Source organism: Amphibalanus amphitrite, unplaced genomic scaffold, assembly GCF_019059575.1.
Source record: "Amphibalanus amphitrite isolate SeventyFive unplaced genomic scaffold, NRLGWU_Aamphi_draft 000195F_arrow, whole genome shotgun sequence".
In the NCBI taxonomy this organism is placed as follows: Eukaryota; Metazoa; Arthropoda; class Thecostraca; order Balanomorpha; family Balanidae; genus Amphibalanus; species Amphibalanus amphitrite.
In genome coordinates, this window is record NW_024881690.1 from 208994 (window position 1) to 315453 (window position 106460).

The 106460-nt window shown below is 49.0% G+C and overlaps 3 protein-coding genes across 3 annotated transcripts; 1 reads left to right on the forward strand and 2 right to left on the reverse strand.

Annotated features, from left to right (window-relative positions):
* The first annotated feature begins 18085 nt into the window (after positions 1–18085).
* On the forward strand, positions 18086–66686 carry LOC122384653 (connectin-like). The gene is made up of 4 exons (XM_043372255.1): positions 18086–18197; positions 46366–47410; positions 64264–64493; positions 64787–66686. Exons 2-4 carry the CDS (start codon positions 46372–46374, stop codon positions 65084–65086), a joined length of 1569 nt encoding a protein of 522 aa, XP_043228190.1. The 5' UTR covers positions 18086–18197; positions 46366–46371; the 3' UTR covers positions 65087–66686.
* A 14126-nt stretch (positions 66687–80812) lies between these two features.
* LOC122384654 (chitotriosidase-1-like) lies at positions 80813–82839 on the reverse strand. The gene has a single exon (XM_043372256.1). It carries the CDS (start codon positions 82431–82433, stop codon positions 80928–80930), a length of 1506 nt encoding a protein of 501 aa, XP_043228191.1. The 5' UTR covers positions 82434–82839; the 3' UTR covers positions 80813–80927.
* Positions 82840–84791: 1952 nt separating this feature from the next.
* On the reverse strand, positions 84792–95280 carry LOC122384643. The gene is made up of 2 exons (XM_043372240.1): positions 95229–95280; positions 84792–85102 (listed from the first exon to the last, which is right to left on the reverse strand). Exons 1-2 carry the CDS (start codon positions 95278–95280, stop codon positions 84792–84794), a joined length of 363 nt encoding a protein of 120 aa, XP_043228175.1.
* Between the last annotated feature and the right edge of the window lie 11180 nt (positions 95281–106460).

Consider the following 106460-nt stretch of genomic DNA (forward strand, 5'->3'; position numbering starts at 1 on the left):
GCTGTCGGCTGGAGTGGAGAAACAGCACGTTGCGACACACCGCGCCGGCGACAGAGCTCAGCAGGGCTGGTTTGAGGCTAAAGCCGGAGGTAAGGGCGGACACAGGCACATACATTGCAGGACAAATAACAGGATGTCAGTTAGGGATATGATTCAAGACGGGCTGAAATAATGCACATTCTGCTCACTTAGATTAACCAACTTCAAACTTGACATTTATAGCACCACGGAAACAATTGGCACACAGGAAAGAAACAAAAGATGAGTTGTTTTTAACTCAAGGAGGTAAAAAGAGGTTGCATATGATGGAACAGCCCGAAGTGCAGACAAGCACATATTTTTGGTAATAGCTATCAGCTGTCCTACTTCTCTTCTCCCTTCACCAACTACTGGACACATTTGAAGCATCATATTAGCACCAATGTCCATAACAAAAGCTTGCAAGTAGTTTTATGAAGCCAAGGGAAATATGCCTACATCATGCATGTAAGCTCAAAATGCATTACAAAGGAATGTTATCTAAAGAGAATAGTGGGCAAAAGCATTTCATAGTTAAATTATTCAAAACTGCACACAAGGCAAACATAAAAAGCAGCAAGTGTAGTGTTCTGTTATGCTTAAAAATAGCCCAAAACAAAATACAATCTTTTCTTGTTTGAATTGGTTGTTCTTCTATGCCATTTCATCCATATCTTGATTACAGATGGGCTGTTACTGTAGGCTGATGAAGTGACACTTGATTGCCTTTGTGCGAGTTTCAGTTGCAGCCTCCTAGGTACTGCACTGGAAAGCAGATTGAATTGAATGCCTCTGAAAGATAGGAATATAGGCAAAGTTAGCTGTAGTAGTGTCAATGATAATAGACGACATTTTTGTCTTTTGACATACATTTGTTGAAGTACAAAAAGGTACAAAATAAATTGGTTTGTTTCAAGACACGCACACTGCACAAAGCCGCACAGACATTACACAAGCACATGAAATTGGTACACATAAAACTTGATGATTAAAAAGGTCAAAACTAGCAACAATAATTAATTGAAGTAAAAGCTACAATCACAATCATTTGATTTAAAATGACTTGACAAAGTCACAAGACGCAACGCTCCTATTCACTTAAGAAAAGTTTTTATGCTTTCATTATCCTCCACATATCAACCAGCTTGATACCAGGCTGTGCAATAGTGGGTACATATAACCCCATGTTTCCATTTTATTAGAGCAAGTGGGGTTACAACAACAATGCTAATGTCAAACCCACATCTGCAACCCGTACTGAAGTTTCAATCACCTTACAAGAACACCTTCTGGCAGTTTGATGGGCAGAATGGTCATAACTACTTTCTCCTCATATTCAACACAAATTATCTCTTATACAGATACAGTTTAGACTTTGTTATGGCAAGCATTTTCGAGAAAAGATATGATAAAAGTCCAAGACAAAGGTAGAGAGAAACAACACCAACATAAAACACCGACTATGTTGCACTAATACTATCAAATTCATAAAAATATATACATGAGTCGATCAGAAATTCACTGTAGATTTCGAAAATGGTGTCAAATGCCACTCAAATACCCCCATTCGCATGTACGAAGCAATATAACACTGACCTTCAGTTCCGCGTGCCATTCTCCATAGGCCACTGTGTATTAAATAACGCGTTCACTGATCGCAAAAAAATGAGACCCACATATGACGCGTTTGCTACCAGCCAATCAGCGCTCGAGATGCCGAGCGCTGATTGGTGGAGAGGGCCGTCATCAGCAGTCCATTACATGTTGTTTTCCTTGAACATATACGTGAGCAGCTGATGCTGCTCACGGGTTGTTTCCATTTTTCGTAATGCTGAAGGCACGGGAGCGAACCCCCCTGGTTGGGGGGGCTGAACCCCGGACGCCGGTGGGGCGGCGACGAAAGGTGCTGAGCGGGGGGGGGGGGGGGGAAACAGCAGTGGAAAAGGTGTTGACCGGGGGGGGGGGGGGAGGGAGCGTGGACCATGGTGGTGAAAAGCGGGTCTATGACTTGAGTGATATGACTTTTTCTCCCCTGGATCCAAGTTCAGGCTTATAAAATAAGGCGTAGGTATTTATATTCCGGCTCAACGTTTTGCAACCACATTTATGCAGTGTATGTTCCCGCTCTTTTCAAATGCAAAGTGATGCCACTAAAACGGTATATGTATGCTCTTCTTATACTTAAGACTGATGAGAGATTCAATTTCTTGATTGATTCAGTATTTAGATTCCTATCCCCTAGTTTGGCAAACTGTTTCAGGGGTTCCTTGGAGGTACCCCTGCACTTTCCTAAAATCTAGGTACCTACCTACTCATTTTTCACCAATCACCCACTTCATTTCGGAAGGGTCAAGTTTTTGTGTAAAGATTGTAGACTGTTTAATGGCTCCCTTTTGGCTGTTTCAGGGACCTCCTCGACTACTTCTAGGGCCACGATAGCGGTATCGACAAATTAGGCGGATTGTGATCGGTAAAACAGGACAGTGACAGAACAATTTATGTTGTAGTATTTCGCAAAACCCCCACATTCTGCATAGCATTGGAAGCATAATTTTGTTTTTAAAGTTGTAGGTCGTGTAGCCACACGAATACTCTCAAAATGCACGAAACAATTGCAGGCACGTACCTAGGATTTGGCCAAGGGGGGGGGGGGGCGGAGGATCCCGGGGGCCTCCTCTCTACAGAGGGCAAGGGAGGATCTAGGCGAACGTTTTTGTGGGGGGGGGGGGGGGTTACAGGTCGGCCGACATGCCGGGTCTGATGGATGAATTCTGACGACCGGGGGAGGGGGAGCGAGTATGTCGAGATCAAAAGGCATTTCGTCTTCGCCGCTTCTAAGATGAAGCTTTATCGTTATAAGTCACTCGGCTCAGTAGTTTAAGTTAAATCCACCTATACAAGTGCGTCGCCACGGAGTTCTTACTGGGGGGGGGGGGGGCGTATCAACCGACTTAAAAACCCAGAAGTTGATGTAACCGCACTTTTAGCCTAATGCATTAGTAGCATACAGTAGCGATCTCTCTTATTGACCTGTTAACGAACCGGCGGCGCGAAGCGCTGCGCAAATTTGCACAAAAAAAAAAACGTTTGTCAAAACACAGCTCCAAAACACAAATTTTACGACCCTTTTAGTATGCTAGTACAAGCCGGAGTTCCTTAACAGTATAGGTAGTCGACTACCAGAGCCTATTTTAAGGGAATTTGACTGGGGGGGCAACCTGGAAAATTGTCTTTAATAATCCATTAACCCTCGCCCGTATTGGTGTTTCCAGTAGCGAGCGTATAGGGGGGGGGGGGGTCCGTTGGACCCTCCCCCTTGCCGTTTCGCCCCTGATCGAGCTAGAGCTTCGCGGAAAAAACGACCGTGTTGCCCGTGATAAAAGGAAGCCGATTATACCCAATTTTAAGGTCCTAGGTCATCGGTTGACCTTCCAGGTCAGGTCATTGACCCAAAAGTCGGGAAAATCGGGACCTGTTAGAGCGTCGTAAAGAGTGGCTGCTATGGTTTTTCGGGGTGCTGATCACGAATATCATGTTAGTTATGATCATAGATGATGTCTTCATGCATTTAGGCCAGGTCAGGTCAGGTCAGGTCAACCAGTAAGGGTTTTGCCGGGTATTCGTAGTAGGTGGCAACCGCCTCTGACAGCTTCGTAACATGTTACGAAGGCACCAAAACTACTTCGTAAATGGTCAAATGGTTGCTTAATTCGAATTCAGCTCCAAAAACTAGCCTAGAAAGTAGAAACATATAAAACTCGAAAATGTGAACCGAGGTCATCAAAGGTAAATGATCTGACCTGACCTTCCGGTGATCTTGACACCCACCCTAATGCATGGGAGCTACATCATATCCCATGTTTAAACGTTTGAAACCACGAAAAGACTGCAAACGCGCGGCTAATGCGAGGCGACATACGCCGAATCGCGACCTCGGCCAAACATGGTGCCATGGTGCTAGGCCGCCGGTGCATCTGAAAGAACTGTGGTGCCCCTGACAAGCCTGAAGTTCCAACGACAGGCCCGTGGTGCCCCTGACAGGCCCATGATGCCTTTGCGAGGCCGGTGGTGTCCACGTGAGGCCGGTGGTGCCCCTGGGCCCTGACAGGACTGTGGTGCTCCTGACAAGCCTGGAGTGTCCCCGACAGGCACGTGGTGCCACTAACAGGCCCAAGGTGTCCCAGTCCCTGCGAGGCCGGTGGTGTCCCTGCCAGGCATGTGGTGTCCATACTAGGCCTCTGGTGCCCCTGACAGGTCCGTGGCGCCCTTGCTAGGCCTATGGTGCCTCTGGCAGGCCTATGGTGCCCCTGGCGGGCCTGTGGTGGTACCCCTGACAGGCCCAAGGTGGTGCCCCTGCGAGGCCGGTGGGGCCCCTGGCAGGTCTGTGGTGCCCCTGGCAGACCTATGGTGCTCTTGCTAGGTTGATGGTGCTCCCAACAGGCCTGTGGTGCCCCTGACAGGCCGGCGGTGCCCCTGGCAGACCTGTGGTGTCCCCGGGCCCCAAGAGGGTGGGGGGTCATGACCCATATGACCCACCCTTAGATACACCACTGGTCATTACTTACAGACTGACTCATTTGACATCCATTGCAAAACAAGTCACAGTAGTTACGTAGTATGTTTGTCACCCTGTTCCTTTATGCCCATTTTTATAGTGGGCAAATCTCGACGACTAGGGGGGCAATTCTGTTGAGTGCGGGGGCATTTGCCCCCCAGTTAACATGTTAAAATAGGCCCTGTCGACTACAGAATGATGTTCCACTTTTCACAGGCAAATATTTGCCTGGAGTGGTAGGCTGTGCCGCATCACACGGGCTGAGTTCACAAATTATTACTTTGTCCTAATGCTCACAATCGACAGGCGTTTAATTGCGTGATAAACGGCACAACTAGCGCTCCAGTCAACTGATAGCTTCTGAGGAGTGGAACATCGGCTGTAGTCGACTATACACTTAAGGGAATTTTGATTCAATTTGACACGGTTGGTGTTATTACAGTTACCTTTCTTATTGATTGGTGTATGAATCGGAGGCGCGGAGCGCCGAGAAAATTTGCAAAAGCATTTGTCAAAACACTGCTCCAAATCACAAATTTTACAACTCTCTTAGTATGGTAGTACAAGCCGGAGTTCCTTCACACTCCACAGTACACATATGAATTCCGATTCAATTTGACACGGTTGGTTGGTGTAATTACAGTCACGGTCTAGTATTGACTTGACCTACCTGTACGTACACAGATTTGCAAAAAAAATCAAAACACAGATGGACCTCCTCTCTAGAAGTAGAGAGGACCACCTCTCTACTGTGGGCCTCCTCTTTTCACAGGGCCTATCAACTACAGAAGGCCTCCTCTCTACAGAGGACTTCCTTTCTACTGAGGGTTTATCTCTTTCAGAGGGCACCCTTTCTTCAGAGGACCTCCTCTCTAGTCTCTACAGGGGACCTCCTCTCTACAGAGGACCTCATCTCTGCAAAGGGCCTCCGGCCTCCTCTCTACTGAGGGAGTCCTCTCTACAGACGGCATCCTCTCTTCAGAGGGCCTCCTCTCTACAGCGGGCCTCCTCTCTTCAGAGGGCCTTCTGCTTTCAGGTGGTCTCCTTTCTACAGAGGGCCTCCTCTCTACACAGGGCCTTCTTTCTACAGATGGTCTCTTCTCTACAGAGGGCCTCCTTTCTACAGAGGGCCTCCTCTCTAAAGGGGCCTCCTCTCTACAGAGGGGCCTCCTCTTACAGAGGGCCTCCTCTCTACTGAGGAGTCAGAGGGGCCCTGGCGGTCAGACACAGACACTAGCAGTTATTCACAGGAGGCCCCAGGAAGTAAGAAGGACCCTAGCTGTCAGGCTGGTCAGAGGCCCTGAATATCCTGACGTGATTTTTGGGATTCCCTTGAATTTCTTTCGCCTCCGACGTGATTTTGGTCCCCGTGGCCTTCGGCCCACGGGGCCTCCTGAAAACCCCGAGGGGGGTGGGGCACCCCGTCCATCTTGGGTACGTCCCTGAACAATTGTCCTCATCGTTCGTCCTACCGTCCGAGTTCCACCCACATGGCCGGCTTGCACCCACCCCTAAACAAACGAAACGAAGCCGTCAAGTGTCGTGCCTTTGTTTTGTTGTGTTTTTCTGCTTTCTGCGCCGCTTTAGCGTGCGTTCGGCATCCGGAAAATATCGTTTGGATATTCTCGGCCGGAAAATTATTGGTGAGTGCCTATCTTCAACATGTCTCGTTATCGCGATACCGAACGTAATCCGCGATAATTATCGCTGATCCCGGATAATTTTCCCTGATTATCCGGATGCCGAACGCACGCATAGTAACATGGCAAAGTTTTGTGCTGTATCGTCAGCTGATAATGTCTGCGATGGCGTCAAATTCCGTAAAAAGGATTTGGCTTTCTTCTGAAGGCGAGACATAAGAGATATCTTGGAAAAAAGATGAAAAAAAACAGTTAAAAGTTAGTGAATGTGCAAATTTCTTTCACCAAAACCTTTTAAGATAATGCCAATTTATTTTTATTCATTATGACGTTATCATTTTAAAAATTTGACATAATCATAAACATAATCAGCTGACGATATTTCACCGGCCTTGATTTCACCTCTATTTTACTAGTCTTGTTACAAAAACGGTGTGACACAACGTTCGGGAGGTGAGATCTATAGATGACCTTGGGTGAGATAACCCACATACATATATAAAGATAACCGTTCTTGTAAAATACCGCAACCGAAGTTGCTTGGTGACGGCCCCCACCAAACACGATTTGGCTGTTGGCAGCACTGTAATGACGCCTGCTGGGCGTGAAGTTTTCCCTTCACCATAGGGTTTACACACAAACTGGTCAAAGTTTGAGCCAGGATATACTAGTCTAAAAATGCAAAAAAACGAACAAATTTTGGCATCAATAGATTCAGCATTTCATCGTGTGCCTCAAACCGTCCATCATTTGGCCTCAAAGGAGGTAAAAATTGTTCAAAATCGAAGTTGAAAAGATGCTTTCTGAGCACATAATCTGGTAGCAATCACGTGACCTGCTATAAGCAGCTTATCGATAATTTACAAACATAATTATTGATATGCTGCTTTAAACAACATTAATCATACATTTTGAGCTTTCAGTACTTTAAATAAGGTCAAAACGTCGCAAAACACAAAAGTTAATACAATAGTCACGTGGGTGTCAGGAAATGTCACAGGTGCGTCAAATTTGTGACTGGGGCTTTACTTTCAAACATCGGATCTACCTGTTTCTTATAGGTATCTTGCTTGGTGACGCATGCTGTACCTACTGGTGTCCTAACATGCTGACCAATTGATTATTTCAGGCTTGCTAAAACCACAGTTGATTTTTATGTGTACCTTCCTGGTTTTGTTTTGCTAGTATGTTCTTTCAAATGTCTCGAAAGTCATTTTATAAATTTGATTTACTCCCTCCATTGCAATGCACATTTTCAAAGCCCTCAGTTAGTTTTAAGGCCAAAATTGGGTAGTTAGTCGTAAAGCAGAGAGGCGCTTTACCCATACTCCAGAGATGCTTTCTAATCGGACCAAACCTTACCAAACCTGACCTAAACTCACCTACAACCTACAACCAAAAACCTGCAACCTACAACCTAAAATCTAGCACCTAAAATCTAAAACCTACAGGGTGTCTCAAAAGTTCGCTTACAGGTACCAGCCATGCTTTTTTGTCAATAATTCTGAATCAACATGAAATTAACAGTCGAAATTTTGCATGGGCATTGGTAACAACCTTCCTCAAGCAGCTTCATTGTTTTCAAGCGCATTCGACCCTTCATGAGGTCACAAAAAGGGTTCACCTCTGACCATGGATCAGGCATGAAAATGGAGGTCGCATACTCGGGTCGGCTGAGAAACTCTCTGCTTCACGAGTAATGGGAATGGTTAGGTCGGAAATGACACATGGCAAAGTGTCGGCGAGGATGAGTACAACATGATGGTCATCTAATAAAAACGGTGGCTAAAATTTTTGAAGGACAAAACCATGCGAGACTAACAGCGCTTTGAACGACCCTTGTACCGCAGCAGACTCGTGCTCGGGAAAGCAGCTGAAAATGCAGTCCTAACTATTGAAAACTGACTAGAAGCTCACAGACAGAGGTTACCCAGTTTCAAAAATTGCAGGTCATCATAAAATAAAGACAAAATATCATTAAAAATTGTTTATGATATCTATAACGCTAAATTTTGAGGGAAAATAATGCGAAAATCGTCAATGCCGAGGACAAGTGACCCTCCAAAAGTGTCAATTAATGTAAAGTTTTATCTAATGAAGTTTCAAGAGGCAGCTCTGGAGCAAATAGCTTTCTTTTACACACAAAATCTGGACAAAACCGTACAATGGACAGGTTTTGGCCGTTTACAAAGCAGAACCTCTCCTGAGGAAAACACTCCGGAACCCAGCGAAGGTCTTGGCATTGGGAATGACGAGCGTTCGGGATTCGCAAATTTTGCAAAATGTGTCTAAGAAACAGATGGCCGACACATTCTGCTACGATATGCTGCGAAAAATTTGCCCCTGGCACTTCCCATTTGTTCAGGAATGGGGTTGTTTTGAAAAGGAAAATGGTGCTTGGGAGGTCGGCGCCAGTCATTCATGAAGGAGTTAGCGCCAGAGAAGACCTACAAATTACTCACGGATGGTGTTGATGCAAGCTATCGGCTTTCAGGGAGAAGCGGATGTTGCCGGGGAGCTCGTCAAACCTAAATCCGACGCAGAAACTACGGGGGATTCCCCTACAAGAGCTTGAAAGCTGGTAACCTTTTATCAGCCTCCGGCAGCTGACGGAGTGACGAAAATCGGTATGGGCAAATATTTTTGGAGATACAGCAAAGGGTTTGGTTTCCAACCTTCCGAATCAGTTGTCAAAGCATGCATATTTGTCTAGTGTACACACGAACACCAAAACCTAAGATTTTTGGCCGGTTCTTATATGCTTTATTGACATGGGAAATGTGTAAACGAACTTTTGAGACACCCTGTACACCCTACAGTCTAACCTATAGCGCATCTTGATCTCCTTGGTTGCAAAAAGAAGTGTGACGCCTGCTTTACTACTACCCAAAATTGTAACTTTGCCAAGTTGAGCTTTCTTTAATTTGTCCATATTTTATAATGTTGGGGGGGCTGCCTGGCAAGTTGGGGGGGGCTGACCAGCAGGTTGGGGGGGCTGAAGCCCCCCCAACTGTATAGGATCCTACGCCCCTGCTTGCTGGCTCTTGTATTTGGTGCGTTGTGTATGTCAATAACTTACCAGACACCATATTATGAAAAACTTCACCAAGGCTACCACATATAAAGTTTTCCTCGCACTAAAATTGCTTTACCAATAGTTCTCATTTCTCAAACCCGAGAGACCAGATTACCACTAATAATACCTACCCGCGCCCCATTGAACTTTTCCGGACCCTGCCACCCATGGGGGGGGAGGAGATTTCGGGAAGACCGAGGGGGAGGGTACGACCCCGCCCCTGGCGCCGTTTCGCCCCTGATGGAGCTAGAGCGTCGCGGAAAAAAAAAACAAACGTGTGCACCGTTACGAGAGCGAGACGCAGCGACTGGTACCCGATTTTAACCCTCGCCGGGCTAGGGGGGTTGATCCTAAGGTTTTTCGCGAATAACGTAAAAACGACGGCGCATAGCGGCGCCAAATTTGGCATACCATATGGGGCAACCTTTTGCCTCTTGGCACAAGTTCCCTGAAAATTTCAGGTCTCTGCCATTTCACTCAGGTCAGGTCACCAGGTCACCAAAACGGTACAATGTCAGGGTAAAATTGGATGTCCATCTAGACAGCCCATTCAGCCCAGATTCAGCCCGGATTCAGCCCAGTTCGGGACACCTCTGATCAAGCTGAAACTCGCACACAATGTAGGTCCTGACATGCCCAATCCACAGTCCGAGTCATTCGGTGGCGCTGCCACTCCCAACCCTTTGACCTACAGAGGTCAGCAAAGGTCACGTGACCCAAATTTGCACAGCAGATTGTGGCTCACCCAGTAGAGCTTAAGCGCTAAAAATGGCACCAATCGACTCGCCAGCATCTAATCTTACTTTCTCAACACCCATTTGACCTCTCAAGGTCATACGATGACCTAAGGTCATTTGTGGGCTATGTCGAAAATACACTTGCACAGCAGTTTTCGAGTTGAGGGATTGACCGTCACCGAATTCCAAATCAAAGCACATCATTACGGAGCGAGCGAAGCGAGCGGAGTCTTTCCTTATTTAAATTTCTGAGGTGATTTCTGAGTAACTATGAGCGGCCGGCCGGCCGTGCGGACGCTTTTGCGAGGCTTATATCTCAGCAACCACTTGACCGATTTACATGCGGTAATTTTTATAGGGTAGCTTCTTTCCTTCTACCAAGTATTGGACTATTCCTGATGCGTGTGGGTGGGTGACCCCTTATGCACGTGCCACGTGCAAAACAAAGAGGTCTGTATATGGATCATGTACTGAGACCCAACTCCACCGTGTGCAGAAAATCATCAACTTCTGTGCACGTGTTGTGACAGGAAAGCGGTGATGTGACCACATTTCTGACGCAATATCGCAGCTTCGCTGGCTCACGGCTAAGCAGCTTGTGGCCTACCATACAATGTGCGCTGTCGATCGGACAATAAGGTCAGGCCAGCCGGACGCCATACTCCAGACTTTTGGACCGCGAGCGCGTCAGCGGCACAATCATGACACCAGACGGGCTGATCTTTATACCCAATCCGAGTTGAGGCAGGCAGGCGGCGACTCTGTTATCGCGGAATGTCACTCATTAATAACTCGCGCATTGAGCCCGGCATTCCATCTTTTCGGGCTGAAGCGAAGCGATTTGCTATGTCGTTGTGAGCTTCAGTGTTTTGGTGTCGCGCTCGCGCGCGCCCGCGTGCATGCGTATGTGTAAGAATGAGAGTGGCCGTAGTGTCTTGTGTTCCAGCTTCCCTTTCTGCTCTACATAAGACGTGAATGAGTGAAAAGTCACGTTTATTGTGGACCTTATTCGAATACATCTGAATCTGAATCTGAATCTGAGGTGTCAGTTTTGTAATTGTTGCAATATCTCGGTAACTACTTGGCCGATTGCGCTCAAAGTTGGCATGTAGGTACTAGGTAGGCACCCACTAGGCACTGCATATCCATGTGCCAGAGTTGGGGTGCCGCTGCACGTGCGCACGTGCAGGGGTCGTTTCCAGATCTCGAGAACGGCTGGACCGATGGCGCTCAAATTTGGTACACGGTGAGGGACCAGTTAGTAGGGTGCCGTGCACAAGTCAGTTGGGATCCATTTTGCACGTGCGCACGTGCAGGGTGCCGCTTCCAGATCTCGAGAACGGCTGGGCCGATTTCGCTCAAATTTGGTACATCGCTAGAGATCGGTTAGTAGGGTGCCGTGCACAAGTTAGTTGGAGGTACCCCCTCGAAATTTCGCACGTGCAAGGCTCACCCTCTCGCTCGCTCCGTTAGTCGCCCCAAAAGGCGTTATACTGGTTGGGTAGCCATGATAGGCCGTAGTAACTTTTCTTTAAAACCGCTTCTCGATATGTGACCCCGTTTGACCTCGGAAGGGCAAAATGTACAAATGAAATAAACGACACCCCATACGTCGCAGCCCGGATTCAGCCCAGATTCGGGACACCTCCGATCAAGCTGAAACTCGCACACAATGTAGGTAGGCCATGAAATGCCCAATTCACAGGCCGAGTCATTCGGCGGCACTCTCAGCCGTTTTACCTACAGAGGTCAGCAAAAGTCACGTGACCCAAATTTGCACAGCAGATTGTGGCCCACCCAGTAGAGCTAGAGCGCTAAAAATGGCACCAATCCACTCGCCAGCATATAATCTTACTTTCCCATTACCCATTTGACCTCTCAAGGTTATGCGATGACCTAAGGTCATTTGTGGGCTATGTCGAAAATACATTTGCACAGCAGTTTTCGAGTAGAGGGATTGACCGAATTCCAAATCAAAGCACATCATCTTTGTTGATGTGCTTTGATGGGTATTGGGAAAGTAAGATTAGATGCTGGCGAGTCGATTGGTGTCATTTTTAGCGCTCTAGCTCTACTGGGTGGGCCACAATCTGCTGTGCGAATTTGGGCCACGTGACCTTTGCTGACCTCTGTAGGTCAAACGGCTGGGAGTGCCGCCGAATGACTCGGACTTTGGATTGGGCAGGTCATGTCCTACATTGTGTGCGAGTTACAGGCTTGATCGGAGGTGTCCCGAATCTGGGCTGAGTCCGGGCTGAATCTGGGATGAATATGGGCTGTCTTGACGGACATTAAAATTGGACTACATTGGCGGCAACGGAACCGCTGAGTTTATCGTTTATACCGTAAGAACCGTTAGACTTAACCCTCGCCCGCACATGGGGGGGGTGGTTGCCACCCCCCCCCCCAGGTAGTCTTTCTGCTCTGCACTCAACATTTTTAGAGCTAGAATGCTGATTTTTCGTATAGCTGCTCCTCTATCCTTTCTTGATGTCCACTGAAAATTTCAAGTGTCTGTGATTTTTGGTTTCGGAGATATGACCTTGTTTTTCAGGTCATGTCATCACCCAAATGGCCAATTCTCAACATCTTGCGTTTGCCATGGGCCTTATAAGCTTTTGACACCCTGATTTCGGCCTTTTTTGCCAGTCTTACCTCCCACCTATCAGGGAACATGTTGTTCGACGATGTACAGGGGTCAAGGTCAGGGTCAAGGTCAACCTAGGTCATCTAAGATAATTGCGTTTTAGGCAAGCTGAATTTACTTTTTTTGAAGTTTTTTGACTGCATTTTTGGTAAAAGCTTCTCAGATCATGATTTCATGTAATATGGACCCAAAAACAATCGGTGCACACATCAGTATACACACAGACACACAGACATACAAACACATATAATTGACCTTGACCTAACTTGACCTGAAATGACCTCAGCAGCAAAATTCTAGTCGGGTAGTGTGACAAAGAGGTTCTAGCTGGCTTGGCACCAGAAAACAGCATCGTCATCGGTATTTGATAAGCAGCACACTTGATATCCAACGGTGACCCAAAACAGCAACATTTTTTAGTTTGACCTGACCTGGAAAGTCAATGACTGACCTGAGAAGGTAAAACTGGGTATCATTGGATTCGTCTCTTCCCAAAGAATCTTTTTGGTCTTTACTGCTAAGCTCTATCTCCAACAGGAACGAAATGGCGCGGGGGGGTGGCAACCCCCCCCCCATGTGCGTTCTAGGATGGGAAAATGGCATGTGCGGGCGAGGGTTAAAGGGACCCTCCCGGCTCCCACCTTCAAAAAAGTTTATGAATTGGCATGAAAGTGATGTCGCTCGGTTCAGAAAGAGCGATAACGAATATCTACCAAATTTCATCGAAAAATATTCACCGGTTTTCAAGATATTAGACTTATACTTTTGTTTACTTTTTGGGATCTCCGCTGTTCCTAGCGACTTTATTTAAAAGTGCGGCATTTGTTGCGCGCAACGCAGCATATACCACCGCGTGCTACAAAACGTTTTAGTCAAACATTTAAAAATCGTTAGATATCTGCGCTGACGTCACACATTCAGAGGGGTATTCCTATCCATTAGCCCCTCTGAATCAAAATGCTGCAATTTTGAAATTCAATATTTCCGATTTAACCCGCGACCGCCGGGGGGGGGGGTCGGATCCGACCCCCCCTCCGTTTTTCTTGAATAACTCATGAACCGCTTGAGCTATCAACTTGAAACTTTGCGTACCTTCTCCTCCATCAATTTGACGTCTCCTGTGCAATTTTTAAGAAAAATTTTTCAAAAATTTCTTAGATATATCGATTTTAGTGATGTACCTACATGGCGTTTTCAGTCAAAAAATGGTAAATGTTTAAAAAATCGCCAAAAATCGAGGTTTCAAGCAAATTGCAAATTAAGGAAATGAAAAGACGCAGCTCAACGAGTTCTTTAAAATGGCTATCTCGGATTTTCCATAAAATGCGTTTTTCACCCCTAAAAATTCCAAAAACTAAATGTTTTGGAAAACAGCTAATAAAATCCAAAATTTTAAGAATTTACAAAAAACCGGAATATATGTTATAGAGCTCTATTAGAACATTAGATGTCCCAAATTTCAACTTTCTATCTTGATTTTTGACCCCCAAATTGTAAAAAATAGCTCCAACATGCATAGGGCATGGTGACGTCATAAGCATTTTCGCGAATTAGAGGCACTTCTGAACATCGCATGTGAAAACAAATGGCACCACTAGATTCCTGGGACAAAGCTCGTCTAGAAAAGTGCATTTTTATGTCAAAAATAAAAGTTGAAAAATTGACTTTTTTTCTTAGCCCTCGTTTAGTTATGTATGGTATAAACGATTTTTTATGCTTTCAATGCACACTTATCACCAGCACAGTGACTTGGGGTCACATATAACCATTACCATCGGATTTGGCGTGAAAAATAAGCCATAAAACATGTGTCGCACGCCCATGTAGCAGAAAGTGAAAACCGTGACCTTTCGTGACCTGACCTGACCTTGACCCGTACTTAGTATGACCCCTATACGCACATGGTACCTTCACTAGGTCTTTGAGGTCATTTGTGGTGAGTTTCGAGCAGCAGCTATCGATTCCGCTGTCCGTAAGCCTAATCATGCAAAACCCCTGAATTTGACCTTTGACCTGACCTTGACCCGAAAGTTGACCTCAATCTTAAAATCTTAAGAGTGCTTTGGGAAGGTCTCGTAGAGACCTTTCGAACGCCGCCTCGCGGGGCTCGATACGACCATTGGTTCTCGAGATAACAGGGGGGGGGGGTCGGATCCGACCCCCCAGGCTGATGTGGGTACGGAAATAGCCCAGGCGGTGCCGGGTTAAGGCACTTCTCGATGTTGTGAGTGCCGAAACCGGTAATTGTGAGCCAGGGACCCTATTTTGGCTATCTCAACTCAAATCTAATGTTAAGGTGGGAGGGTCCCTTTAACGCCACCAAATTTCAGGCACAAATTGGGGCAGCCCTTTGACATGTGACCTCGGAGTTTTGTGTTTCAGTGCCCTCAGGTCAGGTCACAAGGTCACAAAAACCGGTACATGGTCAAAATGTCGGGACAAGGTCAGGTCAGCACCATCCAGGTCACCAAGCTAGTTAACTCTCGCATGTGTAGGGGGGGGTCGGATGGATCCCCCCATGGTTTTTCGCGAATAACACGCGTAAAACGCGGCCGATCGCGACGAAACTTCCAGTACCCTCGCATTGATCAATTTTACACCTACCCTGAAAATTTCATGACCCTGACCCGAATGACCTTTGACCTGTGACCTCTTTTCCGAGACCATGTTTGGCCGGAATCGCGATTTCGCGTATGTCGGCTCGCATTAGCCGCGCGTTTGCAAGCTTTTCGTGGTTTCAAACGTTCAAACATGTGATTTGATGTTGCTCCCATACATTAGAGTAGGTGTCAAGGTCACCTGAAGGTCAGGTCAGGTCATTGACCTTTGGTGACCTCGGGTGACCTCGGTTCACTTTTTCAAGTTCTACATGTTTCTAGGCTAGTGTTTTGGAGCTGAATTCAAATTTAGCAACCATTTGAACATTTTCGAAGTAGTTTTGGTTACTTCGTAACATGTTACGAAGCTGTCAGAGGCGGTTGACACGTACTACGAATACCCGTCACGACGCCTACTGGTTGACCTGACCTGACCTCACCCGACCTGGTCTAAATGCTTAAAGACATCATCTGTGATCAACACTAACACGATATTCGTGATCAGCACCCCGAAAAACCCCTTAACAGCCACACTTTACGACTTTCTAACAGGTCCCGATTTTCCCGACTTTGGGTCATTGACCTGACCTGGAAGGTCAACCAATGACCTAGGACCTTAAAACTGGGTATCATCGGCTTCCTCTCGTCACGGGCAACACGCTCGTTTTTTCCGCGAAGCTCTAGCTCGATCAGGGGCCAAACGGCAAGGAGGGGGTCCAACCGACCCCCCCCCCCCTAAACATTAGAAGCTGGCAAACGCCGCACACATGCGAGGGTTAAATGAGGTCATGTCGCATATCATTCGATTCGGCAGGTTTTCTTGAGCCCATTGGTGGCTTTCCCGACTCGCTAGCTCAATTGGATCGGGAGTTATTGACGAAAAACTCTTATGACCCAAGTGGCGTCATAGATTATACGTCACGCAAGGTCAACAATGCAAAAGTGAAGCATCGGCCATAGGTGACATAGCAAATATTGCTCAGGCCTCAGCAGCAGGTTGCTCAGCAGCAGCTAAGATCAGCACTGCTGTGTAGCTCAAAACAAGATTTTCTGGTCTTTCTTTCTTAAAAAACGGCAAATTTTCATCGATTTCGGGCGCTGAGGTGAGGAGCATTCTCCTCAAATGTCTCGTGGATCCGTCAATGCGATAAGTGCAAAATTAAAAAGAAAAAAAGAAAACGAAATGTGACAGAACGCTAAAGCTTAATCGGTTTCACTTCAGTGCCAAGGTGGGCTATATTTAGAATGTGCTTCGAGAATCTCCCAGTCCCTTTTCAATCCCCGCGCTGACGCTCCTAACATGGGTGGTCACTGGTCACGGTGCAGTGGTCAGCCTGCAGCGTGTATAAACACCGCCAACACCACTGACTAACGCAGCCCCGCGCCAGACGGTCCTCTGACGCTGAGGGTGTTCCGGAAAAGAGGACGTCGGTGCTGGAAACTGGGGGTAGGGGCGGGGCAGCCGGAGGTGGAGGTGGAGTTCCGATCATCGGGGGCGGCAGCGGCGCCTAGTGGTGACGTAAGCCATTCCGTGAGAGAGCTCAGGGAGGGGCGGGGAGAGGGAAGCGCGTCTGCTGAGGAGAGGGACGACTTGCTGACAACTGGTGAGGTCCGGACAGGTCGAAACGGGTCAGGTTTCGACACGGCAGAGCAGAACAGCGCAGGTCGAGCACGCTGAACGTTGTACCCGGTGACGTTGTGTCAGGAGCTCTGTAAAATCCCTTCAGTGCGTGCTGACTAGAGCTGAACGAGTCATCGGTGCTGACACTGTGCCACTGTATCGCCAACAGTCACAGGGGATTTCGCTTTGGTATGAGACGATGACATCCACCAACATCTTCGTCACCTTGCGTCCCGCGGTATATAGGGACTCGCAGGATGACCTCAGAGGTCACAGGTCACTCACATACCGAGCTGAGTGCTTCGCCAAGGCAACTTTGCTACCGTCATATACATGTAGTGACTGTTGGCTTATGAATTCTAGTGTAGTGGATAAGTACATACTTTATTATAATCGTTTTCAGCGAAACCCATATACGTAAGTACACAGATAACGATCTCTTCGACACAAAACAAGAATATCGAGTTTTATTTAAATAATTGACTCATATGAAAAGGTCAATTACATTTTTTAACCCGCGCACCGACGGGGGTCTGCGCCAACATAGAACCGACGGGGGGGGGGGGGGCGGATAACCCCCCCCCCCCCCGAGATCTCGAGAACGAAGCAAGATATATGTGGCTAATAAAATAAAATATATTTATATTACATTAGCCGAACTGTACCAAAGATCCATGCTTTAAAAAATATGTAAATATGAGTATCAGCCTAAGCATGGTGGTATTTATAGCTCCTCAACTACCTATGCACTTGTATACTGTGCATGCTGTTTTGATAGACAACAATGCTTAAAGCTATTTTGGGATGCAATGCAATTGCATTCTTGCCGGCAGCGTCCGAATCCCCCTGGGAACATTAACCACCAGCATTCTATGGCGATGGCAGGCTGACCAAAAACCATGGTATTGAGCGGTAGCATAGGTATACACTGCACAATGCACGTTGCAAATGCACAATGCACAATGCAGGTGCATAGTTCAGGCTGCCGTCCAGTCTGCCTGTCCAGGCTGACGTCACCCTGGAAGAACAGTAGCGGGGGCGGGGGCGGGGGTGGTGGGGGGGGGGGGCGGCTGCCGTCCGGCCTGCGGGCCAGGTGAGGTCTCTGACATCACCGGTCCATGTATGACGTCACTCCGGGCGGCGGGGCGGTGGCGGCGAGGCGGTGGCGGCGGGCGGCGGCAGGCGGAGGGCGAGTCGGTGGCGGCAGTGGGCCAGTGCTCAGTGCCGCGGGAGGTGGTATTGGCGTCCCGCTCCGACCAGAGACCGGCACACGAGGGACTCGGCTCATCGTCAGACTCCAGCTCAGGTCAGTGACTCCGGTCTTCACCAGACCATTCCGGGGGGGGGGGGGCAAGGTCATGTTAGTGGTGTCCATGCGTTATATGAATGTCATGCATTACGGACATCAAGACAACACTAATTTAATTAGGTGTGTATCTCAGCTGAATTTGGTTGTTGGTCGTCGATGACCGCGACCTAACTAGAGGTCATTATCATTTTTGTACTACACTGTCCCGTGAGGCTGTGTTCCAAGGTAATGCCGATCACTTTCCCAACGTTGGCCCACGACTACTCGTACGAAATGGAAAGGAAACATTATTGATGGTTCTTGTTCGCAGCTCTCGTTCGCTAATTTGTGCTGACTGCAGTTCTGGTCGGTGGTGGGGGCCATTACCCAGTGACTGAACCGATTAGTAGACCTTTGATTACCAATTCTGTAAAGGAGCAATGCTACTGGAAACATCTTTTGGGTCCTTGACTCCTTGGCGCTCCATAATGTCGACGTTACTTTATAAAACTAGCGTAAAACAACCTGTAACGACCAACTAGAAACTTGATTTAATAAGAAGGCTTTCCATTTTTTATGTTTTTTTTTACATGATATACGAAAATATGCGCTCTCATTTCGAGCAACTTTTTAAATTCCCCAGGTCAAACACTATGAGAGGGGCACGCCCATCCCTTTCCATCCTTTGGATATAACATTTAGCTGCATGGAACGCGATGCCGTCTGCGGCATAAAAAAGCCGCATTAGCCGGGACCTGTCACGGCCAGGAAGAGCCACTGTCTGCTAGCACGCAGCCGGGACCATTTCCGCAGCCTCAGGGAAATGAGGACTCAGCTATCCCTCACCAATAACGGCAGGGCGCACCCAGTCGTATGACACCATCGATAGAGGGAATCTGCTCCGCATTTGGCTCTGATTATAATAGTCTCATTTTTACCTCCACAGTTACTCAAACGGATCAGATAGGTACTGAGCGAATTCTGTTACTGATAGAGACGAAATTCTCAGCAGGTGATAATGCTCATAGTTGACCTATTTTATTGCTGTTGTGCTTGTGCTATTTTTCCAATTTTTGTCCGCTTTCGTCAATCAAAACTCGATCATCCGCACGGCTACACGCCCGTTTCCCAGTTGTGGTCAGTGATTCGCTTTCCATTCGCCTCTGTGTCTCCAATCAACCGTAAACAATATAGGCACCGCTCGGGTCGGGTCTCACATCCAGCGCAGACCGCAGCGGTCGGTATTGGTGGCCACATGGTCACGGAAGGTGAATTCATACACCGCGCCGGCTGTCCGGTGCATGGTGTGTTCCGCCCCCTCTCCCCACCCAGGCACCTCCTGTGGCTACCGGGCACGTTGTGCACGCACGGGAGGGAGGGACAGGGGAGAGAGAGAGAGAGGGGAGGGAAAGAGGGAAAGAGGAGGAAGAGAAATAGAGGAAGAGAGAGTGAGAGAGAGAGAGAGAGAGAGAGAGAGAGAGAGAGAGAGAGAGAGAGAGAGAGAGAGAGAGAGAGAGAGAGGAAGAAAGAGAGGGAGAGGGAGGGAGAGAAGAAACGAGCGGGAGAGAGAGAGAGAGAGAGAGAGAGAGAGAGAGAGAGAGAGAGAGAGAGAGAGAGAGAGAGAGAGAGAGAGAGGCGATGCCACGCGTGTGACTGTGTGCGTGTGCGATAGGCGCCCGATAACAGGGTGCCGCGTGCTGCGCCATACCCACTATCTGGCGCCAGTCGTATCCGTAGGTGCCTCGCTCCCGGTAATATTGCCGGCACTGCTGACCGCACGCGCATACACACCTGCCGGTCAGTGACGTCATAGGCCAGGAGCGAGAGGGACCGATACAGCTGCGCGGTCCGGCGAGTGACTACGCTGTCGTCTATGTATATGATCATTGATCCTGTTACTGCGTGATTTTTGGCTGCAGCATGGTTCATTGCTGCACACTGTTCTTATAAGCCTAGGTACATCAGTAACTTCATAAACCTCAAAAATAAAATAAAAGTTTTCTGGAAAGGAATTTTTAATACCTACTTACCTGCCGCCTTTCGATGTCACATAACTCACGAAACATCACGGGAACAAATGATTTTTACTTACTTGTTCCCCTCTGTCGCGTGTTCGTCTCTCATGCATGTGAGAATGTGGCAGGGACTTTTGCGGAGCAGAACAATCACTTTCGCCCGAATTCACTGCACATTGCGGTAGGTTAAAGGGACCCTCCCACCTTCAAAAAAGTTAATGAATTGGCATGAAAGTGATGTCACTCGGTTCAGAAAGAGCAAAAACGAATATCTACCAAATTTCATCGAAAAATATTCACCGGTTTTCAAGATATTAGACTTTTACTTTTGTTTACTTTTTGGGATCTCCGCTGTTCCTAGCGACTTTATTTGAAAGTGCGGCATTTGTTGCGCGCAAAGCAGCATATACCACCGCGTGCTACAAAACGTTTTAGTCAAACATTTAACGGACGTTCGAAAGCCTGATGACGTCATCAGATTCCCGTAATGGTTAAGAGATAGGGACCACGCTGGTCCCACCCTGCAAGTAAAGGGAAGAAATTTCTTGAACACCATAAAGCTGCGGGGGTTGCGACCAGGATAAATGGTGGTTTCTGAGCCTGGTCGCAAACTTGGCTATCTCAACTCAAAACTAATGTTAAGGTGGGAGGGTCCCTTTAAGTGGTGCATTGCCTTTTGTCGGTTATGTTTAGCTGAACAACAGCAGCGATATGTTATAACTCCTGACAGCTTTCTAATTTTGGCATCTCCTCATTACTGACGACTTGACATGAGGCTCTGCGGAGGCGAAGCTCGTCTGACGATCCTACTCAGTTGTGCTTATTTGACTGCTCCGAAGTTCAGCGTTCGACAAACCATTGGCACGTCACTCAGTACTCAGCTTCCTGTGAGCTGCGTCCAGCATATAACACTCTGGTCGATCGTTTGATCGGATGGCGCGCGAGGTGCCCCATACGCGGTGATACGCTGCCCACCCTGAGCCCATTCAGCTGCGTGACCCGGAGCATTGCGGCGCTACTGCAGGGAAAGCGGCGCGCCCTCCGTCAGTCCTGGCCGGTATAGGACTGGCGTGCAGGCTGATCGGCGAACCGTCGCGCCCTGATCGTATCGCCTCTTTCCGTGGCAACCAGCGGTGACCAACCCTTGAGCTGTCAGTCGGGAACAGAAGCGAGCTAGGGTCAGTCCAGGACAGGGCATTGCGGGAGGGAGCTCGAGCCGGCAAATATATGGCGTTACCCTCATCCAAAGAGTATGACTTGGGGTAAAGGTCAGGAATACATAGACCCGTATCCACCAGTCATGTCTTTGCAAGCACAGCGGGATGGAGAAATATGTGTAGGCAGATCCGCGTGTGAGCCAACAGTCACTCTGGTACAATCTGGGCGGGCGGGCGAGCCCCGCCAGAGTGGCATGCTAAGGAGGCAATTAGCCATTAGGGCAATTAATATTCCCGACCGCCGCCCACGGGCCTGACAAATTCCAGTCTGACCGCAGCCCGGAGCCGATTCCGCGCTCAATTTAACATGGCCCGACCGGCTGAACCGCCGGTAATGTTGTAATGAGGCCCCACAGTGGTATCAACGGCACTGATGGATACACCGCACCAGATGGCACGGCTTCTGGAGCTGCTTGAAAATGATCATGATGCGTGACAGGCTGACAGCTAGCTAATTAAATAGTACGAAGGCAGCGGCGTATTTAGAAAATCGCGAAGGGGGGGGCCAAGGGTTTGGAGGGCGCCACCTCACCCAAGGAGGGCGCCATACGGTCGCGAGATAAAAAATCGCTCAGTGGGGGTTGGGGGGTTGGGAGGCGTTTTTTACCATGCCACCAGTTTTTTTTTTTTTGCGTAACCTCGTATAGGTCGTGCTGCATTGATTTTGCATCGTGTGTATTCTTTATACTCCAGGTCACAAAAGGTCAAGTGTTCTTGAAATGCTGCGCCGAAGGCGCGCGAAATTTTTGAAAACAACCTTTTCCTCCGCTTTTTAGGCACGCCTTTTATACGATCACTGTTCAAAGCTCCTCTCGCTCTTTTACCAAATTTGAAGGTGTAAAAAATACCTAAGGTTTGGTCGGGCCGCTGCCACACAAACTGTACAGAAAGCTTGGCTCATGGGTGTCGATGTATAAAAGTTTATTGGCGGTGGCATATCTACGCACCAGATCACCGTATCGGATTGATACCGGAGCGCGAGATGCGTAAACATCATCCAAATTACCTCAGACCAGCCTTCATAGCCTTCTCACAGATGCATACAGTGTACCCACATAACCAGTTTCAATCACCGAAACTTCAGATGCCTGCTGTTGCGCCCGAACCTGTTGACAATACTTAATCGTAATCCATATAGATGCCATGATGCACGTAAAGTAGGATCAATCCGTTAAGACCAAAGACGTGTTTTATGCATCGTAGAGCGTAGATAGTTTTGGTAGGTATAGATACTTCATTCATTGTGCTGAATGCACGTTCATTTGTGGCAGTTTTCACAGGCAAGACATCAACTATGTGCAATAGAACGACTAAGTTGAAAAACATGCCAAAGGAGTAAATAAATGATAGGAGGGCAGCGATCAACGGATGTTGCCAATAGGTAGAAGGGCTGCGATCCACAGGAGGGCACTAATAGGTAGAAGAGCCCCGATCAACATCCCGAGTTTCGACAGTAGGGCACCGATAGGTAGGAAGTTGGCGAGCAGCAGGAGGGCGCCAATGGATAGAAGGGCAGCGATCAACAGGAGGGCACCAATAGGTAGGAGGGCGCCGATCAACAATCAACAGGAGGGCGCCACCAGGTAAGAGGGTGGCGAGGAACAGGAGAGCACCAATAGGAGGGTGGCGATCAACAAGAGGTCGCCAATAGGTGGGAGGGCGGTCATCAACTGGAAGTCGCCAATGAGCGGAAGGGTGACGATTAAAATGGGGGTGGCAATGGTGAGGAGGGCGCCTTTGCTCAAGAGGATGACACGAACAGGAGGGCGTCTGTGCGGAGGGCGCTGGTCAACAGGAAGGTGCCAGTGGATAGGAGGGCGGTGATCAACAGGAGGGTGCCAGTGGTTAGGAGGGCGGCGATCTACACGAGGGCGCCAATAGGAGAAGGGCCCCGATTAACATTCAACAGGAAGGACTAGGGAACCAATAGGTAGGAGGGCGGCACTGAACAAGAGGGTGCCAAAAGGGAGAAAAGCGGCCTTCAAAATTTCACATGAGGGCTCAATAGGTAGGAGAGCGCCAATAATTATGAGGACGCCGATCAGCAGAAGGGCGGCAATGTGTAGCAGGGTGGCGACCTACAGGAGGGTGCCTTCGGGTGAGAGGGCGCTTATTTACAGGACAGCGGCTTACATAGGCGACCACCGTTACGCTTAGAGAGCTACAGCCTACAAATGTGGTTGGAGGGCGCCCGAGGGAGCCCTCCAACCGTATTTGGAGGGCGTATTTGGAATGGGCGTCTTCCGAGGGCGCCCTCCATCCGTATTTTCCCTGTAAACACATTCGCGATTGGAGGGCGCCCTCCAGTCGCGATTGTTTTTCGATTCGATTATATCACAATTGCATTTGCGATTGGAGGGCGCCTTCGGCGCCCTCCAATCGCAAAGGGCGCCTTCGGCGCCCAAGGGGGGGGGGCCATGGCCCAGTGGCCCCCCCCCTGCCTACGCCCCTGTACGAAGGCCTCCTTTGCAACGAGAAGACAAATTCGTGAGCTAGTGAGTTAGTGCAAGAACCGGCTAGAGGCTAGAGAGATCTCTCATATAATATGAGCAACGCTGCCGATTCTGCCGCCCTGATGATATCGATCACTGATCCTGATGAAAATGATGACGGTGATGACTTGTTCCCGCTGGGTCTACAAACGCTGAGGAAGTGTGCTGTAATCGCTCAACAAGCCGGCGCCTCAGCTCCCGCTGAATCATCGTTTGATCAGCATTGCCAGCTCGGTATTTCGGCAATTATAGATCGGTACCGGTGATAGGAGGTGATCGGCGCGTCGGAAGGCCGCATTTCGACTGTATCTTAGACAACCAGCCTTGCGTAATGAAGCCAAACGGTGTGGTCAGATTGAACAAAAGCCATTATTACGCAGAGTGACATGACATTCGTTTCAGATTGGTTTCAGATAAGGAAGCTGAAATATTTAGTCAGTTTGATTTCAGTCTAATGCTTGTCAAATTCGACTAGCATCAGCATTCATATTTTCGTTCGAACTCAGAATAGGGTTTCTGATTACCGATTAGTGACGCTCCCATTCATTGGACGAATGAATGAATGAATGAATGAATGAATGAATGACATGGTCCCAGGTGGAGTCGAGTCGATCTGCTCGTACGTCTTAATCAACCGGTCAACTACACTATAATCTACTGGCTATAGATTGCCTCACCGGTTGCAATAAGGCCTTGTTCAGAAACCGGTACGTAATGGCCCTATAATACAGGGTGGCCCATTAGTTCTGGGGCCACGCTGAGCCCATCAGCAGGATATCCTTTGCTGATTCACCGCGCACCTTTGAGATTGCATCTGCTCCAGTTTTCCAGACGCTGGTTTAAATACATTCTCTTATGTGGCTAAACTCAGAACTTGATAGGGAGAAGAGAGAGAGAGAGAGAGAGAGAGAGAGAGAGAGAGAGAGAGAGAGAGAGAGAGAGAGAGAGAGAGAGAGAGAGAGAGAGAGAGAGAGAGAGAGAGAGAGAGAGAGAGAGAGGGAGAGAAAGGGATGATAGACCTGTCTCTCAATCCCAGGTCACCCACCAAACCGCTCTAATCCCAATTTACCATCCTGCTACCCCAGCTTTGTGACAGCTCCAGCTTTGCGACAACTTTAGCCCTCCCGACCTAACAACACAGCTCAACCCTCGCGACTCTCCAAAGCCCATGAGCCGACTGGCCGGGCCGCTTAGTGCAACGGTTGCACCGTGGCTGGCACGCTGGGGTTATGGAGAGGACTCGAACTCTCTGAGTCAGAACAATCGCTTCCGGCGGCGAGCCGTCCAAATATAGCGGTGACCACGCCGGCTCTGTGGACCGGCCTGAGACCTCTCGGTGGGGGGCGTGTAACCAGCTGTGGCGGTAGGCCTCTCAAAGAGTGTAGTGCGGCGGGAGCAGACTGGCTGGACCGATCTGCAGCTCGGCAGAGTGGAATGCCCTCCCCACTGCCGGTATCAAATTTCTGCGGCGATCAGCGGTCGGCCCGGCGTGCAGCGGAGGAATTTCTTAGGGCTTTGAGGTTATCATTTCAATTTACATCACTGTCAATTTATTTAGAAATATCTTACCTACATTCCATCATTATGACCAGCTGTTATTCATGCGCTATGGCGAACGGAGGGAGATCATAGGGATCCTTTATGTCGCAAATTACGAACTGTTGAACATGGCAGAGATCAGATCAGCTTCTGAAAACTCGTCCGGCATTCACAACAGCGCCGACATTTTCCCGATCGATCATTGTCTGCCATTTTCTCAGAATGCGGGACACTATCGTCCGATCTCGGCCCTGGTTGTGAACAGGCAGCCGTGTCGTGCCGTCACGTGACCGGCCTGCAGCTCTGGTAAATGAGTCACGTGACCAGGCAGGGTGGGCGGCCGCGGCCAAATATATATGACGTCACTGGCCGCTGGTCCTTGGCAGTGTGTGGGCAGCGAAGGCCAGGATCCCGGCGCCTTATCGTGGTGATTGGAAGTCCTAAACCGGTCCTCACATTTGGAGATCTTCGACCAAATCGGACCTGAAAATGCCAGGAAAGTGACAGCAGGAAGTCAATTAACTATGTCTGTGGTAAATGCTACTGTAACGAGATAATGTATTGTTATTGAGGGAAGTCATAGAAAATCTAAATGTTTGCGGAGGATGTTTTACCTTTTTTAAAAGAGATATGATATAAAATCTAAATATTTGCGGAGGATGTTTTACCTTTTTTAATAAAGATAGAGAGCCGGTTTCAACTTTCAAGTATGACAAATAGGTACTTCCGGCATAATTATGGATGGTATTTGTGTTTGTATCAATAGTCCGTATAGTTTGAGACGCTTTGAATTCGAAGAATCCCGTCTAATCTATTCTTAGCATCTATCAGCTCCGTTTCAAAATAAAGAAGGATTTCTGACCTGAATCATCCCGTCTATGAAATGATTGCGAACTGATGGTCATTTCATACCTAAGTAGTACCTACCGGCTAAAACAACATATGTAGTTATGTACTGGGTATGTACATTATACACAATTTATTTTATTTCTTAACCATTTTCACGCGAGCGAATGTAATCAATGGTGAAATAAATCTATCTTTATCAAGCCAACGACCTTTCAGAGCACTCGTCCACAAAATAGAAGGCGCACAGTAACGCCTTGTTTTCACCCTTGCTTCTAATCCGTGAGAACATCACATTTCACACCCATTGGCGTTATTTATTTGACCACGGCGGGCACGGCCTCTCGTAACCCACTGTTCAACGCTTCAGGCACACGCCAGCTGCTTGCCAATGTCCTGGCCGCTTTGGGGAGTGCTTGTTGAGCCCAGCTCAACGGCGAACACCAGCGCAATTATCTTCAATAACGCGCGATTTCTCTCTGCAAACCTCAACCAGAGAATGCGTCTGATTTACCATCAAGGTCAGGGCAGAGCGCGACACGCTAGGATGCTTCGTCAGAGATCTTGGTTGAGGCTGTCGCATAGTTTTTATCTGACAGTAGCTAACTATCATGACCTTTAGGCACATATGTAACGCATACGTTATGTCTTCCGAGACATAACATGCAATGAGCGTCGCTGCTGTTCTTCCTGCGTCACCAGCTATTAAGCTGATTAGTGGCCTCACTGCGCGGCCGAGCGGTGCCTTCTGTGTCATACATCTCGCCTGCAACAGGTGCCGCCCCATTCCATTCCAAAGTTAGTGCCGCCCCATTCCATTCCAGTGTTATTACAGACCCCCTCATTCATCCTTTCATTGGCGACCTCCGCGTCCACGAACGCATGCATGACCCCGCAGTCCGCACCGCCCACCACTACAGTCTGGGGATGGGAGGGGTGCGTGCCGCGTGGGATGACATGAGACCGGCACCGCCGCCGCCCCCACCCAAAGATCTTAAACAATCCGGATCGTGCGTGAAATAAGGCTGGAAATTGCACAGTGGGCTGTGCACTGTGCAGCCTTGAGCAGGGGCGAGCGAGGGTGTGAAATGAAGACCGAGCCTGCCGCCGTGGGTAGGGAGGGCAGGGGCGTAGGCAGGGGGGGGGCCACTGGGCCATGGCCCCCCCCCCCCCCTTGGGCGCCGAAGGCGCCCTTTGCGATTGGAGGGCGCCGAAGGCGCCCTCCAATCGCAAATGCAATTGTGATATAATCGAATCGAAAAACAATCGCGACTGGAGGGCGCCCTCCAATCGCGAATGTGTTTACAGGGAAAATACGGATGGAGGGCGCCCTCGGAGGACGCCCATTCCAAATACGCCCTCCAAATACGGTTGGAGGGCTCCCTCGGGCGCCCTCCAACCACATTTGTAGGCTGTAGCTCTCTAAGCGTAACGGTGGTCGCCTATGTAAGCCGCTGTCCTGTAAATAAGCGCCCTCTCACCCGAAAGCGCCCTCCTGTAGGTCGCCACCCTGCTACACATTGCCGCCCTTCTGCTGATCGGCGTCCTCATAATTATTGGCGCTCTTCTACCTATTGCGCCCTCATGTGAAATTTTGAAGGCCGCCTTTCTTCCTTTTGGCACCCTCTTGTTCAGTGCCGCCCTCCTACCTATTGGTTCCCTAGTCCTTCCTGTTGAATGCTAATCGGGGCCCTTCTCCTATTGGCGCCCTCGTGTTGATCGCCGCCCTCCTAACCACTGGCACCCTCCTGTTGATCACCGCCCTCCTATCTACTGGCACCTTCCTGTTGACCAGCGCCCTCCGCACAGACGCCCTCCTGTTCGTGTCATCCTCTTGAGCAAAGGCGCCCTCCTGACCATTGCCACCCCCATTTTAATCGTCACCCTTCCGCTCATTGGCGACTTGCAGTTGATGACCGCCCTCCCACCTATTGGCGACCTCTTGTTGATCGCCACCCTCCTATTGGTGCTCTCCTGTTCCTCGCCACCCTCTTACCTGGTGGCGCCCTCCTGTTGATTGTTGATCGGGGCCCTCCTACCTATTGGTGCCCTCCTGTTGATCGCTGCCCTTCTATCCATTGGCGCCCTCCTGCTGCTCGCCAACTTCCTACCTATCGGTGCCCTACTGTCGAAACTCGGGATGTTGATCGGGGCTCTTCTACCTATTAGCGCCCTCCTGTGGATCGCAGCCCTTCTACCTATTGGCAACATCCGTTGATCGCTGCCCTCCTATCATTTATTTACTCCTTTGGCATGTTCTTCAACTTAGTCGTTCTATTGCACATAGTTGATGTCTTGCCTGTGAAAACTGCCACAAATGAACGTGCATTCAGCACAATGAATGAAGTACCTATACCTACCAAAACTATCTACGCTCTACGATGCATAAAACACGTCTTTGGTCTTAACGGATTGATCCTACTTTACGTGCATCATGGCATCTACCGGGTGTCCCAAAAGTAAGGTCATGATTTAAAACTTAAATATCTCGTGAAGTAAGAGTCCGAATCACTTCCAATTTTAACACGTGCAAGGTACATCCATAAAATTATTTTCTTGCATGCTTAAACCATTTTTGATCATAACTACACCGAGCAGTAGGCATAAAACTGAGAAGGTCGAAATTCAACTCTTAGAGAGGGTCCGTCATTAAAACAAAGGGTAAATACCGCCCAGTTTTCGGCCCTAAGCAGACCCTATCAGCTCGCCCTATCTCTGAACTCATGCATAGTTTCGCCTCAACCGGTAAAACGTCAGAAAAAAAGGTATAATGTACGCACAGGGCATGTATACTTAGCCACCTGTGCTTCGAGGTCCTGAGGACGACAGCGGGAATCGGGTGACAAGAGAGGTGGCCGAGAGTCCTCCCAGTGGTTCTTCCGCTCGTCGCAACGCAGCTGTGCCGACACCATCAGCCAGCAGTGGTTTCAGCAGGATGGAGACTATGCTTGCACCGTCCTGAAGATCATGCATTGTCTCCGAGAGTGGATGTGAGATCCCGTAACTTTCAGTCAGGGCAACGCCATTGAATGGCCTCCGCGGTCACCTGACGTTACACCTTCATATTTTTATTCTCTGGATACACAACAGAAAGATTGTCTTTTAGGACAACCCAACGAGCCGGGAAGAACTAAAGGATGATCTCTTCGAGCAAACATAGGCGGCATCTCACCAGAGAATCGCTCCAGAATAGTGGAGGAAGTCAAACGTAGTCAATTCATGCACGCGGCCCGAAATGGTAGCCATGTAGAAAAGCAGCAAATGTGGGGCTACGAGCCAATGTATTGACTCATATGTACGTCAGAATAAAATTTTATAAAATGCTCTCTCATATGATGTCCTATTTACATCTATCCATCGCGTATTTTTGGCAGTGTGGCCAAAACAAATGATGACCTTACTTTTGGGACACCCGGTATATGTATTACGATTAAGTATTGTCAACAGGTTCGGCCGCAACAGCAGGCATCTGAAGTTTCGGTGATTGAAACTGGTTGTGTGGGTACACTGTATGCACCTGTGAGAAGGCTATGAAGGCTGGTCTGAGGTAATTTGGATGATGTTTACGCATCTCGCGCTCCGGTATCAATCCGATACGGTGATCTGGTGCGTAGATATGCCACCGCCAATAAACTTTTATACATCGACACCCATGAGCCAAGCTTTCTATACAGTTTGTGTGGCAGCGGCCCGACCAAACCTTAGGTATTTTTATACCTTCAAATTTGGTAAAAGAGCGAGAGGAGCTTTGAACAGTGATCGTATAAAAGGCGTGCCTAAAAAGCGGAGGAAAAGGTTGTTTTCAAAAATTTCGCGCGCCTTCGGCGCAGCATTTCAAGACCACTTGACCTTTTGTGACCTGGAGTATAAAGAATACACACGATGCAAAATCAATGCAGCACGACCTATACGAGGTTACGCAAAAAAAAAACTGGTGGCATGGTAAAAAACGCCTCCCAACCCCCCCCCCCGTTGAGTGATTTTTTATCTCGCGACCGTATGGCGCCCTCCTTGGGTGAGGTGGCGCCCTCCAAACCCTTGGCCCCCCCCTTCGCGATTTTCTAAATACGCCGCTGAGGGAGGGGACGGGAGTAGCGCAGTCTGGAGGTTAATGGCGGCCACCGGAACCGCCCGAGGTACCCGTCTGACCAGTAGACACACCGGGGGTGGCGGAGGGGAGAAGGAGCCAGACGCGACACACATCACCGAAACTGGCCGGTATGCAATATAACCGTCTAGGGACGGTGCAGCCGGCAGGGGAGTTGGGGACGGCTGATGACTACTGCCGGCTGTAAGTACAGCGCCGCGCCGCCTCATCTGACATCAGATCCCGGCGTCCCATTGTCGAGCTGGCGGTCTCAGCGGCCGGCATAAGTGACATTCACTGTTCATGGCGTGGTCATGCGACTCGAGGCCACGCGACTGGACGGGACTGCGGCGACGGCTCAACGAGCAATAGGCGCTGCTGCAGGCGGCGGTGTCACCGCTCTGAGATCATGGCTGCAGACGCCCCCGCCCCCGCCCCCGCCCCGCCCACGCGTCCCGCCGCCCCGTCAGACAGCCACCGCTCTGTGGTGGGACGGTTCCACCGTGTGGTCCGACTCTGGTCCCACCAACCGCGACCGCTTGTGGCGACGGAGCGGCGCGGGCACGGCGAGTTGGCACTGCACAAACACAACACCAAACCCGTGTTTGCAGCCACGTCAGCGGAGTCGTGCCGCTCCCGGCTATCCAGCTGTCTGGCGGGACCCGCCCCTGTCCGTGCACTCCCAATAAGGCACCGCTGCGGCGGCGGCTGCCGATCCCTCCCACGTGCACCGCTGTGCATACCGACCGGAGCGCGGTGTCTGGCGCTCGACCTTGCCCGGCGCGGCTGCATGTGATCAGCTGGCAGGGAGGAGACGGCCCGGCCGCGGCGGCCCGGTCCCGGCGACCCGACCCGGTCCGGCCCCGGCCCCGGCGTCCAGGTCAGCCGCTTGGAACTGAGACGGCCCGGCGTACCGGCCCCAGCGAACCGGCCCCGCCGTACGTGTACCGGCCTGGCGTACCGGCCCCGGCGCCTCAGCCGGCGAGAGAGGGGTTTCCTGGAGCCGACAGCTCCTCAGACCGAGCAGACAACAACTTGTTCCCGAGACGGCCTGTCAGCGAAGAGAAATGACGAGCTCGACGTGCGACATGGGTGTAAACATGTCGCTGCCATAGTTCCACGGTGGCGCTGCCAGGGAGTAAACAGGGCTGGCCCGGGGCGTCAGACACTGAACTCCCGATACTGAGCTCCTGACAGGCTTTTGATGGCATATATGAACCCTGAGCCCATACATAATCCGGGGCTGGAGTGGGAGACTGATCTGTTGGCACTGGGCCTGGTCTTGTGGCTGATCTGTCTGGGTTCTTTATATGCTGGGGGATGTCAATGTCCCATGTCTGACGAGAGAGGGGATCGATTCCTGCTGGAAGGTCACCCCCGCTGCATCTAGTCGCCGTCTGTTCATGAACCGGGCTCGAATAATGGAGTCACCTGACGGCTTGACGACGGACATCAGCATGCTGGCCAGAGCTGCTAGGCGTGGAGGTGCAACCACAACGGGAGAGGCTTCATAAGCGGGACAGCAGGACAGCGGGACAGTGGGACAGCCGGACATGCCAATCGGAAACGGGAGAGCGGGACAGGCTGCTCGGCGCTGCCCATGCGTTTTCTTAGCTGCGACAGTTCATGGTGAGTGGCTCTCATATGTGATTTTTTATTGCTATAACGATATTACACCCTGGTCTTGTCTGATTTAGAGTGTGAGTTATCTGGTGCTATCTGGTCACACGCCCTTGTCAGACGCGGCACCAAGCGTGGTCCAGGCCTCAGAGCCAGGCTCCATGCCAGTTGCCAGCCCCAGTCTGAGACACGGATGCGTTTGCACGAGTCAGTGACCGCCCTGTTATCGGCTGGACCGATCCGCTCGAGAGGGGGCTGTCTTCGGACACGCCCAACAGCCACGCAACGCTGAACGGAGTGCGGGGCTGATACAGGATCTCCTGTATGCATAATTCCGTATTTGGTGACAGCGCACTAGTGCTACCAAATATGTCCACGTGTCTTGAGCTATAGTGATCACAGATATGTCATCGCTGCGTTCGGGGGAGATGAGATGAACCGCTCTCGACAATAGCGGAGTGTTCGATCGCCCCGTCCCGTCGCGATGTGTCAACGGTAGCGTTGTTTGTTACGGCGTACTTCATTGGGTCGTGACCTCATGACACTGTCTGGCAATGTTTGTGTCATGACACTTTGACACAGTCCGGCTCTGTGTGCGCCATGATATCTTGCTATCTTTCGACCAGCGCATGTGTTATATGACACGGCGAGCCAACCCGTTGTTTCGTGTGTCGCCTGTGTCGGCCCCAACGCGATCGCTTGAGCACGGTGACAACTAACATCTGTGCAAGAGACACAACAACAACAACGACACTCACAAAAACGAGCATCTGTAAGCTGCATCTGCCCGTCTGCCCAGACGACCGCTTAGCTTCACCGGCTCTCTCCCTGCCTCCTCTCTCCTCTCCCCTCCCTCTCCATTGGGGTGAACGCTCTCCCAAACCAGAGTCGACCAGCGTCGTTTTTACGCCTCGGCCTTTGACCGGGAATGACCGGCGCTTTTTGCCACCCCGAACCATTACCGATTGTTAGCGCTCTGCTGGATACAGCGGCGGTTTACAAAGAAATCTGACCCTGCGGACAGGCGCTGGGACCGAGAAAGTGGGATCGAGTTTTATTCATTCTCTGTGTGTCTGTGGTTTGGTATGCCAGTCCTGCCGCGCTCCGGCGCCCTTCCGGCTTCTCTCAGCTCAGAGTTGGAATTTAGCGCGAGACCACCGAGCCCCGCACGCTCTACTGTTACACGAATAGCTCCCCGGTGGATTGAGTCCATTCATCCATTCTCAACGTTTCCCGAACCGTGCCAATACCAGCAGTCGACCGGTTTTTACCCATTCACCGAGTCTGGCGCAAGCTGTTCGTGGGTTTACTTCCTCTCTGTCCCGCCTTCCATTCATTCAACTGTCTAGTGTCTGCCTCCCTTCATCTCTGCTTTACCATCCATCCTCCCTGCTCTACCTTTCTTTCCTCCCTGTCCCGTTTCCCTTCCTTTCCATCCCGCATCTCCTTCTCCCTCTTCTCCACTCCCTCTCGACCCGCTTCTCCCCTTCCCCCTCTCCGCGTCTGCATCGCCGAGTCTGACTGATGAGGGCGTGCCGTGACGGTCGATCTGTGAGCTAACGTGCCGGCGCACGTGACCACACGTGGTGCTGACCCAGCGACCACCCATACCCGTGCGGTGACCCCGATCTCGCCAGGGTACGGCAGCACCGGCCATAATTACCTCCCCCCGGTTCTGCGCGGCCAAATGGGAGCAGTGCCGGCCGCTTAACGCCTTATGGGGCGACTCTCACCTGGGTTGCATAAGGGCTCGTTGGTTCACCGCCCTGCGTGATGGCAATCTAGACAGGCGTCTTGAAATCTTACATCTCCAGTCTAGATTGAGAGACAGACGTCTTGAAATCTTACTTCATCTCCAGTCTAGATTGAGACGTAGGCTCAACTGGCGAGGCAGTTATTGGTTCGAGAGAAGTGTTTGTGTTCACGCTTACTCAGCAGTTGTGTCTGAGGCGTCCTGGGAGGTCTCTGACGATCGGCGCTTCTCCTTCGCCTGTTGGTGGCCAGAGGCCATGGTGGCACCTCCCAGAAGTCCAGATGGTATGGTTACCTGCGGCTCTCAACTGCCGTTAGAGTCTGACATGATATCTGGTGTCGACGCTGCAGTGTCTGATCTAGGGGTCCCTGCAGGTGCCTCAGAATATCTTCTGATGAAGATCCTCCACTATGGCGGAGTCGTGTGTCCAGAGGAGCCATCCGTTCCGCCTCAGGGTCCACCCGGGACACTCGCGGGCAGCTGTCGGGTCCGTCCGTCCTCAGATTACATCTCCCACCTCGCCAGCGCACGGTCCGGCCCTCTGCACATGCACAATGCACAGTTCACGTGCACAGTTCGCAGTTCACAGTGACCGGCGCCCGCTCGGCGGCCTACTGCCGTCCGGATATCGGGTGGAGGCACACGGCTGCTGGTTCGTGCCCTGCGCTTGCCACGGTCTGAACCGTCAGGCTGAGGGCACTTTAAACGTGGCAGAGGGAACGGTCGGGTTCGCGGCCAGCCCCCTTCCCTCCGTGAGTTTGTACTTATGGCTGCAAGACGCAACTATTATTTTTACTCTTATTTTACGAATGTTATGAGGGTTGCACTTGGAGCTAGTGACATGCGCACGCTTAGAGCGTCACCCGAGGTATGGCTGGAGCTCTGTTTTTCGTTGCATTGCGTTCTGGCACCGAGATCCGACCTCAGCTGTGTTCACGGAGCTGAGTGTCGTTTCTTTTGTCCTAGCCACATCTCCTGTGGCCATTTGATCTGAACCAGTCAGCGTTGGTCCAGCTATTGTTATCTGTGCTTCTGTCCCGAAGAACGTTGTGACCCGTCTTGTGACCCGTGCTATGCTCAGTTTCCTATGGTCGAGTGTTAAATCCAAACATATCAGAGACCCAGATCCTTCCGTCTGCACTGGTGACCAGCCCAGCCCGGGTCGCTGTCGTAACCCGTTCACTGCCGCCGGTCCCGACTGTTTTCCGATACATGCTGGATCAGGTGGCCGCCCCCCCCCCCGCCTCAGTGGGGCTGATTCAGCCACCGTGTATGCGACCGCACGCCCCCAGCCACCCACTGACTGACCCGGTTCGGACGCGAGATCCGACAGTGAGGTCACTTGTCGCCAGTGACGTCATCTGTGGTCAGTGGGGAGTGACGTCATTGAGTTAGTGAGGTCACTACGCACAAGGCATTCGCTCCTTATAGGGATCTTCGAGGACAAGAGGTATGAAGCATAACACAAATTTTCACCCTTTTAACCATTTTTTCCTAATCAAACAAACTCTGGCCTGGCTATTGGGATTTAATTTCTCAGAACAGTTTCAGAATCAAAATATTCCAGAAGTAGGCAGGGTAGGTGCAGTTAATTTAATGTGACAACCGCACGTCCGCTTCCGGAATATATTCGATCACTGCCTGGTGCCGAATGGCGTCACGTAAACAATGGCGTTCACGTCTGCTCAGGCCGGCAGACCACAGGTCTGAGGCTGCATTGGTGACTCATCTGATTTGTGCTCTGACGCTGCCTTCCGATCCTGAGTGACGTCTCACAACACTGCACTAGCCGGCGCAGTGACGCTGTCTGCTTCCTTTAGGGGTCACAGCACCGCGCAGCTATTGTCATCTGCAGTCTCCCCGTCCTCCCAGTTCGTGACTCAGCCTTTCAGGAGCGGCACCCGTCTTACAGAGGTCACCCGGAGCGGCGGAGCACCTGTCCCAGGGTGATATCAGCTGTGTTCGCGGCCGCGCCCACCCATCCGTCACCCCCGACGTATGTACTTACATGCGTACTTAAAATGCATACCGGACCATCCCGCTGATGCGTACTGGAGCCTAGAGGCATGCTGCCCGGATCAATAGCGGCGGAACACCTTCAATTAAAGGAGGCACTGCCGACTTTTGGTCCCATTCTTTCCATGTAACGCCCATAGGGCTGATGTTAAAATGCCAAAAGCGGGGCACGGTTTCCCGGTGCCCTCCCCGTCCCGCCGCCTATGGCCCGGATGAGAGCGCCACACTCTTGTAGGCATGACAATAAAGTGATACAATCCGACGCGATGCACTCGGCTGGATATTTATTCTCCGAGGAAAGCACTAAGTGTAGGTAGTGCCGTTTTTCATGGCTTGGCTGGACAACGTTCGCTCGCTGAAGCTGTTATGTCGACACCACCTGCCTGTATTTAGTATTGCATGGTCCACTCCCTGCAGACATGTCTGGGCTAGACGCTGCCTTTAGCTATGCCACCGCACTACGTGAGCACATACGAGTATAATGTAGGTATTTATCAATTAGTTACATAAGCATCTTGATCTGGTGTCGTGGAATAGAGCGCTGGGAATAAACCTATACCGTTGGGTAATGGTTCATAGGAAGCTATATTTATACCGATTGTTTTTGATACTATGTGTTTTTAATTTAATCACTAGTGTCCACTGACGAAGGCACCCTGTGGCCGAAACGTCTGGTTTTAGGAATTTGACCGTGTTGCCATCGATCGTGAATAAAACTCAATCATGTCTGATTATTTACATAGTAGTAGCTGCAGGAAACTGTAGCTGTTGCCGAATTTAGAGCAATCCGAGCGCTACCACTGGCTCGCGTTCACTTACGTGTGCTCACGCTACGGTCAGTTTTGTGTGCTCTGAACAAACGACGCTCACCAAGTCGTTAGTGGATCCTCCGAATCGCACATGCCGGATGATCGAGAGCAGCCTCGTCACCACCCACGACCTCATCAGCACATACGAATCATGCCGCCACTGCAGCGAAGGCTCGGAACTTCGGCTCGCGACCGGGTCAATTGCCGCCACGTCACCGGCTCATTGCAATGATCGACGGCCGCAGCACAAATAAACAGGCGATATTATAGTGAGAATGCTCCCATGTCTGGCGCTCTTTAGCGGTAGCCGTGCAGACAGACAGACAGGTCGGGTGTATGTTTGTTTTTGCCTCCGTATGTCATCCCACGCGTGCTCTGCAGACAGACTTCCAGTAAGGCATGACCACTACCGCCGTCATTGGCGCCTGTTGCAGTGTTCCACGTCTGCCTGTCTAGACTGTCATGCAGCCCATGCACGCTACTCGATCTACCATATTGAATAGTGTTTGGGCATTAGTGATGTCAATCGGAACTTGAATCTTCGGAATTCCGATTTTGTCCAATGTCCAATTCGGAATTCGGTTGGACAATGGCAGCAGGCTTTGGACAACTTTGGACAATCGCTTACCACACCTCAACATTTAAAAAAAGTAATCGTGTTTAACATTGATTGGCTGTTAGAAAGCTCAGCTTTCAATATGATTAACACGTTTGAGCTGGTAACGGTACATGAAAAGCAAATTAAATAACAGTGTTGAGTGTAAACTATTGCGTAGGTGTCGGACATCTTTGGACAAATGGCTGGCTTGGACATTTTTGGACGGAGAGTCGACGTAAGCATTGGACATTGGACGTACTTCGGAAATACGTTTTCTGAAATTGACACCACTATTGGGCATGCATAGACCTCGGTACACAGAGGTCTTCGGTCCAGGATTTCTTTTATGTACAGGGTGTTGCAGGTAAATTGGGACTAAGTTCATGACCTTACAAAAAATTTGCTATGCGGAGGAACATCATGGAAATTTAACACAATATAATTTCAACAATTGTTTTTCATTTGATATTGAAATTTTAATCCTAACATATCGCGCAGTCATGGAGCAGCGTCGGAGGGAAACGATTGGTGAGTTAGTTCGCGCCGGACAGAGCGCGAAGGACATAATAAGTTTAACTGGGTACCCAAAGTCTACCGTGTACCGAACTATCGCGACTGTAGGAGCTGGAGGGGATGTCGCTCGACGTTCTCACACACCTCGCAGTGACCGAAAACGGACACCAAGATTCCTGAGCGGCTTGAAACGCTCGATACAGGCCAAACCGAGGACCTCGATGAACAAGCTTGCGCGTGCCCGTCACGTGAGCAAGAGCACCATCAGCAGAGCCGTGAGAGAGGACCTCGGGATGAAGTCGTTTACCAGAAAACGACGAAGCCTCCTGACCGAACCAGCAAGGGCGATACGAAGGGAGAGGGCACCGAAGGTCCTCAATCTCCTCAAGCACCTCGGGAGTGACGTCAGGGTATTTGTCGATGAGAAAAAGTTCATCGTAGAAGAGGTCGCCAACCGCCGGAACTCGCGGGCTATCGCCTACAGCCCTGATGAAGTGGCTCCCGTGATGAAAGGCAAAAATCCGGCATCAGTGATGGTATTCGGGGCCGTCGCAAGTGATGGCCGCATAATGCCGCCCCATTTCATACCTGCTGGTGTGATGATCGACACTGACGCGTATTTGACCATCCTGAAGGAGTCTCTCATCCCCTGGATGATGAAATACTATGACCTGAGCAAAGTCATGCTGGTGCAAGACTCCGCCCCAGCACATGCTTCCCAGAGGGTGCAAGATTTCCTGAGCCAGAGGATCCCCCTCTATGTACCCAAGGACATATGGCCCTCCAACTCGCCTGACTTGAAATGAATCCATGCGACTTCTGGATGTGGGGCGTGGTAGAACAGAAGTCCAACTCGACCACTCATGCCAACGTTTCTGACCTGAAGAAGGCCATCAGGAAGGCAGTCAGCACCATTGACCAGGACGAGGCCCGGCGCGCGTGCTCCGCTTTCCGGCGCCGTCTCGAGAGGGTGCGGGACGCCGACGGCGGTCACATCGAGTGACAAGGCTGTGCGTACATGACACAATACACGTGCGAAGTTTCAACTTTCTATGTTTTCATTCACCGTATTAATAGCATGTTGAAATTAGGTCTGAAAATTCCCAATTTACCTGCAACACCCTGTACATACGAGATGTCTCGATCCAGCCTCCTTCGTCTGCTAGAGAACTCGTCCCATTGGCGATTGCTGCACGTGTGAACTGGCCTGCTATCGGGAGCACTCACTCCGCACTCAGTTTGTGAGTCGTCACCGTCAGTAAGGTGTGTGTGAGAGGCCGTCGTGCCCCCCCCCCCCCCCAATGCAGGGTCGCTGCCGACGGAGACGATCGATATCTGTCGGTAAATCGACCAGTGGGAGAGAGAGAGAGAGAGAGAGAGAGAGAGAGAGAGAGAGAGAGAGAGAGAGAGAGAGAGAGAGAGAGAGAGAGAGAGAGAGAGAGAGAGCAGGAGAGAGAGAGGGAGGGAGGGAGGGAGGGAGAGAGAGCAGGAGAGAGAGAGGGAGGGAGGGAGAGAGAGGTGGGAAAAACAGAGAGAGTGAGAGAGAGCGAGAGAAAGGGGAGAGGGAGAGGGGAGGGAGAGAGAGGGGGAGAAAAGAGTGAGTGAGTGAGAGAGAGAGAGAGAGAGAGAGAGAGAGAGAGAGAGAGAGAGAGAGAGAGAGAGAGAGAGAGAGAGAGAGAGAGAGAGAGAGAGAGAGAGAGAGAGAGAGAGAGAGAGAGAGAGAGAGGGAGACTGGGGAGAGGGGGGAATTACTCATACCCACAGCTGAAGGGATCAGTCAACGTGTAACTATGTGCAAGACTTGCTAATGAGCCCTCGTCGCGAACTCCTGTGTCGGCCATATTTCTCCGTAAACGGTACTGATTTCTGACTTATCAGACTCGAGGCAGCTGCCGGACGGTCGTGCAGTCACAGGGTGACGCCATCGCGCGCCCCAGACGGACTGGCAGATAGCATCCGCTTCTTGATGAGGGACAACAGCCAAGCTTCGCGTCGCCTACTACGACTGCTGACCTGCTACGTCCCACCGGGGGCCGGGACCCCTATGACCTAAGCTCCGTGCTGACACATGACGGTTTTGTCATTTCTGATGATTGTTTGTTATCAGCTGTTGGGAATTTGCCAATGTTTGGTGCAAAATAAATATGAATGAATGAATGAATATATTTTTATTTTATTTAGAATCGGCACGCTTTATTTTAGCAAAGCAATGCTGTCCTAAGAAGCTTTTGGTTATAGCACAGTCCAGGTATAGCCTACATAACTGGTGACGCGGACGCCTTGCACTAGCTTCCTGAAGGAATTCTGGTGACGATCCTTCCTCATGACACCCTCTTTCCTATCTGCACTGGTGACCCACTGTGCACTTGTAACACACCCACCTACTGTTACCGCACACCTGATGGAGGCAGACAACAGGCGGCCCCCTTCATCATCCTGTCGGGGCACAATTGTGCTGTTCGTCACTCAGGCGCCAACTGACGGCCGCCGCTCACCCATTCATCTGGACTGTGCCGTGACTGTGGTGTGTGTGTGTGTGGGGGGGGGAGAAGATAACGGGACAAGACGTCATTGGTCTGTGCCATGGTCTGTGCCATCGTTTATGCATTGTGTGAAACACGTGTAAGTTTAAGCCTTTAGGTTACATTGTTTCTAGAACAAAGTTTTCTTTTCCGTGCACTTCATTACTTTATATGTTGCACTTTATATGTGCCTAAATCAGCAATAAATAATTCTGTTGTGTATGGCGAACACTCAACAATGCACTTTGCGGTTACCATTCAATTGCTGCAATTCAAGGGCAGCCGCATCCAATTGGTACGATGTTCCTTTGATCAGCTGGACGCCAGTCATTCAACTCGTTCGCCCGGTGACTGGCACTTCTGGCCGTGATGGGGCGCACGAGATTTGAGCACACTCGGGCCTCCCATTGTACCGGTGTGCTGAGTCACTGGTCAGGAAACATCTTGTTCGCTGGGTTAGCGCCGTACGAACGTACCGTACCTACTCAGACGGCACCAGTTCAAGTTACAGCCCTCAGACTACTTCAACAGCGGATTTGAAAAAAAATATCACTGACAGTGAATTCGTGCTATCATTTGCATGCTGATAAAGTATCGATGCAGCGGTTTTAACTGTTCCGATCCAACAACTGCAATCGGACGTTAAAGGGACCCTCCCACCTTAACATTAGATTTGAGTTGAGATAGCCAAAATGGGGTCCCTGGCTCACAATTACAGGTTTCGGCACTCACAACATCGAGAAATGCCTTAAATCGGAAATATTGAATTTCAAAATTGCAGAATTTTGATTCAGAGGGGCTAATGCTTAGGGAATACCCCTCTGAATGTGTGACGTCAGCGCAGATATCTAACGATTTTTAAATGTTTGACTAAAACGTTTTGTAGCACGCGGTGGTATATGCTATTTGCGCGCAACATCTGCCGCAAACGCCACACTTCTAAAATAAAGTCGCTAGAAACAGCGGAGATCTCAAAAAAGTAAACAAAAGTAAAAGTCTAATATCTTGAAAACCGGTGAATATTTTTCGGTGAAATTTGGTAGATATTCGTTTTCGCTCTTTCTGAACCGAGCGACATCACTTTCATGCCAATTCATAAACTTTTTTGAAGGTGGGAGGGTCCCTTTAAACAATCCTTAATTGTTTCATGCAAGCAACTAACTATTCAGCCGGGTATTGTTCTGGCCTGCGCGAAGGTGGAATGGAATAGATTAAAAGGTGATCTATCTTTAGCACAAAAACCTACATGAGCCGTCGACGGAGAGGAGAGCTATCGCACGGGACGACTATAGCTGGTGGCTAAGGTGCCGACTGTGGGACCAGTAAAGGGAAAAGGTGCGGAACCAGCTCTGAGAGGGGCTTGTCTAAGATGCAGGTGAATCCTTGTGAGCCTTTGCAGGTCGCAAGAGACAAATGGAAATTGGTTGCCTTCTACATAAATAGCGCCACTGTTTATTGAATAATGGATCAAATCCATAAGCCGAGAGCCGTCGATGATTTATGTCATGTGGGAGGTATCTCGAAGTGCCAGTACATCATCTGTGGGATGATGGCTGACAGTGGCCGGTGGGGAGAGGGGGCTGACGCTATCTGTCTCTGTGCTGACCGGGCTGCTGGCGCGCGCTGTGGCTTCGGCTCCCATCCGTCACCTACTCCTTCTGTCGTGAGATGCGACCCGACAGGGTCGCTGCCGCTGCCGCTGGGCTGCCGATGTTGGGCCGGCAACACTGGGTGACAATTGACACACAACACAGATTCGACAACGTAATATTTGACAACGGATATTTGACATACACACTTAGCACAGACCTGACGCCAACTGACACCTTCCTGACACCTTCCTGACATCGGTTGTCTCCTGGCACAAACCCGACACTGGACACAGGGTGCACTCTGGCTCCAACCTGACAGATATATCTCCTCGCCCTCTGTTTCATACTTGTCACCTCCGGTGCTCACAACTCATCACCTGGGTGCCTGTTACACTCAGTACCCTGCCCCCCCCCCCCCACCCCAGCGCGTCTAACGGTGCTGCCACGGATGTAGAGGGGAGGGGACAAGACCACCTGGCCTGGGAGATCGACCCGTGGCCCGTCGATTCAGAGTGGGTTAATCATGACGAACATATAAACAGGGGCACGATTGGACCGTAATTCAGTCGTAGCACTAACCCACCATGTTGAAAATAGCCTCGAGAATCAATTCATTTGATAACAGGAGCCATTAGTTCGCCCTTGCAGAAAATGTTAGCGGCCGTCTTATGCTAACACCAATTAGCTTCATAAGGCAAGACCGGTCTAATCATCTATAGCGCCAACATATTCAGATATACATATGCGGCCTGGGGCAAGGCCGCACAGGCACTCTGGGGCTGACGATGCATACTAATCAGTCCAAATAAGCAATCGATGGGTTGCACATCCAGCGGCGCCTACTGCAGATCATGCAACGCTGCATCACAGGGGTGGGTGCCGCCGTCATTGAGAGTTTCAGCAGCGGCCGTCTCGCCTGGGCCCGCGGGTGACCGGTCACGTGACCAGAACGCCGGTCACGTGACTAGGGCACCGGTCACGCGCGCCCCTGACCTAACTGACACGGACGGTAGCTGCGGTAAGCGGTAAATGAGATCACTCCGGTCGGAGGGGCGAGGCCCGTCAGTGATTTATCTGCGTTCAGCACACAGATCACCGGCCGAGTCAACAGGAACCGGTGGGGGAGACGCGGCCACCGAGGGTGGCATGGTGAATGGAAATGACGGGACAAACCAAATAGGGATGGTGGGGACAATGTGATAGAAGCCAGAACTTATAGGGAGATTTTACAGATTGAAGACGGCCCGGGGCGGATTTCTTTGAATCAATCAGCATTTCCTTTCATGATTAATTTTTTTTTAATATTTACGCTGCCTGCAATGATATTCAGCAAGGCTGTAAAGATTAGTTTCCGAATGAGCTTTTAATTTCTGCATGGAATTATTTTTTTTTACATAAAATATTAAAGATTTTGACACATTCTCATGGAACATTTTTTGCTCGTCGGAATTAAACTTGAAACGCTCATCACCCGACAGAAAGGCAGCGATCTGTGTTTGTTTGACTGCGACGACAGTTCTCATATCGATGTCACTGCATCCGACAGCGAGCGGTGACGAATTTAGCAGCGGTGGGAGGTGGCGACGGTACGGGGCCGACGGACGCTCAAAGCCCGGGGGCCGCCGCCCCTAGTCATTAATTATGGCCCCACCAGAGGCGGCTTTTGTATTGGGGATCCTGCCGGTTGTGTGGGCGCACCGGTCCGTGGTATTGGGAGGTGTTAATTTCACATAGCAACGGTTCGGCAGGCTGATATTGGCACGGAATGGGCCCACGAGGGCCAAACAAGCACATTGGGATGGGATTTAGAAGGACTTCTTTTTGAGCTTAGCATTGCCATGATTCAATATAACAATGAACTAGCTTGATAGATCCGCTTAATTGCACACATTCTTGGGATGGTATGGATCTGACTCCATGGCCCATCGTTCAAACGTTTTTAAGAATTTCAATTACGGATTTAGTGTAAGATGGGACAACGCTGAGGCCATAGGCACGGTGTTAAGCATATATCTTCTCTCAGAAGGCCACCACCAACTTGTCTCTACCCTTCTTGGAGAGCCGGCGGACCAGCAGCGCTCTCTGTTTGAGCTGCTTAGGCTGTCTGGCTGAGCCGCCAAGAGCTGTCTGGTCAGGCGGACCGATCGAGTTGAGCCCAGACTGCAGCTGATCAGCCGCAACACAGCACAATTTGTCCGTCACGTCCGAGTGCTCTGCACCGTGCAGCGACGGCCGCGCGTAACGTGACGACCTCTAAACAAGGCGACACGTCGACCGTGACGCCGGAACGTGACGCTACGGACGTGACGTTACGGACGTGACGCTACGGTACCACACTGACCTGCTATCAGCGGATCAGAACTAAGGTGGGGCGAATTGAATCATTTTTTGCCATGGTAAAAAAGAACTTTGTGAATTAAAAACTACCTATCATGGTGATTTTACTCGTCTCTTATAATTCTGTTTATGCGACCCACAAAGGAACTTATTGTGTTAAATTTATGATAAGTTGCCACGTCTTGTTTTAAATATTCACATATAACAGCGTGCAGATTAAAGAGGCGTTGATATCACGCTGCCAACCCTAATGCGCTCAGTGTCAGAGTGTCCGTCAGGAAGTTTTTTTTTGGCACTGATCTCCGCCCACCACCTCCTGAGGATAGTATGTACCGACTACCGGTCTAGCCTTTCTGTTTGTGTAATAGAAGCGCGGAAGAAAACAATCTGAGCGTGTCTGTTTTTGTATTTGGAAAACAAACTGCATCCCCAGACACCCGCACTCTCGGCCTTGCTCTCGGCACCTCTTGTCTGCGGGTGTAAATATGATAAGCACCTGTCCAGAAGTAACAAACAGCTCCTGTCAGGAAATAATCGGGTCAAAGCTTCCAGTAGCGTAAAACATATGCATCGTTTCCTACAGCCAATTCCTATTGAACAACTTCAACAGATACTCTGTTCAGGACAATGTTGCTCGTAGATATGAACTCGAACCGTGGATCCTAACTGATGATGTCTACTTGGAAGGCATATCAATACTTGTGTCACCTTGCTCCTCCGCCAAGTTATTTCTTCGGTTTTGTCTCAGCCGGTAAGTGGTACCGGGTGTAACTTGTTCTTAGAGTTCGACCAATCTCCACGAGGTCAGAGCGGCGCCCTCAGACAGGTCAACGGCCGGTGCCCCCGACAACAATGCCGCTAAGTGCCTCGCTTGTTCACCCCTTCAGTGCTCATTGTACCTGAAGATCTGTGTCTCTGATTCGGGTCAGTCTCTTGAGTCATATGCCGACGCCGACGCAGAGCTCATCTGAACGAGATGCAGCGCTGCAGGTATGCCTGTTAGTGAGCTCTCTGAGAAAGACTGAGCCATGCTTCCCGCGACCTGACCGGCGCGATGGTGTGTACTGTCTAGGTATGTGAGGTTTTCTTGTACTGAGAGACTACAGTCTTAGCACAGCCTCTGAAGTCCTGGACGGGCTATACCGAGACGGGCTGGGCGTGAGGCGCTGCGGATAGTCTGGGTTAATCCTGTGGGTTTTGGCGCCTGTGACACGGCAAGTGTGTTTGTCTCGAGAATAGCAAGACAAGTGAGCGGATGACGGTTCGCACATCACCGAATGTTATGCCTCCGGATTTTCAGGAGCAAGCAAACCATTCTTACTTCGCCACTTATATAAGGGTCACATACAAAGCACGCAACGCAATGGTATTTGAGTGGTTTCGATAGCATTATTTTTATTCCCGTTTTAAGCTTCGGAACATAAAGCTGAAAGCTTTAAAAACATGAAAAGTGCAGCGCTTGCAGGCCCTATAATAAACCATGGTAGCAATTACAAGGGGTCGCGTAAGGTGAATTTTTGACGCATTGTATCGTCAGTCAGCAAGGTATGAAAAATGCAACGATATGCGCATAGCCCACTGCACTTGTACACTGTAGAGTGTAGACTGTAGAGTTGCGGCGATTCACCAATATTTATCATAAACGTATGAGCAAGCAACGCAGCGTCGCAGCTTCAAAGTATTCCCGGCGAATCACCCAAACTGTATGTTCATCTCTAAGTCACGGGCGCGGCCTTCATAAGTGCTTTACCATGTCTGGGCGTTGCCCGGTACTGTCCCACAAATGGCATCATTTAAGGCGCTGATTTATTTCATACGGGCTTATTCAGCACCTTTGTCCAGCGGGGCGCCGTTCATCTTATCGCGGTCATTTAGCGAGCGGTCTCGGTCCACCCGGACAACACGGGTCGAGGTCAGACGGGAGATTACGTCGGCCATAGGTCATGAAAACGACAGAGATCTGTCTCCAGAAACACGTGCAGTCAAATGAGTTCAGCAAAAGATGCCATTTTTGGTCCCGGTGTCTATGTTGCGCTGCTTTAACCACTGATTGTATCGAGAGCATGTGAGTGAAGCTGCAAGTAGGGTGTTGATATCAATGACCAGTAGTCTGAGGTCAAGATTACTGTCTGAGGTGGTTCCGGGGCTGGAGCAGTCATTCCCTTTACCATCGCTGCTCGTATCGTATCGTATGACGATCGTATATTTGACGCGTCCGTGTCCTCCGCAGAGCACCATGTCCCAGCTCGGCGCGCTGCCTCTGGCGCTCCTGGCGCTGTTGCTAGCCCACTCAACTCTCGCCAAGAAGACGCCCGTCTCACCCCCGGCAGAGCCGCCGATCGACTACGAGTCCTTGGAGAACGTCTGCGACCTGGTCGACATGGTGGAGACCGTGTTCTGTTACTGCGACTTCCTGGAGCGCGGCGAGGGCGAGACGGCCAACTGCTTGGTGTACAACAGCCCGCGCGCCTCAGACCGCGTCTGGGACGCGTTCTACCACCAGCCTAACCTGCACCGGCTGACAATCAGCGGCCGAGGACAGGGCGGCCTGGACGCTGTGCCCACGCGCGCGCTCCGCTACCTCCGACAACTGTGGGCGCTCGAGATGAAGAACACCGGCATCACCAACGTCACCGAGGACGCGTTCGGCCGCTCCGAGAGCATCTCCGACCTGGTGCTGTCCGGCAACGGCATCACGGAGCTGGCGCGACGCTCCTTCAGGCACCTGACCAACGTTACCCGGCTGAACCTGGGAGAGAACCAGCTGCGGGTCATCAACCGGCATGTGTTTGTGGACATGCCACGGCTGAGGCATCTCTACCTGGACCGCAACAGCATCACGCGGGTGCGCAGCGGCGCGTTCGTGCAGCTGTCCGAGCTGCGCGACCTCGATCTCTTCGGCAACGAGCTGCGCGCCGTGTCGCGCGGCACGTTCAAGGGCCTGTCGCAGCTACGGAGGCTGTTTCTGCACCGCAACCAGCTGGAGGTGATCGGAGACCGGACGTTCGCCGAGCTGCCGCGGCTCACCGAGCTCGATCTCTCCGAGAACCGGATCCAGTTTCTGGGCGGCCACGGCCTGGAGGGGCTGGGCAACCTGGTGAAGCTGGTGCTGCGGGATAACCGTCTGACGCAGCTGCAGCCGGCCACCTTCAGCCACACGCCCGGCGTGTTCTACCTGAGCCTGCAGCAGAACCGCCTGCAGACCCTGGAGCAGGCCACCTTCCGGCCCATCATGGACAACATGAACAACATCACCATGTACTTCTACAGCGCAGGTCAGTGCCGCGGCAACTCGTGCATGCCAACATGTAAAGACTTTCTTCATAGCGGAACCTGCTGCCTGTTAAAAACATGACAGTTATGCCCGTGGTTATTCCATGTATGTAAAGCAATTAAAAAAATGAGTACATCAGTTTAGTTGAACTCAATAACAACTACGTAAGCATTTTGTTTTCGAAAGCCCCTTGACAACTTTTTCCTGCTAAATGCAGGGTATATTGCAATCGTTCATGTCTTCTTCGCTTAATCAGTCTTAGCAGGACATTTCCAAACGAACACAACCCAGGCACGGCATAGAGCCATTTAGGAGTGCATGCGATCGGGCCCGTGGCGATCTCAGGCGTTTCTTTTTAGCATGTTGATGACATGTTACTTCAATTTGTCGGTAACTCAAAGGTTAGCGCCGGTTTCCTACGATTTCATGCCACTGCAGTGTGCCATGAAGACATTCGGCTTTCTTCCAGGCCATGCCACGCGTTTCAGACAGGAATAGACGGTATTCGCTACGAGTACCTAAACATTTTTGAACATTTTTTTTAAAGGTAGTGTGCCAGCTTTCTTGGACCGTATGGAGTTAATGGCCCAGATAAGGAGAACCGGATTTTTAGAACTTATCCATACCTTCAAAACTCATGGAAACGTCTTAAATTCTTCAAATTTTGAGTACCCCAGTGCGAAATTCGCCCCGACGGGTTGTCGGTCGTACCCCAACCACATTTCACACCACTATGAACAATAAATGCACACACTGAAATCGCTATTACCGATATGCTCATCCAATCAAGTTTCGATAAACCCGTTCATCATCATCTCCTGCGGTTTCGAACACGCCTGTTAGGTGGCTTCTGATGCTCGTCGAGGTCGGAATTTCCAAATACGCGTGGTGCGTCGGGCCGCGCGCTCTGACTTCGGCCAAGAAAAATGCGTCAGCTGATCATTGTCATTTCTGCCACTTGCGTGTGGTGAAATGGGGTCATAACTTATAAGACGGCTTTTTCATATCAATTATTTTACATAAAGTCATATTTCAAACCATAAATAATGTTCGACAGCCAAATAAAAGAAACAATACCAATACGGGCTTACAGTTTAAGGCTCGACATTGTGTTGTCTACGATTAGACAGCTGATAACTCATTCCCGTACGTCGTATGGTCGTAACACTATAATGACCTTTGCTTATTGTCACAAGTGCGCCGCATTCGCGATTGTTGCCCGACGCCTGTTTGCAGGTGAGCCCACTACAGTTGTTATACATATCTAAAAACCGAAAAACTTTTAGGCGAAAAAGGCACTATTCCAGGCCCATTTTTGATTTTTTTTTGCGATATTATGTAAAAACAGAAGCTTCTTATCCTAGGAAAAATAAAATGGGAAATCTTTCAAAGGTGGCACACTACCTTTAAAAGCAAAATTTAATTGCCTGAGATGATGTGAGCACAGTACGATTTAAAAGTTGTTAATGCTTGTTGGACCTAGTTAGAATGTGATTATTATTGCGAGAGAATCTATATTACTATTTGTGGTGACGTAGTTTCTGTCTGTTACCGAGGTCGCGACATGGTGCTATGTAGCGCGGGTTACAGGTCACACCGTTGCACCTACCGCGCTGAAGTTTGCGCAGCTCATAGAACAAGGATGGACAACGTGCCTTTGAGGGGTCTCAGCTCGATCGGGTCGATAGCGAGCGCGTGGCGCGTGCCCGAAAAGTGCAAATTCGCGTCATAGACTTTACATGTATAAATCGGCGTGCGAAATTGGGCGAAAACGGCTAAATTTGGCCGACACGGGTCCGGTTTCCGTGCAATATCTCGGTAACCGAGCGCCCGATCCGCACGGGGAAAACAGCATCGTGTAGAGAATCGAACGGGCTATCGAATGATGTGCGATGCGGAGGATGGCACGTGCCGCGTGCACCCGTGAGGGCACTTTTGTTTGAAAAAAATTGACGTTTCGGACGGATTTTGGACTTTATTTTATTTTTACTTGACCGCAAGACAGAGCGAGTTAAAACAACGCCTATTGGCAAGAGAAATGTACCACCTTTCATGGAAAAATTGCGAAAAGCTTATTGATTAAAAACAAGGTGGAACAAATCGCTGGAGAAAATGACATTTGTCCATAATGTGCCACTACATAATTACACGGGATTTGCTGCTTAACCTGATACGTTTGACAATTGAAAATGCTATCATTAGAAAGAGCATTCAATTTTCTCCAAGATCCAATCATCACGTTTGCATGACAAGCAACAGTATTCTTAAAAATATAAATGTTTCAAACCTCTGCAAATCCAATTTTAGCGAAAATTATCTACGCCTTTCATTTATCATAAAACTATGCACTTAAATTATAAAGCACATCTGACAGGTTCTGAAGTAGAAAGCATGCCTATCAGACACGGGCACCTCGATGCGATGGATATTCTTTCCAAACCAAATCGTTTAGCCATCAAAAAGCAATCGACCGAAATGGATAGATAACCCAACCGACACAAGAAAACCAACCGCCTGCCGATCGTAAATGCCTCTTTTCGCGTTGCGGAGAACGCGGGTCACCCTAGTATGAATCTATGTAGGTAATGATAAAAATAAGAATATGAATATTATCGGAGCAAACAACAATATCTGGGTAGAATTCACAGTCGCCACCAGCCCGTTATACCTACGTTCCTCGTCTCCAATCGTCTCCCGTCGTCTCTCCTGCCGTCTCTCCCGTTATGTCTTCCGCCGTGTCTCCCGCCGTGTCTCCGGGGCGGAGATTCTGCGGAGGTCGCCACTCCTCTCCGATCGGAGAGGGACAAGGTCAGGGCGACCTCCGAGATGAGCGATCACCGGTCGGGCCGCGGCCCATCGCCACCCTCTGCTCCACCCCTGTGTCGGCGGGAGCGATGGCCTTCTCATCGCGTTCATGACGAATATCTACCCGTTCCAAGAAGACGAAAACCAAATTGACTATCTAAGTAAATTGATTATCCCAGGAGTGTTGGGCTTGGTGCATCCTGGGCCTCGTTTCATAAAGCGAGTCCGTAACTTACGCCGGTTTTTGGGCTTGTATTGCAAGCGCATGCGAAGCGATAAATTTATTTTCCCTTCTCCCTTCTGTTCTTGCTTGTAAAATAAATAAATTCAACGATTCAAACTATCGTCATCGCTTCACATGCACTTGCAATACAAGACCAAAAACCGGCGTAAGTTACGGACTCGCTTTATGAAACGAGGCCCTTGTCGGACCCACGTATCACCCAATGTCACGGTAATGCGCTCTTCTCTTCTTTCGCCTACATCATCTTTACCCCACCAGCTAACCCTTGCGGTTGAGGCTGCCACCGACCCATCACCGCCAAAATTAACCCTATTAGTGGCAGACTGCACTGTAAGACCACCCACTGCCCCCTCCGCTGCCGCCGTGCCGGTCGTTTCTAATCCTATGCATGCCGACAATATATTGTCGGACGGGCAGAGGCTTCCGGCCAGGTGAGGAATGCGGGGGAGGGGAGGGGGGTGTTCGACCTGCAGGTGGTCAGAGCTACCACGGGCCGAGGGGTGTTGGTATTGGCAGGTCATCCACCGCTGTCTGACCTTTCTGTATCCGCCCGACCTCCTTCTGACCTGTAGGTCACACCAGTGTAGTTGGAAAATATGGGACAATCGAGAGCTGTTAGATCAGAGTCATGGAAAATGTGGAATATTGAGAGACCTTATGGCAAAATCACACATGGGTGTTGCCTTCGTAAAAATACAATTAAACCCCGAGAGGCTGAAACAGATCGGAACATTACTATCGGCTGCGCTGACCTTACAACGGACATTCTCTCCCAGTCAGTGCAGTGTCCACCCTGCAGCTCAGCGGTGGCTGGGCGGCTGTTTGAGCTCGGCTCCTACTTCTGCACCCGTCTGGTACTCTGTAAAACACCGGACATAGCTGTGGTCAGTCAGCACCCGCGGTCCTTCCACGAATGGACCGGTCTGGAAAACTTATTTTGCCATGAATTTAGGGACCCTGCATCCACATGACAGCAAGTGTAGGACATAATTGCGAGATATAGGCGCTCACTAAGCTCACTAGTCACTATAACACGGAAAGTGGCTTGGTCAATTTTAAGTGCAGCTAGTTTGTAGCGTGGGGCCGGTCGCCCCTCGTCGTTGGTGGCCTGCACCCTCCGTTGCGCAGCTTTCTTCTACCGTTACCCGAGCGGTGCAGGTGTGGGACCCAGTGACCTCCACTTGACCTTAGCTAATTGGGCTGTTCCGGTCGGAATAGAAAGGTGACCCGGTGACGGGGCAGGTCAAATGTTGACTATATCGAATCGTTGCAATCTGAGCCATTTAGCCACACTAGTGGTTTTTAAACATGTCTTTCTGAGACATTGCTTACTGTTCTTTTTCCTGGTAACAGTGCTATTGGTTCTGCAAACGCAATGCAGGAAGCTATTTAAAATATAGTTGCGAAATAAGGCGTCACCTGAGAGGGTGTATGGCGACTAGCTGGATCAAAAGAAGAAAAGTTAGAATGTTTACGACTTTTCTGGCCTGCTAATGCATGTTTGACGCGTTATTGGAAGATTTGTGACATGGTTTTTATGTAAGGCTGGGTTGAGCTGCAGTAATTTCTTCATGATTGATTTATTCACTCGATTGATTGTAGATAGGTGTTTTAGCAAGTCTGCAGCAAATAATCCTTGCAGAAAAAAAAACACCCATCCGATAGGCGATTAATGGTTCCGACTGGTGTACCTTCGTGCACTGCGATGCTCTCTGAAGGGCAACTTTAAATCCGATTTGATGTGCAGTTAACTTATGTATGTTGATAAAATGAGAACCAGTCGCAGATAGAAGTGCTTCTATGTATTCTAAGTATCTGCTCAGCAGATGTGAAAATGGATAATGCTTCATGCCAATAATGATGAGCATATGTCAGCCACAATAGCCTCATTGTTGCCAGAGCATGTTTACAAAGGAGCTAAGTTGCAAGGTATCTAGGTACGTCGCAGTTGAAGTGCAAGTGAAATCTATAAATACAATTCACGGTCACCCCCCATCGACGGGTCCCCTCTCTGCATAGCCAGAGTAGTGGTTTACCACCCACAGCATGATCTGTGCTTTGCGGACGGGGGTAGGCACCTCAGCCCTGTAGCCCGACCACACCATCACTCACTGCCACTAACCGCCTATCAGCCCTTCACCGAGTTCGTGCAGCCTTCCCTGAGCCCTGCGGACAGCTGTCTGATCGGGGGATCGGGGCCGGCCACCGCCCCAAGGAGCCCGGCCAAAGGCAACACCCCCTCCCCCGGTCCCACTCCTCGGGGTAATCTTCCCCGTCAACAGACCATCAACGGACGGGGGTGGGCGCGGGATGGGGCGGGGGAGGACATCACGTCACCGGGACGATCATCGGTGCGACGACAGACGAACCGATGGGTGGCACGTCTCCGGTGGTTTTTGTCGGGCAGGTTCCGGCCTGTCCTTCCTCGGCGGCTGGCGTGGGTGCGTCGAGGGATGAGACGAGAGGGCCGTTCTGCCGTACCGTACTCACGGAGCTCACTGCAGTTCAACTCACCCGGTGTCTGCGCCACTGAAATTTACGGCAATGGTCATAAGGTCGAGTAGAGTTCTAAAACTTTTTTTATTCCGATTGGCCTCATGGAACAGTTATGTATTTACATACTCAATCATCAAAAGATCTCGCATCAAGTTCCTCGGCTGGTATGACATTTCCTCCCTGTTCCATCCCAGAGTAGCAGAGAAGGCGCCACAAAATTTACCCATTCCCTCGTTTCACATTTACCAGTTAGCCCATACACCCCGTCCTTGGCCTACCCATGACCGGTTATGGTTATATTCTAACCGGGACTGGTGTTGTAATCGGTTATCGCTCGTGTTCCTTCGCCTTTCCCGCGCGCGGTGAGAGTGAGGTTTTATTTCATTCCGATCAGCTAAAGCCTCCATGTCGCCTTTTATTATGACCTCGACAGTGGAGGACGACCTTTTGTCGTCTCCTTCGATGTCAGAAAAGAGAGCCACACTGCGTTCGATTTGTGAATAAATATGCCACAAATGAAGGAAATCATTCATTGTTATGAATTTCTTATTTTTAATTGAGCATATAGATGATGGTCTAGCTTGGAAACGTGTCAACCAATATGTGATGCCTGATGGTCCAAAGCAGTGTTCGCCACGGGCCCCAAAATCCCCAGCCCAGCCCGGCCCGGGCCCATGGGTTCAGAGCCCGGCCCAGCCCGTAGCCCGCTCTTGGCAAATATTCCAAGCCCAGCCCGGCCCGGCCCATCAAAAATAGCAATCTAGTTATTGTCTTAGTCTATTGCTATAATAAGCATGATTGATTACACTATTTTGAGAACAATTCAAATTGCATGAATATTAACATGGCAATCATGACTCCCTTCTTTTCAATGAATATAATCATTTCAAGCACCTATGGCACAAATTTTAACAGTAACAGCAAGCACCTCAGTCAATTAGGTCATGATTACACACCTATAAAAAGTTTACATGATTATATTAACTACATTCTATGAGTAAAGTTATCTTGCAAGCTGATGTGTGTGAACATTATCATTAATAATTGGTGACTCTAATGCATACTTGAAGGAAGTATTTGCAACATACTCTATACTTCCCAGCACTTACCAGCAGAAAAAAAAGCTTGACTTATGGGAATTGATGAATCTGTCTGGGATTGACCTTGCTGTTAAATTCACTCCATAGATGCTGCAATATCAAAAGCCTGAGAAAGCATACAAAATAGGTGACACTAACTTTAGCACTGTCTTCCAAAAAAAAAGAGAAAATCCATCCATTTATCAGCAAAACTGATTTAAAGGGACCATCCCACCTTAACATTAGTTTTGAGTTGAGATAGCCAAGTTTGCGGCCAGGCTCAGAAACCACCATTTATCCTGGTCGCAACCCCCGCAGCTTTATGGTGTTCAAGAAATTTCTTCCCTTTACTTGCAGGGTGGGACCAGCTTAGTCCCTATCTCTTAACCATTAGCGGTTTTTTGATGACGTCAGCAGTCATTTCAACGCCCGCCATTCCTTGAACCCGAGTTTTGCTGACCTTGAGCTCCCTTTTTTATCAACGTGAAATCCGTCGTCGGCGCTGAGAAAGCCTATTGCTTTTCATTTTAATTTGAATATTAGAAGATACCCACCACTGGAACTTGGACTGATATTATACCAAGGCCGAAGATGATCAAGCTGCCTGCTATATCTGGAGCTTGGTGTTCAACTTCAACATGGAATAAAAAACAAAATATCAAAGCAAACTGGATATGGTACTGCAAGTTAAAGTCCAAAGAAATTTGAAGAGCTGACAATTGACATTAATTCTTTCCCTGCAAGGTTTCCATATGGAGATCACAGTCACACCATGAAGAAATATTTTTGATGTTAACAGTTGAAAGGGGATTTATCTTCCAGTTTAGACGAAAGACGCTGCTGACTGTCTTTGGAAAAGGATGTCGGCATGAGGTGCAATTGTGCTTGTGAAGTGGTTATAACTGGTCTTTTCACAGTATTAAATTGAATGTGCCATTGCAGCCAAGTGTGTTATCATGTAAGGTAAAATCAAAACTACAATGTTGGTTTTACGAGCATTGAGAAGGCTGGTAGGTAACACCTGCCTGTGCTCGTAAATCATGCTGCCAGAGTATTCTAAATTAATTTTATCATACACTTTTGTTGTCCAGAATGGTTGCACTATTGTTTGGTATCATATTATTCCATGTAAATATGGTAGTGTAAAGTCCGACCAACATGTTACCAGATTTGAAGCTGTTACGTTACCTAAGTACCTGTTTTTTACTGGCGTGGTGAATGTCACCTGGATTTTGTTTTGAGGTGCAGACCTAGTAACTCTGACTACATGGGTTTGAAGCTATTATCTATTCTGTTTTTACTGGCCTGGTGAATGGCGACTGATGTTGTCCGTGGACCGTGGATGGCACTGAAACAAATTTTGAGTGTTTTGTACAGTGTTTTAATACAATGCTGAGGGCTGAAAGTTGTCTTGTTTAGAGTGGTGAAAGTTCAGGATATGCCAGCCACCATGGTGGGTCAGAGTTAAATGTGTTGCAGTCAGTTCGGCTTCGGCAAGCACACGGATGGGCATACGCATCGAGACCTGCTCTGCCATACTTTCAGCCAATTTTACCTAGGTAAGTCTTTTCTTTTTTTCTGCCAAAAGCTATGACATTGTGAATTTCAGCACTGTGGCCTGTGTGTAGCTTTCAGGAAAGCAATTCTAAATAAAGCTCTGATAAAGTGCAAAATCAGCAATGCAGCCCTCTATTACATTTTCTACAACATCTTACTTGTTCCTTGCATGGAGAGAAAAATGCAATGTTATGAATTCGTTTATTCACATAATTTGACAAGCATGCAGTTACCTGCTACTATCACTGCACAAAACAGAGCAGAAAACATCAGTTGATCAAACACAAGACATAACAGAAGTTTACAACATAGGGCTGCCGAACCTGCTTCCTCCCACCACAGTTGATGCCATTTCCTAGCCTGGCTTGATGTGAGCACTGAATAGCTGCTTTGTCTAATTACAGCTCACTACCATTCAACTTAAACTACTCTCTAGTGAGAGCGTTCAGTGTTCATAGCAGCTCGACAGACGACAGACAACAAACATCTTGACAAACCAACCAGTATTTGATTTGGCTAATGATTTATGTGCTTGTTGTATCATGGCCAAACTACTTTAACAGCAATAATCCCTGTTTCATCTTGATCTTGCTTTTATTTCCATTTGAACTCAGATCTTGAAACAATCATCTGAAGTGATATCAGATACTGGCTTCTGTTTCTCTTGAAAGCAAGTTAAAACAACAATGATAAACTAAGGCAGGAGATGTGAGTTGTGGCAGTAGATTTTTGATCCAACATATGTCAACCTTATATTGCTTGAGACCTCTGTGACAGACAAACAAATATTTATAGTTTTTTGATAGTTTGGATTCTTGGCTTGATTTAGCAGATCAGCTGTGAACCTTGACTTTGAAATCACATAAATGTCATGGTACCCGAACGAATCCTCGCATGACATTTCTTCGTAGCACAATTTTTCGTCCGCATTTCTTCGTCTACAAATCTTCGTCGGTGTATTTATTTGTCCCTCAATGCTTACTCTTGCATATATTTGCGTTGAAGAAGAAATGCGAGCCGATTTTCATATACCCTGGTGCGAGACAAAGTAATGCGATAGGTACGAATAAATGCCCTGACGAAGATTTGCAGACAAAGAATTGCGATACGAAGAAATGCCATAAGAATTGTCCTGGAATCCTTTATTGGCCATCATATATTGACCTTGATAAGATAAACGCATCATTCGCGCAATATTTGTCGCACTTTGATACCAAACTATTGCTTCCAAATGCCGACGTAAAGAAAACCTTTATGTGACGTCATAGAAACAGCGGATTTCCCTAAAAGTAAACAAAAATAAAAGTCTTATATCTCGAAAACGGGTGAATATTTTCCGGTAAAATTTGGTAGATGTTCATTTTCGCTCTTTGTGATTCACGCTACATCACTTTTATGCCAATTCATTAACTTTTTTGAAGGTGGGAGGGTCCCTTTAATCTATTTTCAATTCATGCCCACGTGTCAACCGAATCTCTGTGGACAACTATCTGCTACTTTCCTTGCTATTTTATGTTAGGCTCTTTTCAAGATATGGATATCGCTAGCAGCGTAAGCAGAAAACATGGTAAGCTTGAAATGTCATTGGGTACTTTTGCGACTTGTACGCATCATCATCATCAATCGAAAATGAGCGAACACTTCTTGATTGTCGCAGCTGCGGCAGGTAGCGATTCTGACGAATTGTATAATAAAACATATATGATCAAGTTTTTGTTTTGTTTTTCGTTCGAGTTTTCAGACTTCGTGATTTTGGTTTTATTTTTTATTTGTTTAATTTTGTTTTCACCTTGATACTCACTTAAAAAACGTATTTATTTGATATACTGTTGTGTATACTACCTAGATGCCGCCACATAAACATAGCGCCGCCGCCATGATTGCACATTTTGTTGAGGAGGGGCTGGTTTGTTGTGATTTATTTTGACAAATTTATGGACGTTTAAAGAAGCTTTCATCGCGAAATACTCTGTAGAGTTCCTCGTTACTTACTGTGTGTTTTGTGAGTATCCTTTTAAGGTTCTGATCGTTAAAAAGCCGTCGGTGAAGGAAAAAAGACTGTGTTGGAATTGTCTCACTATCGCCATATATAAGTGTTAACTTAATGTAGCCCTGTAGCCCATCATTGTTGAGTGGCTTCTTAGTTTTTGGAGTTGTAGTGCTAAGTAAGTTATTCTGATGACTACATTTTAACTTTTATTAACAAACTAATGATGCTAGAGATTCTCTGATCTTTTTGGTTGCGGAATTTTTATGAAAACCCTCCTATGTGTGACATGATGTGATATTGTGATATTGGATAATTCTCAAGACTCCCAAAATTCAATATCAAGTAGGTTTTCTTTCACATTGCTTAAATTTGGTTTAGTTTTTGTATTTTCCCAGTGGGTTTTGTTTGCATCAGTTTCCAAATTTTCTTAAATTGACATTAGTCGCAAAACCCATAGTGCACAAAGCTTTTGGCCCGGCCCGTCCATAGCCCGTTAACTAATGATATTTGGGGGCCCGGCCCAGCCCGTAGCCCAGCCCGGCCCGTGGCCCGTTGGGCTGGCCCGGCCCGTGGCGAACACTGGTCCAAAGTTTCTATGAACAGCTACTTGTTTTTTTTTAGACTCGCCCTCCACTCTGGTGCTGCTGGGTCAAATCTCCTGGTTTCCATATTGCGTTGTTGTAGATCTTGATGGAGTGCTAAACCGTCTGGGTTCTCACTTCTGATGACTCAACACTGTTGAGTCAACACCCTCGCTAATGGCTCGCTACCAGGAAACCGATCAGCGAACCCATGTCGACCCGACATCTCCTGTGGCGTAGCCTGTGTCTCGTTCTATTTGACCCACCGCGCCGCGGGGCGCGCAGGGCGGTCCAACGCTGAACAGAGGCGGTGCCGCGTTAGTAATGAGTATTTGGAAATGGGTTACGTCAATGGTGGGACTCACCAGTGTCGTCTAACTTCTTGACATCGGCAGAGTCCAGACGGTGACATAGCGGGACCCTCTCATCGTTAGATGACAGGCCAGTAGTGACAGGGTTAGCTGCAGTCGCCTGGCCTTCTGACAGACACAAACACCTCAGCCACTGGACCTCCTACCGGCCGCAAACATCGGCATTTCACACTGTCTGCTAGGGTGCCAGGCTATATTTAAGACACATTGCATTCGATTTTATAGGGCAGCTGGCCGCCGGCCAATGCATACATAATTGCGACTCGCACCTTATCGGTGTCATCGCGTCTTCTTAGAGAAGATTGAGTCACGACATTTAAAATGTTTGGTTTATTTAGTGTGAAGTGTGTATTGACAGACCTCTGAAAGATCTCCAAACAATGTCAATCATTTTGGAACTAATGGTTACCTAGTCCTAAAGTGAGTCACAACTGAAACTAATTCTGGCTTTCATGAGAGATAGGCATCGATATGTCTTTCGAAAAAAATCATGGTTCTGCAAAGGCCTGGGATTCAGTACCAAAATATCAAAGTGTTGAAAATGTTTCGGGAAATGTGACGAGCTCACGACTCAGGTAGCCGGTCAAAATCTTAAAAACTTTAGAGCTAAGAGGATAAAAGGACGATATACAAATGTGCTTAGGTGCAGAAAAAGTCTCCGCTGACGAGATTCGGCAGTCGATGGACGCGTATAACCATGATTCAGCTATCAAATGTCTGGTTGGTGAGCCAGGTGACCCAATGTTCGGCCACAGCAGCAGGCTATGACGTGTGTAGGTACCCGATCCGGTGACTCGCGTGGCAGCTCTGGTCGCACAGGGGGCGGTCGGGAGCTCACAGTAACCGCGGGTCAAACGGGCGGCACAGCAACAGTACGACACCTGACCGGACCACCATCCAACGACAGGCAACCCGGATAGCTTTGATGTGAGGTCAGACCGAGCTTTGCAACTGTCAAAATAATACAAAAAGCGCAGCTGGCTAGTGCCAGGGTTAATGCCATGGAACGTATGAGCCGCTGGCATCTTGCGTTAGCTGTGCGTTGCCAATTCGTCACTTCTCAAATTAGACGAGAAACCACCGGGATCCAAGGGCACATAACATTTGGACAGAACACTGCATTCATGTGCTGAATTCCTGCATTTTGGGCCGTCTTGGTGCGTTCTCGTGGCATTCACAGCCGCCTTTGAAATCTGACTGATATCGTGCTGTCATTAACGTCATTTCGGGTAGATGGTAGGCAAGACATCCAAAACCTCAAAGCTGCGAGCTAAATTACTGTGATTCCCAAATCTAAAAATTTTAAATTTAAATATTTTAAATTTCTTTGCATGAACTATAGCATTTCCACATTACTCGTAGTTGAAAAACAATGGATCATATTCAATGTCCATTACAATGGATATCAAAACCTACATTCTTGTGTGAAGCCGGATGATTGGATCAAAGTATCACGTCGAGCCTTGATGTCCGATATGTGAGGCTTCTGAAGCACAAACGTGTGGAAGCATTGTTGGTGGATTTTATTTGCTCCCATGTTTAGTGGCTTTCGACTCCCATCGTCCATCGCCCAGGGCCGCTGACTGCACTGACCTGTCCCGGGCGGTGCGATCGTCTGTCCCGGGTGGTGCGATCGTCTGTCCGGGGCCGAGCACCTGTGGCAGGATCGGACGCTGTTGGCTGTCTGCCAGCTGTCTGTCCGGCAGTCCGACTGTCCTGTTGCCTGTCTGGCCCGCTCCGACCCGCTCCAGTCCCGGCTGGTCCCGGCTGGTTTGTTGCTAACCGACCGACGCCCAGCTGAGACCACCGCCACCACCGCGCCGGGTGACAGAGTCCACGAAAGGAGTCGCATGCTCCGACGCCGACGAGGCTCGTCTTCTCCCGCGGAAGTGACCGTCCGGCGGATGAAACCCTCTTCAGGTTGCACTCCTCCAAACCATTGGTTTCAGTCGTGCTGTGATTTTTTAGACCGTTGATATGTAGCGTGGTGACATATAAACCATGCCTGCTGATGTATCGCTGCAAAAAGTAGCATTCCAGCACCAGAGTCCTGACCAAATGATGCATGCGACTTATAGCTGAATTGTTGTGCTCTGGGCTTCCAGAAAACAACTCAAGGAAGCACATTTTCAGTAGCCATGCATCGGTATGTTGGAATTTATAGAACCGCTTCCATTCCAACATGATCATCGGATAGTTGTTTCACCTTTTCAAGATAACTTCCGCTACTGCTCATAGATGTCACTACTGGTCAACGCCTGCAGCTATGCTGTGCCGCATTGCTTCTACATGCAGACGGTCAGTTGTCAGGCGGGATTTAACTCATTTCGGCAGTGATTAAGCCAGTAAATGTGCTATTGGACTGTAAATAGTTGGTGCCTCCCGCCGTAAATGCCTACAATCAAACTTTTGATCATTCAGTCAACGCATCGCTGTGGCCAGCAGTTGTACTGCTGAACGGTTTACCCGAGGCATTAACTAGAGAATATCGTGTTTAGGTCGCTGCGTCTCTGGGAGCCTGCAGCATATCTGAGTGAGTAGGAACCGCGAAGACGCGGACGGCCGCGCCGCGCGTCTGTAAATAATTTGTGACGCGCCACGGAAGCTGCCCCAGTGGCAGCTGACGGCCATTAGGGCGATGACGGCGGCGCCAGACGAGCCGAGACGAACGCTTCAGTTGCATCAAACGGGATGTGTGGCACGAACACGGGACTTATACTGTTGGAAACGGGTTAGCGTGCTCACTCATAGGAGACTAGCAGATATTCTGAATCTGTTCAAAGTTGGAATATCAGCTAGAAAGTTGAGTTATTTGAAAAAAGTCGTAGTCCAATGCATGACTGTCGTTCATACTCTCAGCACCCATTATTCTTATCTGCATAAATTCTATTGTTGGGCATTTTGCAATAGCATCCTGGCGCCTTTACACATCCTTTTCCAATCCAATCCCAACTAACACCACATGGGCTATTGTGGCTAAGTGGACAATGTTGGGGATAAAGTATTGCATTGTGTGATATTTTAGTAGTTACAGACAATGACAGTAGGTATCCTTCCACTGTATCAAATGCAACACAGCTGCAGTATCCCCACCATGACGTAAAAAACGAAGAAAAAGGAAACCTCCACCCATGGCGTGACATCATAGCTCGTAACGGAAATGAAGCATCAGATAAAGCTCTGCATGACGTTCGCTTGACGTGACATGATTTACAGTCAAACACTGGTAGGATTTTTACCGTGGCGTGATGCTAATTTGTGATTGGAAGCCCGGGGTGCGCCGTGATGTGACGTGCCGCGGTGATTTGCAGCCTGGGCGTGTCTCTGGTGTGTAGTGACTAGTGAGTCATTCAGAGGAGTCAGGACGAATCACCGCCGATTGGAGCGGGGCCAGGTGCTCCCGACGGGGTGAGAGGTAGCGCCCTTCCCCGTCTCCGTCTGCTCGGGGTTATAACCGGCTGGTGGTCACGGCCAGAACACTGGAACGTGCCCTTTGGGGTAGCCTGTATCGTTCAGGGGGAAAGGGACGTGCCAATCGCTAGCCATTGCGGAACAAGGAGCGAAATGTAAAACCACCATGAGTAGGGGGCTGGAGGTCAGGGTATTCAATATACATAAAAGAACCTCACATTACATGTGGAAAGCAAGGAAACTATCATTGAGCTACTTAACACATTTGATAACATGAAAGTGCAAAGATAGGTAGCTATCACGCTGTAACGGATAAAGCTATTCAATTGGGTCAAAATCCCTAAATCATTTTGGCAAAAGGCACACAACCCGCCATTGTACTTGCCATAGTGTGCTATAAACGGTGGCTTGTCTGTTGCTACGCCTCCACCGCCTAAGTGGAAGCTGCGGTGAGACTCCACCTGTGCAGCACTTGGCGGCAACCCTGTCCAATGGGGTCACAACAGGTGGTCCTGGCCCGTCCCTAATCGGTCAGCTCGGCTGGCCTTGGCAGAGAACTCGGCCCTGTGTGGGCTGGGCTGATCCGAGCCGGCTGCTGCGAGGGCTGAGTTGTGTGTGTCATCGGTATGCGTCCATACCGATGTCGCTCGTATAATTTGAATGCCTTTGGAGTGACATTAGTTGTCTGATAGAGAGCAGCTCTACTCAGCACTAGCCAAGTAGCAAAGGAATGCGAAGCACAAACGCAACTCCATAAGCTGTCTGAGCCGTAACCGTATCGGCAGATGGAATTATTCACGTCTCTCTCTCTCTCTCTCTCTCTCTCTCTCTCTCTCTCTCTCTCTCTCTCTCTCTCTCTCTCTCTCTCTCTCTCTCTCTCTCTCTCTCTCTCTCTCTCTCTCTCTCTCTCTCTCTCTCTCTCTACGTGGTCAGAGTCATTTAGACTCATGACCCATCCCTGACCATGATTCCCTCTCCTTCCCACAACGAACGATATCCCATAGATCAGTCGGTCTTTTCACACCGCTGCATGCAGCCGACTGGCTAGTTAGACAGTCGCGGTCTCCTGTCAGTGGTGCTCTTAGCCTATCTTCGATCGTTAATCAGCCAACATGGCAGATCACAGGTCCGCCGACCACCTCTGGCTGACCCAGTGACACGCGAGTGGTCAATCAGTGCCCCTCGGCTCCTTTGATCTGTGCGAGCGTCATCGGCTGCGTCACTGCCATGAAGCCGTCATCGCTAGGTGGTCTGGCACGCCAGCATGCACGATTAATTCCAGTGCGGCCCGATAATTACCTGTTAATGGCCGTGCCTGACTGCGTTAATGGCAGGCGGACGGCGGCGTCTCCAATGGTCTCTTGCGTGTTACTGCGCAGAGGATGAGAGACTTCTGGCGGTATCTGGCTGGTTATATATCCAGATGTAGAAGGCAGTGCAGTCAGCAGAAGCATATCTTACCGATGGTGTCAGGTGACGCATTGGTATATTACAAAGGCAAGTAAATGTTCACCAAACGCAACATGCTATTATTAGATCTTACATTTTATCCTGCAGTTGAGATTATTCAATAGAAAATAACTGCAATGCGGTGGTGTTTTATGCATACTGAAGTGACGCCCGTTCCGCACCAAATCAACCACTTCTTTATCACTCAAATGCTGCGTCATTTGTCCAGCACACGGACGCTCTCTTCCGAGCGAACTCACCAGCGGCGCCACGCGTGTGTCCTGAATAGATGCAGTATCTGTTTGTCCCATCTATTGTCTATCTGGAGTGGCGCGGCGCTGTTTCACAGCAGGGTCTTTATTCAGGCCGGCGCCGGCCGCACGTGGAGCTACAGTAAGGTGTGCCGCGTTCTCGGCAAACAACGGTAGACGGTGTGTACTGTGTACCCGCAGTCGGGCCACAGATAACGCGGGAATGTCGCCTCATTACCCGAGATCCGCCAGTCAGAGGTGGAATGAGAAGACGATGAGGCGACCCCGGAGGCCACTGTGCATTACGCGTGGATGAAGTGGCATCAGAATGGGAAGAAATGCAGTTGTCCTATGCAATATTACGCGTAAATGCTAGACAATCGTTGATCCCAACACAGAACCAAAAGAGGTCATCGACATGGACCGTGATTCCTTCTAAATCAGACTTTTGCTTTATTACTTATGGCTGTGGGTGAGACGAAACGAACAAATTTACCGACTGCGACTCCATCCCCGCGGCTTGGTGTGCTGACTGCTAGTGACTCCTGTCTGACTGCCCCTACTGTCTGTCCGTCACTGTGTTTGACCTGACCTGACCTGACCTGTGTCCCCCTCCACAGAGAACACTCTGCAGTGTGACTGCCGGCTGGCCTGGCTGATTCGCCTGCGCTCCCGGACTGCCTCGGCGCACGTGCGGGCCTCCCTCGAGTCGACCATGTGCCACATGCCGCGGGCGGCGGTTCCGGAGCGTCTCGGCGGTCCGGGCTCCGGTTCCGGACTGGCCACCGTTCCGGAACTGGACGGGGAGGAACCGGCCGCCCTGCTGCCCGTCAAACTGGTGGACCTCAAGGTGAGGACTGCAATGGAGGAGGAGGGAAGAAACTCTGTTTTCACGGGGCGAGCTAGGTCTCAAAGCAGAAATCTTAATGAATCCTTTGGGCTCCGGCAGTTGCAATATTTGGAGAAGGGTTTCTGATAGCATTGGAATTTTTAACAAAGTTTGTGCTTTCGAATCTCCGTTCCATGCCCTTGCTGTGCTATAATGCATTGCTCACTATCGTGAATCCCTGAGTTGGTACGTACGTACCTGAGCTCCCTCTGTTAGATTTATGACTAACCTGCCCTCTGCGCCTCCCTCCCCAGCTCTCGGAACTGCCCTGCGACCGTCCGCTGGCCGAGGAACCGGTGACCGAGGAGGTGCCCCGGCCAGCTCCGCAGCTGCAGAAGACACCAGAGGTGCTCTCCTCCCCTCCACAGCCGGCCCGCTCCTCCCTGACGACCGGCGCGCCTCCGCCGCCCCAGTCCGCAGACTCCACGGCTGAGGTCAAACTGGGCGGTGTAGGTGCCGGCCTCGGCGGAGGTGGCGACAGCGCGGCCTCATCAGTGTCTGTCAGTAGCGGTCTACTGCTACCGCTGGTGGTAGCTGCGGTAGCTGCTCGGTAGGAGTCATTACTCGTGGCGGGAGGATGACCCGCAACTGTGTCACGAACTGGTCAGCCCGAGTTGGGCCCGAGTGTAGTCAGAGTCAGAGTCAGTCCCAAAGTCAGGGCTGTGGCAGGAGACAGAGTTTAGTCAGACGAAGAGACGCTGGTGACTGGTTTAGTCTCTGGATGTGCGGGTATTCGACTGGACGGCAGCATACCGGTTGGCCAAGCATCGCCCAGAATATCGCTCAGTGGACTGGACATCCGTGTGATTTTACACTCGCGCTCGCTCACAGAACAAGACAGCTGAGACATTCCATCGATAAAGACGCCCAGCTTCGCCATCTCTGAACCAGTCCAAAGGTTCTCCAATCTTGCCTACGGTGCAGCTGCCATCAAACTATGAGTCCGTGAGTTCTCCCCGCTTCACCAGTCAACAGGCCTGCAGTTCTGAGACAGTTGTCCGCGGGCAGTCCATCCGGTTGCCGCCTCCACTCGCCTCACGCACACGGGCGGGAAGTCTTGCCAGTCGGCGCAGGGCCGTGTCATAAAGGTGCACCATTCTGCTGTCACCGCTGAGCCTCGCTGGCGGGGTCACCTGTTGCCGGCTGTCAACGGTCAGAGATGATAGGAGGACCTCCCTAGTGTCGGGGTCGCGGTCGGCAGGCAGGAAAACTGACGGCTGTCCTGCTGGATAACTGACAGCTAGACAGTAGACAGTCAGACAGCTGGATAGCTGGGCAGGTGGACACCGGGTGGACAGGCGTGTAACTGATCTGTCTAGTGTGTGTCCAGTGGTGGACTTTGGTGGACACTGTCCACCAAAGTGTCTTTGCTGCGGTGTCTGTCAGCGGTGGAACCTCAAAACCATGAAGTGTATGGAGCCTCCATCAGGTGACACAAGAGAAGCGTGCGTTAGGGACTATTGACTTCAGTGATGTAGAAACTGCAGGGGGTAACTGTCAACTTTGCGGGCTGTTCACAGTATAGTTTCAACGATCATGCAAAGTTGGCTCAATGGAATGCCAGTTTTCGACAATGCTGCCCATTGCGATTTTTTTCGGGATGGGGCCAGTGGAATTTGACTGTAGATTCTTCCGGTGTGAATGATAGGTTTCAATAGTTGTCTTGTATTGATACCGTACTTGGTTGCCAAAGCTATGAATATAGCTTTTTCTATGAATACCACGGATGTTTTAAATGGTCGTAACGCCAGGGACGCTAATCATTACCGATTCAGTGTCAGTTTGCTAGTAGTTTGGTCGTGTCTTTTATCTACGCGCTACGTATCTCGCACTGCTGTTCCTTTCTTCGAATCGTTATGTATGTAAATGAATGACAATACGTACAGAAAACTAGAATGAGCTGCTTTTGAGGCTTTATATTCGAGTTCCGTGGACCGTAGACATATGGTATTATATAGTGGACTTGTGAAGGAGTGTTCGCATGGTCTCATGTGGATGTGTGTAGGTATGTTTCAGTCTGTGTGTTTGTCTGTGCTATATTGCTTCCGTTTTTGTGTTGGTGCCCAGCGAAAACTTCATTAACACTGCCACTTATGTTATTTGGTAATGCCGCTGTCTATCCAATCGACAACAAATAAAGATGTTGAGATTCAGGACAGCAAGTACGACAGGCCACAGCCATGCTATTATTGTGAGACTCGTGCATGGAGGTAACCGTTTTTCTTCGGCGGGGATGAGAGAACTCATGCTTCGGAAAAATGTCTCCCGTACTTTATGTATAGTCACTTTTCGGATTATTCTCTGGGATAATAATACCTAACTCACAAGTCCATATATTTCGGATGATATTGCTCACCCTTGGTCACTGGACAAAATAAAAATAATTACATGCATGTAATTGTATTACATACATGTATGTATTACATAATTGTATTACATACATGTATTACATACATGTATGTAATTGTTTTTATTTTGTCCAGTGACCAAGGGTGAGCAATATCATCCGAAATATATGGACTTGTGAGTTAGATATTATTATCCCAGAGAATAATCCGAAAAGTGACTATACATAACTAATTTCCTGGGAAAAAATGACTTTAAAACAACATATCTCCCGTACTTTGTTCGAGAAGTATATGCTCAATTAAATACATTTTAGATTTAATAAATTTTGCATTATGCATAGACTCATAAGGCCTAGGGGGAAGGCGAACACTAACGGAGCCAAAAAAAAAAACAGACACTTCGAAAAAAGAACACAAGACCTGTCTAAGATTAGCACTGGCACAGGCACTCCGGTCCACTGTTCAAATGGCACGGGGCACGGGACATTTGGGTCGACGGGTCGGAACTAATAGTGAAAAATAACCATAGATGGACCAAAGAAAAGGACTCAGCATCGCATTTCAAACCGGGATAAATCTTTTGAAGTGCCGTATTTCCCTATTCACTTATTCGCGGCATTTATTATGGGGTTGCAACTTGCAATTTTAACCCGCGCCCCGCTGGGCTATTCAGCCATACGCGCCCTGCTGGGGGGGGGGCAGATTCTGCCCCCCCTGTCTAACTTCCGAACCGATGGTCGTAGAAAGACGGGGAAAACGGCAATCGAAAGCTCTCAACAAGGCGGATCTTAAGAGCCCAAATTTTTTTGCTTAAGTAGGTCAGAGGTCAGGTCAAGGTCAGGTCAAGGGTACAAAATGCAAGTTTCTACAGTATCGGCCTTGCACCGTAGTTGCCGAAGAATGGACTGAGACTGATTGCCCAAAACGTGTTCTTAGACTACCAAGACAATATTCGTTGCACACAATGTCATTCAAAGGTCAAGGTCAAGGTCAGGTCAGGTCAGGTCAGGTCACCAAAAACAAAATATAGAAAAGGGCATGTGCGACACATGTTTTATGGGTCATTTTACTCATGGAATTCAATAGGCACACTCAATAAGTGATATGGATCACCTCTGGATGAATTTCAGGTCGAGGTCAGGTCAAGGTCAGGTCAAGTGAGGTCAAATTTTGAAGTTGGTTGTTAAGGTCTAAAAAGGCGTCTATCCGATGCAGTTTTTCACGGCGAATCGAATGGTGCTATTTTTGTTTCCGTACGAGGTCTAGAACTTCCAAAAAAATCATTTTTCAAAATTTTTGTGTGTCGTGACGTCATAAAATTTTGAATAACTCCCACATTTTTGAACCGATTCTTCTAAAAATTGGTATGTAGGTGCACGTAGACCACTTCTTTGACATATATTCCGGTTTTTTCGATAAACTCAAAATTTTGGATTTTATAAATATTTTCCCAAAAAAGTCAGTTTTTTGGAAAAATTTTGGCCAAAATCCAAAATTTTCAAAAAACCGAGATAGCCATTTGATAGACAAAGTAGAATCACGTATAACCTTTTTTGTTACGTCTTGATTCCTTTAAAAATGAAGATGTTAGCGGCGTTTGAAATTTTGCCGTTTTTGAGGCGAAAATGGCGAACATGACGTCACTAAAACGTCAATTTCTCAAAAAATTTCCGACGGATTTCGCTCAAATTTTCAGGGAACGTGTCAAATTGATGTATGATAAGGTACGGAAAGTTTGACGTCGCTGGCGTAACGCGTTTAGAAGTTATTGGCGAAAAACGGGAGGGGGGGGGGCAGATTCTGCCCCCCCCCCAGCGGGGCGCGGGTTAAGAAATGATGAAGGTAAAGCGTCTGAACCACTTTGCACACGATTTTGTTTTATCACTGCAAATGCCTGCTTCGTAGAAAATCTGTCTGAAAAGACGTGAATGAAAGTTGGTTAACGAGTGAGTTAGTGAGATGGTGAGTGAGTCAGTAAGTTAGAGTGTAGATAAGTGAGTGGTTTATTCAATTGGGTACTAAAGTATTTACTATTTAGTAAGTCATTGATAGAGCGAGTCCGTGAGTTCACCGTGAGTTCACGGCCGGATGCGGTAGCGGGTCACAAACAGGACGTTCCCAGTGCGTGGGGCGCGGCAGAGACGTGACTCGCCGACTGTGTGTATGTGTGTGTGTACCGCACAGTGAGCACACAGCGCACGGCGGCGCGGTTTGGTTTGCGGCGCGACCGGCGACGAGTGACGTGTTTGCTCAGACCCCGCCGCCCTCGTCAGACGCATGTCAACACGGAACAAAAAACCGCACACACTGAACGTGGACGCAAAAAGCGCGATTTGCGTGGATGTTATAGTGGCTTCGAACGATGTGCGAATTGATCTGGCAATCTCTGTGGGTGGACTACAACACTGGATCGGCGAGCAGACGGCCAGGATGGACCACCAGCGGCGTTATTAGGCGGTGGCGGTGGCAGCTCGACAGCGACTACCTATGCAGGAGAGAGTGGGGCACATTCGTGCATTGGGGCACATTCGTTTTCAGCAGTTTATGGGAACACGAGTGACTGCACGAGCTAAAGGTAAATTATGAAAATATGTCTATCATTGCCGCCTTCGTTAACTGTAGATGACAACACTGTCCCTGCTGTCATGCCTGATAAAAACGCAAATTTGTCATATTCGTGGGCTTTCCAAACTTTTCTCATATCATCCATTTTCGTGATCCTGACTCGCAAATGTGGTTTAACTTTTCAAAATTGGGTCCGAAGAAGCTGACTCTATTCACGGAACTGCTGCAAACTTGTTTGTTAAAAAAACTGTCATTTTTCAATAAGAAATTTTGAATTATATCACAAATAACGTTGTGGGGCAGGTTCGTGCACGCACTGCCTAGGGGCACATTCCTGCATATTTTTTTTTCGTTTTTGCGATTTATGACTTTATCTGTAGGCTCGCCTGACTCAGTCTCGGCTGCATGCGACGTCGTGGCAAGTAATTCACGTGACCAGGAGAGAGGTCACGAGGCGGGTCGATGGCCGGCGGTTGGCACATTCTTGTTGGCCAGCCCATTCTTTCTACATATGTTGTGCAATGCATTCTTGTGGAAAGGAATCAAGTAAAACGACCCACTGCCCTTTTGGTAGATTTCTGGCAATGCCCGGTAATTCCTCTAATTTTGCACTGGGTGCACGGAAGTGCCCCACCCCATGCACGAATGTGCCCATACCTGGGGCAGTTTGGTGCAAACGTCCAGAGTTATTAGCCCGCGCCCCACTGGGGTCTGCGTATAACACGCCCTACTGGGGGGGGGGGGGCTATTCATAGCCCCCCTCCTAACTCCGAAACTACTGGGCCGATCGTCAAAATTCAAACGGCGTCAGCGTAGCCCCGGAAAAACTGTCGAGCGAAACCTAATTTCATTGACTTCGAGGTCACCGATGACGTCACAGGTCAGGTCAAAGTAAAAATTATTAGCATTTTGGCTTGTTCACGTTTTGGGCTCTGGCCGCCGTCTTAAAAGTCAGATCAGGCTCATTTTTGGATCACACACTCGGGAACAGATGCTCTAGTTCAGTGGTCGGCAGGCCCTCCGGGGTCGTGCCCCCTTTTCGGGCGCCAGGCAGGGCCATTACCCCCACCCTACCAGACACCACTGCATACACAACCGAGCTCACTGAAATGTCATACCTTTCCGTGACTCTTTGGGTATTTCGGGTATTATTATGTCGTCGGATCACGACACAATTTTACCCTCGAGCCGATCATTTTTTTATCTGCCATAAAACATGTAATACGTTGACATAAATAACTGTTGACTTCTTAGGCAGTTGTTTCTTGAGATCACGGAAGGTCATAAAATTTCAATTCTAGAAGGTATACAGCGGGTTCTGATCTACTACACAATTGTCATTGACCCTTTGAAAGTCTTAAGTCTAAAGTCACCCAATGGCCGAGGAAGTTAACCGTCACCCGTATTGGCGTTTTGCCAGCCGCTAATTTATGGGGGGAGAAATTCGTTGGACCCCTATTTGTCGTTCGGCCCCTGATCAAGCATGAGCTTCGCGGAAAAAACGAGCGTGATGCCCGTGACGAGAGGAAGCTCTGATGATACGCGATTTTAAGGTCCTAGGTCATTGATTGACCTTCCAGGTCGGCTCAATGACCCAAAAAGTCGGAAAATCGAGACCTGTCAGAACTTCGTAAAGTGAGGATGTTGTGGAGTTTGTCGGGGTACTGATCACGAATTTTATCTAAGTTTTGATCACAGATGTCTTCGTGCATTTAGGCCAGGTCGGGTCAGGTCAGGTCAACCAATAGGCGTCCTGTCGGGTATTTATCGTAGGCATCAACAACCACTGACAGCTTCGTAGCATGTTACGAAGGCACCAAAATTACTTGGTATATGTTCAAATGGTTGCGAAATTCTAGCTACAATGTATAAAATTGATAAACCTGTACTGAAAATGTCATCGCGATCGGCCGCTTTTTGCGCGAGTTATTCGCGAAAACCCGAGAAAAGGGGGGTCCCCTATAAGTGCGAAGGTTAAAATTGGGTAGCAGCGTCTTCCTATCGTCACGGGTAGCACGTTCATTTTTCTACCGCAAAGCTCCAGTTCAGATTTCAGAGGCCGAGAGGCTGGGGTCCGACCGGCCCCTCCCCGTTTACGTTAGTTGTTATGAAAACGCCAATAGAGGGGCGACGGTTAGCGTTCGATCTTTGAACCCTGAGACCAAACAGGCGTGATGTCTGTCCCATCAAGGGAGACATTAATTCTAAGATAAGGCTTTCTCAGAGGCCCCCATTACCCCCCGCCGAGGGGCTCCATTACCCCCAAAGGGGGCATGCCCCACCATTTGCCGACCCCTGCTCTAGTTACCCTGAGGGTACCAAACTTGTACTTTGATTTTCAGGTCAAGGTCAGGTCATCACAGGTCACGAAAATATTATATCATGCGTCGGTCGCGTGACACATGTTTTATGGTCCATTTAGGTCAGAAATTTCGAATTTGATGTCGTCTGTGTCATTCGAGGTCATTTTGAGTCGAATTTAGCTCAGGTCAGGTCACTTTCAGGTCAAAACAGGTCAAATTTTGAAGCTAAAATTTTTCAACAAAAAGGTGTCTATTGGATGCAGTTTGAGCTCAGGAACACGATGATGCTATTTATATTGGCGTACGATGTCAAATACGTGCTGAAAAATTGATTTGAAAAATTAATAATTGTGAATTTTTTGCAATAATGCGGAAAACTTGGCCATTTTTGAAGATATTTAGCTAAAGCTTGCTAGAGTTAGTCATAATAATGCGTTCTATCACATATATTCCGGTTTTTTTTCGAAAAGTGAAAGAATACTTGAAAAAATTGAAAAATATAGATTTTGGATTTTATTATAGTAAATTTTCCAAATTTTCAAAATTTCGAAAATCCGAGATAGCAGTTTGATAGCGCAATCTATTCTGAGTCCTCTCATGCAAAGACATTGGATCTAGCTTAAAAACTGAGCTTTTGGGAGCGATTGCCGTGGATCAATGTTTTGCGTCGAAATCGGCCGAACATGACGTCACTCTGACGTCATTTCCGGCCGACCTATAGTAGTTACGAAGTTCAAATTTTGACACAAGGTGTGAAATTGATGCAGCCTAAGGTACTGAAAGTTTGGTGTTGATACCTCAAGCGGTTTGGAAGTTATTGCAGAAAAACGGGAGGGGGGCTATAAATAGCCCCCCCCCCCAGTGGGGCGCGGGTTAAAAGCCATTTTTTTCTAATAGAAGCGGTAACTAGGATAAGCTTTGAAGAGGAAAAATATCTGCAATAGTTCCTTTCCATACTACAATCAACAATTTTGCTATTGCACTAACCGACGCTGCCTTAAACCGATATATGGATTTATCCATTTTTTTTGCACGAATGTGCCCCACTCTCTCGCTATAGCTGCCTGCAATGCCGCCGCCTTTGGCTGTTGTTACCGCCGCTACTGTCGGTGGTGCACTCCGGTGAGGTAATGTTCACCAGCCCTATTGCAGCCACGGGTGCAGTTGTGTCCCGTCACCAGTGGCCGCCACCGGTGACAGCACCACTTGCGCCAATCTTATACGACCGGCGGTGCTCCTCTGACCTAGCCATCTCACCCGACCCTGCCGGCCGCGGTGTCTCTCACACTCCTTACGGTGAATGGCGGACAGCATAGAACGTTTTTATATCGTACTGCGGACAGCGAATCGACAGCGGACAACAAAACATGGGAATACAGTGCACCACTCTGCATCATAGTTACTAGTTAGTTAGACGTTAGGTATAGCTCAAAGGCCCCCTAGAGGAGGTGACTTGGTAGAACAAGTATTTCTAGAGCCTGTCAATAACTGCCTTATACTCGTACATGTTTGTATAAGACTATAAACTGTTTTAAAGGGGGGCCTGGGCGGTGCACGCGGCACGCGCTCCGTGCCGTGAGTTCCAGCCATTTCCGGCGCCTATAACTTATAAGTCGCCCATATACGGCGGCACGAGTTCACGACAAACTGTGAGGTCCATCGGTACCGAGACGGTCAGTCGGGGACACTGCCAGCGCAGAGAGCTGTAACATCATGCCAAACAGCCCGTACGGAGAATTAACGAGCCATAAAGGTCGGTCTCGAGCAGCTGAACTAACGGAGTTCGGACATGACCCACAGAGTCCGACGGCCGGCCGCCAGTCCCCCGGGCAGTAAAACGGACCCCCCACCCGCCGAACGGAGCCGTATAGATGCAGGGGTATGACGAAATTATGACGAACTTTGCACCCAGGTTCAAGGCTTACGTGGAGGTACATTTATCTCATAAACGTTACTATGAAAATGGGGAAGGAATGTACAAATAATCAAGCCTGTACACTCACAAGTAACTGGCTGCGTATTCTAGAAACGATGTCAGCACCAGCATATGTAGATTTAAACCGATTGGTAATCACCAGTAGCATAAATGTACGACATTTTGCTGTCAAAACATATAAGAATCATGTAGCCGAGTAGAATGAGTGCAAGGGTAAGCGGTAGATCATTATCGATCAGCCCACACCGTCTGAGCATTGAGAGCTGGATGAGACGATGTGTAATATCAAATACCGGTCAGGCGGTCAGCCCCTCTTCCTCAGCTGAGTGTGGATACTGAGTGAGTGGAGACGGCAGGTGCCGATCAGCCTGCCAGCGGCTGAGACGGCTGAGAGTCTGAGCCCATCTGGGAGGCGCGCGGTGGCAGCCCACCTGAGTCGGAGCCGACGCCGATTGTTATGTTCCCGTCGGCCGTCGGGCTGGCTGGCAGCCTGCAGCGTTGCAGCCGAGGAATGTTTGGGTCTCGGTGGCCCAGTTCTGTCGGTTGGTCTCCGATCCACGCCCAGTGGTTCTCCCCTCATGCGTGCGGGAACATTCCAGGGGTTCCGCTCCAGGCGTACAGGAACATCCCAGAGCGGGAACATCCCAGCAGAATCGCTACTGAGTGCGGATACATCTTAGGGGCGGTAACTGTACATACGCTTAACCCGCGAGTTGCTGGGGGGGGGGGCGTTAAACGCCCCCACTTTTTTCGCCGGGCCATAGGGCATAAAAACGGCGCGCCGCAGGCGCCCCAAATTTTGGGTACCTGTAGGGAATTGATTGAAGTTTATTGTGACAAAGTTTCAAAAAAAAATCGGTCGGAAAATTTTTGAGATATCGAGGTTTTAGTGACGTCATGATTTCTGAGTTTTCGACCAAAAACGGCATATGTTCAAAAAATCATATAAAATCACAGAATAGACATACAGACATGCCGTAAACGCCATTAGACTGCCTATACCATGGTCAATCAAATGGCTATCTTCGATTATTGATTATCATTCCGCATTTTCCATAATCTTGAACTGAATCTTGGCAATTTTTCGTGACTACTTCACGACCATGATACATGAATTTCTTAAATTGAACTTTTTGAGCCAAACACGTACACATATGATAAAATGAATGTCACCATCGTGTTCTACGCCCCAAATTACCTATAAAACATGTGTCACATGTCACGGGCTGCGAATATCAGTTTTGATTTTCGGGGATATGTGCCTACCCGGTTGACCTGACCTTGACCCTGACCTATGCTTGACTGATCCCTACATGGAGCTGACACTCTTGTAGGCCTTATAAGATGGATTGTGCACCGTTTTGACAGAGTTTATGGCGAGAGGCGCCCATTGCGAAGTCCTGAAGTCCATGCTACTGAAAGCCCGATTTCAGGTGTTTGACCTGACCTTGACCCGACCTGTGACCTCAAAATTCAACTTTAACCCTCGCCCATGTAGGGGGGGGGGGGTGGTGCAACCCCCCCTGAGGTTTTTCGGAAATAGTGCAAAAACGACGGCGCGCAGCGCCGCCAAATTTTGGGTACCTTATGGGGCAAACCTTGCGCATTTTTTGATAAAAAAAATTTGACCGGGTCATGTCAGGTCACGGAGTTATGACGTCACAAAGGGAACAGCCTCCGGCCGAATTTTCACAAACTGAGTGCCAACGCCCGAGGTTTCCTGCCGGTGGTACGGACATCGGTTGATGGATCGTGATGAAACTTCCCATGCATGTTGGGGCAAGTATTGGCTATCATATGGTATAAGAAACTTGACCAGGTCAGGTCAGGTCACGGAGCTATGACGTCACAAGAGGAACAGCGTCCGGTACTATTTTTGAAAAGCGCCCGAACCACTATTTTGCTAATTCTTGTCACCTCAATGGGAATATGCAGCAATATTAGCTTCTATAGGGAGCAAATGGACCTTCCAAATCCAAAAATACAATCAGATTTCAAAAATTTAAATTTTGATTTTTCGAATTTCTGCCGCCGACTGTGACCTTGCCGACTTCCGGCGCTCCCAACGCGCCATTTTTAGAGCTAGGGAAACGAAATACATACCAAACGATAGAGAATTGATCAAGGAACACGATAGTGAAGGTTTCAAGTCGATATCTCCCACCGTTTTGCCGCAATCGCCGCGGAAAGTTGAAAAAAGTCTATTTTTCCGAAAATTTGACCTTTGACCGGTCAAAAGTAGGTCAAATGTTGACCTAGGACCAAAAAATATACCACCAATCGCGAGATCTCGGCGAGAGCAATCCGTTGGTCTTTTCCGCTAAGCTCTACGACGCTCCGTTTTCAAACGCCAAGGGGGGGTCGCACCAACCCCCCCCCCCTGCATGGGCGAAGGTGGCAGATCGCCGTTTACGGGCGAGGGTTAAAGTACTCATCTGAAGCGTCTCGTCGCGCTCTTTCGTTTGCCGCCTCGTGCGTTTCGCTGCGCCTATTGGTTCTCGAGTTATCGGCTGGGGGCGTTTAACGCCCCCCCCCCCCCCAGCAAACGGTGGGTGGCGAAATACCCCAGCAACTGCCGGGTTAAGACCGTCGCATTCCCATCCATTTTAGATTTGGGGTCACCACGAGATCGTATCGTCTTCTGAAAAAAAAAACTTTTTTTTTGTAGTCGGCAAGTACACTTCGTTCATAGATAGCCGTGCTAGTTTCTCGAATTGGACATTTCTGCGTGGTGTCTGGTCAACATTCCGTTTTAACTTTCCCCGTCCTAAGGGTGAAGGTGAGGAGGTGAGTGCCATCCCCTGACGGTTTTATCGCTATTGCTTAGAACGTGTCAGTGGCAAAACAAAACATCAGTTTCGACAAATTGTGCCCGTTTGGTGCCCATCGGTTGGCCTGAGGCTGAATGACTTACCAGCGATTGATACCTATATATTTTAACCCTCGCCCTGGCAGGGCATTTTTCATATGTAACACGGCCTGGCAGGGGGGGGGGGGGTCGATGCGACCCCCCTCGCGATTGGCTCCTATGGCACCTAGCAACACCAAATTTGGTAGGTAGGTGGGCCCCCTAGAATTCTCGCCCCTGTGCACATTTGATTGGTCTAGGTCAATATTTAGGGGGGTTTTGGGGGGTATAAATGTAAAAATTTCGCTAAAAACAGGTTAAAAGTTTTTCGATTATAACTTTTGATCTAATTAAGATAGAGCAAAAAGAAAAGCACCAGTGAACTCAGCACGTCAAGGCGCGTCGAATGATATACTTTTTAGCTTGCTTAAGTGTACTTAAAGTGTTTCTTAAATTTTAAGTAAACTTAAATTAATAAATTAAGTTAAAGTTAACCAAATTGCATCATATCGCATATCATTCGATTCGGCTGATCACCAGGAACACAATGATACCATTTTTTAAGCTCTAGCGTCATTATGTGCCAAGTTATTGGCAAAAACGTCATTTGACCTCAGTTGACCTCATTTGACCTGACCCATGGATAAGTACACCAAACAAAGAAGCATCAAGTGACCTGCTGTTAGGTACTGTGGTTTCAAAGCACAAAAGGGATAGAACGAAGCGGATATCTCCAGTATTTTCCGAATTTAGTTTAACATTACGACGTAATGACCTCTAACTGACCTCAGGTCAGTGACCTAAAAAACCCGAACTATATGTTATACAACTCGGTGAACTTAGCACATCCTGAAAGTTTGAAGGAAATCGGTGCAAAACTGTGAGTTGGACAGGTGCAAAAAGAAAATTGAAATTTGACCATGACCTTGTACCGGTTTTTCTGACCTGGTGACCTGACCCAAGGTCACCCGGACCTGAAATTTTCAGGTCATATGTAAAAAGGTTGCTCCATAGGCTCTAGCAAATTTGGCGGCGCTGCGCGCCGCCGTTTTTACGCTATCTTCGAAAAACCTTAGGGGGGTCGCATCGACCCCCCTGCCAGGGCGAGGGTTCAGCGCTATCGAATGCAAAGTTGACATACCCCATTTTCAACGCTTTGGATCTGATCCAACTTGAAAAGAGCTAGTTATGCGCTAATTTGCCTAAAATATCGAAATTCGTTTGCTATACGAGTTACGACACATATACGATGCCCTTTGTCCTTTGGTGACCTGAATTTTGAATTCAAGGTTATCACATTGTTTTTCCTTTTCATCACAACTTTCTAAGGACCGTTTACCGCTAATCGCTACATGGCCCGAGACCCAAGTTAGAAGGGGTTTTAAGACGCCTCCCGCCAGAAAAACCTGTGATTCCACGAGCCCCAGAGCGGACACGGGCAGACGGATCGCATTTTTGCGCACCATAGTCCAGAGGCCAGTTTTACCAACAGAAAAATAGCCGCCTGCCGGAATTCTTTGCTTAAGACCGCTTCACATACGGAATTAATCGGTAAAGCCCTATCCAATTACGTGCCAATCGCGCTTACGTATGTGAAACGGTCTTTAGGCAAAAAATTCCGGAATCCGGCAGGCGGCTATTTTGCTGTTGGTAAAACTGGCCTCAGAACAAAAAAAAAAAAAGTAATCATAGTGACACATTCAAGTTTCGTTGCATTTGGTCGTGCGGCTGAAGTTTTTCTCCAGTGATAGTTGATACACTGTGTCAACTGTCGGTGGGAACTGGGAGCCGACGCCCACCTGTCGTCTATCCGTCGAAACTGATGTGAAGCGGCCACTCGTGGCCAATTCTATGTAAACCAGGTAGAACGCTCCCGACGAAAAACTGGGGACAAAAATAAATTTAGTAACCGTGACTCTGGTAACCGTGACTCTGACTATTTAGTAACCGTAACCATAAAAATGCAAAAAGACTTGTTGGACCAGTGCAAGAATGAATGGCAATTTTCACAAACGATCCAATTCTTTATCAGACTGGCCTAAATAATATCAAAATCAATCCTAAACTGAACGGTCCGTACTGCCATAATACCTCTAACGCTCTGGCCCCTAAAATCATCACCAATAGGTAAGCGTCCAATATCAGCCAATAAGCGTCAACTATTGCCTTACGCTGATTGGTGGGATTATTGCATTTGTTGTTTAGAATGCTGACGGTTCCGACAGCATGTCCTGTCCCCACTTTTCGTAATGTTGAAAGGCCGGAGCGCACCCCCTGCAGGTGGCCAGTAGAGCGATAGTGGCGTCATCTGCTTCAAGGCTCACTCAGCTCACTAGCAACACCTGCATCCGCTGATCCGCTGACTTCGCTGCGCAGTGGCTGGACTGGGCTGGACGCCCTATGGCCAGGGTTGTGCTCGACTCAAAAAAATTTGCCGACTCGACTCATCATTCAACTTCAGAATGCCCTGACTCAACTCTGACTCAAACAAGGAGCTGATTTTTTCCCTTGACTCGACTCATGACTCAAGCGGCTCAATGAAAATATGAGTTGACTCAAACTTGACTCAAATTTTTTATTGAGCCAAGTGTGTTGACTCAAAATTGACTCAGATAAAAAAGTTGTTGAGCGGGGGGGGGGGGGTAAAAAAATCCGGCAGCAGGGCCAGGCCTAAGTTGTTAAGCGGGGGGAGAATGAAAAACTTATACTGTATATTGTTTCTAGAAAGTTGAGTCAGCTGACTCATGTTCCTAAATGTTTTTGACTCAACTCAATGTCAAAAGTTATTTTACTGACTCAACTCTGACTCAACTCAACACCTTAATATTTTTGTCCGACTCAACTCTGACTCAACTCAACAGCTCAACATTTTATCCGACTCGACTCAAATCTGACTCATTTGAGTCAGAGTTGAGTCAAATTTCTGACTCGACTCATGAGTCAAGCACAACCCTGCCTATGGCCTCTGCGGTGTGACTGTCACCCAATGGCACATTGCACATTGCACACGGTGTCACGAACCGGTGTCTCAAAGTCCTGGTGTTTCGGTGTTCGGTGTACGTTTGTCAGTCTCGCACTCGGTGTCTGTCTCAGTGTATCGATGCCTCGGTGTCTTGGTGTCTCACTCTCGATGCCTCGATGTCTCATTGAAGGCCAACGACGGAAAATTTTATTTTAATTTTTTTTTTGAAAAATAATTATAAATCCAAAACTTTGAGAGTATCGAAAAAAAAAACGGAATATATGTCAGAGAAGTGGTCCATGTGCACCTACATGCCAATTGTTAGAAGAATCGGTTCAAAAATGTGGGAGTTATTTAAAATTTTATGACGTCACGACACACACATTTTTGAAAAATGGATTTTTTTAGAAGTTCTAGACCTCAAACGGAAGCAAAAATAGCACCATTCAGTTTGCTGTGAAAAACTGCATCAGATATACATCTTGTAGGCCTTAACAGCCAACTTCAAAATTTGACCTCACTTGACCTGACCTCGACGGTCGACCTGAAATTCATCCAGATGTGGCCCATATCACTTTTTTGAGTGTGCCTATTGAATTCTATGAATAAAATGACCCATAAAACATGTGTCGCACATGCCCTTTTCTATATTTTGTTTTTGGTGACCTGACCTGACCTGACCTGACCTGACCTTGACCTTGACCTTTGTTTGAATGATATTGTATGCAACGAATATTGTCTTGGTAGCCTAAGAACACGTTTTGGGCAATCAGTCTCAGTCCATTCTTCGGCAACTACGGTGCAAGGCCGATACTGTAGAAACTTGCAATTTGTCCCCTTGACCTGACCTTGACATGACCTCTGACCTACTTCAGCAAAAAAAAAATTGGGCTCTTAAGATCCGTCTTGTTGAGAGCTTTCGATTACCGTTTTCCCCGTCTTTCTACGACCATCGGTTCGGAAGTTAGACGGGGGGGGGGCAGAATCTGCCCCCCCCCAGCAGGGCGCGTATGGCTGAATAGCCCAGCGGGGCGCGGGTTAAAGATTGTTCTGGAATGACGGAACCATTTACCAATTAACGATGTTGTTGACAAATAACTGGTAAGTGAGATCAAACAAAACTAGGGACCATATGCTATATGTAATCTGGTCCTGGTTACGAGAAAGACTTAGGGTGGCAGACTTCCCCCCGCTTCCCCGATAAGACATCATTTTGCAATTTTTGAAGTTATAGAGCAACAACCACAACTTGACCAACAATTTTTCTTAGACTGCAGTTTTTTACAGTTGGCTGTGTTTTTTTTATAACACTACTTCATTCAATAGCCACATGGTGTATTGGGCGACTCGTAATTTGGATGCAGCACACTGTGGAGAGTGTAGTGAGCCACTGCGCCGGTCGGCCGCAGTCGGCCGCGGCACCAGTCGCAGGCCTAGGCCCGCAGGCCGCGGTGTCCGGCAGTGTCACACTCGTCAGACTCGTAGCTCCAGATGCAGGTGCTGGCCGTGGCGTCAAACACGGTGCCGTTCGCGCACTCCTCCTGTGTGACCTCCCAGTGGTCGCCGTTCCAGACGCAGGCGTAGAAGACGGGCGAGCAGGTGCGGTCCGGGTCCGGGTTGAGGCCGGGGTTCTTGCAGATGTGACTGGGAGGCGCCGTCGGCGCCGGCGGCTCGGTGGTGACCGGTGTGTCGGTCGGCTGGCCGGTCGGCTGCGGGCCGGGCGTGGGCTGGGGGATGTCGCCGTTCAGGCTGGTCCAGATGGCGTTCATCAGCGGGTTGGTGGTGCCGAAGCCGCACAGGCCGCGGAAGTCGTCCGTCTCCACCGACCAAACCATCGACCCTCCCAGGTCCATGTCCTTGATGTACTGCGTCTTGAGGTTGATGGACTCGAGGTCGTCGTATCCCACCCACAGTAGGTCTTTGTAGCTGTAGATGGCCTTTTGGTCTGGGTCGCGTACGGACGTCCAGCCGCCCTCGTCCAGGTACACGCAGATCTCATTGAAGCCACATACGCCGGCGGTGCGAGTGTACGGACAGGCCGGCATCCCTCCCGACATGGGCGCGTACAGGCCGTGTTGGTTCCGGTCGGCCAGCGTGAAGCCGCGCCCGTACAGCGGGATGCCCATGGCGATCTTGTGCGGCGGCACTCCGCCCTCGATGTAGTAGTTGACGGTGAAGTTGACACTGAAGTACTGATAGGCCTCGTGGCCGGGCTCCAGGTCCTGTGGTGACAGGTATAGCGGCGCCACGTGGCCCGTGAACGGGTCGAACGCACCGTGGTAGTCGTACGCCATCACGTTGAAAATGTCCAGGTACTGGGCCATGATGTCGAGGTCGTAGGACTCGTCGATGGTGGTCTTGCCAGGTCCAACGGCGGCGCTGAGCAAAAGACCCTCGGGCTCGAACGCCGTCTTGAGCTCTTTGATCAGCAAGGCGTAGTCAGTCTTGTCGATGGGCTGTCCTCCCCTCTCGGCAGGGTATTCCCAGTCCATGTCCAGACCGTCAAAGTTGTACTTCTTCAGGAACTGAACGCAGCTCTGGATGAAGGTGGTGCGCTTTGACGCATCAGCTGCCATCGATGAGTACTTCTCCGAGCCCTCGTTCCATCCGCCGATGGCCAGAATGGCCTTGAAGTTGGGATTGAGCTTCTTTAGGTTGGTGAAGCGAATGAAGCCGCCTTTGCCATAGTTATCATACAGATCGTTCCACGGGTCCAGCGACTTGATCTGGTTGGTGTTGGGATCCAGACCGGCAAAGCCGTAGATGCCATGGGTACAGAGGTACGGGTTGAAGTCCTCAATGTCGAACTTGCCCAGTCCGGGCCGATACACCGCCCAGGTGCCGTAGTAGCAGGTGGCCATGTACCGGGGACTGGTGACACCGTCACCAGCAGCGGCCGCGGCCGTCGCCACGGTCGCCAGCAGCACAGCGCGCAGCATGGCCAGGAGCCACTGAGGAGTGGGTGAATGAGAGCGGCTGCCGCACCGACACCGTCTGTCCAGGAGTGGCGCACGTCCCGGAGTGGTGTGTCGGGCCGCTGCGGCGGCAGCCGAGCCGTCCCACGGTGCCACCCCCTGCAGACGCTCCCACGAGCCGCACCCGGCTGATAAACAGCGGCGCCAGACGGTGCAGGCTCCGAGTTTCTGGGTGCGCCAGACCAAGCAGCATAGAAACCAGGGCCTCGTCTAACATTTAGCTGTGGCGGTGGGGGCAAACCCCCGAAGTCACCGGCCAGGCCCCCCCTCCCAGTCGGGGCAAAAATGTCACCACTGGGGGGGGGGGGGGGGGGGGGGGCTCGAAAGCGAAAGCGGGTCGGCAAAAGCGAAAAGGCAAACGAATTTTACTGAGAGTTGTCAGTACGCATAAATAAATGCGTAACCGAAACATGGATGCAATGTGGGCACATTGACATAGGGGAGGACCATACAAGAGTACGCACCTAATGCATTTTGTCGTTTCACACCGTTCGGTTTTGGTCTACGGCTACGATCAGTATATTCCGATAAAGCCTGATCATTTGTCCACAAACTGTCATGACCACAGCGGCCTACGTCCAATTTAAAGCGTGACGTAAGCAATTTTCTAACACCCTGCATTTGCGTACTCTTGCCCGATAGGCAGTACAAGAGTACGCACTTCGTGCGGGTGGAGTACGCACTTCGTGCGGGTGGAGTACGCACTACGTGTATGCATTCCTACTCGCTGGAATCAATGCATTCATGCAAGTAATTAAACTATTGTTATCTTTATTGCCGCAGCCACTAAAACGGTCACTCTTAACAGAGTCGAGGCGCCCCGCTGTGGTCGTGCAAATGCCCCCTGGTCTACCAGAAACAGTGATGCTCTTCGTGGTTTCCCCAACTGCTCGGCGTCCCCCCGAGTGTCATCCACCTTGTTGGCCAATCCCGTGAATGTGCTGAGGGGTTGCGCGCCTGATGCACTAAGTTGATTAATGCAACACAACCACGCACTCGGAAAACTGCGTACTCTTGTCCGCCACGGCAATGCGTACTCATGGCCGACACATACGGTAGACACAAAGCTGGCTGAGAGCTGGCGCCACAGTCGTCGCGTAAACAATTGGGACTTGACACACACACCAGATTCCCCGTGGTATCTTGTTAGGAAAAAATGAAAATTCTATTGCCGCTCCCTGAGGAAGGTCACACCTTTTCCTTCACCCCAAAAAGTCTAAAAAGCGATGTGAAAAACACGTCTAAGCCTCTAAAAAAGACAAGTGAGCCCGTAGCGCGCCCACCTTCCACCATCGAAGCCGCGTGACTGAGAGAGAGCTTCCTTAGGACTCGAGATGACGCTGATGAGGCGTTGCTAAGCAACCGAAACAGCTGCTGCGTACTCCTGTCGCCTGCGTCCTCTTACCCGCCTTTACCCTACCCGATTACCTGTGGCTGTTTTCACGTGTTTATTTTGTTTATTTGATACCAATCTTCTTTCGCTCTGCAACACGTTACATTTCGTCTTTTCAGGCGACTCAACTCCGTGTCCCGGACATTCTCCTTTACGTATCAATATATTGTTTCTGTCCTTGGGGCGACATTCTGTTGTTTTTTACCTATCGTCGTCCTCACTATAAACGTGACGTCCAACTTCTGGCTGGACGGTCACCGGTGTGCGGCGAGAGTAGCTAATTGTAATGAAGTAGGTTCCTATTCTGGGTGATGGTAAGCGCAGCTTGGTGGTCTGTCTGTGGAGACGGGAACATACATATAGTAAGTTTCAAATCGGATCAAACCAAACCTGACCTAACTTCACCTACAACCTACAACCAAAAACCCGCAACCTACTCGTACAACCTAAAACCTACCACCTAAAACCTAAAATCTACAACCTACAGCCTAAGCTACAGCGTCTCTCCTTGGTTGCAAAAAGAAGTGTGATGCCTGCTTTACTACTCCCCAAAATAGTACCATTTAACCTTGCCAAGTTGAGCTTTCCTTGATTTGTCCATGTTTTAAAATGTTGGGGAGAGGGCTGACTGGCAAGTTGGGGGGGGGGGCTGACCAGCCAGTTGGGGGGGGGGGGGCTGAAGCCCCCCCAACTGTATAGGATCCTACGCCCCTGGACTGGACTGTATATACCTATCATGTTTATAAAGAGAAAAAAAAACAAAGCAAAACGAAATGAAAAGGACAAAACAAAACGCCGCATAATACAGGGCGTTGCAGGTAAACCCGACACTTGAGAGGCAAAATACGAAATCGGCAATGAAAGCATGAATATTGCACGCACAGGCCTGGCATTTTATTCAGCACCAGTTCGAGTCATATGCTGCACTTCTACTCGATGTAACCGCCGTCGGCGGCGACGACCATCTCAAGCCGAGGGCGAAATGATTCGTACGCCTTGGCGACCGTGTCCTTGTCTACGGCGGCGAACTCTGCCACGATGGCGGCCTTGAGAGAGTCGACGGTATTGTGTGCGTGCTTGTTGGTCTTGGCCTCGATCACGCCCCAGAAGAAATAATCGAGGGGGTTGCGGTCAGGTGAGGAGGGCGGCCACAAGTCCGGCGACCAGTGGTGAGGGACGTTGTTGAGCAGCCACGCCTGCGTCGTCCTGGCTGGCCTTTGTGCGCCGGGGCGGAGTCTTGCTGGAAGACGTAGGGGCGTCCGTTGGCACGCCCCTACGGTGTTTTGGGGAGGCAATTGATCATAGAGATGTTGTAACATACTGCCCAAACTTTTCATCGTGAGCACAGAGCATAGCACTCGAATAAACACGTTTTTTTCAAGTGTCGGATTTACCTGCAACGCCCAAAAAAAGTGTAGGTAGGACAAACCGGGAATACACAGAAAATCACTAAATATTACCTCTCCTAGTGATCTAGGTATTTGTAGTAAGCACATATCAGATATTCGTTTATGCAAGTATGCATATGTATATTACCCCTACATATTGGTAAAGGGTGGTATTTTAGTAGCGAGTATGTGAGTGATTGGATTTCTAAATTATATGACGGTAGCTACTAGCTATCCATCCTACCAAGTAACACCAGAAGGTGTTTGACAGTTGACACTCCTCAGAACATATACAATGCGAACAAAGTATGCGGTCACAGTCGCAGCGCAGGCACTTACGGGCCCCCAAGAAGGCCCCCACATAAATATTTAAGGGAGACCGGGGTTAGTTGGGCCAGTTTTTACTTGAAGCGTCATAACTACGGTATAACTATTAGGTACATATCATTATTTGTTGACTGTTAACTGAGAGCTTATTTCTTCATCTTTTAAAGAAGACTTAACCCGGCAGTTGCTGGGGTATTTCGCCACCCACCGTTTGCTGGGGGGGGGGGGCGTTAAACGCCCCCAGCCGATAACTCGAGAACCAATAGGCGCAGCGAAACGCACGAGGCGGCAAACGAAAGAACGCGACGAGACGCTTCAGATGAGTACTTTTAAGTTGAATTTTGAGGTCACAGGTCAGGTCAAGGTCAGGTCAAACACCTGAAATCGGGCTTTCAGTAGCATGGACTTCAGGACTTCGCAATGGGCGCCTCTCGTCATAAACTCTGTCAAAACGGTGCACAATCTATCATATAAGGCCTACAAGAGTGTCAGCTCCATGTAAGAGTCAGTCAAGCATAGGTCAGGGTCAAGGTCAGGTCAACCGGGTAGGCACATATCCCCGAAAATCAAAACTAATATTCGCAGCCTGTGACACATGTTTTATGGCTAAATTGGGGCGTAGAACACGATGGTGACATTCATTTTACCATATGTGTACGTGTTTGGCTAAAAAAGTTCAATTTAAGAAATGCATGTATCATGGTCGTGAAGTAGTCACGAGAAATTGCCAAGATTCAGTTCAAGATTTTGGAAAATGCGGAATGATAATCAACAATCGAAGATAGCCATTTGATTGTACATGGTATTGGCAGTCTAATGGCGTTTACGGCATGTCTTTATGTCTATCCTGTGATTTTATATGATTTTTTGAACATATGCCGTTTTTGGTCGAAAACTCAGAAATCATGACGTCACTAAAACCTCGATATCTCAAAAATTTTCCGACCGATTTTTTTTAAACTTTGTCACAATAAACTTCAATCAATTCCCTACAGGTACCCAAAATTTGGCGCGCCTGCGGCGCGCCGTTTTTATGCTATGGCCCGGCGAAAAAACGGGGGGCGTTTAACGCCCCCCCCCAGCAACTCGCGGGTTAATATGAGAGAGATGGTAATATCGTCTTGGTGTCATATCTGATCAAAGCAACCATCCCCCAATGTCCCAACTTACCCAACCAATGTGAGTCGGGCCAGGGTTGGGGCAAGTTGGGGTGCACTAGGAAAAACAGTGTATCTCAACACATTTTTATTCATGTTTTACATGAACAATCTTCGCTAATCCATGCGGGCATGTTTATCAACATTTAATGACAAAACGCAAACGTTTGTAGTTCTTCTGCGTCAAACAAAAACGCACACACGCAAAATATGTATGACCAGCTTCAGGTGCTTTAACCCGCGCCCTGCTGGGGGGGTGTTTGAACACCCCCCCTTGTGGTTTTTCGCGAATATCTCAAAAACGGCGGCGCGGAGCGCCGCCGTTTTTGGTACGCCTTATCATACATCAATTCTACACATGTTGTGAAAATTTCAGACCAAAGTCATTCAAGGTCAGGTCACCAGGTCACTTGAAGTGACCTCACCTCATAAAAAGTTTCAATGTCTGTCATAGCTACACCGAGTGACCGATCGCTTTGAAACTTTCAGCGATTGCTAAGAGCAATAGCATGTACAAAATGTATATCTCAGAATTTTGATATCGATGACCTAAGGTCAGGTCAATTTTGCGACCTCCCCATTATAAGTCAATGGGAGAAAATTGAAATGCGCCTCTTTTGGACGAAAGACATTATAACCACTCCCAAACACTGAATTACAAGTGGTTTGGACACACTGAACACGAAAATGGTGTCCGTGACCCCTGTTTATGCCCTGAGGTCATCTTAGGTCACGAATGGTATCTAACAGTTTTTCGCAAATAACTTTTGATAGAGGCATGCTAGAGCGATGAAAACGCATTAGATGTGTTCAGCTCGACGATACGGATCGACTGATATGCAACATGACCCTTTCCGGTCAGGTCATGACCTTGACCTGAGGTCAAATTTTCAAGTTGACCTTTCAAGGTCAAGTTATAGTTCAGTCGATGCGTCTTGACGAGAGGAACACGATGCCGGTAAAAGTAAGCTCGTACAAGGCTTGGGTCAAAAGTTATTGCAGAAAAACTGTTTCCGAAAAAATCGGTTATTTTTGCAGTTTTTGCCCACTGCAGGCAAAACCGTTGACGTTAGGTCAAATCTGAGACAATTACTCAGAAAGGGCGTTAATAGGGCTATCGAATGCGCTTTTCCGCGGCGCTGTAGCTCTATTGGTTCCCGAGTTATGCGTTGGCTTCTTGGAAATTTTCGACATTCGACCTGGAAATCGGTGAAATTTTGCCTTCAATGACCTCTGGTGACCTGACCTTTGACCTGACCAAAAATTGACCGAAGTAATTTCCTCATTATTTTTGACGCTCTTTCGAACGCCGCCTTCCGCGTATCGCTACGTAGCCCAGGAGCCGAGTTAGAAGGGGGGGTGTTCAGACACCCCCCAGCAGGGCGTGGAAATCCAGGACCCCCAGCCGGGCGCGGGTTAAAGGGACCCTCCCACCTTCAAAAAAGTTAATGAATTGGCATGAAAGTGATGTCGCTCGATTCAGAAAGAGCAAAAACGAATATCTACCAAATTTCACCGAAAAATATTCACCCGTTTTCAAGATATTAGACTTTTACTTTTGTTTACTTTTTTGGGATCTCCGCTATTCCTAGCGACTTCATTTTAGAAGTGCGGCGTTCGCGGCAGATGTTGCGCGCAAAAAGCATATACCACCACTGCTTTACAAAGATGTTAGTATAAGGCTAACATCTTTGTAATAAAGATGTTAGTATTAGTTAAAATCGTTAGATTACCGCTGACGTCACAAATTCTAAGGGGGCATCTCAATGCATTAGCCCCTTAGAATCCGAAAACTGTGAGTTTCAAATTCCATATCTCCGAATTAAAGCATTTTTCGATGTTGTGAGTGCCCAAACCGGTATTTGCAGGCCATGGCCACCAATTTGGCTATCTCAACTCAAAACTAATGTTAAGGTGGGAGGGTCCCTTTAAAGGGACCCTCCCACCTTCAAAAAAGTTAATGAATCGGCATGAAAGTGATGTCGCTCGGTTCAGAAAGAGCAAAAACGAATATCTACCAAATTTCATCGAAAAATATTCACCGGTTTTCAAGATATTAGACTTTTACTTTTGTTTACTTCTTGGGATCTCCGCTGTTCCTAACGACTTTATTTGAAAGTGCGGCATTTGTTGCGCGCAAAGCAGCATATACCACCGCGTGCTACAAAACGTTTTAGTCAAACATTTAACGGACGTTCGAAAGCCTGATGACGTCATCAGACTCCCGTAATGGTTAAGAGATAGGGACCACGCTGGTCCCACCCTGCAAGTAAAGGGAAGAAATTTCTTGAACACCATAAAGCTGCGGGGGTTGCGACCAGGATAAATGGTGGTTTCTGAGCCTGGCCGCAAACTTGGCTATCTCAACTCAAAACTAATGTTAAGGTGGGAGGGTCCCTTTAACCCGCGCACCGACGGGGGTCTGCGCCAACTTCGCACCGACGGGGGGGGCGGATGACCGCCCCCCCCCTGAGATCTCGAGAACGAAGCAAGATAGCGACAAGCGGTAAACGGCATCGGATACGCACGGACAAGGTCTACAATTTTTACAAAGATCATTTTCAGGTCAGGTCAAAGATGACGTCACAGGGGTCGAAAAAGTCAAAATGGCGGCGCTAGATATGGATAGAGTTTTTCTCGAATAACTTTCGAATTAGTCAAGATAGGAACAAACTAAGGGCATTATCGTAATCCTCTCGTCAATCCGCATCGAATGTTATATATGTTGACCTCGAAAGGTCAAGGTCAAAGGTTGACCTCAGGTCACGTGACCTCGAGGTCATCATGTATATCATTCGATGCGTCTTGACGAGCTGAACACAATGAGACCATCCGCGCGGCTGTATCTTGTTCCTGTACGGAGTTATTGGCCAAAAACCTTTGGTGACCTTTGATGACGTCACATGACCTTACAGCTGCCCAACAGCAAAACAGACCTCAAGGTAGGCGTATTTGGAAATTCCGACCTCGACGAGCGTCTGTGGTAGAAAACCACCACTTTGGTAGGGGAAACTTCTGCTGCCTGCTACCGTTTGCACTGCATGTCTCGCTGTAGTTGCGACCGATTGCAACATCTATGCAAGTCAGCAAGGGTACGTACCTTAGCGATATACGTACTTTATAATTTACGTACTTTTTCGATGCGTATTTTCGTCTTTGACGTACTTTTGTCTAGGTATACGTACTTTGTACTGTACGTATCTACCTCTGCGATACGCCTACTTCTGTCCTTGACGTAGGTACTTATTCCATACGTACTTTATACTCGACGTACTTTTGCGATACGTACTTATGCCTTGACGTACTCTTGTCAATACCTCCTTTATGCTGTACCCACTTTTGTTTGTTTGTTTTGTTTGTTTTGTTGGGTTAGGCCCTTTCGGTCCATTAACACGCGCAGTGGAAGGGGGGGCGGATTTCGCCCACCCCTCCTGTTTTTCGCCAATAACTCGCGCCGCAAGCATAATATCAATGTGAAATTTCGGCTACCTGTCCAGAATTGAATTGCGGATCTTCTCATGCAAGAGGTAAGAAAATCGGTTCACAACTTTTCTAGTAATAGCGGTGTAAAGTCAAACATCCTGCCGCCGCGGCGGCGCGGCGGCGCGGCGGCCGGCGCTAGCCGTTACGCGCCGCCTGAATTGTAGACTGTGCCGGGGCGGGACGGTTCCGTCTTTACATCGCGCTCCTTACCGCTGATTACATTAGATTCGCGTCAAATTCGGTGAGAAGACTGAGAAATGTACAGGCAATCACATGGTCAAAGAATTTTGGAAATCGGCCGGTAACAACTTAAGTTATGAGTGTGTAAACACAAAATTGTGATTGCCGCGTTTCCCGCGTCGGCCGATCCCGCTTCAGCCGGCGACATCTTACCCTTAGCAGGCTTCTAACTGCCATATTTATTTCTTGTAGTGCTCTTTGTATGTAAGGCATGTAGGTGATTGATAAATTCCTTTTTAATGACCTCCTTACAAATTATTTATGTTTTTGATGTATTTAGCTTGATACAAATTTTCGGCCACGGGCCTTGATCACATATCAGTTTAAACACAGACAGTCTGTGTTTAAACACAGTCTGTGTTTAAACTGATATGTGATCAAGGCCCGTGGCCGAAAATTTGTATCAAGCTAAATACATCAAAAACATAAATAATTTGTAAGGAGGTCATTAAAAAGGAATTTATCAATTGCCATATTTATTGTTGGATTATCTAGAAATTCACCATACATACTCACAAATGTCTGTTCTTTCGTATAGTGAAAGATTGAAGAAAATCGGCTAGTAACTTTTTGAGTTATCGGCATGTAAACGCAAAAAAGTCGCTAATATGGCAGATTTGACCACATTTGACCTCATTTGACCTTGAAGATATTGACCTAGGGTCATGAAATTCACACACAACAGAGTTCCCCATGGCCCCCACCTACCCTCCAAATTTCGTCTTTCTAGCTCCAGTGGGAGCTGAGATCTTAGGGGGGCGACATCCGCCCCCCCCCCTTCCACTGGGCGTAGTACTCGCAACCCTTCCACTGCGCGTGTTAAGACCATTTCAGAGCCGGGAGGATGATAGGATATAGGGGGAGACATTGGTCTGGGCAGGCACCCTAGTGAGTCGCCGGGGCTGAGCCCGTCCAGAGGACAGGCCACCCAGCCCCAAGGCACTCACTGCACCCGGCTACGGGGTGCGCTCCCTCGGGAGCAGCGGTGCCGCTGGCCAAGGGAGCAGCCCGCATGAGATAAAGTTGCCTGTCCAGTCCGGAGGGGGTTTGCGGCGTGGAGGAGAAGGATTTCAGTATCCTGAGGATAGAAGCACGGAACGGTGCACTTTTACGATATGTGCTTTTGTCCTTGACGTACTTTTGTCCATGCGTACTTAATAATGCACCTATACGTACTTCTTCGATGCGTACTTTTGTCCTTGACGTACTTTTATCCATTCGTGCTTTATACTGTACGTACTTTTGCCATGCGTACTTTTGTCCTTGACGTAGTTTTGTCCATGCGTACTTTATACTGTACGAACATTTGCGATACGTACCTTTGTCCTACGTGCCAGGGGCGTCGCCACAGATTTTCGACAGGTTGGACGGATCGGCCGACTAAAAACCCAAAATTAAGTATCGTTACCGTACTTTTTCAGGCCGATGCATTATCTGTTCAACGGTACTGGGCTGAATTCCTACGCGGTACGCGTCTGAAGTATTCATTTTTACACGGTTAACCAGAGCCTCCGGTCTTCTATCAGGGTCTGAAATAAGTCTGAGGCATTCATTTTTACACGGTTAACCAGAGCCTCCGGTCTTCTATCATGGGCTCGGCTGTCAGTTGTTGACACATGCCGTCAATCTGATAGTTACCTAACAACTGTAGGTATACATCATACGTGGTGGTTGCTTTAGGTATTTGTCACAACTCTGAACTCATAATCTCTTTTGGTCTTCAGTATGAATGGGCGGCGCGGGTCGGCGTGAAGCGCCGCGAGATTTTCGTCGACGGTCGAGGTCGAAAATGTGTACATATATGCATAGATGTCGCTACAATAGCTTGACATGCAGTGCAAATTGTAGCAGACAGCAGTAGTTTCCCCTACCAAAGTGGTGGTTTTCTACCACAGACGCTCGTCGAGGTCGGAAATACCAAATACGCTCAAGGTAGTGAAGGTTGATCGTGTATGAAGTCATGTGGGGTATATGGGGCCATTCCGACCCGTTTTAGTGGTAAAAACAGGGAGTTGCTTTTCCCCCATTGACTTATAATGGGGAGGTAGCGAAATTGACCTGACCTTAGGTCACAGACATCAAAATTCCGAGATATAAAAATTGTAGCTACTAATGACCTAATAACATCCTGCGACTTTCAAAGGCCTCCGACATCTACTGTAGCTCTGGCACGTTGACAAAGTTGCAAAAAAGTGACTTGAGGTTGGGTCATTCAAAGTGACCTGGTGACCTGATCTTGAAAGTTAGGAGGTTCAAACTTGCACACCATGTGCAAAATTGATGAGAGAATAGTCGTACCAAATTTGGTTTTCCCGCTATCCGCGAAAAACCTCAGGGGGGGGGGCGGATATCCGCCCCCCGTCGGTGCGCGGGTTAAAGGGACTATCCCACCTTCTAAAATGTCGTTAAAACCAGTTAAATTGTGCCCGACTTTATAGATTGGATGACCGGGAACACGGTTCTGGCATTTATTTTTCATTAAACATCTTAGGCTTCCCATATTCCAAACACAAACTTTCAAATATGTGACGTCACAGCCCAAAATTACCTCCTTCCCCAGGCCACATTACTGTCATAAAGCTGATTCTTTTTACTCTGTAGGCACCACAACAAAGTTCAGACCAAGTTTTAAGCGATTTTTCAACGAACAAACCCATTGAAATCAGAATGACTAAACGAGGTGACGTCACACTAACGGTCGCTCCATGTTGAAGATAGGGCCTTGTACAAGGCCCATTTTCAAACGAAGGGAACGAATTTCTTCAACACCAAGAGGCCGCGGGGGTTGCAACCTAGATAGATAGTGGTTTCTGAACCTTGCCGCAAACTTGGCTATCTCAACTCAAACCCCATGTTAAAGGTGGGATAGTCCCTTTAATATAATGCACCACCAACCTCACTCTTTCGCTCTCCGAGTAACAGCTTTGACAGATGAAGGCTCTGCTGCTCCCTGTGCAGAGTACATGTGCCCAATCTTCACATTGCGAGCATTTCTCCCTCGACTTGCTGTTGACAATCTTGCCCAACTTGCCCAACATTAACCCTCGCCCCGTTGGGGGGGCCATTTTGGCCCCCCCCCCTGTGGTTTTTCCTGAATAGCAAGAACACGGCGGCGCGCAGCGCCGCCAAATTTTCAGTACCTTTCCGGGCATCAATTTGACACCTTCACACCAAATTTCAAGTCTTAGGTCACCTTAGGTCAGGAGTTATTGAGGTCAAACTGAGGTCATGTTCGAGCAAAAATGAGCAAAAAACATGCAATCTTGAAACGCTCACCAAATCTACAGTTATCAAGCAATTTCAAAGTTCTTTATATGGTCTAATAGACAAAAAGCGGTGCTACAAAACTGCTATCTCGGATTTTCAAAATTTTGGGTTTTTGACCAAAAAAAAAATTCAAAAAATTGATTTTTTTTAGAAAAATTAAAAAATCCAAAATTTTTCCGAATTTCGAAAAAACCGGAACATATGTGATAGTCCCTGCGCTCTTCTATATACATGCCAAATTTCAGATCGATATCTCGTTTTTTGGCCAAGTTATAGCGAAAAAACTGTTCAAAAATGATGACGTCAAATTTTTGAACTCAATTTTTAGCGATTCTAGACCTCGTACGGCAAAACAAAGACCACCTTTGAACTCCCCGTGACGAGCTGCATCGATTCGATACCCATTTTATGCAAAAATATCAACTTTGAAATTTGACCTTATTTGACCTGACCTTGACCTGACCTTGACCTGACCTTGACCTGACCTTGACCTGACCTTGACCTGACCTTGACCTGACCTTGACCTGACCTTGACCTGACCTTGACCAAAACGTGACCTAAGCTGGCCCCAAAGGCTGCCTGACCCACATAATCGCATTTGTCATGTAAAATGGACCATAAAACATGTATCACACGACACTTTCATATTGTGACCCCCCAGTGACGTGACCTCAGTGACCTGACCTGGTATCAGTGACCTCAACTAGCAAAATATGTGTTTGAAGAACATTTCCCCATCGATGATTTTCAATGAAATGCATTTTACTCGATTTTACAACGCATTTCTTGAAATGCCTGTAAACGGTGAAAATTGGACCTTTGACCTGACCTGTGACGTCATCGGTTTGACCTAGGTCAATAAAATTGGGTCACAAGGTAGTTCCCTGATAGGGCTATCCAACACCGTTTGCCGCTTGTCGCTACGTTGCGTGGTTCTCGAGATCTTAGGGGGGGGCCAAAATGGCCCCCCCCCCAACGGGGCGCGTTGCTCGGCAGAGCCCAACGGGGCGCGGGTTAACCTGGCCCAACTAACCCCGAAGCGCCATTTTTATTTTGGGACCACGTGAGCAATTCACAAAAATTTGGCGAAGAACGGTTGAGAGTGTACCTACTCATAGCCAAAATGTCCGCAGGTCTGTCAGGCGTAGCGAATTTGCAATGTTTCCACTGTCAATAACACTAGAAGAAAATATTTTCAAAGCAAGAAAATCACTTTTGGTAGGTACCTGAAAACACATCTTTAGCGATTATTAACAGCACTTACCTCAGGACGCGCCGACAACGTTGACAAACAGACGGCGTTACTGTGCATGCGCAAAATAAGTTTGAAACGCCAACTGCCGAGAAGTATTGGAAATATCCCTACCGTCCCAACTTACCCCTGGCACCAACTAGCCCCGGTCTCCCCTATGACTGGCCACACAGCTGCCAGGCCGAGAGGACAGCGACATCTATGTAGAATTAGGTAGATGGCGCTTTGGTAGAGTGGGGTGCCGGGACCCACTCGGACGCAGGCCACCGCCAACCATCATCAGCCACGGCGCCAAAGCCTCCATGGAGAATGTCCATGCAAACAGTCTTGGAGAGCTTTCCAGTAACACAAAGAAACCCATGGCGCCGCGGCCGGACGCAGGGGGCTGCAGCGCGCAGCGACACAGGTCCCAGACCCAGTGGCTCCCAGCAAGGCCGTACCTATATTGGGCCAAGAAGCAGCAGTTACTTTTCGGTCAGGACGATTGCTGCTGCCCGTCTGTGGGAATGGCACATCATCACGTGTGTTATAGATACTGTTATCTTAAGTATCCGATCTGAGAGTGGGCTGACGGGGGAAGGGAAAGGGTAGAATGACAGTTCAGAGGCAATAAATGGAACAATTTATGAGAAAATAGTCCAGTGCCAACATTTTGGTTAGGGGGACGTGCCGGTGCCCCCCCCCCCCCCCACACCTCCGCCGGTGGTGGAGCCCTTGCAGGTAATTATGACATTACGTTACAAGCTGCAGTCGCCGTTCTAAGAACGCTGACCGACCATTTTCTGCGAGCACGATATCGGGTCTCCCCTGGAGACCGTGCTCGGCTAAATACCGGTATCACCGAGTGATCAATCACCAGCTCAGCGGCGCCGATCACTGCGGCGTCCGCTCCGCAGTGACAAATTGAGCCCGAATCACTGATCGGGTCCCGTTGGCGTGCGGTTGCAGACTCAGGGAGTCTGTGATCGGCGCCGACGCTAAGGGGCGGTACGGGTTATTATGATCCGGCCCGGGCCGGTGGAGCGCTATACCGTGACGGTGAGGCGGGAAAAGGGCGGAATTGATCGATGGGATGACGGATGATGATTGATAATCGCGCCGGCATCGTGATCTGTTCGCCTGACGGGATTCTTAGGGGGTTGAGACTCGTCTACCAAGCAGATTGTGACTTGTTCTTTACCAGCCGGGCACCCTGGAACCTGTGACTGTTGCTACCTATACCTACAACCATCGCGTCGGTCAGAAGATATAGTTGCGACTGCCATTGCCGCAGTGCATTGCAATATTGCTGCTGCTAAGTCTGTGGCCGATTGCAGTCATTGGTCTTGTGTGATTTGTGCCTATACTTAGGTACAGTGTATTCCAGAGCCTATTTAGTCATTTGGGTAACTCACAAACCGTCACTGACACCAGTGGAGACAGCCGGCCCGCCGCACTGCGGCCACTGCTCAGTGTGAACAACACTAAAGTCGGGTCAGACAGTCAGGTCCCCGGTGGGCACCCGAGCCAACTGTGTATGCAGTTTGAAGCAGCCTAGCAGCCAAGCACATACCAGCCCGGAGGCGTTGTCCAGTTACACTGAAAAGTGCTGGTTCCATGAACGCGTGTGTGAAACGAAGTGCGCCCCGTGGCGCATGAAATATGGAACTATACAAATTACAAAATTACGTTTCATAACATGCGTGAGATGTGGCGCATATAGCCACGTCTCATGACACATGCTCTAGACGGTCACGCTCTTTTTATCGGACCCAAGTTTCCGGTTCCGTCACATGTCGTGAAAACTCACGAACAATGTGTGGGACAGAGCCATGTCCTTCAGACACGTGACTGCGTGTAAAACATCCCCCTCCCTCACGAAGTCAACTACACCTCTCAGACCCCCCCCCCCCCCTTCCCTCCCGGTTGGTCGTCATTTTTCACATTCGCACCGGTTCGGATAGATAGCTCCCAAATAACGACCCCTTTGTCCATCCGCGCTTTAACATGGCTTGTCCATTAAACGGTCGCGGCCCGGGCTTATCGGTCGCATACCTAACGAGTGGCCCGGTGGGCTGCGGTGACTCCGTCGAGGAGCGCCATGGGAGGGACGGAGACGGACGGACGGAGCGGGCCGGGAGGGCGAGCAGGAGCAGATAGGAGCCGACGGGAGCCAGAAGGAGGGATCGGGAGCCCACAGGAGCCGGCGGGAGCTGACGGAGTCCACAAAGGCCGACAGGAGCCGATCAAGGTCGAGTGAAGTCGAAATGAGCCAGTTTGACGCCTGATAAAAAGTGTCAGAGGCTCCCAAACTGTCTATACCATCCGCTTGGTCTACGAATGTCAGATAATCGGTAGACCGGATACGAGTAGATGGGGAATGGGCAAATCGGACATATTATACACTGGAGGTCATTCACATGCGCCGGTGGGGATACCATCCCCGCCTGTTCCGCCTGCCTAGCCTGGTGTCTCTACTGCCTAGCATCCCCGGTGTATTCTGTCCATCAACGACACGGCCCTGTCACCGACCCACCTACACGGTGCCTTTTGCGACCACCCGAGCTATTCACGTCCGCTCAATGGCATCTCCACCAGCTAGCCGCGGCGTTCCACCTCACTAATTGAGACGATCCTGGGCGGCGGGAGCCGGCGTGCCTGCGTATTACCTGTCTTTAGAATGCCAATAAATGTAAATTATCGTCATGCCGTGCCCCAAGGAGGAGGGAATGTGTAGTGGAATGTTATGCAATTCAAGTGTTTTGGGTCGGCGGTTCATGAGTGAATGTACAGTGGACATTTGAATGGGGTCGATTTATGCATCGGGAATAGCTAGCCTTTAACGACTGACATTAAGTACTTCCTAAACCGACCAAGAAAAACAGAAAGATGCAGAATAGGAAAGAGACTAGGGGGTGAGAGAGAGAGAGAGAGAGAGAGAGAGAGAGAGAGAGAGAGAGAGAGAGAGAGAGAGAGAGAGAGAGAGAGAGAGAGAGAGAGAGAGAGAGAGAGAGAGAGAGAGAGAGAGAGAGAGAGAGAGAGAGAGAGAGAGAGAGAGAGAGAGAGAGAGACAGACAGACAGACAGACAGACAGACAGACAGACAGACAGACAGACAGACAGACAGACAGACAGGAAAGGAAGAGCGTTACAGTGGCGTCCCTCCCTGACCCGTCTGGAACACGAATCCGACGTCCCGCGTTACAGTGACAGCCTTGTGTTATATTGCAGTCCCGCGTTACAGTGGCGTCCCTCGCACGCCGAGAGCATGCGTCCCGGTTATAACCGTGCGTTTTGGAGGCTGTCCAAATGGGGCTGTCCAATGGACAGCCCCTTTGTTTTTGTTTTCTCCATTGCATCGGAGACGGGAGAATATTTCTTGAGCCGTTCGGGCAACTGCGTAAATGCTGGCGCTGCCATCACCGCCATACCGTGCTGTGCGTTTACCTTTATTAAATTTGAAACATTAATTTTTTTCTACAAATCGTTTCTTTTCATTTTATTATTTATCCATTACATTCTACTCAAATTATGGGTCGATGGCAGCGTCACCTCAACAAGCTCTGTTCAGTGGGTGGATCTGCCCTTGTGAATCCTTCCTTTTAAAGGCTTGGACGAAATTTATAAATAAATGTCTCTAGTACCTAAATGTCTCTTTACATTTGTATAGCTATAGACAGTGTTCTACTTCTGACGCATCTATCTCATCACATGCTGAGCACAACCGTAAACCAACAACTCCACGAACAAAGAGGCGCCGTTTAGTCGGCAGATACCGATGAACGATGCGATAGTGCAATGTTTGCGGGGATTCCACCCCACTTTCTTCCGCCTCTGATACGTGAGTGCGCCTATCCACTGATTGGGCCCTCGGGAGGCCTTTATAGCCGGCGGCTGCCGAGGCCCGAGCAGACCGCGCCCGCTTCGAGTCCGGTGCTGACCCACGCGCCGCTCCGTGTTCAGCCACTGCAGGTGAGTCTTTCGTTGTTTTCCTGAGTTAGACTATGCTATCAAGTGCCTTTTGTCTAGTGAGTCAGACCATTTCAGAACGAAATGATAGAAATTAAGAAACGACATTGGTTTGGGTGGCCACACTCCTACGCGGTCAGGGCTAGACCCGTCTTGATATAGAGGTCACCCGTCCCCGCGTCACAGTTACCCCACTGCACAGTTAAGCCCGCATGGACGGAAGTGACCATCCAAATCGAATACGGGGCTGAGGCGTGGAGCAAAATGATGTGTATGTCCTGAGGATGAGATATTGCAAACAGAGGCACTTGAGCCTCAGCGATCCAGTCTTATAAATGCTTATATTATAAGACTTTTAAGATTTATAAGAATTGATTTTTTTTTGCACTGGGCAGTGGGCACTGGCTGAAGCTGGCTTCAGATTTCAGAAAACGTATGCTAAATACAAAACGTTTTTTTACATGCATTTGGGTCCGGCGTACATTAACATTTTATGGGTAACTCTTGACACGTCTTTGCCAACACCGGTATTGTCATGATTTTTTGTTGTTGTATTTCTAATGCAGTCCCTACAGCCACAGTCCCGTGTTGCAGTGACGTCCTTCCCACTGACCGTCCCGTGTTACAGTGACAGTCTCATGCTACAGTGACAGTTCCGTGTTACAGTGGAAGTCCCGTGTTACAGTGGCACCCCTGTGTTGCAGTGACGTATCTCCCTCCGACAGTTCTGTGTTACAGTGAAGTCTCTCCCTCCGACAGTCCTGTGTTACAGTGAAGTCTCTCCCTCCGACAGTCTTGTGTTACAGTGACGTCCCTCCCTCCGACAGTCCTGGTGAAGTCTCTCCCTCCGACAGTCCTGTGTTGCAGTGACGTATCTCCCTCCGACAGTTCTGTGTTACAATGAAGTCTCTCCCTCCGACAGTCCTGTGTTACAGTGAAGTCTCTCCCTCCGACAGTCTTGTGTTACAGTGACGTATCTCCCTCCGACAGTTCTGTGTTACAATGAAGTCTCTCCCTCCGACAGTCCTGTGTTACAGTGAAGTCTCTCCCTCCGACAGTCTTGTGTTACAGTGACGTATCTCCCTCCGACAGTTCTGTGTTACAATGAAGTCTCTCCCTCCGACAGTCCTGTGTTACAGTGACGTCCCTCCCTCCGAGTTCCGACAGTCTTGTGTTACAGTGACGTCCCTCCCTCCGACAGTCTTGTGTTACAACGACGTCCCTCCCCGCTAACAGTCCCGTGTTACAGTGACGTCCCTCCGCCGACAGTCCCGTGTTACAGTGACGTCTCTCCCTCCGACAGTTCTGTGTTACAGTGACGTCTTTCCCCACTGACGGTCCCGGGCCGTTCCGCCGTCGCGACTCCGTCGATCGTCATGTCTCGCGGCCTGCTCCCGCTGTCGCTGCTGCTGTTGGTGGCCCTCCTCGGACTGTCTGCCATCGCCAGTGGCTGCGTGGGTGGCGGCGGCGGCAACACGGGCCCGGCGGCCATGCACGCGGCGCAGAGCTCGCTCAACAACCAGTACGGCGTCGGCGGCGGCCTGAGACCACCGGCCGCCGGCGGCAGAGTCTGGGAGTCCCGCGACGGATCGACCAGTGTCGGCGTGGGAGCCAGCTCCGACTTCAAAAAAGATCACGCAGTCGGAATCAGCATCAAAAAGACATTCTGACGTTGAAAAAACGTCCGATGGATTTGAGTGCATGTTGACCTAAGCTGAATTAACCCTCGCCCGCACATGCCCTTTTCCCATCCTAGAACGCACATGGTGGTTGCCACCCCCCCCCCCGCGCCATTTCGTTCCTGTTGGAGATAGAGCTTAGCAGTAAAGACCAAAAAGATTCTTTGGGAAGAGACAAATCCAATGATACCCAGTTTTACCTTCTCAGGTCAGTCATTGACCTTCCAGGTCAGGTCAAACTAAAAAATGTTGCTGTTTTGGGTCACCGTTGGATATCAAGTGCGCTGCTTATCAAATACCGAGGACGATGCTGTTTTCTGGTGCCAAGCCAGCTAGAACCTCTTTGTCACACTACCCGACCATAATTTTGCTGCTGAGGTCATTTCAGGTCAAGTTAGGTCAAGGTCAATTATATGTGTTTGTATGTCTGTGTGTGTCTGTGTATATACTGATGTGTGCACCGATTGTTTTTGGGTCCATATCACATGAAATCATGATCTGAGAAGCTTTTACCAAAAATGCAGTCAAAAAAACTTCACAAAAAGTAAATTCAGCTTGCCTAAAACGCAATTATCTTAGATGACCTAGGTTGACCTTGACCCTGACCTTGACCCCTGTACATCGTCGAACAACATGTTCCATGATAGGTGGGAGGTAAGACTGGCAAAAAAGGCCGAAATCAGGGTGTCAAAAGCTCACAAGGCCCATGGCAAACGCAAGATGTTGAGAATTGGCCATTTGGGTCATGACATGACCTGAAAAACAAGGTCATATCTCCGAAACCAAAAATCACAGAAACCTGAAATTTTCAGTGGACATCAAGAAAGGATAGACGAGCAGCTATACGAAAAATCAGCCTTCTAGCTCTAAAAATGTTGAGTGCAGAGCAGAAAGACTGCCTGGGGGGGTGGCAACCACCCCCCCCCCCATGTGCGGGCGAGGGTTAATCTGTGCTTTCCTACTTTCCCAGTATCGTTCACACTTAATGAAAAGACTGGGTGATGAAAACTGGAGTTGATGTGTTTTACTTGTAACCAATGATCAGTCTTTGAATCAAATATATCTCTGAAAGTTAAGTTTTGTTTATTTTATGTGACCCCACATTACAACTGAAAAGCAGGCACGTAGCCAGGGTTTTGCTCAGGAAGGGGTCACAGGTCGTGGCCTAGTGTCGTACTCCCTCCAAAAAGATTTACTCCTCGGATTTGGCTTACTATTTTTGGGGGTGTGGTGCAGCCGATCTTATTTATCATTATTTATCAAATTTCATTTCATTTTTCGCCTTCAGGGGGGGGGGGGGCATGGCCAGTAGCGGCGGAACACCTTCAATTAAGGGGGGGCACTGCCGACTTTTGGTCCCATTCTTTCCATGCAATGCCCATAGGGCTAATGTTAAAATGCCAAAATCAAAGGGGGGCACGGTGCCCCGGTGCACTCCCCGTTCCGCCGCCTATGAGCATGGCCACCGTTGCCCCCCTTTGGCTATGTCCCTGCCGAAAAGTCTGGTTACCCTATGGTAATTAACCAGTTTTTTTTTGGGGGGGGGGGTGGGCAATAACTGTTGTTAGAGGCAAGGCAGAGCAGCGAGAGTCGCCCGCTGACAGCTGAGCTGTTCGGACGCGCGGCCACGCCACTCCGCTCGTGAAGCACAGAACGGTCATTGCGAAGGCTGACACTTTAAAGAGGCTAGTTTAATAAGGCCTGCTTATCAAACGACAAACTAGACTAGAAGCTAGGTTTTCACAGAGAGGCTAGCTTCTGAGGTCAGGAAGGTTTTTCCAACAGATTAAAAAAAAAAGTTACGAGGGCTGATCAACCCCTGACCCACACTAGCGGCGAAACACCTTCAGTAAAGGGGGGGGGGGCACTGCCGACTTTTGGTCCCATTCTTTCCATGCAACGCCCATAGGGCTAATGTTAAAACTCCCAAATCAAAGGGGGGTACGATGCTACGTTGCCCCCCCCCCGTTCCGCCGCCTATGCTGACTCAGCGAGGGTTACCTAAGCTCGTGATGTCGGCCGCTATAACACGATTAAATATGAACGGTCGGTCATTTATCAGTGGTTCGAGTAGGTAAATGCATCAAAATCGTCTGAGTTTCGGACATATTCTCATATCGTTGCTTTAATTTCAGCGCCTTTATTTACGCTTTCGTTTTTGTTTGTTTTTTGTTTTGTTGGGTTAGGCCCTTTCGGTCGACAAGACCATTGCAGAGCCGGAAGGATGATAGGAATTAGGGGGAGACATTGGTCTGGACAGGCACCCTAGTGAGTCGCCGGGGCTGAGCCCGTCCAGAGGACAGGCCACTCAGCCCCAAGGCACTCACTGCACCCGGCTACGGGGTGCGCTCCCTCAGGAGCAGCGGTGCCGCTCCAAGGGAGCAGCCCGCATGAGATAAAGTTGCCTGTCCAGCCCGGAGGAGGGTTGCGGCTTGGAGGAGAAGGATTTCAGTATCCTGATAATAGAAGCACGGATAGGTGACGCTTTCGTAAGCTTTCCGTTTTACATAGCTTCTCTGCACGAAGATTCAACCGACGTCCTCTCGCTCCCTCTTCAACGATGCTGGTCTCTTTTGGTAAGAAATTGGCATTTCACTCGATTCCAAAGGTTTCCAGGTTTTTGATATTTTCCCATTGACTTGGTAAGTTTGACATAGGTTCCCCAATCCCCAGTTTCTGCAGTCGACATCACTAGTCTGCAAAGCTGGACCTTACGTGGTGTGTGCTGCCACCTGTGCGCTGGTCTCCGAACTTCTCTGGTGTTACGCTTCTGTTCGGGAACTGCGTCATCCAGCCGGCTGGCTGTCGCCGACCGGCGCGGCGGTATGAGCGGCGGTGCATACTTCAACTGCGAGCGTGCCGGTGAAGGTAATCAGATCCCGACTATTTTTTACGGCTGTTCACACGCTTAGTGAATGTTTTGTAGCTTCCTAGACGGCACTGCCCACTGCACACATCACGACAGGTAGGTCCGGCATCACTGCTGCGGACACAGTGAAAATCACTACGGCGCAGGGTTATCTAATACGTGAACAAGCCGTAAAAACACCTTTTTAAAGTGTTTGTACCTACTGTTTGTTATACTTGTGTCCTTAGGTATGTAGAAAGATCGTAAATCTACCATCATCTTGTAATTTTACCGATCGATTATGTTGTTTACACTATTGTAGATCGATGATCGATGTTGATCGATTGTACATAATGTTTACACTACGACTCGATTATGTTTTGGTAGCTATCCTATCATAACAATGGGCAATTGGTACAACACGTACATAAATAGAAAAACACAATTCTAACGAATAGTGTTTGCCTATTTCAACAACCTGCGGTTATAACTAGCGACATGGGCGTAGGAACGGCTGGAACATTGTGGGTGCATGGGTGCAGAAATCCAGCCATGGGGCCGGTGAACCCGGGGGGGGGGGGGGGAGCGGCTCCCGAGCGGAGGTTCATTGCGAGCTTTGAGGGTGTAGAACTAGAAGGTACAGATAAGTGCATTTGGAAGCATGGATAACGTCAATATTGGACTACCGCATAAAGTAAAAGCGACTTACTTAGTCATTTTTGAAGATATCGGGATAAAACTTTTGGCAGTGGGTCATCAGTAGGTATATGCATTCAATCACATGTGCTCCATTTCTTCGTTTTTAACCTGAGCACAAATGTAAGTTTTGAAGACTATCACTGTAGCAAATGCTTCTAAAAATGGATAGTGGGCAAAATATCCTGAATTTGTCGTGCTGCATGGGAAGGAAGTAGTGTTGAGAAAAGGAGTTTTTGTTCCAGATTATTGTGGGTGCAGATTGTCTGCATCCACTGGAAAATTATTGTGGGTGCAACTGCACCCACTGCACCCATGGTTCCTACACTTATGACTAGCGATTTGTGCCGCTCTTACCACTTCTGCATCTCCAAGCGCTGAAAATGTTCAAATAGAAATAGTCGCCCGACCTCAGTAGGTATGAGTGATGACGAGAGCCACTGGAAAGGTCGCAGAGGCTTTGCTGACACTAATAGGATCGGAAGGACTAGCTGGTGACAATCCTGATCCCTTACCACTAAGGTAAAACCCTCAGAGGTGTTTTCACGGTGCTCTGAAACTGCTTAGCCTAACATTAGTTGAAACATGACGTCATTCCCGTCTGCACATTAAAATGCATGTTTACTGTCCAATGTCCAGGAATCAAGGGGCAAAGACGGAGAGGATCTTCTCTGCATTTGTTATATAATATGGAATACGTAATCACACATACACACACATGTTGTGGAGGACAAATTGCACAATGTAGACGTTGGCAGACCCTGTCCTATAGGTACCTAGAGGATCTTTTTCTGCACTTGTTATATAATATGAAATACGTAAGCACACATACACATTGTGGAGGACAAATTGCACAATGTAGACGTTGGCAGCCCCTATACCTTCCTAAATACATATGTGCGTTAGAAGAAAGCTCCTCAATCACTTCGATCCGGAGTGAATTTGGCCGAGTGTGGGCAAAATTGTGTGAAACCCAAATATTTTAGATTATAAAACCTATCACGTTTTGATGAGAACAAAATCACAATTCTACGCATTTGTCGTATAGCCGGTTCTTCGCAACACGGTTTACCTACTTTTTATTTTTAACCCTCGCATGTGTGCGGCGTTTGCCAGCTTCTAATGTGTAGGGGGGGGGGTCGGTTGGACCCCCCCCTTGCCGTTTGGCCCCTGATCGAGCTAGAGCTTCGCGGAAAAAACGAGCGTGTTGCCCGTGACGAGAGGAAGCCAATGATACCCAATTTTAAGGTCCTAGGTCATTGGTTGACCTTCCAGGTCAGGTCAATGACCCAAAGTCGGGAAAATCGGGACCTGTTAGAAAGTCGTAAAGTGTGGCTGCTAAGGGGTTTTTCGGGGTGCTGATCACGAATATCGTGTTAGTTTTGATCACAGATGATGTCTTGAAGCATTTAGACCAGGTCGGGTCAGGTCAGGTCAGGTCAACCAGTAGGCGTCGTGACGGGTATTCGTAGTACGTGTCAACCGCCTCTGACAGCTTCGTAACATGTTACGAAGTCACCAAAACTACTTCGTAAATGTTCAAATGGTTGCTAAATTCGAATTCAGCTCCAAAAACTAGCCTAGAAACATGTAAAACTCGAAAAAGTGACCCGAGGTCACCCGAGGTCACCAAAGGTCAATGACCTGACCTGACCTTCAGGTGACCTTGACACACACGGGAGTAACATCAAATCACATGTTTGAACGTTTGAAACCACGAAAAGCTTGCAAACACGCGGCTAGTGCGAGCCGACATACGCGAAACCGCGATTCCGACCAAACATGGTCTCGGAAAAGAGGTCACAGGTCAAAGGTCATTTGGGTCAGGGTCATGAAATTTTCAGGGTAGGTGTAAAAGTGATCAATGCGAGGGTACTGAAAGTTTCGTCGCGATCGGCCGCTTTTTACGCGAGTTATTCGCGAAAAACCATGGGGGGTCCATCCGACCCCCCCCCCCTACACATGCGAGGGTTAACAAATAATCTACGCTGCTGATGCTCCATCTTTCATCGTTTATCCTCAGCCTCTCGAAAAGTAGACTTTACCTATACGCATTGAACGAATCATTAGTCAGTTTACAAAACATGCTTAGTACCTACATAAAAACAATAAAATATATTCACAGATATACGCCGTTACCTACACTTGGACAAGATCCGCCGTAATTGGCTGTAATTGCGTCAAACACGTTCCCGACTGCTGTCGTTTGCATCTGCCCCAGCCCAGCTGTCCATTGACGGCTCCCCTTGCCGGCGCGATAAGACTTGTGGCCCACCCGATAGCACGCATTTGTTTCGATGATAGGTAACACCTG

Excerpts from the sequence above, each read along its gene's own strand:
- LOC122384653 (XM_043372255.1), top strand. The coding sequence starts at position 46,372 with ATGTCCCAGCTCGGCGCGCTGCCTCTGGCGCTCCTGGCGCTGTTGCTA. Across the intron at positions 47,411-64,263 it reads CATGTACTTCTACAGCGCAG|AGAACACTCTGCAGTGTGAC; the intron begins GTCAGTGCCGCG and ends CCCCCTCCACAG. Across the intron at positions 64,494-64,786 it reads TCAAACTGGTGGACCTCAAG|CTCTCGGAACTGCCCTGCGA; the intron begins GTGAGGACTGCA and ends CTCCCTCCCCAG.
- LOC122384643 (XM_043372240.1), bottom strand. The coding sequence starts at position 95,280 with ATGGAGGCTTTGGCGCCGTGGCTGATGATGGTTGGCGGTGGCCTGCGT. Across the intron at positions 85,103-95,228 it reads TGGCGGTGGCCTGCGTCCGA|CAAGACTCCGCCCCGGCGCA; the intron begins GTGGGTCCCGGC and ends TACGTCTTCCAG.
- LOC122384654 (XM_043372256.1), bottom strand. The coding sequence starts at position 82,433 with ATGCTGCGCGCTGTGCTGCTGGCGACCGTGGCGACGGCCGCGGCCGCT.